We start from the raw sequence: 144179 nt of genomic DNA, 5'->3' as shown, positions 1-144179 counted from the left end.
AATGTAGATGTGGATGTGGATATATGTATGGATGTGAATATACGATATGTGATGTGAAGGAATCTGAAGTGATGAGATGGAAAATGATGTGATGGGATGAGTACACATATAACTGGAATGTGGAATAAGCAATGTGGATTGATGAGGGATAATGTGGAAAAATGAGAGTTAATATAGAAACTGTATTTTGTGACTGTTTGTAAATGCTGTTTGTAAATGACTGTTTTATGTCAAGATTGCTGGGAAAGCATTGTGACTATCTTGTGATTAAGGTCGTGGAGACCTAACTGAAAAAGTTGCAACTGCTGACGGAGAGTCAATGAAGGACGTCTGGCGTAGCAAGGTCGGCCGAGGTCTTGACCAGCCTCGGTGCGATTAAAATGGTGAGCTTCCGGTACGGTGGATGAGGGGCCAAGGAAGTGGCCTATGAGTGAAGCGCTAGGTCACCTGCGAAGGATCTTAGAGGGTGCTGACCATACGGTGCTCGGGCTCTGGGTCGCCTAGGATACCCACGCGTGCGTCGAGGAAGATATTGGAACAGAGTTAGAGTTGTTTTCTGAAATCGGGCATGGATCTGGTTGATTGACCTTGCTGGTCTTTAATGGATGAGTCCATGGCTCTTTATATGGATCTGTTGGTTGATCTTGCTGATCTTCAACGAGAGTCCATCTTGATAAGTGGCTAGGGATTAGGAAACGGCCCCTGAGTGGACAGGTGGTGAGCGTCCTAGTTGCCAATGATGCCATAGATACTCTAATGAAGGAATGATGGAAAAATTAAGAATCAACTGGATAAATTGGAAGATGGTGATCAGTGATACTATGGTTTTATTAAAGGATTGTTTTAAACTGGTTGAATCTGTGAAAAGGCAATTTCATATTGGGTGTGTGAGTGGTGCGACTAGTTTTATTTTGCATGAACATCCGGCTAGGGGGCCTTGGAACTCTTTTCCTTGGTACCCGGGACAAAACCTAACCAAATTATTAATTGGATCCCATCACTACAGTGGTTGGGCGGCTGGCTAACCCATGGGATGGGATGGGGTTAGGCTGGACTGATGGATCCGTAAATCGAGACTCAAACTTTTGTTTTTACGATAGATAAAATAAATCCCGAACAGTAACTGTTCTATGGATAGGAATCAACGGCTGTGCCTCTGAATGGGGAAAAAAGCATTGATCCCAATGATCCAAGTGCAAGTTTCTTCCTTGATCTGACCAAGTATCTTATAGATGCAATTGGATCAGCTCGATCAAAAATGATCTTGACTACGTTAGAGTAAAAAGTTATCCTGGTGGAATCGCCCGTGCTTTCCGGTAAAGGAAGTTTTTTCGGGTTCGGTTTTGGAACAACCGACGGATTAGTCTCTTATCCGGATATCTGTGGGTGAGGCCCGGAGTGTGGGACCCCTGTCCCGCGCGAGAAGTGCTACTTCCGCTGCTAGTACCCGGATCTTACATTTAGATTCTCTTGGCGGAGGTCTCTTGGCCATTACTTGGGTCTCATTAGGATGGAACATTAATCTTTATCATTCTCTACACACACATCAAAAAGTTAAAAAAAAAATAATTAAAAAAATAATAATAAAAACAAAAAGAGGTCCAATCACCATTGCTCATATTTAGGAGTAGGTTTGCCACTTAGGAATAACTTAAATACTTGTAGGACATTGAGACTGCGGTCATAACCTATGGTGTGCAAGCACACTTGCCTTTGCATAGCACTATCTATCACTTAGTCTCATTTTGACTAGTCTTTACTCACCTATTTTAGTACTCTTTAAAACTCTAATCAGCCTTTCACTTGTATACTCACGTGTGAAATTGTCATTGCTGGTTTTTTTTTCTTTCCTTTCCTTTTCTTTTTTTCAATAAAAGGCTTTACTTGTATCCATTGTTTTTTGCAGCTCTTGCTTCTACCGCGCGCTCGAGGACGTGCGCAAAATAGGAAGGGGGAGTGTTGCATGAGATCAATGCAAGGATGCAACAAAAAAGACACTTAGGGCTCTTGTAAAGAGTTCCAAGTTGTAGATGAATGTGGGAGTGGGCTTGACAATAATCCCACATGGGAACTTTTGGGAGTTTTAGAGTTTTTGTATAAAAAGTGACTCATTTGAGAGCTTAGACACATTGGGCAAACTCATGTTTGAGCTCTCTTGAGACTAGCTCTCCCTCTTTTCCCATAGAGGTGCAAGCTCTTCTCTCTCCCCATCTACATTGTTGTAAGTTCTATTCTTTTGTTAATTCAATGCAATGAGTTGATATTTGTCTCTCTTCTCATGTCAATTCTCTAGTGTGCATGTTTCTTATTGATAGCTTCAAGATTTGTGTGCATGCTAGGGAAATGAGTATTTGAGAATGAAGAATGCTTGGATCTTGTGTATGCAATAGCTAAGCTTTCTTCTTGTTTGGATGCATGGATGAGTGGAATGTGGAGTTGAGTGAGCAATAGCAAGATTGAGCTTGTGTGTATGTTAAGTCTATGTCAATAGTAGTAGTAGTAGTTCTTGTTTGGATGCATGGATGAGTGGAATGTAGAGTTGAGTGAGCAATAGCAAGATTGAGCTTGTGTGTATGTTAATTAAGTCTATGTCAATAGTAGTAGTATTCCTAGCATTCTCTCCATCAAATGGCTAAGCTTTTGTGCACCGGTACGGGTTGAATCCCTAGCTCCGAAAGGGATGCAAATCCCATTGGATTCAGCTACATGTGGATCATACTACTCTTGCTACAAGTGAGAGAGTTTTCCGTCTCTCCATGTGGCAGAAGGAATATCCTTGGATATTTTAATTGGTGAAATCACTAAATTGATATTTACCCAAAACTAGATGATTATCTGAAAGGAATCCTTGTAGAACTAAACTGAATGAATTTAGTTAGACTACGTGAGGTCGGACTGTAGACCTAATTGTCCTTCTCTCGAATCGAATCAGATAAAAACTTTGTGACCAATTCTAGTTACTAAATCCAAAGAATAGACTACCGGAACTAATCTAGTTTTTTCTTGACCAATCTCACCAAGAATCTTGTTGGATAAATGGATAAAATGACGGGTAGATTACCCTCATGAGAGATCAAGGATCCTCATTATGAAACTAGGAATTATTGGAAAAAGGGTCTTTGTTGGAACTGATCTCAAACTGGAATCTCACTTGCATTTGAAACTCTGTTTTTCATTCAAAGGACTGTTTTACGCTAGAATGCTAGATGAAGAATTTGGCTTATGTTTTTCTAAGAGGAGGTTTGTTGGAACAACTGACAGCGGGGAGTCGTCGAGGGATGTTGCCCGCCGCCGCAGCAAAGCCTGCCGAGGTCTTGACTAGCCTCGGTACGTTTAAAATGGTTCACTTCTGATACGATGGGCGAGGACCGACGAAGCGGTCCTTGAGTGAAGTGCTAGGACAACTAAGAAGGATCCTAGGGGGTTTTTGACCAGGCGATGCACGGGCTCGTGGTTGCTAGAACACCCAGGCATACATCCAGGAAGATATTTGATGGACAAAAAGGAAAGGTTTTTGGGAACAAAAATTTGATACTAGATCTCTTTTGGTTGGCCAGTTGGTCTTCAACGAAGAGTTCAGAGGATGCATTTTTGTAATACAATGGACTTGGAATTTTGGAAAATGATGATCGGAAATATTATGATTTTATTCAAGGATTTTCTTAAAGCCAGCCGAATTTGTTATACATGGCAATTTCATATTGGTGTGTACGTGGTATGCCTATTTGATTTTTGCATGAGTCGCCGGCTAGGGGGCCTCGAAACTCTTTTCCTCGATACTCGGGCAAAAACCCAATCAAATCTTTTTAAAGGAATCCCACCAATTCAGTGGTCGGGTGGTTGGCAAACCCATGGGCCAGATGGGGCTGGATCAGAGGATTCATGAGAAACAACTAGATACGATTAGTTACATTAATCACTTTAAATCCTGAGAAGACCTTGTTCTGTGGGAGGGGATCATCGGGTGTGTCGAAATGAGGAAAAAAGCGGTGATTCCATGGACCAAGTGCAAGTATCTTCTTGATCTGACCATGTGACTTCAGGTTCGGTCAGATCAGTTTAATTTAGTCAAGACTTGACTTGTTAGAGTAATCTCCTAGTTAAAAGATTTTTCCCCTTCCTGGCGGAATCGCCCGTGCCTCCAGGGCGAGGGGAGTCTTCCGGGCCCAGTCTCTGCCCCCCGAGCTAGCCTCTCATCCTGGACATCTATGGGTGAGTCCCCAAGTGTGCAAGACCCCCGCCCCGTGTCCGGGAGGCCAACGCTGCTTCCCCCACCAGTAGGAGCCTGGAGTGGGCGGGCGGGGACCTCACAATACCCAAAGAAAATAAATGGTGGTGGTAAGGATACCACTTGGTCATGCGCGATACTTAAAAATAAAGATAAAAACCTATACTCTTTAACTAGTTCTATTTGATTAGCACTGTTGGTCATTTGTTAATACCACCTTTGGAAACTTATTGAAACCTATTTGCAGTGCTTCCAAGCTATTACACAGCAGGTGTCAATCTAGTGATTGAAAACCATTTGTTATGCTCCAAACATATAAACTGATTGTCAACACTAAAACCAATAGTCCAAAACCGATTCAAGTTCCCCTTCTCTTATAAACTTGTTGTCAATCCATAAACCGGTTGTCAACAAGTTGGAAGCCATTGCCATTTGTCATGCTCTTAATTTATAAACTAGTTGTCAACTAGTGGTGGTTATAAACCCTTCCAACCCATAAACTAATTTCAAAGGGGTTGGAAAACAAGGGTTAAAAACCATTAAAGTGACCCAATTTATAAATTGGTTTAAACCAGTTAATAAGTTAACAAACCATGTTTATATATTAATTGGTTGTCAACTTATAAATTAATTTTAACCAATGGGTTGTAAACCCTTACAACCTATTATATGGTTTGGTTGGAAACCTATTGGTAAAAAACCCTTAGAGGTGCCCCAACTTATAAACTAGGGATCCAACCTCAAAATTGATAGATGAATTACCATGTGTTAAAGCTATTTGTGTATGTCTTCTTCTAATCATTTGAAAGATGTGCTGCTACCAATGAATTTCAAAATGTGCTAGCTACACTTCAGCACCGTCTTTTAGTAGGCAAGGAGGGGCATAAGTAAGACATCAACATGTTGATTGGAGTGAGGTTGTGGAGCATAGGCTTCATTTTCTGGATGCAAAGGAAACCTTAGAGAAAATGTCTTGTGTGGGGGAAAAACGCCTGGTGAGTGTTTTTTGATCTACATCATCATGCTTTCACATGATGAGACCACACTATTGATTCAAAAAATGTTATCATTGTTGGCTTGGAAGAAGGCCACTTATATTTTCTTGTTCTTTTAGTTGAAGAAATTTCACCGGATGTAACTTTACACCAACTAGCAAAGAGGAAGAAGAAGAAGATAAAGTCTAATGTTATGCTACCCTCAAGGGATGTGCACTCGAAAGAAGATGTTCTGATGCCCGAGAAATCAACAACTGTAGCTCGGTTTGTAGAGGGTGAAAACAAAGAATTTAGAGCTAGAGATGAGCAAACATCATGTGAGAATGAGAACAAAGTTACTACTTGGCTAAAAGAAGCCAACAATTTAGTTGGTCGAACCTCAAAACCTAAAGGGCACAAGCTATTCTTGTAGCCATTTGTAACAGAACACTTGTCTATTTTACTCCGATGCTCTCTCACAATTCATATATTTCAAGTTTCATTTTGCTAGTATCCTACAGTCCTCTTTTATTATCGTCTCTAGTCTTCTATGATTCTATCTGTGCATTGTTTCCTTCTATTATCTATGTCTATGTTTATTATGTTCCTCATGAAATTTAGTGCTCAGGAACTGTATTATGTAGCTTCAATGATTCGATTCTCTTGAATATTTTATTGGATGCACGTGAACCTTGTCATCACAATGAAGATTTTGATGATTTGAGGTAGTTATGTATGAAATCCTTAATGATTCATCGACCAAAAAAGAATTTATGCACCCGTGGCATTTGTTAAAAAAAGAAACGTCCTTTACTGATCAAGCTAATTCCCTTTTCAACTCACTATTCTTAAAAATGATGACAAAGAACACTTGCTTTGTAAATGAGAATATTAATCCTAAATTAGGAATTTCAATTAATACAACAACGACACATGGAGACACTCAAGTACAGTAATAATAGTAGTAGAAATGATGCACAAAGAAGAAGAAGAAGAAGACTTAAAAGAATCTCAACACTTCGAGTCTAATTTATACATACATCTGGTTTTGTTATGTCATTGATTGCAGCATATAATGTATAATCATACACCGTATTTTACAATTGAATAAGGTTGGGAGGAAGTGGGCTGGATGAGGATGTGGGTGTGATCTTCTTTAGTGGTCTTCCTTCTTATTCATCTTCTTCGACTTCAACTTTATCTACCAAGAGATCTATTCTTGACAGTTGTACCTCTAGAGGTAACAATTCTTGACAATTGTACCTCTAGAGGCAACAATTCTGAAGGAACACACTGGATCTTACTTGTCCTCATTAGATATATTTTCCCATAAGGAGGAAATGTTTATGGTTCATTAATTCCTACTACAAAATCTTGGGTTGTGTATGATGATAGGTAGTAGGGGCATATTAACACTTGACATCCATGCCCTTGACCAAACATTCACTGCAATGCAAATTGTTTCTCCACTAGTACCACTTTCTCAGCATTCAAAGGCACATCATATCCATCACAAAACCTAGAGAGTACTTTCAATGTGAATAAAGGAAGTTTTGCATCGTATTTTGAGAACTCTTTATGAAATATAACGATTTGCACATCAAATTGTAATCATCATGATTTAAGTCAACTTACTGTCAATTATTAGCAAGTGTTATAAAGTGTATGTACCTTTTGATGATTTAAATGTCTTATATATTCAGGGAGACCAACATCCTTGGGATGACCTCTTGAGTTTGAACTGCTAGCATCGAATGATCTTGAGCATCCTGCTCTCTTCACGAAATCATCATATACAAAAACGTGGAAGCAATGTAATACGTTTAATCGACAAAATACGCGTAAAATGAATACTAATAGCTTAAGAAATTTTGGTACTGTTACTTGTTGATTTTCATCACCCTCAAACATTTTTCTTGTCCACAAAGGGATCATAGACTTATTGTCTTCATTTACAGTAACTACTATATATTTGCCCATATCTGCCAAACCAAGATGGTCTGTAATTACTACAGCCTCCTCCTCAAAAGACAATTGGGTTTCATATGTCCTAGCTTCATTGAACATGTCCTTTAATATCTCCTTGCTAGGTAGATACTCAGACTGCAGAATCAACTAGGAGGTCTTTGTCAACTCCTTGCTCTACCCACCCCATGTTTGCTTCACTATAATTTGCTAAAGGAGCCAAGCAATAGTCTTTAGGAATATTAAAATGGTACATAATGTCTATTAATAATACATAATCAAATTGGTTTGCCATAGTAAAGGTAGGCAAAGAAGGAAGTGACAAGTCCCCCTGTTCATTCTCATTATGTGGACTGGCTTCCAACGGAATTATACTCATAGGTGTTGTTGCATCAACACCGACAAGGTATGTACTAGTGGTGGGAAACGAATTCCTTTTTTGCCTCTACCCTCTCCTCTGCTGGATTGATAGCCACCTTTTCCTCAACTCCATCATCCTCAATTATCACTTGACTACTTGGTAAATTTGTTGTCTGGGGCTCAAAGTCTTTAGTAAGGAGATGTAGAAAACAAAGAAATCCATAACTGTATTGGAGAAGGTGACACTTCCTTGAGTGTAATGGGCATTTCTTCCCTACTCTACTATGGTAGTTGGGGATCTTTTCAAGACAGCAATTGAGCCTTATTTTCATGACTTTGTCTGTTGTAAAATTACATGAATGAACATATCATTCACCATTGGATGTCATGATGTTGCCAGAAATAATCTATTCTTAATCCTACTCCCGGTGATCGAGAATAATCCTAGAAATCTTGATAGTTTGCTCAAAAGGAAATTCTACATTGAACATTAAAGACAATTCAGGAGCACAGTGGTGGAGCATATATAGCTTTTCTATGCAAGACTCTTTCGCCTCGTCATACAATTCCAAGAGAATGTCCAACTGTATATGAACATATATAGCTTTTCTACGCAAGACTCTTTCGCCTCGTCATACAATTCCAAGAGAATGTCCAACTCATTCGTCGACATACTTAAAGAAACATTTCAGTTGATTAGGACAGTCAGACTTTATATACAAGGGGTCTATACCAAGTGATAAGGGGCTTAGGTGATGCATACAAGAACCTTGTCATTTGGTACTGACCCCAAAACAAAAGAAAACAAAAGGGGTTCAATATCAAGCAATTAGGGGCTTACGCGATGCCTGCAAGTTCCTTACTACTTGGTACTAACCCCTTGTGTATAAAAGGAGAGACATGGGGGTTAAATACGAGGCCATATGGATCATGGGGTCAGTACCAAGTGATAGGGGGCTTGCATGATGTTCGTGATCCCCTTACCACTTTGTAGTGACCCATATAACAAAATGAAAGAAAAGGTTTTTAGTAAGAACAAGCTATAAGGTACTACAATGATACGTGCTTTTAGCAATGGCAATGATGATGGCGGTAGGGGAGCTCGACACCAAGGCAATGGAAAGGCAGAGGTTAGATGATGGTGATGGGGATGGCGATGGCGATGCAGAGGGTTGACACAAAGGGCGGAGAGCTCGATGCCAAGGGTTTAGGATGGGCAGAAAGCTTGATTTTCCCAAGGAGATTCGGCGGTGGGCTGCTTTAGACCGATGTGGTGGTCTTAGCACCACGGGTGTGGTGTGTCCTGATCATAAGTGACATTCGAAGGTCTTACGCATTTATAAGCCATTTTACGCTTTATATAAAGCCACCGAAAAATTGAAGGGTGACTTTTCCAAAATCCCCTTGTTACATATAGGGAAAAAAGGGCGTAATAGAATTAGCCCTTCAAATCAAAGTCTCATCCCATTCCTTCAAAAATGAGCATGCTTACAGTTTACAAGGCTATGGTTCATTAACACATCATATAATTGTTTTCCTTCTATAAGGTTGTTTGGAGATGGAGAAGAATTTTTTTTGTTCTATAAGGTTGTAAGGTGTGTGTGTGTGTGTGTGCATGTGTGAGTGTGTATGTGTTAAGAATGAATATTATGAGTGTTTAAGTGTGTGCACTAATTATAAAGAGCGTTAGAGAGAAACCATGCCTACAAATTTGATTAAAAGCTTCAGTTTTCTTATGGAGATAGAACAAGAAGAGGGGGTGATGGCAATGCAGAGGGACGACATTAAGGGCGATGGTAGGGACTCGACGTGAATGAATGAAGCTCCCGAGGGGGATAGGGGATGTTATAGACTCAGGGGGTGCACTTTGAAAAAATCATATAAATCACGTGCATTCAAGGGGCATTTAAAAAACCCCTTAACTAAAATTTTCCCCCCAATAAAACCACCCCTCTTTATTTATGAACTAACGGATTTTTTTTGAAGTTGAATTAAAATACCCCTCCTGTTATTGTAATCCTGTTAAAAATTTTCCAAAATTTGAATTAAAATACCCCTCCTTTTGATCGCACGTGGTACACTAAATTTTTTTGAGGTGAACCCCTCGAGGTTATAGACCAACGTGGTCCCGTACCACGTGGTCTTAGCACCACTCTCGTGGTGTGTACTGATCATAAGCGGAATTTATAAGGTCTGATACATGAATGACACTTCAATATGGTAGGTAATCTCACTCCTCTCCTCTCCTGCACGTGTTTCATTTATTTTAGGAAACGTTATCACGATGCCCTATTGCCTTTGCCTTTGTGATTGCATCTATCTCCTCATCGACCCCCCAAACTTAGACAATGCCATCACCTCTACATCCATCATGTCTACAGGTATTTCACTCCACAAGCTCTTTATAAATTGGTAATGACCTTTTCTTTTACCGTATTGCGGTCTATTACGGTAATGTTGCTAAACAGGGTCTACTACAAGAGATAAGGGGTTCATTGGCATCCTATTGGCCCCATATTGCTTGGTATCAAACCTTGTTAGGGTCTACTACAAGAGATAAGGGGTTCATTGGCATCCTATTGGCCCCATATTGATTGGTATCAAACCTTGTTAGGGTCATGTTTACTAAGCGACACGAGGCTCATTGGCATCCTTCTATCCTCGTGTCACTTAGTGCTGACCACCTTGTGGTCATTTTTCTCTCATGAGGTCAGTACAAAGTACAATAGGGGGCTCGTGAGCATCATGTTGGACCCATATCGCTTGGTACTAACTCCCCTTGGGAAATGTTGCTCATGGGGTCATTACAAGTGACACTAGTCTCGTTGCCATCTTGCAGGTCCCATATCACTAGGTACTAACCCCCTTTTATGGTCATTTTTCTCACGGGGTCAGTACCAACTGACACGAGTCTCATTGACAGACCCCATTTTGCTTGGTAGTGACCCCCTTATGGTCACTTTTATCACAAGGTCAGCACCAAGTGATAGGAGGCTCATGGGCATCATGTTGGCCCCATATCACTTGGTACTGACTTCCCTTGGGACACATTTCTCAGGAGGTCAGTACCAAGCAACACGAGTCTCATTGGCATCATGTAGACCCCATATCGCTTGGTACTGACCATACTTTGCAGTCATGTAGACCCCATATCGCTTTGTACTGACCATATTTTGCAGTTACGTTTCTCGTGGGGTAAGTGACGCAACTCTTTTTGGCATCCTATAGGCCCCATTTCACTTGGTACTAACCCCTTGCGGTCATTTTTCTGGTCATTTTGCTTAAAGGGTCATTACCAATCCATAGGAGGTTTGTTGGCATCGTGCTAGCCCCATATCACCTGGTACTGATGACCTTTTTCGGTCATTTTGCTCATGGGGTCAGTACCAAGCAATAGAAGACCTGTGGCTGTTGGATAGGTGTCATCTCCAGATGGTGTCACACTAGTGGCACACTCTTTAGCCTCTAGGCATTTTTGGGATTTATAGCATTCATTTCCATTTTTTCCTATTTACACATTTTTGGGTGGAGGAAAGGGTGGAGGAACTTTTCTAGAGATCCGTTCATCTTGTGCCTATATATATGAGGCATTGTAGTTCATTTCTAATCAAGTTGGCTAGTGGTTCATTGATGAGTTCTTGAGTACATTGTCTCTTCTCTCATCTCTTCTTTCTCACATGGTATCAGAGCAAGGTGGTGGTGCACATAGGGCCTCCTTATCCTTCTTCCTCTCTACCTCTAGTCCTCTTCAACAACCCTGCTTTCAATGGCATTTTTTCATTTTTTGATTTTCTGCTAAACGAATGCGTTTTTGAGGATTGTGCCCATGAGACCTGCTGGAATCTACGTGGTCTACAACTTTGCAGAAGAAATTTCTCGCAAATTCTTGTTTTTGAGTTATTCTTTGCAGACTGCCTGCATGCAGAATTTCTGCTTTGCATTTTTTGCAGAAACCCTTACTCATCATCCTTGCACTCATTTAATGATGCAAAAGGCTTCAAACTAGCCCCTTACCATCCTCTATAAGTGTGTTTTTAAAGCACTTTAATCCGAGTCCTACAACTCTACTTGCGGTGAAAACATTGCCAACCCTACATGTGGTGGTGTTTTTTGGAGGCTTCTTGTGGAGAGATTTGTAGCCATTTCTTGGCTGCGTTTTCATCATCAACTTTAGCCCTCTTCATGGTGTTTTGAGGTACGTATTCATCCTCTTTTCTACACGGCTGAAAATTCCACTTTGCTACACACTATGTTTGCATTTTTGTGGACAGTCAACTCCTTCATACTCCTTCTACCTAAGGCTACATTCTCAGCCCTCTTTTGGTGGTTTCTATATGGAGTCTATTGTTTCATATATCGGCTGCATTTTTGCACTATCTTTGTGCATATTTTGGAGATACTTCCTTGGTGGATAGCCCATCTATTGGCTGCGTTTTTGGAGGTACGACACTTCTTCCCTTGTGTTTTCCTACCCTCCTCTCCCTATGGGATCTTGAAAGTCCTCTACTCCAAAAGACAAAGGCAAACTTCAAGATACTATGGATCCTGCATCTCCTACGACGGTTGGACCGGCAACTACTACAGCGGAAGTTGGTTGAATTCCTTCTTCGGTAGGTGCTTCTACTTTCTCTTTTCCGTCATATCCATTACCTTCTATGGATCCTTTCTCTCTTTCTTCTTTGTCCTTTATGCCTTCCTATCCACATACTTCTATGCCCTCTATGGTGTATCCCCCTACATCATCTATGCCTTTTATGGCAACTTCATCTACTATGATTCCTCCTTCTACTACTTCCACTACTACTCAACTCCCCACTCAATCATATCAGCCCTTTAACCCATTCACTCAATCTTTGAGAATTCCAAGTCTTTCCGATTCACAAAAGCTTATCCCAAACAACTACCAAACTTGGTCCTTGTTTATGCAACTTCTTTTGGAAAGCGCCGAGGTGTGGTCTATAATCACTTCTCCTCATATGGTGCCTTCTCAGTATCAAACCTATATGGATGCATCGGCCAAAGCTTTACTTGTACATGTCTACATCAGTTGTGTCTCAATTTCTTTCTACAAGGAGTACGGCTCAATAATTATAGCATGCTATACAAATGCAATATGGAAGACTTTCAACGGTTAAGATGGCTAAGTTGGAAGAAGATTTGGATAAGCTTTCTATCTCCGAATCCAACAACATAGTGGAGAAGCTTGGAGAATTAAATCGAATCAAGCGGCAACTTGAAGAGTTTGGTACATTGGTAAAGAAATCCGGTCCACAAGCTACTTGGTAAATTGCCTTCTTCTTTTGAATCGTTCAAAGATAACATCTTTCTTCGAGTTCCTTTCCCTTCCTTTGAAGAGACTATGGGTCTTGTTCATGATAAGTGCCTTAGCAAAACAAAAAGGACTCGGCTTTTATAAGCCAATGCAAGGGGAAATGCAAAGGCTCTAATTCCAATGCTAAAGATTCTTCAACCAAAGGCGACAAGGACAAATCAAAGGATTCTTCCAAGGAGTGCACTTTCTGTGGTCGTAGTGGCCATATGGAGGATCATTGTTTTGCTACTAAGAAGGCGGCATCCAGGAAGGTAAAAGCTAAACTTGAATCCAAATCTAAGGGTTCTTCTACATCGACATCTTCTCATGACAAAGACAAAGACAAGAAGGAAGATGGTAACGCCAAGGTTGCATATGTTGCTATGTCTTCTACTTCTTCATGTGACACATCACTTGTGGTAATCAAAGATCTTGATACGCATACTGCGGATGAGTGGATTGCCGACAGTGGTGCTACCTCTCACATGACGAATAGTTCTTCCTTATTGGAAAACCATAAGTTTATCTCTTCATCAGTACACATTGGTGATGCTTTTTCTCTCCCTGTGATTGGTATTGGTGATGTTTCTTTTGGAGATGTTATCTTACATGATGTTTTGCATGTGCCTAAGATGTCTGCCAACTTATTTTCTATCTCTAAGGCTACTTCTAAAGGTCTTGGGGTTTACTTTGATGACGAAGTGATTGAAATCATTGATAGACAATCACTTTCTTGTGTGGCACATGGTTATCAAAATGCTGGGCTTTATCATATAAGCTCTTTTACAGCACAGTTGCCACCACATGAGTCTCATCTTCATCAATTATTTGCTTCTCCTAAAGCACTTGTTTCTCATGAAGATAGTGATCTATGGCATTTCTGCTTTGGCCATGTTCCTCTTGCTACTTTGCAACATCTTTTCTCACATGACATGGTTAGAGGTCTACCAAAGCTTCAGAAACCTTGCCATCACATTTGTTCTTCTTGTGCTCAAGGAAAGCAACATCAAGCTTCTTTTCCACAGGAGGCTACTCATAGGGCCACACGCATATTTGAGCTTATTCATGCTGATCTTGTAGGACCTATGGAAGTACAATTGCTTGGTGGATCCAAGTATTATATGCTTCATGTGGATGACTTCTCTCGCAAATCACGGGTTTATTTCTTACCTAAGAAGTCTGATGCTCTTTCTCATTTCAAGGTTTGGCTTGCCCAAATGGAGAATCAAGCAAGTCAAAAGGTATCTTTTCTCAGGAGGACTGACAATGGAGGTGAGTTTACAGCATTTGAGGATTTTGTAGCTTCAAAAGGCATACAACGACAAACCACCATACCCTACACTCCTCCGCAAAATGGTGTGGTTGAAAGAAAGAATAGAATGGTGAAGGAAATGGCCCGCTCCCTCTTCCATCATGCGAAGCTACCTTCCTCCTTTTGGGGTGTGGCTATATCTACTTAAGTTTATCTTCTCAATCGCTCTCTTACGAAAGTAGTGGACGTCATGACTCCAGAGGAGGCTTTCACAGGCCACAAGCCTATTGTTTCTCATTTTCATGTCTTTGGTTGTGTTGCTCGTGTGCATGTGCCTTCTTCTAAGAGGAGGACTCTTGATGCTAAGTCCAAACCTATTATATTCACACGATATGCTTCTCGCTCCAAAGGGTTCCGTTTTTGGGATCCTTCTCGTGGAGGATATCGTTCTTTCACGTGATGCCATCTTTGATGAGCATGTTTTTGGTCTTGATGAGTTACCACCTTATACATCTCTCTCAGATCCATTTCCATCTCTTGAGCTTGAGCCTCTCTCATTCCCTACAGTCTCATCCTCAGTATCATCCTCATCTACACCATCAGTTCCTACTTCATCCCCTCCATCCATTTCGATTGCGACACCTACTACTTCATTGGATTCTACACGGACTTCTGGTCCTCCAGAATGGGTTCGCTCTCTACTTCAGGATTCAAGTATATCACTTTCAGATTCTCAACAATCTACTACACGTGTCTTACGTACACGCCCTTCAGTAAATATTACCTTGATGTCTCATATTGGTGATGTGTTTGAGCCTGAAATTGTTAAGGAAGCTCTTTCCTTACCACATTGGTGTGAAGCAATGCAAGCAGAGATTTCTTCTATTGAATCTAATAACACATGGCAGTTAGTTCCACGATCTTCACATAAAAAGGTCATTGGTGTTAAGTGGATTTTCAAAGTCAAGTTTCATTCTGATGGTACCCTTGATAAGTACAAGGCACGACTTGTTGCTAAAGGTTATGCTCAAAAAGAAGGTGAAGACTTTGATGAAACTTTTGATCCTGCAGGACCCATTTCACTTGGTACTGACCCCTTGCATCATTTTTCTCATGGGGTCAGTACTAAGCGATAAGAGGCTCATTGTTGGCATCCTACTAGCCCCATATCGCTTGGTGCTCACTCCCCTTGGGGTCATGTTTCTCACGAACTATACAATAAGATCTTGTTAGCGAGGGTGACTACACCAAGAGATTAGTTGCTCGTAGGCATCCTTCTAGTCCATAGTATCGCTTGGTACTAACTTTGAATAATTATTCGATTGTCATCTTACTGAGTTTATTTATTAAATGGCATGTACCAAGCGAACTGCTCGAAGGCTAGAAACAAGTGAAAGGCCTATGGAGTCACTACACGTGCAAGGTAGGAGGAGAAGATATCAAGCCCACATGGCAACTCTACAAGAGCTTCGGTAGATTGAGTGGGTGACATACGCAACTTACAATAACCAGGCTACCAATTTAGAGGCTTGTGCATGATATTTGTGAACATTAGAGTATTGGCATGTGATGGCAAGCATTTGTAGCTTTGTGTCTCTCTAGGAAATTACTAATACTAAAGGCTGCTGCTGCCGCACAACCACAACCCTCTGGTTCTGCCCACTGATGGTGATAATTTTGTTGATGATCTAGCATATGCTAATGCAGGCCAAAAAGCCAACAGGATTTGTAGAGAAATTAACATCATTAAGAAGAAATTATCAGAGAATTAAGGGATTTTGGAGAGTATTGCGCTCGTTAATATGGCATTTACAATTGCATAGAATTTAAATCTAATGAAAATCACACTTTTATAATAAAAAAATATCCAATATGCATCTTTCTATGCATAGAATTTAGATCTAATGAAAATCACACTTTTATAATAAAAAAATATCCAATATGCATCTTTCTATGCAAAGGATTTAAATATAATGAAAATCACACTTTTATAAATAAAAAAATATCCAATATGCATCTTTCTATGCATAGAATTTAAATCTAATGTAAATCACACTTTTATAATAAAAAAATATCCAATATGCATCTTTCTATGCATAGGATCTAAATCTAATGAAAGTCACACTTTTAGACTACACAAATGGAGGGGATTACTCTTTTTGAATAACATAAAGATAAAACTTATTTCTGCAAAATTTACGAAAATTTTTCCATAACCTCCTTTGTATGGCTGACCATTTTTCAATTTTTGCATTCTAATTCTACTTAGAACTTAACCTAAGATGAATTTAGCACTCTAATCTAATCAATTCTCATTTTTTTAAGAGAACAATACAAAAAGTTTAACTCTATTTAATTGGTTACACATCTTGGTGGGTAAAGAAGGGCTGAATTCATTGAAGAGAAGGGGGAAGCCTTTCCATCAAGGCATAATATCCAATTTTAATTTAAAAGAAGCAAGAAATCATGAAACCATAGAATAGAATTAAAAAAAGTAGAAATTCTAACTTACATGGAGTTTTGTGAGCTTTCCTTTGGCTTGAGGGATTGAGGGTTCTACTCTTACTTGGATCAAGAGTGGCCACCAATTCTTTGTAGAGGAAATAGTAAAAAACAAGTAAATTATCAATGAATTTAATGTTTTTGGCTCTAAGGAGGAGTAGAGTAACAGTGCATAAAACGCTATTAAGCTTCTACAAAGGGAGAGGAACACCATATTGGGGAATATGGGAATTTCCCATAAGTTTGGGACACGTGGTCAAAAGTTTGGATTAACCATAACTTGAACACCACTAATCCAAAATGAGCGCTTTATAGCTCTTTAGATTCCATTTTTCAAGCGCTTTCTAACGATAGTTCATATGATAGGGTTTTGAGAAACTTACGAACATGTTATCCATGTCCCCTTTTTTAAGTATTCAAAAATGGGAATTGGAAAATTCCCAAATTCACTAATATGGTGTTGAGGCTTCTATTTATAGGAAAAAGGGAGCCTCTAGCCAAGCAAATTGATTCTATAATTTCCTAGATCAGTTTGGTCAGTTTTTGACTATTTTTGGGTTAGTTTAGCTTACTTTTTGGAACTAGACTTGAATTAGGAGAGAGGAGAGATGAAATATCTCATTATTTGAGAATTAAAAACTCCACCACACATGTGAAATAGGTGCCTCCTTCATGAGGGGTAATCCCCACTCTGAGGTGTTTTTTTAAGTATTTCCTTTGGTCCTTAGTCCACTCTTTATCTTATGTGAGTATTTACTCATTTTTGGGGAGATTTTCTTTAGTTCTTCAATTTATCTTCTCCCTACATTTGGATTAATCTGATTGGCCCCTCAGAACCTTAATCTAGAATTTTTAGAAAATCTGGACCCTTAGGATAAAGCCTTTTGAACGGATTATAATTTTTTTCTAATGCACCTTCTGGAATTCTTTTTGAACTTCTCTTTTGGGGGAATTTATTTTAATAAGAAGAGATATTTTTCCATCCAAAAATATCTGAAGATTGAATAACCTCTCTCTACAATATTTTTCTCTTTCTAAGCCAAAATAGGTGGAAACAAGATCTTTTATTATTCAGAAGTGGGGATTGATCTACAGGGGAAGATACTGGACATCCTGAGAGACTGGGGAGGAATCTTACATTCTCTCCCACTTGAAAAATGCGAGATGTCCTCATCTCACACTAGGCGTAATCCCACAACAGTTCAGCTTCTTTCTCCCAGGTGGCGTCTTCAAAAGGATAGAACTTCTATTTGACCAATAATTCTCTTAGAATTCTGTTTTTGAGAAGCTTCTCTGGAACATCAAGGATTTCTTCAGGTTGGAGTTCCATTTGCCCTTGGGTTGAAGAAGTTAAGATTTCATCAAGCACATGATTCGGCTTGGTACATACTTTTTAAGAAGGCTGGCATGAAATACATTACGTACTTTGAGATGAGGAGGTAGAAGAAGCTCGTAGGCTAAGTCACCTTCTTTCTTTGTAATCAGATATGGCCCACAATACCTAGGGGATAACTTCTTGTACTAAGAGATAGAGAACTCCTTTTGGGGCGTACTCGAATAAAGACCATATCTGCTTTTTTGAATTTTCTATCTGTCCTCTTCTTATCTACATACTGCTGATGTCTATCCTGCGAAGCTTTTTAATCTTTGCAAATTGACTGCATCTACTGCTCCATGTCGTCAAGCACTTGTCTCGAAATTTCGACCCTAATCAATGGGTCGCACCAAGTTAATGGAGTTAAGCAATCTTGTCCATACAGAGCTTTGAAAGGGCTCATCCCGATACTTCGGTGATAAGAAGCATTGTAGGGAAACTTGACTAGGTGCAGATAGCTTAGCCACTTCTTGGGTTCCCTACTACAGCATGAACAAAGTATATCTTTGATTACTTGGTTCACCCTTTCAGTTTGACTGTCGGTCTCGGGGTGGTAAGCTGTACTGAGATCTAAGAAAGTTCCAACTGCTTCAAAAAATGCAGTCCAAAATCTTGACGTGAATTTGGGATCTCGATCACTTACTATTCTTCTAGGTAGGCCATGCAATCTGAAGATTTCTTTGAGGAACACTTTGGCCACATCCACTACAGAGTAGGTTTCTTTTACTGGAATCAGATGGGAAACTTTGGTTAGTCTATCAACTACCACGAAGATGGAGTTGTAACCTAATTGCACTGAAGGCAATCCAGTAATAAAATCCATACGAATACACTCCCGCTTCATGAGGGGGATATCTAATGGATGTAACTTCCAAATCATTTTTACTCTCTTGGCTTTGACTTTCTGACATGTCAGACATTGACGTGCATGATTAAGTATATCCTTTTTTAGACCAGGACAAAAGAAGCTTTTCTTTATAGACATGTAGGTCTTGATGAAACCTAGATGTCCTGCGATATGGCTATCATGGGCTTAATACATAATTCCATCATCTAGGCTGTACCCTTGAGCTCGGCTCAACTCCTGTGGAGTTTTGCTTTCTTACATAAGTAGGGTAGCAATAGGGCCAAAGAATCTATCCTGCATGATCTTCTCTCTTGCTTCATTGATCAAAGGATTTGAAACTATAGTAATTTCAACAAGGAGGCTTTTGTGCTGAGGGCATCTGCTACAACATTTTCTTTACCTGGGTGGTACTTGATTTCAAAATCAAATTCTTGCAGGGTCTGCATCCACCTTCTTTGGCCAACTTGCATAGGTTTCCCTGATATCTGATCTAAGACTAGCTTACACATGCATCCAGGGAAAATAAATGAATGAGTACTGCCTGAATCAATCAAAAGCTTAAAAGGCTTACCCTGATACTAAGCTGGAGTATAGATGATGGAGAATTGAAGATTTGGCCCTTGTTTTTCAATTGCTGTATAAATCTGTCCTCTTTCCTCTTCCACTACTTCTGCTATTGTAACCACTCTGGCTACTGTAGACTGGGGCGAAACTCTTTCTCTCTAGTTACCCCAGTTCTGGGAGGGAGTTTTAACATAATTCTGAATAGAGGCAGATGACTGAACTGGAGTTCTCCTGGGATTGCCCTGATTTTGACGAGACAGACCTTGATTTGACTGATACGAAGGGGTTGGTCTCTGCACTCTCCGTCCTTGACTTCCCTATCCCCTTGACATGGTAGGAGTCGGACAGTCTTTGAGCTGGTGACCAAAACCTTGACATCCAAAACACCGGTTCTCACTTCTGAGCTCATCCCTCTGAATCCTTGAAAGAGGTGGGGCTCCTGAGAAAGTGTTCTATGAAAAGGGTCTCCCTTCCCTTCTGAATCTCCCACTATCCTGATTCTACCGAGATGGTTTGTCTCGCAATGGTTCCTCCATGCGACCCTGGCCATTTCCAAAATCTTTAATCTAGTGAGAGCCATCTTGCTTCTCTCGTTATAGCCAGTTACATTAAAGTATTCTTCCATTGCCTCAATCCACTTTTCCACTACTACACCTAACTTCTCCCCTTCACCCTTGAAGGGACCAGGTTGGGATCTGTGCAGGGCTTTATGAACATCCAGATCTAACTCTTCCTCATTGGTTAGAGGATCCGGTTGCCTTGCATGGGTCACGCGCCTCATAATTATTACAAAACAAGATTTTTGTCAACTTAACTTTGGTACCAGATTTATGATTATTTAATTTTTCTGATTTATTCTTTAAACAATTAATTATTTCATCATACTTTATGAAACAAGTTTTACTCTGATATTTTATTAACCATATTCACAATCATGAAAACAATTTGGAATTTTTTTGTAAAACATCGTTTATTATCAAAAGTTTGAGATATATACATAGAGAATCACGGCTCTAAAGTCACTGCCTCAATCGTGTAGGTATAAAGAAGAAAAACTGCAAAGGAGACATGAAATGATAAACACAATTCATCATTGAAAGAGGTGCTCTAATTCTACTTCTAGGGATAAAGCGGCTAAGAAGCCTAAAAGCTTGGCAAGAAATTCTAAAATTCCTGGGTGAATGATTAAAGAGTTGTACATGCTGAACAACCCCTAGCCTTATCAAGATCATGGCTAAGGAAATATTTTGCCTAAGTCTCTGACGCTGATTGGTATTGATATTAATACATCGTCATCTAGAGAACCACATAGGGTTGAAGAAGTTAAGATTTCATCATCAAGTACATGATTTGGGCTTGGTACATACTTTTTAAGAAGGTTGCCATGAAATACATTATGTACTTTGAGATGAGGAGGCAAAAGAAGCTCGTAGGCTAAGTCACCTACTGTCTTTGTAATCAGATATGGTCCACAATATTTGGGGGATTACTTCTTGTACTTCCCAAGAGATAGAGAAATTCTTTTGGGGCGTAATCGAATGAGGACCATATTTGCTTCTTCGAATTTTCTGTCTGTCCTCTTCTTATCTACATACTGCTTCTGTCTATCCTGGGTAGCTTTTATATCTTTGCCTGCATCTGCTACTCCATGTCATCAAGCATCTGTGTGGACATCTTGACCCTAATCAATGGGTCGGACCAAGTTAATGGAGTTAAGTAATCTTGTCCATATAGAGCTTTGAAAGGACTCATCCCAATACTTCTGTGATAATAAGCATTGTAGGCGAACTCGACTAGGTGCAGATAGCTTAGCCACTTCTTGGGTTCCCTCCCACAGCATGACCGAAGTATATCTTCGATTACTTGGTTTACCCTTTCTATTTGACCATCGGTCTCAGGGTGGTAAGCTGTGCTGAGATCCAAGAAAGTTCCTACTGCTTCAAAAAATGCAATCCAGAATCTTGACATGAATTTGGGATCTCGATCACTTACTATTCTTCTACTTGGTAGGCCATGCAACCTGAAGATTTCCTTGAGGAACACTCTGGTCACATCCGCTACAGTGTAGGTTTAATTTACTGGAATTAGATGGGCAACTTTGGTTAGTCTATCAACTACCACGAAGCTGGAGTTATAACCTGATTACACTGAAGGTAATCTAGTAATAAAATCAATAGTGATGCATTCCCACTTCATCTGGGGGATGTCTAATGGATGTAACTTCCCAGGCATTTTTACTCTCTCGGCTTTGACTTTCTGACAGGTTAGACATTGACATACATGATTAAGCACATCCTTTTTTAGACCAGGCCAAAAGAACCTTTTCTTCATAGACATGTAGGTTTTGATGAAACCTAGATGTTCTGCAATAAGGCTGTCATGGGCTTCATTCAAAATTTGACCCTTAGTTTCCTCATCATTGGGAATGCATAGCCTACGATTATAATACATAATTCCATCATCCAGGTTGTACCCTTGAACTCGGTTCAACTCCTGTGGAGTTTTGCTTTCCTTCATAAGTAGGGTAGCAATAGGGCCAAAGAATCTATCCTGCATGATCTTCTCTCTTGCTTCAATAATCAAAGGATTTGACAATATAGTAATTGCAAGCAAGGAGGCTTTTCTGCTGAGGGCATCTACCACCACATTTTCTTTGCCTGGACAATACTTGATTTCAAAATCAAATTCCTGCAGGGTCTTCATCCACCTTCTCTGGCGCATGTTAAGATCCTTCTGAGTGAAGATCCACTTTAAGCTCTGATGATCTATCATCAAAGTGAATCTTTGACCCAATAGGTAATGTCTCCACAACTTTAGGGCATATACTACTGATCATCAAAGTGAATCTTTGACCCAATAGGTAATGTCTCCACAACTTTAGGACATATACTACTGAAAGTAGTTCCAGGTCGTGAACAACATAATTCCTCTCATGCATTTTGAGTTTTCGGTATTCATAGGCCGCTGCATTACCTTCCTGCATGAGTGCACCTCCTAGGGCAAAACCACTGGCATCAGTTACTACCTCAAAGGGTAGAGAGAAATTTGGCACCTTCAAAACAGGACTGGTTACCAAGGCAGTCTTCAGCTTATCAAAGCACTCTGGCACCTGGCAGACCATTGAAATAGGATATTCTTCTTGAGAAGATTAGTCAGGGGGAAGCTATGGAGCATACTTTGGTATAAAAAATCTATACCAACCAGTCAATCCCAAGAATCCTCTGACATCTTTCACTGTCTTTGGTTCACGCCAATCTATGATTGCTTGGACTTTTATGGAGTCCGGAGAAATTCCATCTTTGGAAACCAGAAGGCCCAATATTCAACATGGTCGGCAGAGAATTTGCATTTGCTCTTTTTTGCAAAGAGTTGGTGCTTCCTTAGAATCTCAAGAACTTTTCTGACAGAGCTTCATGGTCAGCTGCATTCTTTGAGTAAATCAGAATATCATCAAAGAAAACAAGAACGAAATCATCCAAGTATTCTCTGAGAATGTGTTGCATTAAGCCAGTGAAATCATAATGCCCATACCGAGTATTGATGGCTAACTTCGGGATATCTTGCTCATTAATCCTGATCTGATAATACCCTGATTTGAGATCCATCTTTGTGAAGATGTGGGCTCCACTTAGCTTGTCGGAGCTCATCAATTCTAGAGATAGGATACTTATTCTTAACGCTCAGCTGATTGAGACCTCTGTAGTCCACACAGAGTCTTAGCGTTCCATCTGTTTATTTCTGAAAGAGAACTTGCGCACCCCAAGGTGAAACACTGGATCTTACAAACCCTTGTTCTAACAGCTGTCTAAGCTGTTCCGTGAGTTTGATGGCTTTAGGAACTGGCATTTTATATGTGCGCAAGGCTACTCGCTGAGCTCCAAGGGTCAGTTCTATCACATGATCTACTTCCCGATTTGGAGGCATCTCTGTTAGCTCTGCTGGGAATAAGTCATCATAATCCCTTAACCATTCAGGTCCTTTAACTTTTAACTTTGAGTCTACTAGATTCATTTTGACAAGATAAATGCATTGCTTCTTTCTAAGTCCTTTTAGTAACTTAGAAGCTTTTACTAATTGCAGACTAGGGGATCCTGAAATTCCGATTCCTTGAACTTTGTTTCCGTGAAGGTCACGAAAGGAGATGGTTCCATTATGATAGTGAATGTCAGCTTGATTTTTGTGGAGCCAATCCATTCCAAGGATCCCGTCGAAAACTCTCAAAGGTATAACTCTGAACTGACAGTCAGTTAAATTCCCATCTAGATTGAATTAAATACGATCTGTCTCAAGGCGAGTGAAAAGAATCTTCCCACTTGCCAATTCAACTTGCATAGGTTTCCCTGATTTCTGATCTAAGACTAGCTTACGTAAGCATCCAGGGGAAATGAAAGAATGAGTACTACTTGAATCAATCAAAAGCTTAAAAGGCTTACCCTGATACTCAGCTAGAGTATGAATGACGAAGAATTGGCGATTTGGCCCTTGGTTTTCAATTGCAACATAAATCTGTCTTGTTTCCTCTTCCACTACTTCTGCAATTATGACTTCTCTGGCTGCTACTACAGTCTCAGGCGGAACTCTTTCTCTTTGGTTGCCTCGATTCTGGGAAGGAGTTCTGAGGCTACTCTGGACAGAGGCAGACAGCTGAACTAGAGTTCTCCTGGGATCTCCCTGATTTGGGCGAGATGGTCCTTTGATTTGACACTGAAGTAGTGGAAAAGTGAATTTAAGATCGGTCCTATCACTGCTTCAATTCACTTTTCCACTACTTCACCTAACTGTTCCCCTTTACCCTTGAAGGGACCAGGTTGGAATTTGTGCAAGGCTTTTTGAACATCCAGATCTAACTTTTTGTCATCGACTAGAGGATCCGGTTGCCTTGCACGGGCCGCGCGCCTCATGATTGACAAAACGAGACTTTTGTTAACTTTGACAACATATTTATGGTTATTTAATTTTTGAAATTTATTCTTCAAACAGATAATTATTTCATCATACTTCATGAAACAAGATTAACCATATTCATAATCATGAAAACAATTTGGAATTTTTTTACAAAACATCATTTAGTATCAAAAGTTTTTGATATATACATAGAGCATCACGGCTCCCAAAATCAGTGCATCAATCGTATTTGCATAAAGAAGCAAATCTACGAGGGAGACATTCCATGGTGCACATGATTCATTACAGAAAGAGGTGTTGTATTTCTATCTCTAGGGATAAAGGAGCTAAGAAGTCTAAAAACTCGACATGAAGTTTTGAAGTTCCTCGGTGAATGATCAAAGAGTTGCACATGCTGAACAAGACCTAGCCTTATCAGAATCATGGCTAAGGAAATATTATGCCTGAACCTCTGACGCTGACTGGTACTGACATTAATACATTGTCCTCCACAGAACCACATATACCGACATCACTCAAGAATATCAGGAAAGTAAAGACTCTCAAAATGACGTGCGTCTCACTCTGCTTACTCGGGTCATAGTAGCAGAGTTGATGAGGTGCTCAAATGCAAAGGCTATCATATCCTAACTCTAGGAGAGTTCAAGAATGCGAGATAGGTTCGCGGTATCCATCTATAAATTTCCAATTCAATTTATGAGTTTTCAATTTTGAAAGTTCATTCAACATAATATAAACAAATGAAAACATTGTTTCCCAGATTTACTTTCAAAATTTAAATAATTTCAGTTGCTCTTACGTAAATTTACAACAGTGCTCTAATACCAATTGTGAGATCCCATTGCTCCCTCTGTGCACCGGATTCCCGGATGATGGTAGGAGCAGAAGTAGCTTCCTCTTGCACAGGGCAGGGTTTCTCACTTGGGGCCTCTCCCTCGAATGTCTCGGTAGGAGACTAAGCTGGTGGTCATTCCAAAAACCAAAATCGAGAAAATTTCCCATGCCCGAAAAGCGTGAACGATTCCATCATTTTGAATTTCTTTTGAATACAATGAGTATATCTTAATTCCGTATGCCAAGACTTCTAGATCACAGATCTGGATTCCCAAACGGAATTCCTTGAATTCAGTAATCTTGATCGTGAGATCAAAATCAAAGGTATCAACTTAGTTTCAAATTCAGTGGGGGTGATTTGAGTGTAGATTACTGAAGTGGTCACATCGTCATTTCTTGAAGCTGACGAAGGAGTTACGTCTTGGTCATAGTCTGATTCAGGGTTTGAGTCTGGAAAGGTTCTCCCTAAACTATCTTTCTCAAAGGTAATATTTCAATTACTACTTTACTAAATTCAAAACTAAACATGAATTCCTATGAGGAATAATTTAGTCATTTATCTAAAATTTCGACTTCGATAGTTTTTCTCAATTTTCTCATTACCATCTTAGAGAATATAAAACGGTATAATTTTCCGTCACTGAGTATTTACTTATTCATTTTTCCAATATTCATGGGATTTAAAAATAGGATTAAAGTAAACTCTTATTTTGATAAAAAAATCTTTTATGCATCATTTTATGCATAAAAATCAATATTCATGAAAGCAACACTTTTGTAATAAAAAAATCATTTTATGCATAAAAATCAATATTAGTGAAAGTAACACTTTTATAGTAAAAAATTCTTTTATGCATCTATCTATGCATAAAAATCTATTTTTGTAAGATCCCTGTTCCCACCGAGCAACGGATTCAGGGTACTGGCAGCGGAAGTAGCGCTTCTCGCGCGGGACAGGGGTCCCACACTCGGGGCCTCGCCCACGGATATCCGGATAAGAGACTAATCCGTCGGTTGTTCCAAAACCGAACCCGGAAAAACTTCCTCTACCGGAAAGCACGGGCGATTCCACCAGGATAACTTTTTACTCTAACGTACTCAAGATCGTTTCTGATCGAGATGATCCGATTACATCTATAAGATACTTAGTCAGTTCAAGGAAGAAACTTGCACTTGGATCATTGAGATCAACGCTTTTTTCCCCATTCAAGAGGCACAGCCGTTGATTCCTATCCATAGAACAGTTTCTGTCCGGGATTTATTTTTTTTTTCTATCGTAAAAACAAAAGTTTGAGTCTCGATTTACGGATCCATCAGTCCAGCCTAACCCCATCCAATCCCATGGGTTAGCCAACCGCCCAACCACTGTAGTGATGGGATCCAATTAAAAATTTGGTTAGGTTTTGTCCCGGGTACCAAGGAAAAGAGTTCCAAGGCCCCCTAGCCGGATGTTCATGCAAAATAAAACTAGTCACACCACTCACACACCCAATATGAAATTGCCCTTTTTCAATCAGATTCAACCAGTTTAAAACAATCCTTTAATAAAACCATAGTATCATTGATCACCATCTTCCAATTTATCCAATTGATTCTTAATTTCTCATCATTCCTTCATCAGAGTATCTATGGCATCATTGGCAACTAGAACGCTCAGGAGCCGTTTCGATAGTTCCTAGCCCATAATACTTGGCAATATAATCACTTAACAAGATGGACTCTCGTTGAAGATCAGCAAGATCAACCAACAGATCCATATAAGGAGCCATGGACTCATCCATTGAAGACCAGCAAGGTCAATCAACCAGATCCATGCTCGATTTCAGAAAACAACTCCAACTCTGTTCCAATATCTTCCTCGACGCACGCGTGGGTATCCTAGGCAACCCAGAGCCCGAGCACCGTATGGTCAGCACCCTCTAGGATCCTTCGCAGGTAACCTAGCGCTTCACGCATAGGCCGCTTCCTTGGCCCCTCATCCACCGTACCGGAAGCTCACCATTTTAATCGCACCGAGGCTGGTCAAGACCTCGGCCGACCTTGCTACGCGAGACGTCCTTCATTGACTCCCCGTCAGCAGTTGCAACTTTACCATCACGACTTTAATCACAAGACGGTCAAAATGCTCCCCCCAGCATTCTTGACATAAAACAATCATTTACAAACAGCATTTACAAACAGTATTTACAAACAGTTTACAACACAATTTCTATTTTAACTTTAATTTTTCCACATTATCCCTCATCAATCTACATTACTTATTCCATATTCCATTTATATGTATACTCATCCCATCACATCATTTCTATCTCATCACTTCAGATTCCCTCACATCGCATATCGTATATTCACATCCATACATCCACATCTATATGCGTACATTCACATCTACATGCATACATCTACATCTCTATGCATACATCCACATCCACATTCACATTCACCTCCATACATCTACATCTACATGCATACATCCACATCTCCATTCACATCTACATCTATACATCTACATCTACATGCATCCATCCACCTCCACATCCACATCTACATCTATACATCTACATCTACATGCATACATCCATATCTCCATTCCCATCTACATCTATACATCTACATCTACATGCATCCATCTACCTCCACATCCACATCTACATCTATACATCTACATCTACATGCATCCATCCACCTCCACATCCACATCTACATCTATACATCTACATCTACATGCATACATCCATATTTCCATTCCCATCTACATCTATACATCTACATCTACATGCATCCATCTACCTCCACATCCACATCTACATCTATACATCTACATCTACATGTATACATCCACCTCCACATCCACATCCGTATCTATACATCTACATCTACATGTATACATCCACATCCACATCTATACATCTACATCTACATGCATACATCCACATCTCTATTCACATCTACATCTATACATCTACATCTACATGCATCCATCCACCTCCACATCCACATCTACATCTACATGCATACATCCATATCTCCATTCCCATCTACATCTATACATCTACATCTACATGCATCCATCTACCTCCACATCCACATCTACATCTATACATCTACATCTACATGCATCCATCCACATCTCCATTCACATCTACATCTATACCTCTACATCTACATGCATCCATCCACATCTCCATTTACATCCTCATCTACACATCTATTTCTACATGCATACATCCACGTCCCATGCATACAACCACCTCTACATTCACACTCACATCCATACATCTACATCTACATGCAACATTCACATCTCCATGCATAATAAAATTCTTTTAATTAATCTAGGATGATAGTTCCTAGAATATGGTAGGAATTCCTCTTTTTATGCTTTGAATGAATTTATTTTATGCGTAATTTTTATAAAAATTTTGCCATAGCTCCGCTACTATGACTGATAAATCTCAATTTTTTTCTAAGGGATAAAGCTCATTATTAAAGAAATAATTAGAATGGTCTCTAATTGGATCATCAATCCATAATGGTCTCTAATTAGATCATTAAGAAAACAATTAGAATGGTCTCTAATTGGATCATCAATCCATAATGGTCTCTAATTGGATCATTAAGAAAACAATTAGAATGGTCTCTAATTGGATCATCAATCCATAATGGTCTCTAATTGGATCATTAAGAAAACAATTAGAATGGTCTCTAATTGGGTCATCAATCCATAATGGATTGAATCATCAATGTGCATAAACTAAAAGCATAGCAAAAAGCCATTAATTTGGCCTCAAGCATAGCTTAATCTTGGATTAAGGAAAAGCTTTATGAAAAGCTTCATTTGGATTGAGAATGGTTCATGAGTATGACCATTTCTTGAGTGAGAGAGAGAAATTACATAAAAACCATTAGAATTTTAAACATAAATGGAAATTAACTTCTATAGCATTTATTAAATTATGTAACTCTTCACTACTATTCACCAATTAACTTCAATAGCATTTAAAAAACCATACTAATTAAACTTCTCAAGCTTGAGAGGGGTTGAGAAGAGAGAATCATTGAGAAATTATAGAAAGATCAAAATTCAATATACTTACCTTATGATTTGCTTGATTCTTTATTCACGGTAGAGGCCCCCAACCAATCAATTGGTTTAGTATGTTGATGGAGCCACCAATGGGGATTGAAGAAAGAGAGAAGTATCAAAAACTAGTGAATTATTAAAGAATTCACAACTCTTGGCGTAGGTAGAGTAGAGTAACAATGCATAAGACACTCTATATTTTGGCTTAGGTGGAGTAGAGTAACAAGCATAAGACTCTATCTAATTTGGCTTAGGTGGAGTAGAGTAACAAGGCATAAGACAAAGCATAAGACACTATATATTTTGGCTTAGGTGGAGTAGAGTAACAAGGCATAAGACACTATGTTTTTTGGCTTAGGTGGAGTAGAGTAACAAGGCATAAGACTCTATCTAATTTGGCTTAGGTGGAGTAGAGTAACAAGGCATAAGACAAAGCATAAGACACTATATATTTTGGCTTAGGTGGAGTAGAGTAACAAGGCATAAGACACTATGTTTTTTGGCTTAGGTGGAGTAGAGTAACAAGGCATAAGACTCTATATTTTTTTCAACAAGGGGAGGCTTCTATTTATAGGAAAATTTGAGCTCTTAACCAAACAAACTGATTCTAGAATTTTCTAAGTCAGTTTGGTCACTTTTTGACCATTTTTAGGTCAGTTAAGCTAACTTTCTGGAACTAGACTTGAATGAGGAGAGAGGAGAGATGAAATATCTCAATTTTTATGAGTTTAAAACTCATTCAAGCATGTGAAATATGCACCTCCTTTAAAGAATTCCCCTTCCTTACATATGTGTCAAAATTGTATTGCTCATAGTTTTTTACTAATAAACCTTGTACATTTTCAACTCTTCATCTTATGTGAAATATGCACCTCCTTTAAAGAACTCCTCTTCCTTACATATGTGTCATAGTTTTTTTACTAATAAGCCTTGTACATTTTCAACTCTTGATCTTATGTGAAATATGCACCTCCTTTAAAGAACTCCCCTTCCTTACATATGTGTTTATTTACTAATAAACCTTGTACATTTTCAACTCTTCATCTTATGTGAAATATGCACATCCTTTAAAGAACTCCCCTTCCTTACATATGTGTTTATTTACTAATAAACCTTGTACATTTTCAACTCTTCATCTTATGTGAGCATTTACTCATTTTTGGATACCCAAAATATCTCATATTTTTAATATTGCTCATAGTTTGTTTACTAATAAATCTTGTACATTTTCAACTCTTCATCTTATGTGAGCATTTACTCATTTTTGGGTATCTTCTTTTACAAATTGGATTTATCTCCTCCCTACACATGGATTGATGCTATTGGCCCATAGAAACCTTAATTGGACCATAGTCTAAAGATTTCTGAAAATCTAGACCCTTAGGCTAAGTTCTTTATACCTATTTCCAATTAATTCCAATTGCACATTGGAAAATTCTTTTTAAATTTCTGTTTCAGGGAAACTCATCTGAATTATAAGAGATATTTTTCTATCCAAAAATATTCAAAATCTAAATATTCTCTCTCTAGAATATTTTCTCTCTCTAGGTTAAAACAGCCACAAACAAGATCTCTTATATTTCAGAAAAGGAATTGATTACAGGGGAATATACTAGACATCAAAAAGGGGTTGGGGGAGGAATCTTACATTCTACCCCACTTAAAAAATGCGAGATGTCCTCATCTCGCAAACTGGGATAATTTTACAAGCTGCACGAATATGAGATTTAGAGAAAAATTTTAATCAAGATTAACCACCAAGAAAAGTCTTAAAGAGAGCAAGATTCAAATAAGAACAAGATTTAAACTTTATTCATTCACGGAACTTATACAGTAAAGATAGAAGAACTCTTTACACTTCCATAAGCCCGTCCATCATATGGTCACAAAAGCAGTCCTCACAAGCTGCACAAGTATAGGGTAACTCATCTATGGGAATGATTCTGCTGGTTATTGCCGCACCTATCTCAGTGGTATGAGGTGATCTAACAAAAGGACCTCTGAGAGGCAAGCCAAAAACGGGATAAAGGCATATCTTCTCATGAGGAAGAAAACACGCCAGTAAGAAGACCCGCTCAGAAAACCCAAGATGCCTTGATCTCATGACGCAGTAGTATCGGGGACCCAAACCCAAAGCTTCAATAACCATGGCCAAGCGGACATTGTTACGAAAGTGTTGCTGACCCCAGGGTGTTACCCTAGTTATGTTTTGATAGGTCCGTCATTTGGTCTGCGCTACAGAAGTTCCTAGGTGAGGAAAAAGTGAGCGCTCATACTGTTCTATAAAGTCTTTCTTCACAGACTCTCTTGCGTCTTGAAGGTGAGAAATCATCAGGGATAAAACTAATTCCTGTTGCCAAGCCATGAAGGAGATTAAGAAATAAAGGAGATTGATGGGAGTAAGATTACTGTGAGCGACAAGTAAAAGTTACGACTTATATAAAGGAAGGAGCTAGCGTAACTTAGAAGCCAACGGTAACTTGCCACTGAAGTTTTACCGTCTTTCCATGATTTGGGGTTTGACACATTTTTCTATAGAAAGCATTAAGAATTTTGAGATGAGGAGATAAAAGAAGCTTGTAGGCTAAGTCACCTACTTTCATTGAATTCAGATATAAGGCTCACAATATCTGGGGGATAACTTCTTATACTTCCCAAGAGATAAAGAACTTCTTTTGGGCTGTACTCGAATGAAAACCAAAACCTTGGTATCCAAAACACCGATTCTCACTTCTAAACTCATTGTTCTAAATCCTTAAAACAGGCGTGACTCCTGAGAAGTATTCTAGGAAAAGGGTCTTCCTTTTTTAAACAGAAATTTTCTTTTATTTTAGAGAGGGAATAATTATAAGATCAGAAAGGAAGATTCTTACTCCAGTATACCTCGAAGGCTGGGGAGGAATCTTACATTCTACCCCACTTAAAAAAATGCGAGATGTCCTCATCTCGCCAAGTAGAGGACAACTCTTTTTCTTAAGATCCAATTTATTCTGGGGTTCCTTATATTCTGGTCAACCCAACAGAACACTGGGATAAATATCCCTTATATAGAACTCATTATTAAATAACAATTCATTCAGATCATATCATTCATATCTTTAACATGATAATGGTCCATTAGACCGAAAAGTTTCCTTCGAAACATTCCTCCACGGAAATTTCAGTCAAGCAAGTTCTCAATTTGACATCCCTTAACTTGATCTACCGGTCAAATATTAACAGTAGCAATCTAACAGCACACCCATTAACCTCATAGTGATTTGCTGAATTCATTATCATCATTCTAGTTATGAATATCATTACAGGGATTCGTCCCATTCCCCCTCATTGTGGTTTCATTATATTTCAACTAATTTTTTAAAAATCAATATTTTTCAATCAGCATTTTCAATCAGCATTTTCAATCAGAATCCAAATCAATTCATCCATTCTCAAACAGAATTAAAAATCATATCAATCACATGCAAAATCATCATCTGGATAGCATTAACGCTTATAATTTCAAGTCTTAGATTTACTCGTATATACTGTCAGTAAAGAGCTGCAGTATACTCTCGGTATATACGGGTAGTCACGGCCCTTGGAATTATAAGGTAAATACTATCATGTCTAGGCCTCAAGCAAGTCGGGGTTTCTATATAATTGCGGTACTTCCATCTGAAGAACCAATTACCAAATTATGAATTTCAGTTTGAATATCAAATTGTATGAGTTATATCACACAATTATAACCTTTTTGTGCTTCTTGATAAATTTTTGACATATTTGTCTTCTCAGTTGATCTTTATTAACCAAATGCTCTGATACCAACTGTAAGATCCCTGTTCCCACCGAGCAACGGATTCAGGGTACTGGCAGCGGAAGTAGCGCTTCTCGCGCGGGACAGGGGTCCCACACTCGGGGCCTCGCCCACGGATATCCGGATAAGAGACTAATCCGTCGGTTGTTCCAAAACCGAACCCGGAAAAACTTCCTCTACCGGAAAGCACGGGCGATTCCACCAGGATAACTTTTTACTCTAACGTACTCAAGATCGTTTCTGATCGAGATGATCCGATTACATCTATAAGATACTTAGTCAGTTCAAGGAAGAAACTTGCACTTGGATCATTGAGATCAACGCTTTTTTCCCCATTCAAGAGGCACAGCCGTTGATTCCTATCCATAGAACAGTTTCTGTCCGGGATTTATTTTTTTTTTCTATCGTAAAAACAAAAGTTTGAGTCTCGATTTACGGATCCATCAGTCCAGCCTAACCCCATCCAATCCCATGGGTTAGCCAACCGCCCAACCACTGTAGTGATGGGATCCAATTAAAAATTTGGTTAGGTTTTGTCCCGGGTACCAAGGAAAAGAGTTCCAAGGCCCCCTAGCCGGATGTTCATGCAAAATAAAACTAGTCACACCACTCACACACCCAATATGAAATTGCCCTTTTTCAATCAGATTCAACCAGTTTAAAACAATCCTTTAATAAAACCATAGTATCATTGATCACCATCTTCCAATTTATCCAATTGATTCTTAATTTCTCATCATTCCTTCATCAGAGTATCTATGGCATCATTGGCAACTAGAACGCTCAGGAGCCGTTTCGATAGTTCCTAGCCCATAATACTTGGCAATATAATCACTTAACAAGATGGACTCTCGTTGAAGATCAGCAAGATCAACCAACAGATCCATATAAGGAGCCATGGACTCATCCATTGAAGACCAGCAAGGTCAATCAACCAGATCCATGCTCGATTTCAGAAAACAACTCCAACTCTGTTCCAATATCTTCCTCGACGCACGCGTGGGTATCCTAGGCAACCCAGAGCCCGAGCACCGTATGGTCAGCACCCTCTAGGATCCTTCGCAGGTAACCTAGCGCTTCACGCATAGGCCGCTTCCTTGGCCCCTCATCCACCGTACCGGAAGCTCACCATTTTAATCGCACCGAGGCTGGTCAAGACCTCGGCCGACCTTGCTACGCGAGACGTCCTTCATTGACTCCCCGTCAGCAGTTGCAACTTTACCATCACGACTTTAATCACAAGACGGTCAAAATGCTCCCCCCAGCATTCTTGACATAAAACAATCATTTACAAACAGCATTTACAAACAGTATTTACAAACAGTTTACAACACAATTTCTATTTTAACTTTAATTTTTCCACATTATCCCTCATCAATCTACATTACTTATTCCATATTCCATTTATATGTATACTCATCCCATCACATCATTTCTATCTCATCACTTCAGATTCCCTCACATCGCATATCGTATATTCACATCCATACATCCACATCTATATGCGTACATTCACATCTACATGCATACATCTACATCTCTATGCATACATCCACATCCACATTCACATTCACCTCCATACATCTACATCTACATGCATACATCCACATCTCCATTCACATCTACATCTATACATCTACATCTACATGCATCCATCCACCTCCACATCCACATCTACATCTATACATCTACATCTACATGCATACATCCATATCTCCATTCCCATCTACATCTATACATCTACATCTACATGCATCCATCTACCTCCACATCCACATCTACATCTATACATCTACATCTACATGCATCCATCCACCTCCACATCCACATCTACATCTATACATCTACATCTACATGCATACATCCATATTTCCATTCCCATCTACATCTATACATCTACATCTACATGCATCCATCTACCTCCACATCCACATCTACATCTATACATCTACATCTACATGTATACATCCACCTCCACATCCACATCCGTATCTATACATCTACATCTACATGTATACATCCACATCCACATCTATACATCTACATCTACATGCATACATCCACATCTCTATTCACATCTACATCTATACATCTACATCTACATGCATCCATCCACCTCCACATCCACATCTACATCTACATGCATACATCCATATCTCCATTCCCATCTACATCTATACATCTACATCTACATGCATCCATCTACCTCCACATCCACATCTACATCTATACATCTACATCTACATGCATCCATCCACATCTCCATTCACATCTACATCTATACCTCTACATCTACATGCATCCATCCACATCTCCATTTACATCCTCATCTACACATCTATTTCTACATGCATACATCCACGTCCCATGCATACAACCACCTCTACATTCACACTCACATCCATACATCTACATCTACATGCAACATTCACATCTCCATGCATAATAAAATTCTTTTAATTAATCTAGGATGATAGTTCCTAGAATATGGTAGGAATTCCTCTTTTTATGCTTTGAATGAATTTATTTTATGCGTAATTTTTATAAAAATTTTGCCATAGCTCCGCTACTATGACTGATAAATCTCAATTTTTTTCTAAGGGATAAAGCTCATTATTAAAGAAATAATTAGAATGGTCTCTAATTGGATCATCAATCCATAATGGTCTCTAATTAGATCATTAAGAAAACAATTAGAATGGTCTCTAATTGGATCATCAATCCATAATGGTCTCTAATTGGATCATTAAGAAAACAATTAGAATGGTCTCTAATTGGATCATCAATCCATAATGGTCTCTAATTGGATCATTAAGAAAACAATTAGAATGGTCTCTAATTGGGTCATCAATCCATAATGGATTGAATCATCAATGTGCATAAACTAAAAGCATAGCAAAAAGCCATTAATTTGGCCTCAAGCATAGCTTAATCTTGGATTAAGGAAAAGCTTTATGAAAAGCTTCATTTGGATTGAGAATGGTTCATGAGTATGACCATTTCTTGAGTGAGAGAGAGAAATTACATAAAAACCATTAGAATTTTAAACATAAATGGAAATTAACTTCTATAGCATTTATTAAATTATGTAACTCTTCACTACTATTCACCAATTAACTTCAATAGCATTTAAAAAACCATACTAATTAAACTTCTCAAGCTTGAGAGGGGTTGAGAAGAGAGAATCATTGAGAAATTATAGAAAGATCAAAATTCAATATACTTACCTTATGATTTGCTTGATTCTTTATTCACGGTAGAGGCCCCCAACCAATCAATTGGTTTAGTATGTTGATGGAGCCACCAATGGGGATTGAAGAAAGAGAGAAGTATCAAAAACTAGTGAATTATTAAAGAATTCACAACTCTTGGCGTAGGTAGAGTAGAGTAACAATGCATAAGACACTCTATATTTTGGCTTAGGTGGAGTAGAGTAACAAGCATAAGACTCTATCTAATTTGGCTTAGGTGGAGTAGAGTAACAAGGCATAAGACAAAGCATAAGACACTATATATTTTGGCTTAGGTGGAGTAGAGTAACAAGGCATAAGACACTATGTTTTTTGGCTTAGGTGGAGTAGAGTAACAAGGCATAAGACTCTATCTAATTTGGCTTAGGTGGAGTAGAGTAACAAGGCATAAGACAAAGCATAAGACACTATATATTTTGGCTTAGGTGGAGTAGAGTAACAAGGCATAAGACACTATGTTTTTTGGCTTAGGTGGAGTAGAGTAACAAGGCATAAGACTCTATATTTTTTTCAACAAGGGGAGGCTTCTATTTATAGGAAAATTTGAGCTCTTAACCAAACAAACTGATTCTAGAATTTTCTAAGTCAGTTTGGTCACTTTTTGACCATTTTTAGGTCAGTTAAGCTAACTTTCTGGAACTAGACTTGAATGAGGAGAGAGGAGAGATGAAATATCTCAATTTTTATGAGTTTAAAACTCATTCAAGCATGTGAAATATGCACCTCCTTTAAAGAATTCCCCTTCCTTACATATGTGTCAAAATTGTATTGCTCATAGTTTTTTACTAATAAACCTTGTACATTTTCAACTCTTCATCTTATGTGAAATATGCACCTCCTTTAAAGAACTCCTCTTCCTTACATATGTGTCATAGTTTTTTTACTAATAAGCCTTGTACATTTTCAACTCTTGATCTTATGTGAAATATGCACCTCCTTTAAAGAACTCCCCTTCCTTACATATGTGTTTATTTACTAATAAACCTTGTACATTTTCAACTCTTCATCTTATGTGAAATATGCACATCCTTTAAAGAACTCCCCTTCCTTACATATGTGTTTATTTACTAATAAACCTTGTACATTTTCAACTCTTCATCTTATGTGAGCATTTACTCATTTTTGGATACCCAAAATATCTCATATTTTTAATATTGCTCATAGTTTGTTTACTAATAAATCTTGTACATTTTCAACTCTTCATCTTATGTGAGCATTTACTCATTTTTGGGTATCTTCTTTTACAAATTGGATTTATCTCCTCCCTACACATGGATTGATGCTATTGGCCCATAGAAACCTTAATTGGACCATAGTCTAAAGATTTCTGAAAATCTAGACCCTTAGGCTAAGTTCTTTATACCTATTTCCAATTAATTCCAATTGCACATTGGAAAATTCTTTTTAAATTTCTGTTTCAGGGAAACTCATCTGAATTATAAGAGATATTTTTCTATCCAAAAATATTCAAAATCTAAATATTCTCTCTCTAGAATATTTTCTCTCTCTAGGTTAAAACAGCCACAAACAAGATCTCTTATATTTCAGAAAAGGAATTGATTACAGGGGAATATACTAGACATCAAAAAGGGGTTGGGGGAGGAATCTTACAATTTTGATGAAAGTAACACTTTTATAATTAAAAAATAGTCTTTTATGCATCTATTTATGCATAAAATCCATTTTGATGAAAGTAACACTTTTATAATAAAAAAAATATTCTCTTATGCATCTATTTATGCATAAAATCCATTTTGATGAAAGTAACACTTTTATAATTAAAAAAATATTCTTTATGTATCTATTTATGCATAAAACCCATTTTGATGAAAGTAACACTTTTATAATAGTAAAAATATTCTTTTATGCATCTATTTATGCATAAAATCCATTTTGATGAAATTAGCACTTTTGTAATAGAAATAATAATCAATATACATCTTTCTATGCATAGAATTTAATTCTATTAAAAATCACTCTTTTAGAATAAAAAATAATCAATATGCATCTTTCTATGCATAGAATTTAATTCTAATAAAAATCACTCTTTTATAATAAAAAAAATAATCAATATGCATCTTTTTATGCATAGAGCTTAATTCTATTGAAAATCACTCTTTTATAATAAAAATAATAACCAATATGCATCTTTCTATGCATAGAACTTAATTCTATTGAAAATCACTCTTTTATAATTAAAAATAATAATCAATATGCATCTTTTTATGCATCGAACTTAATTCTATTAAAAATCACTCTTTTATAATATAAAAATAATCAATATGCATCTTTCTATGCATAGAACTTAATTGTATTGAAAATCACTCTTTTATAATAATAAAAATAATCAATATGCATCTTTCGATGCATATAGAACTTAATTCTATAAAAAATCACTCTTTTATAATTAAAAAGAAAATCAATATGCATCTTTCTATGCATAGAACTTAATTCTATTAAAAATCATTGTTTTATAATTAAAAACATAATCAATATGCATCTTTCTATGCAAAGAACTTAATTCTATTGAAAATCACTCTTTTATAATACAAATAATCAATATGCATCTTTCTATGCATAAATAAATATGACACTTTTAGAATACACAAATGATGGGGATTACTCTTTTTGAGTAATAAAAGATGAAATTTATTTCATAATTTTTTTTAAAAATTCGCCATAACCTCCTTTGTATGGCTGACCATTTTTCAATTTTTCTAACCTTAATCTACTTAGGAATTATCCCCAATTGGTTTAAAGCATTCTAAACTAATGAATTTTCACGTTTAAGAGGGAAACAATATGAAAAGTTTAATTTGAACAATTAGATCACTTAACTAGGATAAAGAAGGGCTGATTTTAAGAATGAGAGAGGGGGAAAGCCTTTCCAAGAAGGTATAGCATCTGTTTATCATTTTAAGATAACAAACAATTTAGAAAACCATTAAAAGAATATAAAAAAGTAAGATTTCTTACTTACATGAAATTTTGGGAGCTTTCATTTGGCTTGATGGTTTGAGGTATCTACTCTTGTTTGCAACAAGAGTGGTCACCAGTTCTTTAGAAGAAAGAATGGTCAAAAACTAGTGAATTATTAAGACATTCAGAGTTCTTGGCTCTTGGAAGGAGTAGAGTAACAGTGCATAAAACACTATCAAGCTTCAACAAAGGGGGAGGCTTCTATTTAAAGGAAAAAGTGAGCTTCTAACTAAGCAAACTGATTCTAGAATTTTTCAAATCAATTTGGTCAATTTTTGACCATTTTTAGTTCAGTTTAGCTTACTTTTTGGAACTAGACTTGAATTAGGAGAGAGAAGATATGAAATATCTCAATTTTGGATAATTTTAAGCTCTACCACACATGTGAAGTAGGCGCCTCCTTCATGAGGGGGGAATTCCCATTGTGAGGTGTCAAAAATCCATTTTTTTAGTAATTCCTTTGGTCCTTAGTCCACTCTTCATCTTATGTGAGTATTTACTCATTTTTGGGGGGATTTTCTTTATTTCTTCTATTTATCTTCTCCACACATTTGGATGAATCTGATTGGCCCCTCAAAACCTTAATTTAAATTTTTTTGAAAATCTGGACCCTTAGGATAAGGCCTCTTGAACAGATTATACTTGATTTCTAATGCACCTTTTGAAAATCTTTTTGAACTTCTGTCTCGGGGGAACTTATTTTAATAAGAAGAGATATTTTTCCATCCAAAAATATTCAAATTTTGAATAATATCTCTCTAGAATATTTTCTCTCTCTAGGACAAAACAGGTAAAAACAAGATCTTTTATATTTCTGAAGAGGGGATTGATTACAGGGGAAGATACTGGACATCTTGAGAGGCTCGGGAGGAATTTTACACTCCGCTTTGAACTTTTACTTATAAAACAATCTATTGACAAACAATTATTGGTTACAGATATCATAGCTCAAAATTTTCATCCAATCTTTGTTTCTCACAAAAAACAATATCACTCTGGACTCTCTGTTGAGACCAGCTCGTCATCAGCACAATGAGATCCTATAACACATTACAATAAACATTAGTCCATCATACAATATCTTCCACTACATATGCATGGGTGTCCTAAGCACCGTAAGCCTGTGCATCGCCTAGTCAGAACCCTACAAGATCCTCCTTAGGTGTTCTGGCACTTCCCTCAGGGACCACTTCGTTGGCCCTCACCCATCGTACCGGAAGCACACCATTTTTTACCATACCAAGGTTGGTCAAGACCTGGGTAGGTTTTTGCCACGCGTGAGCCATCCTTTGAACACCCCCCCGCCAGCTGTTGTGCAACCGAGCTTCCCCTAGAGAAACACATATACCAAATGCTCTCTCCAGCATTCTGGCGTAAGACAATCCTTTAAGAAAACAAGATTTCTATGCAAGTTTTCAGTTTTGATTTTCTTTTGAATACAATAAGTATATCTTAAATCCGTATCCCAAGACTTTCTGACCGCAGGTCTGAAATCCAAACAAAATTTCTCGAATTCTGTAACCTGGATCCTCAGATCAAAATCAAAGAGTCTCAACTTAGTTTCAGATTCGGTGGGTGATTTGAGTATATTTTCCTGAACTAGTCACATCGTCTTTCCTTGAAATTGACGAGGACTTTGGTCTTGGTCAAAGTCTGATTCTGGGTTCGAACCTGTAAGGTTCTTCCTGAACTACCTTTCTCAAAAGGGGGTGATATTTTAATTACTAATTTTTTTGAATTTCATTTATTGAATATTCACTTAACTAATTTCTAAACTAATCATGAATTTCTATGAGAAATAAATTAATCATTTATCTGAATTTTTAACTTCGATAGAGTTTTTAAATTTTCTCATTACCATCCGAGTGAATATGAAACAATAAAATTTTCTCTCACAGAGCATTTACTTATTCATTTATCAATTATTCATGGAAATTAAACATGGAATTAAAGAGAACTCTAACTTTGATATTAAAATCATTTATGCATCAACTTATGCATAAAATCAATTTTGATGAAAGTAACACTTTTATAATTAAAAAAAACTTTTATGCATAAAAAATAATTTTGATGAAAGTAAAAATTCTTTTATGCATCACTTTATGCATAAAAAATAAATTTGATGAAAATAACACTTTTATAATAAAAAAACTCTTTTATGCATCATTTTATGCATAAAAATCAATTTTGGTGAAAGTAACACTTTTATATAAAAAACTCTTTTATGCTTCACTTTATGCATAAAAATAAATATTGGTGAAAGTAACACTTTTATAAGAAAAAAATATTTCCAATATGTATCTTTCTATGCAACGAAATTAAGTCTAATGAAGATAATGCTTTTATAATAAAAATATCTCCAATATGCATCTTTTTATGCATAGAAATTAATTCTAATGAAAATAACACTTTTATAATAAAAATATTTCCAATATGCATCTTTCTATGCATAGAAACTAATTCTAATAAAAATCACATTTTTATAATAAAAAATTATCCAATCTGCATCTTTCTATGCATAGGATTTAAATCTAATGAAAATCACACTTTTATAATAAAAAAATATCCAATATGCATCTTTCTATGCATAGGATTTAAATCTAATGAAAATCACACTTTTATAATAAAAAAATATCCAATATGGATCTTTCTATGCATAGGATTTAAATCTAATGAAAACCACGCTTTTATAATTAAAAAATATCCAATATGCATCTTCGTATATGCATAGGATTTAAATCTAATGAAAATCACACTTTTATAATTAAAAAATATCCAATATGCATCTTCATATACATAGGATTAAAATCTAATGAAAATCACACTTTTATAATAAAAAAATATCCAATATGCATCTTTCTATGCATAGAATTTATATCTAATGAAAATCACACTTTTATAATAAAAAAATATCCAATATGCATCTTTCTATGCATAGGATCTAAATCTAATGAAAATCACACTTTTAGAATACACAAACATAGGGGATTACTCTTTTTGAATAACATAAAGATAAAACTTATTTCTATAAAATTTAAGAAAATTTTACCATAACCTCCTTTGTATGGCTGTCCATTTTGCAATTTTTGCATTCTAATTCTACTTAGAATTTAACCCAAGATGAATTTAGCACTCTAATCTAATCAGTTCTCATTTTTTAAGAGAGAACAATACGAAAAGTTTAACTCTATTTAATTGATTGCACATCTTGGATAAAGAAGGGCTGAATTCAATGAAGAGAAGGGGGAAGCCTTTTCATCAAGGCATAACATCTAGTTTTAATTTAAAAGAAGGAAGAAATCAAAAAACCATAGAATGGAATTTAAAAAAAAGTAGAAATTCTAACCTACATGGAGTTTTGTGAGCTTTCCTTTGGCTTGAGGGATTGAGGGTTCTACTCTTGCTTGGATCAAGAGTGGCCACCAATTCTTTGTGGAGGAAATAGTCAAAAACAAGTGAATTATCAATGAATTCAATGTTTTTGGCTCTAGGGAGGAGTAGAGTAATAGTGCATAAAACACTATTAAGCTTCTACAAAGGGGGAGGCTTCTATTTGTAGGAAAAAGTGAGCCTCTAGCCAAGCAAACTGATTCTAGAATTTTCCAGATCAGTGTGGTCAATTTTTGACCATTTTTGGGTCAGTTTAGCTTACTTTTGGAACTAGAGTTGAATTAGGAGAGAGGAGAGATGAAATATCTCATTATTTGAGAATTTAAAAATCCACCTTAAATGTGAAATAGGAACCTCCTCCATGAGGGGGAATCCCCACTCTGAGGTGTCAAAAATTCATTTTTTTAGTATTTCCTTTGGTCCTTAGTCCACTCTTCATCTTATGTGAGTATTTACTCATTTTTGGGGGGATTTTCTTTATTTCTTCAATTTGTCTTCTCCCTACATTTGGATTAATCTGATTGGCCCCTCAGAACCTTAATCTAAAATTTTGAGAAAATCTGGACCCTTAGGACAAGGCCTTTTGAACAAATTATAATTTATTCCTAATGCACCTTCTGGAATTCTTTTTGAACTTCTGTTTTGAGGGAATTTATTTTAATAAGAAGAGATATTTTTCCATCCAAAAATATCTGAAAATTGAATAATCTCTCTCTAGAACATTTTCTCTCTCTAAGCCAAGGTAGAAACAAGATCTTTTATTATTCTGAAGAGGGGATTGATTACAAGGGAAGATACTGGAGATCTTCAGGGGCTGGGGGGAGGAATCTTACACCCTTTCTTGGTGTGCTGACATCCTCATGGAGGATTGCATTATTTCTTATTGTATCTATATGCATCTGTCATGGCTATAAGGAACATGTGCTCTCTTACTATGTTTAATGAAGTTTTCAAACTAACATTCCACTGCCATATGAAGACTTACAGGCATCCAAATGACTGAAAAGAGCGTGTCTTACCCAGATGGCCATACATATCAAAGAATTTACTTAAAATCATATTAATAAACTTGCAAAGTAAACAATGTAAAGCATATATATCTAGACATTTACTTACAATTCTCATACAAACATTTTACTTCTACAATTCAGCATTCACTCAAAAGCCACTTCCACATGGCTTGAGCATGCACAAACCATACGAGTCTCATAATTAAACCAAAATATAGACCAAAACATCAATATAAAGCATATAAATCACTTGAAGAGTATCCAAAAAGCATAAATGTAGCATGTCCTATAAATGACGATGCACCTATACATATCTAGTTCTAAACCAGAACATAGGTCCCAAAATGTTGCATGTCTTGTAAATAATTATGCAACAATACATAGCTATGTCTAAACCAAAACATAGGCCAAAACATCAATATGAATCATATAAATCACGAGAAGAGTATCCCAAAAGCACAAAAGTACGTATCTATGTCTAAACTACATCATTGCAGGTAGGTGGGCCACATATCACCTTTGTGGGGCACTCACCTATAAGAATAAGAATCCCCCTCCAAACGTGAGCAATGACGCATCACCTCTGAACTACTAGCACCTAAATTGTCGCATCCACAGCAAATACGTCAATGACATAATTTGCCTCCTATGTTAATGTTTCCAACAACCATTTTCAAAATCTTAATAATGAAAGGCATATATATTTTTCACTTACATAGTTAGCATGAGCAAACAAAGCTTCTATTTTATATGAGTTAGATAGGCACACACCTAAAAGAAAGCATGAGAGCATTCACAACCCCCTCTAACTGGGACCCCATCCAAGGATGATGTGTGTGACTCTGTGATATAGCTACTTGTAGTTGGAAACATGTGACATGACACATTCCCACGTGTCTGTCTATCATAGTGAGACACATACATATCCACACAATAGAATAGACTAATGGTAAGATCAATGACCTATACATCATAAAGTTTCAATGTCACTACACCAAGAGCCCTTTGGATGAATCAAATTACTATATTGCAACATACACACGTACTCTAGAGTGTATCAATGCATGTAACCACCATCGCACATAAGAGTCCATGTATGATGGAGTCACACGCTTGATTAACTTGTGTACTTCAATACCTTACCAAAGTGCTCGTTGACAAGGGATAAAGTAACGAGCAATCCCTCATCTGGTGTAAGATATACATATGCAATGTCCATGGTGCCCTTGAATAATTGAGAGGAGAATACATTTTAATTTGGATCTCTTGTTTGAGACCCTCTATTCAAGAGGACCATGAAATCAGTTAATGAATCAAACTAATTACATTCATTATGAAGAGATCATTAGTTAAACAATGATGTAGATTTCTTAACATTTCAAACCAATAACCTAAAGATTACGTTGTGACACTACATGGAGTCCTTGGACCAACATAAAAGTGGGAAAATTGGCAAAAATGAGTCACGTTACGTCCTTGGAGGATGCAACGTGGTAGTGGAAAAAAGATGTAGAGTTTCTCAACAAAAACTCTTTAATATTTCAAATAGAGTGAAGACAAATTCTCATTTATCTTGTACAAACTCATCAATGGCTCTAATATCAACTAAAAGAGCATCCACAGTAGTCACATATTGAAAACCTTTATGAAAGTGAAGCGAACAATAAGAAAAGACAGTGAAAAATCTTGTTACATTGTCACTCATATTATATAACAATAAAATATAAGTATCCTTACTTTTTTGACAAATGATAGGGCATCTCTTTGAAGTTGGCCATTGATAAGACTCAGCCCATTGATAACAAGCTCTTGTTTGTTGTGGTCCCGAGAGATTTATTTCCCTCCTTATGTATAAGTTATCACTCCTGCTCTTGTCATGGATAATCCTCCTCTATTTTTTTTTCTCTTTCTCCTTTAAGGATTCTTTCTCTCCTTCATTTACTTTAGATACCTTCAAGGTCACATCACGTGATGGATCCCCCTTTCCCTTCTTGAAACTCTTTCTCTTTGTGATTTCTTTCTCCACCATGTCATTCATATCATTTTGTGTGGGTGGCAAAGTGATGCTCACATTCAAATTTACTTATGGATTTTCTTTGAAAAACCTTTACAAACAAACACACAAATCACATAAGCACCACATAAATCCCTTAAATGTCCTTCCTCCCTTTCTTTCCTTCTTGTCCTCTTTTACACACACCCACACACAGAATATCACTCCCCCCACACAAAATGGGAGCCTTTGTCACACTGGTGATTTCTAAGGGATATCCAAAGCAGATAAGGATGTTCTTGTAGAGGCCACCATGTTGGTTGTGCAGTCTTTGGTGGCTTGGGTTACTGCCCACTTGGTTGCATAGTCAGTTTGCAAGGCAACTAGAATGTATTTGCATCGACTCAGGTGTGCCACTGGGTCAATGAGCCCCATAAAATCAAGAACCCATCAATCAAATGGAAACCAAGAGAGGGAGATTTAGAGGGGCTCTGATTCTGATGGTTGGGTTGGGACCACACCATTGGTAAGTATCACAGGGTTTTGCAAATTGAATGGAATCTTTAAACATTATGGGCTAGAATAGACCATGCTCAAAGAGAAGAGCACCTGAGATGTGATTAGGATTGTGACCAACCACCAGGACATGAGTGAGAATATTTTGAAAAGATGAAGGGGAGAAGAGAGCTTGAGCTCTTGCAAACAACAAGCACACACACACACTCACAAAACCCTAAAAGAGAACACACAAGGTGAGAGGCTAAAAATCTTCTTCTTCACTCAACACTCAACACACCATATACAAAGATAAGAGTACTCACATATGAAAGATAACCAAATACATAATAGGGTTCTCTATAGTGTGAATCCAACTAAATGAGCGGGTGCTATAACTATGCCAATCTCTAGAATGGCTGTCACACAGCAGCCTGTCATCCCACTCGCTGCATATCGCCCATGATCTCACCAACCATGCCAGTGGTGTAAGTGTGGGGCCTATCCCCTAGGCGGGTCATCACTGTCCACCGCCTCACTAGATGAGATCGATATCGCAACACTCCCACTTGAGCTCATCTCCATCTCATGTACACCAAGCGAAGCCTTCAATCTGCGGAACTTCTCTGTACCCAACGCTTTGGTGAAGATGTCAGCTACCTAATCCTGTGTGGTGCTGATATAAACAAGGTCAATATCTCCTACCAAGACCTTCTCTCTGACAAAATGGTAGTGGACCTCTATATGGTTTGTACGAGCATGAAAAAATGGGTTCCTGGCCAACTCTATACTGCTAATGTAGTCACAAAAAATTACAACTTGTCTATCCATTGATAGACCCAAATCTGCAAGTAGTTTTCTCAACCAAGCTACCTCACATGCTGCCATAGCAGCTCCTCTGTACTCGGCCTCTGTACTGGATAGAGCAACCATAGGTTGCTTCTTGCTACTCCAAGTCAACTCCAAGTCATAGCAGCACTCCCCAAAGAAAACATGAAGCCACTAGATCTTCTATCTGCGATACTACCAGCCCAATCAGCATCTGTGTACCCATGTACACATATCTCTGTCCCAGTTTTATAAAATAGTCCACAATGCAAAGTAGACCTCACATATCTTAGTATGCGTCTCAATGCATCCGAATGCGGCTTCTGAAGGAACCTGCATAAACTGACTCACCAACCCAACAGCATAGCTCAAATCTGGCTTGGTGATCGTCATGTAGATCAAGCTTCCTACTATGTGCCTATACATAGTAGGATCCTCCAAAATCTCTCCTGAATCTGCACTCAACTTGCCAATCTAATCCAATGGCACTGAGATAGGCTTACAGCCTATCATACCATACTTGGATAACATGTCCAAGCCATACTGTCTCTGCAGTAATCCAATACCATGTGGTGACCTAATCACCTCAATGCCCAAGAAATATCTAAGCTCCCCCAAATTCTTCATCTCAAACTTCTGTCTGAGCAAGATCTTTACATCAAAGATCTCTGCATTATGGTACCTTGTAATGATCAAGTCATCTACATAGATGACAACAAGTACAACCCCTCTATCACCGTGTCTCACATACAGCGAGAAATCTGCATTGGCTACATGAAAGCCAATAGTGACAAGATATTCAAAAATCTTGTCAGACCATGCTCTTGGTACTTGTTTTAAGCCATACAAGGCTTTCTTCAACCTGCAAACATGCTCGGGGTAACTCACATCCTTATAACTAGGTGGCTGCAACATATACACCTCTTCTTGCAAATCCCCATGCAAGAATGCATTCTTTACATCCATCTGATGTAAAGACCATTTCTTTGACGTAGCCACCACTGCTATCACAACTCTCACTGTTGCCATCTTGGCAACTAGGCTAAAACTTTCCTCATAATCAATGCCATATGTCTGCGCATATCCTTTGTACCTGCTTATGCTTCCATCACTGTTATCTTTTACTTTGTACATCCACTTGCATCCAATGGCTTTCTTGCCTTTAGGCAATTGCACTAAATCCCAAGTCTCATTTCCATATAGTGCATCCATCTCCTCATCCATAGCTTTCTCCCAACACACATCTCCAATACCCTCATCAATGCATGTGGGCTCTACAACCTCCACAATCTTTGCCATGTATGCATAGTGATGTGCCACATAACCATCATAGGTAAACCTCTGCACAGGATTCTTCACTCTCCCAGATCTTCGCAGCTTTGCATTCATGGCTTCCATAGCCTTCTTTACACCAGGTGTTCTCATAGCTGGTATCCCAAGCTCCTCATCAAGGCTCATCTCTGAGCCACTACACTCTCCATCAACATGAGAGTGCCCTACAGAAATGTCAGGCATACTAAGGGGCTCAACCACTTTTTCTTTGCCTTTATGTGATGTACTAATCACATTTGCAGGATTGGTATTATGATGCAGCCTGCCACTCCATGGTCTATCAACTGAACCACTAGATGAGGACTCTCCTGGTCCACTCAAAGACTATGATTGGTGACTTACATTTTGTGCAACCACATTTCCACTCACATCAACCCCAACAGCTTCTTTTTCAACAGCATCATACAGTTGCTCATCTCATAAAAAACAACATCCCTGCTTACCCTCAACTCACATGTAGCAAGGTTATAACACCTGTATCACTTTTGCTCAAGGGAGTATCCAATAAACACACATTTTTTAGCTTTTCGATCCAACTTAGTTCTCAGCTCATCTGGCACATGCACATATGCAATGCATCCAAAGACTTTCAGATGAGACAAATCAGGTTTTCTGCCAATAAACCTCTCCTCTGGAGTTACATCACGTATGGCTGCAGTTGGAGTCCTGTTCATGCTGTAAACTGCTGTAGAAACAGCCTCAGCCCAATAGCTATGTGGCATATTCTTCTCTTCCATCAATGCTCGCGCAATCTTAGCAATGTGCTTATTTTTTCACTCAGCAACTTCATTTTGCTGCGGAGTGTATCTGCATGTAAACTGTCTCCAAATACCATTCTTCCTTAAAAATTCAAAGAACTTATTGGAGAAGTACTCTCCCCCTCCATCTGACCTTAGGCACCATTAGGGGAAGGTACTTTAAGCTGCCATATTATGATTTTAATGACTTTTTGTTAAAATGTTAAGTTTCTTTGACTTTAGATACCTTCTTATTCTTCAAATGGCTAGAAGTTTGAATTTCAAAGTTTCCCACCAAAATTGAATTTAAAAATTGAGTGGGCAAAACCATATCATGTGACATATCTATGGAAAGAGCTCAGCGAGTAGATTCTGGATCTCTAATCTCCGACAAATTTTGAGCTCATATGTAGAAGTTATGGATATTCAAAATTTCAAAAACTTTCCCTCCCACTTTTTGGGAATGAAAAGTACAAAAAGGCATCTTTTAGAGAATCTTTTGACCACCTTTAATCACCCAACATTTTTGTATACATGGCATCACATGATTGGCCCTTTTTCTTAATAACCTTTTAATCACATGGCCTCTTAAAGGGCCCCTATAGACCTCAACCTTCCCCTAATGTTTACATATTTCCCTGTTTGCTTTTCAACCATACTTCTGAAATTCTGAAAGTGAGTGAATAACTCACTCTTCTCCTTCATGAAGTATACCCACACTTTCCTTATGTGGTCATCAATAAATGTCACATAATACCTGTAGCCTCCCATAGACATGGTCTTCGTAGCACCCAATACATCTGAATGCACAACATCTAGTGCATTTCTTCTCACATATCTGTTACGTGAAAATACATGCTTTGTTTGCATTCCAAATTGGCATGCTTCACATATTATCTGTACACCTTCAACTTTAAACTTTGGCAGCTTTGTCACGGTTCCTTTAGTCTGCATAGACTTCATTCTCTGCACATTCACATGTCTGCAACAATTCCTGAACCATTTGCAAACATTGCAGCACTCACTTCAGGCATGTTTACATTCAACGTAAACATTTTGTCCACTCTGTTGCCTTTTGCAACCAACCTACACTTGTCTTTAAAGTCTTCAACGAGCTTGCACTTGTCTTTAAAGTCTTCAACATAACAACCATCAGGATTAAACCAAACCTGCAAACCCTGCTCAATCATTTGGCCAATTGGAACCAGATTCTTTGTTATGTTCGAAACATGAAGTACATCTGCAAGGTACTTTACTTTGCCATCCTGCATAGACAATGGCACATCTCCAACATGGGCAATTGGATGAGCAGTGTCATCCCCTGTCTCCACAAAACTTGGTCTTTCAAGGTTTTTCATCTCCTTGAACCACTCCCCATGATTGTCATGTGGTTTGAAGCACCTGAATCAACATATCATACATCATCTTTATGTGCTGCTTCAACATTTTCAGACATGGCATTAACGACATGCTGCATAACAAACAACCTTTCATTATCCTCATTGTTTCTGCTTGAGGATGCATAGTTGTTTTGCTGCAATTTTCCATTTTGCATGTCAGCCTGCTTCTTATAACAATCTGCCTGCACACATGTCCAGGCTTACCACAATAAAAGCATCCACGTGTATCATTATACTGCCTTTGCCAATTTCCACGACCTCTTTGACTCCCCCTGCCTCTGAATTGACCTCTTCCACCTGCGTATTGTTGTTATTGTGAATTCTAGGATTGTTGTTGCTGCTGCCATAATTCTGATTACCTGTTTGGCCACCTCCTTGGCCGCGTCCACAGCCTCCTCTACCTCGTCCTCTTCCTGAACTTGTGTAGAAGGCCTGTTGCTTTGAACTGTTTTTGTTTTATGAAGACTGTTGGTCTTCACCCAAGCTCTTCTCTTCTCTATAATCAACATAGACACCAAGTCTGTAAAATTGGGAATGTTTTCTCGAGTCTGAAGAGACATCTTGAACGCCTTATATTGTGGCCCGAGACTACGTAGACAGAACTCCACCTTATCATCACTCATCATCTACTGAAACACCAATAGATGCAAGGGATTCCACAATACCCTTTATCTTCAATGCAGTCATTCACAGACATACTTCAATGCAGTCATTCACAGACATACTCTTTTTCTCCACAATATGAAGTTCATTCTTCAACTGTATCTTTCGTGCCTTGGTATTCGTTTCATAGAGTTTTATCAAGGTGTCCCACTCCTCCTTGGGGGACTTGGCATCCTGTATGTGCCCAATCATGGTGTCTTGTATACTGATAGAGAGCCAATACATAACTTTTCTGGCTCCTTGGTTCCAATCCTTAAACTCTTTCACATCTGCTGCAGCAGTCGGATTGATCTCCGGTATCTCCGGTGCCTCTTTACGCTCACCTTCTATGTAGTCCCAATAACCCTTTCCCATAAGGAAATTCGTCAACCTGAACCTCCAAGCATGGAAGTTGTTCTTATCAAGCTTTGCAGCAACAATCTGGTTTATGCCATCATTTCACATCTTGCCAGACACACAAATTTACCAAAAACAGCACTCTGGTTTGTCCTGCACAAACTGCTGTATTTTCTGCAACGGTACTGTAATACACCCAATGGCAACCGTTGACCTCCTTGCAGCACACAGAGTGTCTGCACAGCCAATCTGCCTTCGTGCTATTCTTAAAACAGAGTTCTGCAGAGAATCGATGACTTACACGCAGTGCTCAAAATTGCTTGCTTTCTAAAAAACGGAGGTTCTGACGCGCCCGAAACAAGTTTTTTGACCCAAAATTTTTTGTCCGCCGATAGGAAAAAAAAGTTGCCGTATAGCTTTACTCCCGCGAAGAAAGTTCCTCAATCAGAGATCATTTGCCGGTGCCTCCTGTAGAGCTCCCAAGAAGGGTGTAGTCACCAACACAAATAGGGAGGGAAGAGTAGTTGAAGCTTTTATCCTCATACCGCTTCCTGTGCTTCTCTTCTTGCTTGCAGCTTAGCCCTAGCATGAACCAGGCTCTCATACCATGAAAAGATGCAGGGAGGGAAGAGTAGTTGAAGCTTTCATCCTCATACCGCTTCCTGTGCTTCTCTTCTTGCTTGCAGCTTAGCCCTAGCATGAACTAGGCTCTCTTCTTGCTTGCAGCTTAGCCCTAGCATGAACCAGGCTCTCATACGATGAAAAGATGCAGGGGAGAAGAGAGCTTGAGCTCTTGCAATCACACACACACTCACAAAACCCTAATATAGAGAACACACAAGGTGAAAGGATGAAAATCTTCTTCTTCACTCAACACTCAACACACCATATACAAAGATAAGAGTACTCACATATGAAAGGTACTCAACCAAATACATAATAGGGTTCTCTATAGTGTGAACCCAACTAAATGAGCTGGTGCTATAACTATGCCAGTCTCTAGAATGGCTGTCACACAGCCTGTCATCCCACTGGCCACATATCACCCATGATCTCACTAACCATGCCAATGGTGTAAATGTGGGGCCTATCCCCCAGGCGGGTCATCAGTGTCCACCGCCTCACTAGATGAGCTCGATATCTCAACATCTTTGATTAGGTGGGGCACTTCTTGTAGGCTAGCACACTGGCATAAGACAATGTTGTGACCAACCTTGTATAGTTGGCCATAGGAGTTGGAACAGTCAGCTCTCAATCAAAAGATAACGCTTGTCCTTAGATTGAATAGAAAAAGGGTGTGTTTTATTCATGAAAAAAATACAGATAAGGGGTTTTTAAATTAGGCCTTAAACACATGTGATATAGAGAGTTTACATATAGTGAACCCCCTGAGACTAGCTAAAAAGGACCGTGCAGTGTTATGGCCTTGAAGTCCATATGGTAAGGCCACAAAGTGTGAGGATGGTTTCCGGCCAATGATTGGGGGTGTTGACGACACATCTGGTGGAGTAAGCGGCATAGGATTTTGTTGGTGCTTTTCACTTGTCCATTGGCCCGAGGTAGTAAGCACATAATTTGTGGTGGAAGATTTTATAGTTGCTGAGAGTAAGGTGGTAATGACTTCATTCACAAAATGGGAGCCTCTGTCACACCGGTTATTTATAATGGATATACAGCGAATAAGGGTGTGCTCGTAGGAGGTCGCTATGTTGGCTGCGCAATGTTTGGTGGCTTGGGTTTTCACCCACTTGGTTGCATAATCAGTTTCTAAGGCGACTAGAATGTTTTTGCATCGTCTCAGGTGTGTCAGTGGGTCAATGAGCCCCACAAAATCAGGAACCCATCACTCAAATGGAAACCAAGAGAGGGATATTTGGAGGGGTCGGTGATTTTGATGGGTGGGTTTGGGACCGCACCATTGGTAAGTATCAAAGGACTTGGCAAATTGAATGGCATTGTTAAACATTATGGGCCAGCATAGACCATGCTCAAAGAGAAGAGCACCCGAGATATGATTAGGATAGTGGCCAACCACCAGGACATGAGTGAGCATCTTTGATGAGGTGGGGCACTTCATGCAGACTAGCACACTGGCATAAGACAATGGCATGACCAACCTTGTACAGTTGGCCACAGGAGCTAGAACGGTCAGCTCTAACACTTGTCCTTAGGGCTAGCACTGATTGGAAACTATCCTATATGGAAAGTAATTCAAGAATATCCCCATACGACTATGGGGTAGCATCAACTTTAAAAAGGACAATATCAAGAGATCATCATCAATACCTATGGGTAGGCTCCTCGATGTCGATTCGGGAGATGCGGTCAGCCATGGTGTGTTGTTTGCCAGGCTAGAGGAGGATATCAAAGTTGAAATCTTGGAAGAGTAGCACAACCACCACCAAACACTACTAGCCACCTATGGTCTACTGATAAGATACTTGAGAGTATGGTGGTCTGAGATGGCGATGAAGTGGGAGCCTAAGAGATAGTGTTAGACTTTTTGGTAGGCATAGATGATAGCCAAGCCTTCCCGCGTAGTTGTGGAGTATTTCCATTCAGTAAGTGTGTGAGGAGGCAACTGACATAATAGATGGGTCTATCCACCATACATTTCTCACTAGGCTGTCATAACTACACCCACTACATTGAGGCTGGCATCGGTATGGACATGGAAGATGATCGATGAGTCAGGGAGAATGAGAATGGGGACTAATTTAGTGAGGTATTTTTTGAGGTAGGAGAAGGCAGATGGGGGAAGGCTTAAATAAGCTAGTTAGTGGAAGGGGAACATCAACGTACATGTTGATAAAACAAAGATGATAGCCAGTGTGGCTAACAAAAAAATGGGTTTCCTTGGGGTTAATAGGAGGAGGAAGATAGATAATTGCGACGATCTTATCAGGGTCGGGAGCCAATCTGTCATCAAAAGTAATGATGTGACATAGGAGGGGGACCTAGACTACTAAACAATGACACTTGCAAAGATTTAGGCATATCTTAGAAGAGCGACCCTTGGCAAAAACCAGAGCTAACCGAGAGAGGTGTTTGGAAAAGGCATCTATCCTAGAGACAAGGTGGGTCCTTTTGTGAAAGCAAAAAAGTAATCAATGAAAGTGCGGAGGAAGCTAAGGAGGTACTCCCTAAAGATTTTGGTGACAAGCCGTTTGAAGGTGGCCGGGGTGTTATAGAGCCCAAAGGGCATTTGATTGTAGACATAGGCTCCCCATTGGGTGACAAATGCTATCTTGGTATGCTCAGTTGGATGGATGGCAACTTGATTGTATCCATTGAATCCATCCATGAAATTCTAGAGGACATGCTCCGCTACATCCTCTAAAACCTGATCCATGAAACCCGATCCATGAAGGGAAGGGGAAATCCATCTTTGATGGTTGCTTTGTTGAGAGACCTGAAGTCCATACGACATGGATCTTGCTAGTCTTCTTCTTGGGAAAGATGACCATGGGGGAAAGCTAGTTAGGGTATTCTACAGGAGAGATGATTGTTGATTCCTCCTTCTTTTATAGCTCTACCTTGACAGCTTTTCATCCTTGGGGCTGAGCTTGTAAGCCCATCCTCAGACAAGTTAGGTGCCCTCTTATTGGAGGGGTATGGTGTGGACACCAATGTCATCTACAACACCTTCTAAGTCTTTGTACATCATCCAAGCAAAGATTTCCTTATAATATTTTAAAAAAGAAGTATCTTAATCAAGAAGGATGGGGTAGAATATTGGACAAGGCTCGTCTCTAAAGTACTGAGATTGAATTATTGGACTGGATGATTGTGGCAAGACAGAAGGTATAGTGGGGCATCTGACTCAAGTGCTTTGGAGAAGAGGGTGGGGTCATGGGTTGGGAGTGGTAAACAGGGAAGTGGCTCTCCATCTATCCTTTCTGACTATAACAAGCCGGATCACCACAAAGTCTAGGAGGAACGACATCCCCTGGATAACGACAATAACCAAGCCGATGGGGGTCACCTCCCATTGGTATGCCATCCGAACACAGAAGTTGGCGGGTCGTGTTACATTGAGATCGACAACATGGTGTGATTTTTGGCATGAGGTTCACCCCGAAGCCACCATCGGACTATTGCCCCCTGAAAGTGGGGTACCCTGAATTTCCATGGAGTTTGGGGCTCTAATAGTCAATAAAAGTGATTGGCGGGTGTGGCTAATACCCATGCAGTGGGAACCCGCAAGATTGACCACCAGTATGATTTGTTGGCATATCATGGAGCTGCTCAAGAAATGTACTAAGACACTGTGGAATGCTAGGGCTAAGCCAAAGAAGATCAAGTAGGTTTACTGATAGTGTATTGTCTTTTAGGAGAGCCTCCATAGAGAAAGGTGGAAGTGGTGGTTTGGGATGCGAAATGGAAGGAGTAGGTGGTTGTTTCAACATAGAAGGTAGGTTATGGAGATCCTAGAGGTATAGCTTAGTCAAATACAAGTGACTAGATGTGGGAGAAGGGCTGTGCAGGAACAACATCTAAGTGATAAAAGCTAGAGACTAGTGCACATGAGAGGAGAAACGCACATAGGCTTGGAACTGTGCTCATATAGGCCTGCGACGACGGAGTAGGCGGCATATACTATCTTTGAAGATGTCCTTGGCACGAAATAGTTGGGTTGTCAGTGTGGCATCACATGACATCTACTATATCTAGAAGATGTCATTCGAGTGGTAGTGAGACGAGGTGGCTAGTGTTAGTGCACCGACGGTGTAACATCAATTGATTCTACTGTGTTGGACCACTATGGGCACCCTTGGTTACTACATAAGCATTCATAATAAATGTTAATATGTTATCGTAGTAAGTGTTGATAGTCATATAGTAAGTGTTGATAACCATTCATAAATAAATGGTAATAAGTTATCATAGTAATGTCAGTAACTTATCTAACTTCTATCTATAAATGATGACAAGTTATCATAGTAAGCGTCGATAACTTATCTAACTTCTATGTATAAATGTGAAAGTATTTCCTTCATTTCTCTCCACTCCTCCATTTCTTTTCTTAATTTATAGCTTGTGAGTATGGTACACAAAAAGCAATGTGCAAGGAAGAGACCTAAAAAGGTGCGGCCTCAAGCATTGGATAACCCTTCTAATGAGAGTAATGAGAGAGATAGTGAATGTACTATTTCTGATATTGGGGAAGCTGCTTTGGTTGCTAAAGCTCATCCAAAACCTCCTCCTAATAAGCATAGAAAGAGAAGATGGAGACCAAGAACTATCGCTCTTTGAGAAATTAAGAAGTAATATAAGAATCCCAACTTGATCATACCCAAGGTACCATTCTCAAGGCTGGTGAAAGAAGTGTTGCAAGATCTACAAATACCATTTTTTTACATGACATCAAGCCTACAATGTGGAGCAATGGCTATCCCAAGCGTAGCTACCAGTTTTTTGCTTGACTATACAATGTGGATCAATGGTCTGCCCCTTGCTGTGAAGAGGCAACTGAAGCCTACATGGTGCACTTAATGCATGATGGCCAGTCAGTTTTGGTAGCCATCCATGCCAAACGTACCACTCTTAAGGATAAGGATTTCACATTTGTTCGAAGGATCTGCAACAATAGTTATGCCTTCAAACTTAACCCTAACATGGTTTGAAGAGAGATGTTCGTGTCTGTACATTATTTACTGTGTCCTAGATTTTTAGGAACTTTATGTTCTGGATTAGTTGTGTACTTTTGGGACTTGTTGGTGTGTTGTATTTGATGTGATGTACTAGATTTGAATGTATCAATTGTGAGAAAAAAACTTGACAAAAAGGTAATGTTTCAAAACTGATTTTAAGAGAGAAGAGAGGGGGAAAGCCTTTCCAACAAGGCATAGCATCATTTTATCATTTTAAGATAACAAAAATTAGAAAACCATTAAAAGAATAAAGAAAAAGTATGAATTCTAACTTACATGAATTTTTGGGAGCTTTCCTTTGGCTTGATGGTTTGAGGGATCTACTCTTGTTTGCAACAAGAGTGGCCACCAATTCTTTAGAAGAGGGAATGGTCAAAAACTAATAAATTATTAATAAATTCACAGTTTCTGGCTCTGGGGAGGAGTAGAGTAATAGTGCATAAAACACTATTAATCTTGAACAAAGGGGTAGGCTTCTATTTATAGCAAAAAGTGAGATTTTAACCAAGCAAACTGATTCTAGAATTTTCCAGATCAGTCTGGTCAATTTTTGACCATTTTTGGGTCAGTTTAGCTTACTTTTTGGAACTAGACTTGAATTAGGAGAGAGGAGAGATGAAATATCTCAATATTTGAGAATTTAAAACTCCACCACACATGTGAAATAGGTGCCTCCTTCATGAGGGGGAATCCCCACTCTGAGGTGTCAAAAAGTCATTTTTTTAGTATTTCCTTTGGTCCTTAGTCCACTCTTCATATTATGTGAGTAATTACTCATTTTTGGGGGGATTTTCTTTATTTCTTCTATTTATCTCCTCCCTACATTTGGATGAATCTGATTGGCCCCTCAGAACATTAATTTAAAAATTTTCAAAAATCTGGACCCTCTCAGGATAAGGCCTTTTGAATAGATTATAATTTATTTCTAATGCACCTTATGAAAATCTTTTTGAACTTCTATTTCGGGGGAATCAGGGATTTTACTGACGTAAACGAGAACATGTGAACATGTTAATAACATATGTTAATAACACAAAAAATCTTGTGATCACATGTTATATTCACAAAGCTTTCACAAGGGCCTTAAAAATTTATCTTTGTCGGGCATAAAAAATCTTCTTAGGTGGCCACTGACCTGCTATTATGTGAAGCTGGTAACATGAGAACATGTGAATAGCTTGTTCCCATGTGTAGCCAAGCTTTTAATAGGTTCCCAAATGGCAAGTGACCTGTTATTTTGTGAACGGTAACATGAGAACATGTGAATAACTTGTTCACATGTGTTATTATCACAAAAAATCTTGTGATCACGTGAATATTAAATCCCTGGGGGGAATTTATTTTAATAAGAAGAGATATTTTTCCATCCAAAAATATCTAAAATCTGAATAATCTCTCTCTAGAATATCTTCTCTCTCAAGGCCAAAACAGGTAGAAACAAGATCTTTTATATTCTAAAGAGGGGATTGATTACAGGGGAAGATACTGGACATCTTGAGGGGCTGGGGAGGAATCTTACAAGTACAATCTCTAAAGCCAAGAACTCTAAGGAGGTTAAAGATTCCAAGAAGATGAATTTTTTTTTGAAGATTATATGAATCTTCTAAGTGGCATTAGTAAAATTTTATAGTAAACATCAATAAGCAAAAATGAACCCATCATAAACCACTAAAACATGTAAGATAGAATGGAGCCAAAAATAGAGGGAGTATAAGTACAATTGAGAAATGAAGACAAATAAAGAGGATTCTTGACAACCTAACAAGGAGATATATCTCAAGTAGAAGGACTAGAAAACAAAACAAAATGACTAAGCATGGGAAACACCTAATGCCATCCTAGGAGAAGCAAAACTACCATAGAAGGAGGACTAATAGGATAAATGTAATGCTAGATATGATGCACTCTATATATAAGAAAGGAAGGTGGATCCAGGAATACACATTCATGTATTTGAGAAGTGGGCTAGTAGCATGTATGTGTCTTGGGGGATTCCCTATAAGTAGAACCTATGCATTACGTGTGTTTAAGGCCTATTTTAAAAATCCCTTATCTATGAATTTTTCATGAGTAAAACATACCCTTTTTCTATTCAACCTATGAATACCCCCTTTAAATAGTACCCTTATGTATTTAAAAAATGTGTTAAAAAGAGATTTTAAAAATCGCATCCGTTGAACTCAGGTGCTATGCTTATATATTTATTATAGACTCCCCCGAGATGTGGTATGTGTGTTCATAAACCAAAGGGGATTTATTTTATTATGAAGTTATAAAAAATATACATATGTAGAAATATATATAATTTATGTGCTTTCAACAAAGAGGTTTCATTTTATTATGGAGTTACAAAAAAACAATACATTCCTAAGGGGGCTTCAATCCAAACATTGATAAATTCTATAGAAAAAGGGTACCTAAAATTTATAAAGGGAGTGCATATAAATCATAAAAAGTTGTAAAATAGGTGGGTTTTCCATTTACCTCTTGAATGCATGTTCTATATAGGGTTTTTACGTAGTGATCACTTCGGAAGATGGACAAGGTACATGCCCATGGACTACGGCATGTTATCATTTACAAATAAAACTTGCATGAAATAGGGAATGGGAATGGATTTGTTTTGCATGTACATGGCCATTCACAATTCTTAAACATGGTAATATGCATGGGTACATAGAAACACATGGATGCAAAATCAAGGGACAAAGAGCTAGTGTAGGCATGGTTTCAGTTTGCATTAAAACAGAATAAAACTAGGAATATACTAGTCCCTTTGTTTTCTTTTCATGTGTTGGCATCACCAACTACAAGTAAAGTTTACATATAGGGCCCCAATTAATCAACATGGTTTCATCAAAATGGTTTCATCAACATGGGGTTTATTCTCTTTACTTGAGTACATGATTTAATGGGTATGTGTACTTGAGCATGATCATAGTCTTGGTCTTGGCATGGATATAAGCTTAGGCATGTGCATGGGAAAGTGTGTCATAAAACATGGCATGGTGTGTTGATATGGGCTATGTTGATTAGTATTTTACAAAAATTGGCATGAATTCATGCCTAAAAATTAAGTCAAGAGTACACTAGTAGTGGATTAAGATAATCATACTTGCATAATGAAAGTAGAGAAAACATCAATAAGGTAATGAAAAGATAATGGTAAAAAAAAGGTTAGATCCACCACAAACGTATTTTCATTAGATCGGGTTCCATTGTAGTACATCATCATTAGCATCTTGGTTTACTTAATCCATTGCCTAATATATAATACACCTCAACTTTACTGATTGAGGGGTGCACTACTAAGTGCATTCAAGGGGTATTTAAAAACCCCTTTACTTGTGAATTTTTCATGAATAAAATGACCCCCTTCTTCTTTATAGACTTATGGGTTTTTTTCAAAAACGATTAAAAAAAACCCCTTCTGTAAATTTACCTTAACATTTTGAATTTTCAAACCCCTTAATTTGAACTCACATGCTATACTTACATATTTTTAGGTGAACCCCCTAAGCTTTATTCTTGGAGGGTTCATTATATGTGAAATCTCTATCACATGCATTCAAGGTCTAATTAAAAAAGCCCTTAACTATAAATTATGAGGGTTCATTATATGTGAAATCTCTATCACATGCATTCAAGGTCTAATTAAAAAAGCCCTTAACTATAAATTATGCATGAATAAAACACACCCTTTTTCTATTCAATCTGTAAATATCTCCTTTAAATGGTACCCTTATGTATGTAAAAAATGTGTGAAAAGAGGATTTTTAAAACCCCCACGTGCCACGCTTACATATTTATGATTGAACCCCCCCCCCCCCCCCCCCCCGAGGCTTCTTTGTGGCTTCCACCTCCCTTAGGAATGCAAGGCTCCTTTATGCTCATAGTTGCCTATTATGCACCTACTAGCCTACTTGTTCTAGGTGCCTCTTTTTGATGTATTATGCACCTACTAGCCCACTTGTTCTAACACCTCCTCTTGATCTATCTTTAGCTTATTCTTACCCACATTCATAATGACTTATAAGTTGATTGTTATGCACCTACTAGCCCACTTTTTTTAGGTGTCTCCTTTTGATCTAACTTGTGTTGTTTTTTACCCACATACATCATGGCTTAAGACTCATTTAGCCCATCTACTCATGTAATACACCCTTCATATATTTTCCTAAGGTTACATTATCCCCAGTACTTCCCAAATGGATTCACCTTTCATCACTTATTTTTCAAGACTCCCTCTCAAGAGTAGTACTATACCCATCACATCTAACATGTGCTAGAGTTTACTCTCAGGGGGTGCACTATGAAGAAATCATATTTATAACATGCATTCAAGGAGTATTTAAGAAAAAACTTACACTTACATACTTTTGTAAATAAAATGACCCATTTTCTTCATAAACTTACAGTTTTTTTCAAAATTGGTTTAGAAACCCCCTCTTGTAAATATAATTTTGTAGCCTTTTGGAACTAATATACCCCTCGTGTGATAAACTCACCTGCTACATTTAAATATTTCTAGGTGAGCCCCCCCAGGAGTCTACTACAAATAAGGTCCACTCTAGTCACCTTTATACATTACGCCACCATGTTGCCTTGACTTGAAACTTTACACTAAGGAAGCATAGGGGTTACAATAGGGTTGCAACACAAGGTGCGAGCCATGCCCTTTTTACAATACTCTAGAAGAGGTTCTTGAAGCTTCCATCATGGAAAGTATTAGGAAAAATATGGACTCAAAAGAGTGACCTCTAAGGAGTGAATGAAAAAAGAATGGGCCAACCAATGAGAGAACTAGGATTGTAGATCCATGTAACATGGAACTTTTTGAATCATATTCCACTAAATCTCTCAAGATAGTGTTTCTTGAATATAATATTGAGGGGTCCATATTAAAAAAATAGAGAAATTCTAGTTATACCTTGTAGTCCTAACAATAAAATATTCACATGAGAAGAAAGGTGAGGGGACCTCTTTGAAACTCGGATGTCTTTCCCTCCTTAATTTTTCATGCTACAATTTTCCTCCCTTTTCCATTTTTCTCACCTGTGGGATTCAATCTTGCCATATCTCTTATTGTGATTCATATATTTTGATCAAAATTTATAGTTAGGCTCCTCTATACCATATCTCCATTCTCGTGAAGTTTTGTTTGGTTTGGACAAATACACAATGAGATATAATTGGTTTCTCATGCCACCTCTATAGCTCCATTTTTCCTCTTGTTCTTTTCTACATTAACATCCCATATTAATGCTCTACCTCATTGAAATACTCTCCTAACGACTTGACAAGTTTGACGACACTATTTGTAAAAGGTAAGAAGATTTAAATATAGCTCCCTTTTTCCTCTTGTTCTTTTCTACATTAACATCCCATATTAATGCTCTACCTCATTGAAATACTCTCCTAAAGACTTGACAAGTTTGACGACACTATTTGTAAAAGGTAAGAAGATTTAAATCATTCAAGTTACCGTCATTTGATATTGTCTAATTTTCCATAGTTCCAATGTGCTTGGCTTTCCGCCTACACTTGTGGTGTACTAGTTGTGCTCGTAGGGAGTTTGGGCTTGCTTGGGCGATATTCTCCTAGCATATTTGCTAGAATTTTCCTCCCTTTTCCACTTTCCCCACTTTTCTCACCTGTGGGATTCATTTTTGCCATATATTTTATTGTGATTAATATATTTTGATCAAAAATTATAGCTAGGTTCCTCTATACCATATATACATTCTAGTGAAGTTTTGTTTGGTTTGGATGAATACTCAATGAGATATAATTGATTTCTCATGCCCTCGATGGTTCCCTTTGTCCTCTTCTTCTTTTCTATAGTAACATCCTATTTTACTGCTCTACCTCACTCAAATACTCTCCTATAGATTTGACTAGTTTGACAACACTATTTGTAAAAGGTAATAAGATTTAACTCATTCAAGTTACCATCTTTTAAGATTTTTTAACTTTCCATAGTGCCATAGTGCTTGGCTTTCCACCTATACTTGTGATATACCAGTTGTGCTCCTAGGCAATTTGGGCTCTCTTGGGCCACACTCTCCTAGCAATTTGCTTGGTGCGAGCTATGCTCTTAAAGATTAGAAATAAGAAGATTTATAGCCAATTAATTATCCCTAATTTATTATAAATTATTAAAATTTTTACCAAAAAATTGAGAACTTATTTCGAATGAGCTAAAAATTAAAAGTTATATAGATATGGGTAGCACCACCTCATTAGAAATATTTGGGCTTCATCTAAGTAGTGTAAAGGACCCCAATGAAGGGTTGCGTGAAAAGGATATTTTTAAAAAAAATCAAGCTCCCCATGGTGGCAGTCTTAGACTTGGGACCTTACATTGTTTAGATAAAGCCCATTTTTTAAAAAAAATTCTTATTCAATCTAGATATGCTCTATGCTCAAATTCAATTGATTCTGAAAGCATTTGAAATATCATTTTGTTTTAAATTTTTGCTTAGAAAAAAAGTGAAAACATTGAAAAGTATTGCTAGTGCCCCCTACACTGTCTAAACAAAGGTTCCTACACGAAGGCCATATTTCATAATGGGCTCATCCTCTGTAGATCTTCACTATGTTCAAAATCTTGCTTGATTCTGACATCATTTCATTTAAATATTTTTTCTCTTTTAAAAGTGAAATTTGATTAGTTTAGAATGCTTTAAACCAATTGGGGGTAATTTTTAAGTAACTTAAGGATAGGAAAATTTGAAAAATGGTCAGCCATACAAAGGAGGTTATGGCAAAAAAAAATTAAATTTTGTGAAATACATTTAATCTTTTATCAGTAATCCCCACCATTTGTGTGTTCTAAAGGTGTTATTTTCATTCTAGGCAGAGAAAAATGCATAGTAGAAATATATTTATTATAAAAGTGTTATTTCTATTAAAATCAAATTCTATGCATAGGAAGATGCATATTGGTTATTTTTTATTATTATAAAAGAGTCATATTTATTAGATTGAATTCTATGCATAGAAAGATGCATATTGGTTATTTTTTAATTATAAAAGAGTGATTTTCATTAGATTTAAATTCTATGCATAGAAAGATGCATATTGGCTATTTTTTTATTATAAAAGAGTGATTTTCATTAGATCTAAATTCTATGCATAGAAAGATGCATATTGGTTATTTTTTTTATTATAAAAGTGTGATTTTCATTAGATTTAAATTCTATGCATAGAAAGATGCATAATGGTTTTTTTTATTATAAAAGAGTGATTTTCATTATATTTAAATTCTATGCATAGAAAGATGCATATTGGTTATTTTTTTACAAAAGAATGATTTTCATTAGAATTAAATTCTATAAATAGAAAGATGCATATTGGAATTGATTTTTTTATTATAAAAGTGTTACTTTCATCAATATTGATTTTTATGCATAAAATGATGCATAAAAGAATTTTTTTATTATAAAAGTGTTACTTTCACCAATATTGATTTTTATGCATAAAATGATGTATAAAAGAATTTTTTGTAACCCAAAAGTGTTACTTTCATCAATATTGATTTTTATGCATAAAAGAATTTTTTTAATTATAAAAGTGTTACTTTCACCAATCTTGTTTTTTATGCATAAAATGATGCATAAAAGATTTTTTTAATTAAAAAAAGTGTTACTTTCTTCAATATTGATTTTTATGCATAAAATGATGCATAAAAGAATTTTTTTATTATAAAAGTATTACTTTCATCAATATTGATTTTTATGCATAAAATGATGCATAAAAGAATTTTTTTAATTATAAAAGTGTTACTTTCATCAAAATTGATTTTTATGTATAAAAGGGTTTTCTTTTATATAAAAGTGTTATTTCCATAGAAGTTGGATTTTATGCATAAATAGATGCATACAGAATTTTTATATCAAATTAAGAGTTCTCCTTAATCCTATGTTTAAATCCCATGAATATTGATAAATGAATAAGTAAATACACTATGAAAGAATGTTCTACCGTTTCATATTCTCTAGGATGGTAATGAGAAAATTCAGAAAAACTATCGAAGTAAAAATTTTAGATAAATGATTAATTTATTCCTCATAGGAATGCGTGATTAGTTTTGAATTCAATTTAGCAAAATACTCAATGAATGAAATTCAGTAAAGTAGTAATTGAAATATTACCCTTCAATAAAGATAGTTAAGGGAGAACCTTTCCAGACTCAAACCCTGAGTCAGACTATAACCAAGACATAACTCCTTCGTCAGTTTCAAGAAAAGATGATGTGACCAGTTCAGTAATCTTCAATTAAATCACCCACCGAATGACCTTTGATTTTTATATGAGGATCAAGATTACAGAATTCGAGGAATTCTGCTTGGGAATCTAGACCTGTGATCCAGAAGTCTTGGGATACGGAATTAGGATATACTCATTGTATTCAAAAGAAAATCAAAACTGAAAACTTGCATAAAAACCCTGTTTTCTTAAAGGACTGTCTTACGCCAGAATGCTAGAGGAAGCATTTGGTATATGTGTTTTTCTAAGGGAAGTTTGGTTGCAACAGCTGGGTATGGTAATGAATAGATCAACGGACGGCTCATGCGGCAAAAACTGTCAATGGGTAGGTTTTTGCCGCGTGAGCCGTCTTGACCAGCCTGGGTATGGTAATGAATAGATCAACGGTTGTGCCTGATTCAATTAGGAAAAAAGCATTGATTCCTTCAAGTTAAGTTTGTAATAGTTTCCCTTCTATCTGGTTTAATCAGATAAAGGTTAGTTCAGTATCTTGACTTCGTTAGAAAAATTTGTTAAGAAAATAAAAATGGAGGAATCGTCCCCGTTTTTCGGGCATGGGAAATGTTCCCGGCTTCGGTCTTTGGAATGACCACCTGCTTAATCTCGTGCCCGGACAATCGAGGGCGAGGCCCCGAGTGAGAAACCCTGCCCGCGCAAGAGGAAGCTACTTTTGCTGCTACCATCTGGGGGCTGGTGCACATAGGTGGCTGTGGGATCTCACAGTACTCTCTAGCAAGATTGCCAAATGTGAGCGGTCATCATTTGGTAAAGGGCTTGGTATTGCTCTTCCTAGAAAAAGCAGTGGTTGTAAATTTCTTACTAGAAACTCCTAGCTATAGTATTGAAGATGCTAATAAATCTTATCTTTGAAATTTTTTATCTTTAAGCAATCGCTTCTATGTGGAAGGGTCATCTTTCTATCAATTCATCCTAATGACTAAGTGGAAAGGATAGCGTGTCATGTTTGGATCTCCAAATAGCAATGATATCCTATCAAAGATTCTATTTCCTAAAACCAACCTTAGATATATCATGAAAGTACAAGGGATAGTCAAAAAAAGTGGTATTAATAATTATTTTACACAAGCACACTCTATGAAAAGATATAACCATGACTATACTATGCATGGTGATGAAAATGTAATGGGTAGAATATAGTATTAGTATTTCAATTCAATACAAAACGTGGTTACAATTTGACAATCATATTTAGGCACTTGGATAAAAATTTTGCAAGCTTCTCATTTATAATGTTTTGATATGTTTTCGCGCTTTTCAACTTAAGGGTGGCAATTTTTTATTGAGCACTATCAAAGGTGAGTATAGATGTATAAATAACCCTTTCTTGGTGCTGACATCCTCATGGAGGATTGCATTATTATTTCGAATATGTATTGTATCAATACGCATCTCTCATGACTATGGGCAACATGTGTTCTCTTACTACGTTGAATGAAGTTTTCAAACTAACATTGAACTGCCATGTGAAGACTTACAGGCATCCAAATGACTGAAAAGTTTGTGTCGTACTGAGATTGTCGTACCTAGATTGCCATACATATCTAAGAATTTACTTACAATTATAATAAACTTGCAAACTAAACAATGTAAAGCATATATATCTAGACATTTACTTACAATTATAATACAAACATTTTACTTCTACAATTGAGTATTCACTTAAAAGCCACCTCCACATGGCCATAGATATTTGAGCATGCAATAACCATACGAGTCTCATAATTAAACCAAAATATAGACCAGAACATCAATGTAAAGCATACAAATCACTAGAAGAGTATCCCAAAAGCATAAATGTAGCGTGTCTTGTAAATGAAGATGCACCTATACATATCTGGGTCTAAACCAGAGCATAGGTCCCAAAATGTTGCATGTTACGTAAATAATGCTACAATAATACATAGCTATGTCTAAACAAAAATATCAATATAGATCATATAAATCACGAGAAGAGTATCCCAAAAGCAAAAAAGTACATATCTATGTCTAAACTACATCATTGCAGGTAGGTGGGCCACATATCACCTTTGTGGGGCACTCACTATAAGAATAAAAATCCCCCTCCAAGCGTAAGCAATGATGCATCACGTCTGAACTACTAGCACCTAAACTGTCGCATCCAGCAAATACGTCAATGACATAATCTGCCTCCTAGGTGAATAATGAAAGGCATATAGTTTTCACTTGCATAGTTAGCATGAGCAAACAAAGATTCTATTTTATATGAGTTAGATAGGCACACACCTAAAAAAACACACGAGAGCATTTGCAACCCCCTCTAACCGGGATCCCATCCAACGACGGGACCTCATCATTGGATGATGTGTTTGACTTTGTCATACAGCACTAGCAGTTGGAAACATGAGGAATGACACATTCCCACTTGTCTGTCTATCATAATGAGGCACATGCATATCCACAAGATAGAACAGGCTAATGGTAAGATTAATGACCTACACATAAGAAAGTTTCAATGACATTGCACCAAGAGCCCTTTGGATGAATCAAATTTCTATATTGTACCATACACACCTACCCTAGAGTGTCTCAATGCATGTAACCACCATCGCACATAAGAGTCCATGTATGGCCGAGTCACAAGCTTGATTTACTTGTGTACTTTAATACCTTCCAAAGTGCTCGACAAGGGATAAAGTAACGAGCAATCCCTCATCTGCTACAAGATATACATATGCAATGTCCATGGTGCCCTTGACTAATTGAGAGGAGAATACATTTTAATTCGGGATCTCTTGTTTGAGACCCTCAATTCAAGAGGACCATGAAATCAATTAATGAATCAAACCAATTGCATTCATTTTATGAAGAGATCATTAATTAAACAATGATGTAGATTTAATAATATTTCAAACCAATAACCTAAAGATCACCTCATGAAACTACATGGAATGCTTGGACCAACATAGAAGTGGGAAAATTGGCAAAATTGAGTCGCGCTACCTCCTTGGAGAATGCAATGTGGTAGTGGCAAAAAGATTTAAAGTTTCTCTGCAAAAACTCTTTAATATTTCAAATACAGTGATGAAGACAAATTCTCGTTTTTCTTGTACAAACTCATCAATGGCTCTAATATCAACCTAAAGAGCGTCCACAATAGTCACATATTGAAAACCTTTCTGAAAGTGAAGCCAACAATAAGAAAAGACAATGAAAACTCTTGTTACATTGTCACTGATATTATATAACAATAAAATATAAGTATCCCTACTTTTCTGACAAAAGATAGGGCATCTCTATGAAATTGTCCATTGAGAGGACTCAGCCCATTGATTACAAGCTCTTGTTTGTTGTGGTCCCAAGAGATTTATTTCCCTCCTTATGTATAAGTTGTCACTCACTCTTGTGTCATGGATCATCCTCCTCTATTTTGTTTTTCTCTTTCTCCCTTAAGGTTTCTTTCTCTCCTTCATTTCCTTTATATGCCTTCAAGGTCACATCACGTGAGGGCTCCCCCTTTCCCTTCTTGACACTCTTTCTCTTGATGATTTCTCAACCAGCATGGGTATGGTAATGAATAGATCAACGGCTGTGCCTGATTCAATTAGGAAAAAAGCATTGATTCCTTCAAGTTAAGTTTGTAATAGTTTCCCTTCTATCTGGTTTAATCAGATAAAGGTTAGTTCAGTATCTTGACTTCGTTATAAAAATATGTTAAGAAAATAAAAATGGAGGAATCGTCCCCGTTTTTTGAGCATGGGAAATTTTCCCGGCTTCGGTCTTTGGAATGACCACCTGCTTAGTCTTGTGCCCGGACAATCGAGGGCGAGGCCCCGAGTGAGAAACCCTGCCCGCGCAAGAGGAAGCTACTTCTGCTGCTACCATCTGGCAGTCCGGTGCACAGAGGTGGCTGTGGGATCTCACAGTACTCTCTAGCAAGATTGCCAAATGTGAGCGGTCATCGTTTGGTAAAGGGCTTGGTATTGCTCTTCCTAGAAAAAGCAGTGGTTGTAAATTTCTTACTAGAAACTCCTAGCTATAGTATTGAAGATGCTAATAAATCTTATCTTTGAAATTTTTTATCTTTAAGCAATCGCTTCTATGTGGAAGGGTCATCTTTCTATCAATTCATCCTAATGACTAAGTGGAAAGGATAGCGTGTCATGTTTGGATCTCCAAATAGCAATGATATCCTATCAAAGATTCTATTTCCTAAAACCAACCTTAGATATATCATGAAAATACAAGGGATAGTCAAAAAAAGTGGTATTAATAATTATTATACACAAGCACACTCTATGAAAAGATATAACCATGACTATAATATGCATGGTGATGAAAATGTAATGGGTAGAATATAGTATTAGTATTTCAATTCAATGCAAAACGTGGTTACAATTCGACAATCATATTTAGGCACTTGGATAGAAAATTTGCAAGCTTCTCATTTATAATGTTTTGATATGTTTTCGCGCTTTTCAACTTAAGGGTGGCAATTTTTTATTGAGCAATATCAAAGGTGAGTATAGATGTATAAATAACCCTTTCTTGGTGCTGACATCCTCATGGAGGATTGCATTATTATTTCGAATACGTATTGTATCAATACGCATCTATCATGACTATGGGCAACATGTGTTCTCTTACTACGTTGAATGAAGTTTTCAAACTAACATTGAACTGCCATGTGAAGACTTACAGGCATCCAAATGACTGAAAAGTTTGTGTCGTACCGAGATTGTCGTACCTAGATTGCCATACATATCTAAGAATTTACTTACAATTATAATAAACTTGCAAACTAAACAATGTAAAGCATACATATCTAGACATTTACTTACAATTATAATACAAACATTTTACTTCTACAATTGAGTATTCACTTAAAAGCCACCTCCACATGGCCATAGATATTTGAGCATGCAATAACCATACGAGTCTCATAATTAAACCAAAATATAGACCAGAACATCAATGTAAAGCATACAAATCACTAGAAGAGTATCCCAAAAGCATAAATGTAGCGTGTCTTGTAAATGAAGATGCACCTATACATATCTAGGTCTAAACCAGAGCATAGGTCCCAAAATGTTGCATGTTATGTAAATAATGCTACAATAATACATAGCTATGTCTAAACCAAAATATCAATATAGATCATATAAATCACGAGAAGAGTATCTCAAAAGCAAAAAAGTACATATCTATGTCTAAACTACATCATTGCAGGTAGGTGGGCCACATATCACCTTTGTGGGGCACTCACTATAAGAATAAAAATCCCCCTCCAAGCGTAAGCAATGATGCATCACGTCTGAACTACTAGCACCTAAACTGTCGCATCCAGCAAATACGTCAATGACATAATCTGCCTCCTAGGTGAATAATGAAAGGCATATAGTTTTCACTTGCATAGTTAGCATGAGCAAACAAAGATTCTATTTTATATGAGTTAGATAGGCACACACCTAAAAAAACACACGAGAGCATTTGCAACCCCCTCTAACCGGGATCCCATTCAACTCAGTGTGGTCATCATTGGATGATGTGTGTGACTTTGTCATACAGGACTAGCAGTTGGAAACATGAGGAATGACACATTCCCACTTGTCTGTCTATCATAATGAGGCACATGCATATCCACAAGATAGAACAGGCTAATGGTAAGATTAATGACCTACACATAAGAAAGTTTCAATGACATTGCACCAAGAGCCCTTTGGATGAATCAAATTACTATATTGTACCATACACACCTACCCTAGAGTGTCTCAATGCATGTAACCACCATCGCACATAAGAGTCCATGTATGGCCGAGTCACAAGCTTGATTTACTTGTGTACTTTAATACCTTCCAAAGTGCTCGACAAGGGATAAAGTAACGAGCAATCCCTCATCTGCTACAAGATATACATATGCAATGTCCATGGTGCCCTTGACTAATTGAGAGGAGAATACATTTTAATTCGGGATCTCTTGTTTGAGACCCTCAATTCAAGAGGACCATGAAATCAATTAATGAATCAAACCAATTGCATTCATTTTATGAAGAGATCATTAATTAAACAATGATGTAGATTTATTAATATTTCAAACCAATAACCTAAAGATCACCTCATGAAACTACATGGAATGCTTGGACCAACATAGAAGTGGGAAAATTGGCAAAATTGAGTCGCGCTACCTCCTTGGAGAATGCAATGTGGTAGTGGCAAAAAGATTTAAAGTTTCTCTGCAAAAACTCTTTAATATTTCAAATACAGTGATGAAGACAAATTCTCGTTTTTCTTGTACAAACTCATCAATGGCTCTAATATCAACCTAAAGAGCGTCCACAATAGTCACATATTGAAAACCTTTCTGAAAGTGAAGCCAACAATAAGAAAAGACAATGAAAAATCTTGTTACATTGTCACTCATATTATATAACAATAAAATATAAGTATCCCTACTTTTCTGACAAAAGATAGGGCATCTCTATGAAATTGTCCATTGAGAGGACTCAGCCCATTGATTACAAGCTCTTGTTTGTTGTGGTCCCAAGAGATTTATTTCCCTCCTTATGTATAAGTTGTCACTCACTCTTGTGTCATGGATCATCCTCCTCTATTTTGTTTTTCTCTTTCTCCCTTAAGGTTTCTTTCTCTCCTTCATTTCCTTTATATGCCTTCAAGGTCACATCACGTGAGGGCTCCCCCTTTCCCTTCTTGACACTCTTTCTCTTTATGATTTCTCAACCAGCCTGGGTATGGTAATGAATAGATCAACGGCTGTGCCTGATTCAATTAGGAAAAAAGCATTGATTCCTTCAAGTTAAGTTTGTAATAGTTTCCCTTCTATCTGGTTTAATCAGATAAAGGTTAGTTCAGTATCTTGACTTCGTTAGAAAAATTTGTTAAGAAAATAAAAATGGAGGAATCGTCCCCGTTTTTCGGGCATGGGAAATGTTCCCGGCTTCGGTCTTTGGAATGACCACCTGCTTAGTCTCGTGCGCGGACAATCGAGGGCGAGGCCCCGAGTGAGAAACCGTGCCCGCGCAAGAGGAAGCTACTTCTGCTGCTACCATCTGGGAGTCCGGTGCGCAGAGGTGGCTGTGGGATCTCACAGTACTCTCTAGCAAGATTGCCAAATGTGAGCGGTCATCGTTTGGTAAAGGGCTTGGTATTGCTCTTCCTAGAAAAAGCAGTGGTTGTAAATTTCTTACTAGAAACTCCTAGCTATAGTATTGAAGATGCTAATAAATCTTATCTTTGAAATTTTTTATCTTTAAGCAATCGCTTCTATGTGGAAGGGTCATCTTTCTATCAATTCATCCTAATGACTAAGTGGAAAGGATAGCGTGTCATGTTTGGATCTCCAAATAGCAATGATATCCTATCAAAGATTCTATTTCCTAAAACCAACCTTAGATATATCATGAAAGTACAAGGGATAGTCAAAAAAAGTGGTATTAATAATTATTATACACAAGCACACTCTATGAAAAGATATAACCATGACTATAGTATGCATGGTGATGAAAATGTAATGGGTAGAATATAGTATTAGTATTTCAATTCAATGCAAAACGTGGTTACAGTTCGACAATCATATTTAGGCACTTGGATAAAAAATTTGCAAGCTTCTCATTTATAATGTTTTGATATGTTTTCGCGCTTTTCAACTTAAGGGTGGCAATTTCTTATTGAGCAATATCAAAGGTGAGTATAGATGTATAAATAACCCTTTCTTGGTGCTGACATCCTCATGGAGGATTGCATTATTATTTCGAATACGTATTGTATCAATACGCATCTCTCATGACTATGGGCAACACGTGTTCTCTTCCTACGTTGAATGAAGTTTTCAAACTAGCATTGAACTGCCATGTGAAGACTTACAGGCATCCAAATGACTGAAAAGTTTGTGTCGTACCGAGATTGTTGTACCTAGATTGCCATACATATCTAAGAATTTACTTACAATTATAATAAACTTGCAAACTAAACAATGTAAAGCATATATATCTAGACATTTACTTACAATTATAATACAAACATTTTACTTCTACAATTGAGTATTCACTTAAAAGCCACCTCCACATGGCCATAGATATTTGAGCATGCAATAACCATACGAGTCTCATAATTAAACCAAAATATAGACCAGAACATCAATGTAAAGCATACAAATCACTAGAAGAGTATCCCAAAAGCATAAATGTAGCGTGTCTTGTAAATGAAGATGCACCTATACATATCTAGGCTAAACCAGAGCATAGGTCCCAAAATGTTGCATGTTACGTAAATAATGCTACAATAATACATAGCTATGTCTAAACCAAAATATCAATATAGATCATATAAATCACGAGAAGAGTATCCCAAAAGCAAAAAAGTACATATCTATGTCTAAACTACATCATTGCAGGTAGGTGGGCCACATATCACCTTTGTGGGGCACTCACTATAAGAATAAAAATCCCCCTCCAAGCGTAAGCAATGATGCATCACGTCTGAACTACTAGCACCTAAACTGTCGCATCCAGCAAATACGTCAATGACATAATCTGCCTCCTAGGTGAATAATGAAAGGCATATAGTTTTCACTTGCATAGTTAGCATGAGCAAACAAAGATTCTATTTTATATGAGTTAGATAGGCACACACCTAAAAAAACACACGAGAGCATTTGCAACCCCCTCTAACCGGGATCCCATTCAACTCAGTGTGGTCATCATTGGATGATGTGTGTGACTTTGTCATACAGGACTAGCAGTTGGAAACATGAGGAATGACACATTCCCACTTGTCTGTCTATCATAATGAGGCACATGCATATCCACAAGATAGAACAGGCTAATGGTAAGATTAATGACCTACACATAAGAAAGTTTCAATGACATTGCACCAAGAGCCCTTTGGATGAATCAAATTACTATATTGTACCATACACACCTACCCTAGAGTGTCTCAATGCATGTAACCACCATCGCACATAAGAGTCCATGTATGGCCGAGTCACAAGCTTGATTTACTTGTGTACTTTAATACCTTCCAAAGTGCTCGACAAGGGATAAAGTAACGAGCAATCCCTCATCTGCTACAAGATATACATATGCAATGTCCATGGTGCCCTTGACTAATTGAGAGGAGAATACATTTTAATTCGGGATCTCTTGTTTGAGACCCTCAATTCAAGAGGACCATGAAATCAATTAATGAATCAAACCAATTGCATTCATTTTATGAAGAGATCATTAATTAAACAATGATGTAGATTTATTAATATTTCAAACCAATAACCTAAAGATCACCTCATGAAACTACATGGAATGCTTGGACCAACATAGAAGTGGGAAAATTGGCAAAATTGAGTCGCGCTACCTCCTTGGAGAATGCAATGTGGTAGTGGCAAAAAGATTTAAAGTTTCTCTCCAAAAACTCTTTAATATTTCAAATACAGTGATGAAGACAAATTCTCGTTTTTCTTGTACAAACTCATCAATGGCTCTAATATCAACCTAAAGAGCGTCCACAATAGTCACATATTGAAAACCTTTCTGAAAGTGAAGCCAACAATAAGAAAAGACAATGAAAAATCTTGTTACATTGTCACTCATATTATATAACAATAAAATATAAGTATCCCTACTTTTCTGACAAAAGATAGGGCATCTCTATGAAATTGTCCATTGAGAGGACTCAGCCCATTGATTACAAGCTCTTGTTTGTTGTGGTCCCAAGAGATTTATTTCCCTCCTTATGTATAAGTTGTCACTCACTCTTGTGTCATGGATCATCCTCCTCTATTTTGTTTTTCTCTTTCTCCCTTAAGGTTTCTTTCTCTCCTTCATTTCCTTTATATGCTTTCAAGGTCGCATCACGTGAGGGCTCCCCCTTTCCCTTCTTGACACTCTTTCTCTTTATGATTTCTCAACCAGCCTGGGTATGGTAATGAATAGATCAACGGCTGTGCCTGATTCAATTAGGAAAAAAGCATTGATTCCTTCAAGTTAAGTTTGTAATAGTTTCCCTTCTATCTAGTTTAATTAGATAAAGGTTAGTTCAGTATCTTGACTTCGTTAGAAAAATTTGTTAAGAAAATAAAAATGGAGGAATCGTCCCCGTTTTTCGGGCATGGGAAATGTTCCCGGCTTCGGTCTTTGGAATGACCACCTGCTTAGTCTCGTGCCCGGACAATCGAGGGCGAGGCCCCGAGTGAGAAACCCTGCCCGCGCAAGAGGAAGCTACTTCTGCTGCTACCATCTGGGAGTCGGGTGTGCAGAGGTGGCTGTGGGATCTCACAGTACTCTCTAGCAAGATTGCCAAATGTGAGCGGTTATCGTTTGGTAAAGGGCTTGGTATTGCTCTTCCTAGAAAAAGCAGTGGTTGTAAATTTCTTACTAGAAACTCCTAGCTATAGTATTGAAGATGCTAATAAATCTTATCTTTGAAATTTTTTATCTTTAAGCAATCGCTTCTATGTGGAAGGGTCATCTTTCTATCAATTCATCCTAATGACTAAGTGGAAAGGATAGCGTGTCATGTTTGGATCTCCAAATAGCAATGATATCCTATCAAAGATTCTATTTCCTAAAACCAACCTTAGATATATCATGAAAGTACAAGGGATAGTCAAAAAAAGTGGTATTAATAATTATTATACACAAGCACACTCTATGAAAAGATATAACCATGACTATAGTATGCATGGTGATGAAAATGTAATGGGTAGAATATAGTATTAGTATTTCAATTCAATGCAAAACGTGGTTACAATTCGACAATCATATTTAGGCACTTGGATAAAAAATTTGCAAGCTTCTCATTTATAATGTTTTGATATGTTTTCGCGCTTTTCAACTTAAGGGTGGCAATTTTTTATTGAGCAATATCAAAGGTGAGTATAGATGTATAAATAACCCTTTCTTGGTGCTGACATCCTCATGGAGGATTGCATTATTATTTCGAATACGTATTGTATCAATACGCATCTATCATGACTATGGGCAACATGTGTTCTCTTACTACGTTGAATGAAGTTTTCAAACTAACATTGAACTGCCATGTGAAGACTTACAGGCATCCAAATGACTGAAAAGTTTGTGTCGTACCGAGATTGTCGTACCTAGATTGCCATACATATCTAAGAATTTACTTACAATTATAATAAACTTGCAAACTAAACAATGTAAAGCATACATAGCTAGACATTTACTTACAATTATAATACAAACATTTTACTTCTACAATTGAGTATTCACTTAAAAGCCACCTCCACATGGCCATAGATATTTGAGCATGCAATAACCATACGAGTCTCATAATTAAACCAAAATATAGACCAGAACATCAATGTAAAGCATACAAATCACTAGAAGAGTATCCCAAAAGCATAAATGTAGCGTGTCTTGTAAATGAAGATGCACCTATACATATCTAGGTCTAAACCAGAGCATAGGTCCCAAAATGTTGCATGTTATGTAAATAATGCGACAATAATACATAGCTATGTCTAAACCAAAATATCAATATAGATCATATAAATCACGAGAAGAGTATCCCAAAAGCAAAAAAGTACATATCTATGTCTAAACTACATCATTGCAGGTAGGTGGGCCACATATCACCTTTGTGGGGCACTCACTATAAGAATAAAAATCCCCCTCCAAGCGTAAGCAATGATGCATCACGTCTGAACTACTAGCACCTAAACTGTCGCATCCAGCAAATACGTCAATGACATAATCCGCCTCCTAGGTGAATAATGAAAGGCATATAGTTTTCACTTGCATAGTTAGCATGAGCAAACAAAGATTCTATTTTATATGAGTTAGATAGGCACACACCTAAAAAAACACACGAGAGCATTTGCAACCCCCTCTAACCGGGATCCCATCCAACTCAGTGTGGTCATCATTGGATGATGTGTGTGACTTTGTCATACAGCACTAGCAGTTGGAAACATGAGGAATGACACATTCCCACTTGTCTGTCTATCATAATGAGGCACATGCATATCCACAAGATAGAACAGGCTAATGGTAAGATTAATGACCTACACATAAGAAAGTTTCAATGACATTGCACCAAGAGCCCTTTGGATGAATCAAATTACTATATTGTACCATACACACCTACCCTAGAGTGTCTCAATGCATGTAACCACCATCGCACATAAGAGTCCATGTATGGCCGAGTCACAAGCTTGATTTACTTGTGTACTTTAATACCTTCCAAAGTGCTCGACAAGGGATAAAGTAACGAGCAATCCCTCATCTGCTACAAGATATACATATGCAATGTCCATGGTGCCCTTGACTAATTGAGAGGAGAATACATTTTAATTCGGGATCTCTTGTTTGAGACCCTCAATTCAAGAGGACCATGAAATCAATTAATGAATCAAACCAATTGCATTCATTTTATGAAGAGATCATTAATTAAACAATGATGTAGATTTATTAATATTTCAAACCAATAACCTAAAGATCACCTCATGAAACTACATGGAATGCTTGGACCAACATAGAAGTGGGAAAATTGGCAAAATTGAGTCGCGCTACCTCCTTGGAGAATGCAATGTGGTAGTGGCAAAAAGATTTAAAGTTTCTCTGCAAAAACTCTTTAATATTTCAAATACAGTGATGAAGACAAATTCTCGTTTTTCTTGTACAAACTCATCAATGGCTCTAATATCAACCTAAAGAGCGTCCACAATAGTCACATATTGAAAACCTTTCTGAAAGTGAAGCCAACAATAAGAAAAGACAATGAAAAATCTTGTTACATTGTCACTCATAATACATAACAATAAAATATAAGTATCCCTACTTTTCTGACAAAAGATAGGGCATCTCTATGAAATTGTCCATTGAGAGGACTCAGCCCATTGATTACAAGCTCTTGTTTGTTGTGGTCCCAAGAGATTTATTTCCCTCCTTATGTATAAGTTGTCACTCACTCTTGTGTCATGGATCATCCTCCTCTATTTTGTTTTTCTCTTTCTCCCTTAAGGTTTCTTTCTCTCCTTCATTTCCTTTATATGCCTTCAAGGTCACATCACGTGAGGGCTCCCCCTTTCCCTTCTTGACACTCTTTCTCTTTATGATTTCTCAACCAGCCTGGGTATGGTAATGAATAGATCAACGGCTGTGCCTGATTCAATTAGGAAAAAAGCATTGATTCCTTCAAGTTAAGTTTGTAATAGTTTCCCTTCTATCTGGTTTAATCAGATAAAGGTTAGTTCAGTATCTTGACTTCGTTAGAAAAATTTGTTAAGAAAATAAAAATGGAGGAATCGTCCCCGTTTTTCGGGCATGGGAAATGTTCCCGGCTTCGGTCTTTGGAATGACCACCTGCTTAGTCTCGTGCCCGGACAATCGAGGGCGAGGCCCCGAGTGAGAAACCCTGCCCGCGCAAGAGGAAGCTACTTCTGCTGCTACCATCTGGGAGTCCGGTGCGCAGAGGTGGCTGTGGGATCTCACAGTACTCTCTAGCAAGGTTGCCAAATGTGAGCGGTCATCGTTTGGTAAAGGGCTTGGTATTTCTCTTCCTAGAAAAAGCAGTGGTTGTAAATTTCTTACTAGAAACTCCTAGCTATAGTATTGAAGATGCTAATAAATCTTATCTTTGAAATTTTTTATCTTTAAGCAATCGCTTCTATGTGGAAGGGTCATCTTTCTATCAATTCATCCTAATGACTAAGTGGAAAGGATAGCGTGTCATGTTTGGATCTCCAAATAGCAATGATATCCTATCAAAGATTCTATTTCCTAAAACCAACCTTAGATATATCATGAAAGTACAAGGGATAGTCAAAAAAAGTGGTATTAATAATTATTATACACAAGCACACTCTATGAAAAGATATAACCATGACTATAGTATGCATGGTGATGAAAATGTAATGGGTAGAATATAGTATTAGTATTTCAATTCAATGCAAAACGTGGTTACAATTCGACAATCATATTTAGGCACTTGGATAAAAAATTTGCAAGCTTCTCATTTATAATGTTTTGATATGTTTTCGCGCTTTTCAACTTAAGGGTGGCAATTTTTTATTGAGCAATATCAAAGGTGAGTATAGATGTATAAATAACCCTTTCTTGGTGCTGACATCCTCATGGAGGATTGCATTATTATTTCGAATACGTATTGTATCAATACGCATCTATCATGACTATGGGCAACATGTGTTCTCTTACTACGTTGAATGAAGTTTTCAAACTAACATTGAACTGCCATGTGAAGACTTACAGGCATCCAAATGACTGAAAAGTTTGTGTCATACCGAGATTGTCGTACCTAGATTGCCATACATATCTAAGAATTTACTTACAATTATAATAAACTTGCAAACTAAACAATGTAAAGCATACATATCTAGACATTTACTTACAATTATAATACAAACATTTTACTTCTACAATTGAGTATTCACTTAAAAGCCACCTCCACATGGCCATAGATATTTGAGCATGCAATAACCATACGAGTCTCATAATTAAACCAAAATATAGACCAGAACATCAATGTAAAGCATACAAATCACTAGAAGAGTATCCCAAAAGCATAAATGTAGCGTGTCTTGTAAATGAAGATGCACCTATACATATCTAGGTCTAAACCAGAGCATAGGTCCCAAAATGTTGCATGTTATGTAAATAATGCTACAATAATACATAGCTATGTCTAAACCAAAATATCAATATAGATCATATAAATCACGAGAAGAGTATCCCAAAAGCAAAAAAGTACATATCTATGTCTAAACTACATCATTGCAGGTAGGTGGGCCACATATCACCTTTGTGGGGCACTCACTATAAGAATAAAAATCCCCCTCCAAGCGTAAGCAATGATGCATCACGTCTGAACTACTAGCACCTAAACTGTCGCATCCAGCAAATACGTCAATGACATAATCTGCCTCCTAGGTGAATAATGAAAGGCATATAGTTTTCACTTGCATAGTTAGCATGAGCAAACAAAGATTCTATTTTATATGAGTTAGATAGGCACACACCTAAAAAAACACACGAGAGCATTTGCAACCCCCTCTAACCGGGATCCCATCCAACTCAGTGTGGTCATCATTGGATGATGTGTGTGACTTTGTCATACAGCACTAGCAGTTGGAAACATGAGGAATGACACATTCCCACTTGTCTGTCTATCATAATGAGGCACATGCATATCCACAAGATAGAACAGGCTAATGGTAAGATTAATGACCTACACATAAGAAAGTTTCAATGACATTGCACCAAGAGCCCTTTGGATGAATCAAATTACTATATTGTACCATACACACCTACCCTAGAGTGTCTCAATGCATGTAACCACCATCGCACATAAGAGTCCATGTATGGCCGAGTCACAATCTTGATTTACTTGTGTACTTTAATACCTTCCAAAGTGCTCGACAAGGGATAAAGTAACGAGCAATCCCTCATCTGCTACAAGATATACATATGCAATGTCCATGGTGCCCTTGACTAATTGAGAGGAGAATACATTTTAATTCGGGATCTCTTGTTTGAGACCCTCAATTCAAGAGGACCATGAAATCAATTAATGAATCAAACCAATTACATTCATTTTATGAAGAGATCATTAATTAAACAATGATGTAGATTTATTAATATTTCAAACCAATAACCTAAAGATCACCTCATGAAACTACATGGAATGCTTGGACCAACATAGAAGTGGGAAAATTGGCAAAATTGAGTCGCGCTACCTCCTTGGAGAATGCAATGTGGTAGTGGCAAAAAGATTTAAAGTTTCTCTGCAAAAACTCTTTAATATTTCAAATACAGTGATGAAGACAAATTCTCGTTTTTCTTGTACAAACTCATCAATGGCTCTAATATCAACCTAAAGAGCGTCCACAATAGTCACATATTGAAAACCTTTCTGAAAGTGAAGCCAACAATAAGAAAAGACAATGAAAAATCTTGTTACATTGTCACTCATATTATATAACAATAAAATATAAGTATCCCTACTTTTCTGACAAAAGATAGGGCATCTCTATGAAATTGTCCATTGAGAGGACTCAGCCCATTGATTACAAGCTCTTGTTTGTTGTGGTCCCAAGAGATTTATTTCCCTCCTTATGTATAAGTTGTCACTCACTCTTGTGTCATGGATCATCCTCCTCTATTTTGTTTTTCTCTTTCTCCCTTAAGGTTTCTTTCTCTCCTTCATTTCCTTTATATGCCTTCAAGGTCACATCACGTGAGGGCTCCCCCTTTCCCTTCTTGACACTCTTTCTCTTGATGATTTCTCAACCAGCCTGGGTATGGTAATGAATAGATCAACGGCTGTGCCTGATTCAATTAGGAAAAAAGCATTGATTCCTTCAAGTTAAGTTTGTAATAGTTTCCCTTCTATCTGGTTTAATCAGATAAAGGTTAGTTCAGTATCTTGACTTCGTTATAAAAATATGTTAAGAAAATAAAAATGGAGGAATCGTCCCCGTTTTTCGAGCATGGGAAATTTTCCCGGCTTCGGTCTTTGGAATGACCACCTGCTTAGTCTTGTGCCCGGACAATCGAGGGCGAGGCCCCGAGTGAGAAACCCTGCCCGCGCAAGAGGAAGCTACTTCTGCTGCTACCATCTGGCAGTCCGGTGCACAGAGGTGGCTGTGGGATCTCACAGTACTCTCTAGCAAGATTGCCAAATGTGAGCGGTCATCGTTTGATAAAGGGCTTGGTATTGCTCTTCCTAGAAAAAGCAGTGGTTGTAAATTTCTTACTAGAAACTCCTAGCTATAGTATTGAAGATGCTAATAAATCTTATCTTTGAAATTTTTTATCTTTAAGCAATCGCTTCTATGTGGAAGGGTCATCTTTCTATCAATTCATCCTAATGACTAAGTGGAAAGGATAGCGTGTCATGTTTGGATCTCCAAATAGCAATGATATCCTATCAAAGATTCTATTTCCTAAAACCAACCTTAGATATATCATGAAAGTACAAGGGATAGTCAAAAAAAGTGGTATTAATAATTATTATACACAAGCACACTCTATGAAAAGATATAACCATGACTATAGTATGCATGGTGATGAAAATGTAATGGGTAGAATATAGTATCAGTATTTCAATTCAATGCAAAACGTGGTTACAATTCGACAATCATATTTAGGCACTTGGATAAAAAATTTGCAAGCTTCTCATTTATAATGTTTTGATATGTTTTCGCGCTTTTCAACTTAAGGGTGGCAATTTTTTATTGAGCAATATCAAAGGTGAGTATGGGTGGTTGCAAGATGAGGGTACTCACTTTCGTTCACTCTCTCTAAAATTGGGACATCCATGCATCTCGGGCGGAGTACCTCGATCGTGATAGTGCCGCGAATCAAAAGACGACACGTGCCTCCCGAGCCTAAACCGTCATATCTCGATCGAGATGCCAACTAATGCCACGCTAGCAGCTCCGGGTTTCCAGGCGTCATCCATGTCACCAATACATGTCACCGCCACCACAATATCTCGATCGAGATACCTATGCCACTCGGATCCACATCAGGGCCACGTTGTATCCCCGTAGGCATATTTGACTAGCACATCTCCATCGTCCACGTATCTCGAACGAGAAATTTACATCCAATCGCGACCATTCATTGTTCGAGGTAATCGGATACAATCTCCACCGTCCCCATATCTCGATCGAGATACTGAGTTCAAATCTCAGCCGTCCAAATATCTCGATCGAGATACAGAGATTCAATCTGCACCGTCCGAATATCTCGATCGAGATACGTAGATGCAATCTCCACCGTCCAATTATCTCGATCGAGATACGAAAAAGCAATCTAAACCGTCCATTCACGTACGCTGGAAGATGCGATCTCGGCCGTTTAAATATCTCGATCGAGGTATATAATGAATCTTGACCATCGAGATACCTTGTCGTGGTAATGCCTTTAAATCGTGGCCGTCCATTTACCTCGAACGAGATAGTAATATCAAATCGCAGCCGTCGATCCTTCCCCAACCCTAGAATTAGGTGTGTATCTTGGCCGTATGTTGCACTAACCCTAATATCCAGAGCGTTAATCTCCAAACCCTAAATTGCATGATGTTTCCGAACCTCGATCGAGGTTATAAAACCGGAAAACTTTTTTTTTTGCCTCATTTTCACAAGTCGTTTTCACTCTCTTGCGCTCTTGATTTGGATTAGTATTAGTGAGCCCATTAGCTTTGTTTTTAGCTTAATTAGTGCTACTTAGCACTAAGCATTAGACCTTTCACATTAGACCATTCACATTGGACCCTTCACATTTGGCCTAGGTTTTAGCATTGAGGGCCACGAGGAGGGCCACGAGGAGGGCCGCTCATCTATTGCGGACCTCATCGCGGAGATAGACCGTGAGTTAGCGGCTATCCGTAGGAGTGCTGGAGACACTCCGTCTACATTACATATCGTGGCAGACTTGGAGGCGATGCTTGCGTCCCTTCGTAGCCTTCACGATATTGTTTATGTAGATGAGTGGATAGCCCACCATCGCGCTGCTCCTGTGTCACATGGCCTGACATATCGTCAGGTCTGTGATCTTGCTCCTATTAGGGATGGGGCTTTCCTAGATCTTTTCCTAGATAGTCGTGGGATGAGGCCCGGGGCGGGCAAGCCCCTCACTATTTCGCGGTGTTCGCATCCTCGTATGGCGGCACATATCTATAGTCGATATGTTGCCGCATATGGGAGGATGCCGAACAACCGCCAGATTCCCATATACTTCGCAAAGCAGTTATATGCGGAGTTTGTCTTAGGGGAGGAGGTCGATTACACCAGCCATCGTCCGGGTGGTGGTGCTGGCCGAGGCCGTCTCCAGGACCAGGGTAGGCGGCCTCCACCGGCCCTTCGTGCGGCACCAGCTCACGATCCTTCCTTTGTGCCATTGTCGACAGTAGAGGCTCTTGGCACGCAGGTCGGCATTGACGTACGGAGCACCACGGAGAGCATCCAGCACGTGGTGCGCCTATTCTCACGATCTATACCGACGACAGATGTGGAGGTATTTACATATATATTACGTCTTAAGTTTTTTTGGTCATTTATCTTCATGTTTATATGTACTTTTCTATATTTTTACATGAGCAGCATGGTTGATTGTGTCACGCAGGTTCCCACACCTGCCACTCAGAGGCTCACTCAGGAGTTGGTAGAGGCGAGAGCGGAGATAGACCGCCTCCGAGCTGCATTACAGATGGCAGAGGCAGCTACTGCAGAGGCACAGCATCTGAGAGAGTCCGACATCCAGCAGGTAGGTTTCTCTTGCACGTTTAAGTTACAAATTTCTTTAAGTAATACCTAATGAGAGACTAATCAAATATTTTAATGCTTTACTTTTTTGCGTAGGCTCGGACCGAGGTAGAGAGCTCCAGAGCTGAGGCACAGCATCATCAGATTATGGAGCAGATTGCCCAGCACAGGGCAGAGCAGCTGATGCTGCATGTTCGAGAGTATCGTAGATCATCGGACGTGACAGTGCCTTATCTACCGTTATATCCACGGCCTGTCACAGAGGTTTTTCGACGACCTCTCCCGCAGGATGCACCACCCTTCCTGCGTGATGCGTGCTGCTATTTATGTATCGAGGACATTGATAGTACAGGAGGATATGCCCTAGGATGTGGACATATTTTCCACTTGTCTTGCATCACCCAGGAGCTCGTCCGGTTCTCAGCATGCCCATCCTGCCGTGCACGCGTCGACTTAGCGACGTACAGGGTATTGGGCATCGATGATCTTCACCCAGGCCTTGTACGAGTAGATGCCAGGACTGGCAGGCCAGTCGACTTTACATCAGCTATGGACTTGGGACTCGACGCCTTCGACGATAGAGCCCAGGAGCCTGAGGTGCCTCCTGAGATAGAGTGGAGCTCACATGAGTTCGACGCTTACCAGAGAGTCCTGCATGAGAGCCAGGTGACAGCATTTGAGCGCGTGGGTGGTGCTGGCCCTAGTGGCACAGCGGGTGATGGTGCTAGCAGCAGTGCTGCTTCTCATGAGCAGCGTGTCCTTACAGCAGAGGAGCTTACACGAGCAGAGTGGCAGACACGCACCATTGCAGATTATCGATTTTGGGTTTATAGACAGAGGCGTCTTGCATTAGCACGACGTATAGAGAGAGAGAGGGCCATAGCAGCTTTTGGGACTCGTGAGCTCCCGAGTACACCGGCATCAGCTCACGATCCTTCCTTTGAGGCAGACCTCCCCGCAGACATTCGACGACCCCCGCAGCCGGCACAGCCTCCTCGACGTGCACAGCAGCCTCGACGCGCACGTCGACCGGCAGTTAGAGATGACGATTTTGATTGGGTTGCTGTTGATAGTGACTAAACTCAGACTAGCTGGGTTAGCTCACTTACATTGTACTTAGATTTTTGGGCAGTGACTAACCTCAGACTAGCTGGGGTAGCTCATTTTCATTCTGATGTACCTATTTGATGTTTATATCATTATGAGTTTTCTCATTATTGAGTATCATTACATTTTAGTTGATGTTCTTGATTTTATTATATTTCTTAACACTTTGGCTATCATATTGTTTGTTGAAAATCTCCATTATTGAGTATCATTACATTTTAGTTGATGTTCTTGATTTCATTATAATTCTTAACATTTTGGCTATCATGTTTGTTGAAAATCTCCATGCCATCGTACCCAAACATGCTCTGATGGGGACCAAACTTTGCAAGCATGGGGAGGGGACCCACCCCCACATGCTTGCAAAGTTTGGTCACAATCAGAACATGTTTGGATTGGCAATTGGCGCCCAGTGCGGGTTTTTGAAGTCTCTTGGTGCTTAAGAGGCCATGGAAAATCCGGGCCTTCCCCATACCATCGTACCCAAACATGCTCCGATGGGGACCAAACTTTGCAAGCATGTGGGGGTGGGTCCCCCCCACACGCTTGCAAAGTTTGGTCACAATCAGAGCATGTTTGGATTGGCAATCGGCGCCTAGTGCGGGTTTTTCAAGTCTCTTGGTGCTTAAGAGGCCATGGAAAATCCGGGCCTTCCCCATACCATCGTACCCAAACATGCTCCGATGGGGACCAAACTTTGCAAGCATGTGGGGGTGGGTCCCCCCACACGCTTGCAAAGTTTGGTCCCCATCGGAGCATGTTTGGATTGGCAATTGGCGCCCAGTGCGGGTTTTTCAAGTCTCTTGGTGCTTAAGAGGCCATGGAAAATCCGGGCCTTCCCCATGCCATCGTACCCAAACATGCTCCGATGGGGACCAAACTTTGCAAGCATGTGGGCGTGGGTCCCCCCCACACGCTTGCAAAGTTTGGTCCCCATCAGAGCATGTTTGGATTGGCAATCGGCGCCCAGTGCGGGTTTTTCAAGTCTCTTGGTGCTTAAGAGGCCATGGAAAATCCGGGCCTTCCCCATGCCATCGTACCCAAACATGCTCCGATGGGGACCAAACTTTGCAAGCATGTGGGGGTGGGTCCCCCCCACACGCTTGCAAAGTTTTGTCCCCATCGGAGCATGTTTGGATTGGCAATTGACGCCCAGTGCGGGTTTTTCAAGTCTCTTGGTGCTTAAGAGGCCATGGAAAATCCATGCCTTCCCCATGCCATCGTACCCAAACATGCTCCGATGGGGACCAAACTTTGCAAGCATGTGGGGGTGGGTCCCCCCCACACGCTTGCAAAGTTTGGTCACAATCAGAGCATGTTTGGATTGGCAATCCGCGCCTAGTGCGGGTTTTTCAAGTCTCTTGGTGCTTAAGAGGCCATGGAAAATCCGGGCCTTCTCCATACCATCGTACCCAAACATGCTCCGATGGGGACCAAACTTTGCAAGCATGTGGGGGTGGGTCCCCCCCACATGCTTGCAAAGTTTGGTCCCCATCGGAGCATGTTTGGATTGGCAATTGGCGTGCCATCGTACCCAAACATGCTCCGATGGGGACCAAACTTTGCAAGAATGTGGGCGTGGGTCCCCCCCACACGCTTGCAAAGTTTGGTCCCCATCAGAGCATGTTTGGATTGGCAATCGGCGCCCAGTGCGGGTTTTTCAAGTCTCTTGGTGCTTAAGAGGCCATGGAAAATCCGGGCCTTCCCCATGCCATCGTACCCAAACATGCTCCGATGGGGACCAAACTTTGCAAGCATGTGGGGGTGGGTCCCCCCCACACGCTTGCAAAGTTTGGTCCCCATCGGAGCATGTTTGGATTGGCAATTGGCGCCCAGTGCGGGTTTTTCAAGTCTCTTGGTGCTTAAGAGGCCATGGAAAATCCGGGCCTTCCCCATGCCATCGTACCCAAACATGCTCCGATGGGGACCAAACTTTGCAAGCATGTGGGCGTGGGTCCCCCCCACATGCTTGCAAAGTTTGGTCACAATCGGAGCATGTTTGGATTGGCAATCCGCGCCTAGTGCGGGTTTTTCAAGTCTCTTGGTGCTTAAGAGGCCATGGAAAATCCGGGCCTTCCCCATGCCATCGTACCTAAACATGCTCCGATGGGGACCAAACTTTGCAAGCATGTGGGGGTGGGTCCCCCCCACACGCTTGCAGAGTTTGGTCCCCATCGGAGCATGTTTGGATTGGCAATTGGCGCCCAGTGCGGGTTTTTCAAGTCTCTTGGTGCTTAAGAGGCCATGGAAAATCCGGGCCTTCCCCATGCCATCGTACCCAAACATGCTCCGATGGGGACCAAACTTTGCAAGCATGTGGGGGTGGGTCCCCCCCACACGCTTGCAAAGTTTGGTCCCCATCAGAGCATGTTTGGATTGGCAATCGGCGCCCAGTGCGGGTTTTTCAAGTCTCTTGGTGCTTAAGAGGCCATGGAAAATCCGGGCCTTCCCCATGCCATCGTACCCAAACATGCTCCGATGGGGACCAAACTTTGCAAGCATGTGGGGGTGGGTCCCCCCCACATGCTTGCAAAGTTTGGTCACAATCGGAGCATGTTTGGATTGGCAATCGGCGCCCAGTGTGGGTTTTTCAAGTCTCTTGGTGCTTAAGAGGCCTTGGAAAATCCGGGCCTTCCCCATACCATCGTACCCGAACATGCTCCGATGGGGACCAAACTTGGCAAGCATGTGGGGGAGACCCTCCCCCACATGCTTGCCAAGTTTGGTCCCCATCGGAGCATGTTCGGGTACGATGGTATGGGGAAGGCCCGGATTTTCCAAGGCCTCTTAAGCACCAAGAGACTTGAAAAACCCACACTGGGCGCCGATTGCCAATCCAAACATGCTCTGATGGGGACCAAACTTTGCAAGCGTGTGGGGGGGACCCACCCCCACATGCTTGCAAAGTTTGGTCCCCATCGGAGCATGTTTGGGTACGATGGCATGGGGAAGGCCCGGATTTTCCATGGCCTCTTAAGCACCAAGAGACTTGAAAAACCCGCACTGGGCGCCGATTGCCAATCCAAACATGCTCTGATGGGGACCAAACTTTGCAAGCGTGTGGGGGGGACCCACCCCCACATGCTTGCAAAGTTTGGTCCCCATCGGAGCATGTTTGGGTACGATGGCATGGAGATTTTCAACAAACAATATGATAGCCAAAGTGTTAAAAAATATAATAAAATCAAGAACATCAACTAAAATGTAATGATACTCAATAATGAGAAAACTCATAATGATATAAACATCAAATAAGTACATCAGAATGAAAATGAGCTACCCCAGCTAGTCTGAGGTTAGTCACTGCCCAAAAATCTAAGTACAATGTAAGTGAGCTAACCCAGCTAGTCTGAGTTTAGTCACTATCAAGATAGAGATCTAGTCAGCAGCACCCTCTCTAGCTCTCAACTGCTCTAGAATGCTCTCATGGTCATCCACTCGAGGAAGCCGAAAACGAGGGTGAGAACTGTGTTTTCGGCTCTGTACTCGAACAAGAGTGAGTCTGGTAGCAACCACTAGATGAGAGAACTGAAATGCCTCTAACTCCCACTTCCACTGCTGGAACTCAAGACTCCCCCGATGAAGTCGAATCTGCTGGTAGAACCGGCCTGCCACAATCATGCTATGGGCGTCATAAGAAAACCCATGATCATCCACTGTATCCTGGTCAAGCATGCACTTTGGCCTAGTGCAACTCATCAGATAGTAGTCTACTCCCTCGCTATTTCCCTCACTGGCAATAACAGCAAATACATCACCCTCCTGTAGCAAATCTGTCAGGTCGTCATAACTGACCATGAACGCAGGACCTGTGTGCTCATCAGACACCACTGGATGTGAAGGATGCTCGGGGGAGAGGAATGTCTGTATCCATGCATCTGCCCATCCTCTCGAGGCACAATGTGACCAATCGCCATCCATACATGCTCCACAGAAGCATGCAAACCGTCGTGTGTAAATCGTGGGGGCCGCCATGCACGTGCTCCTGATGGAATGTAAGCCCAAGGTGCCAGGTACTGTGTCACAATCATGGGAGGCTCTGCGGTCAATCGTGCCACCATCCACATGCCAAAAAAATCTCCTGACAATCCGAGCATCACGTCTGGGGTACGATGATGCTGCACTCCCACACAAATGTTGGGAGCACCACTCGACTACGTGGCCCGCATCTCTGAACCGCTGAGCATCCTGTCGCAGCTGATGACGCCTCAAGGCACGTTTCACACACGCGCCTGCACCATCATGCTCACCCTTCCCGTGACCAGTCTCAAAGAATGACCAAATCACTGGGATACTAGACTGCACATGCCACCTATAAATCCATAAAAGATAGTCTTAGTTATTGTTTTCTTTAAGATGTTCTAGTGAATTTAGTTTAATTTGTAAATGTAAGAAAGCCATAAGTACAACCTGTAGAGCCAATAGAATTGACGTGATGACTTGAACTGTGCGCCACAACCATCCGACCAAACCCATCGCTGGACATGTCTGATCCCACAATCTCCTAAAAAATCGTCATGGAGACGAAAACAGTGTTGCACAAAATGTGCATCATGTGAACGATCATCACTGATATAGAAATGATACTCTCGAATAATGACACGGGTCTCGGGGGTACTCGCTATCCCATCTACATGAGCCTCTGCATGTCGATAGCTAATGTGGACCAAAATAGCAACCTGGTGAGGGAAGCAATACATACGTTTAGGACACAAAAAATCAATTAAGTAATGAAGCTCAAACATAAAACAAATATTACAAAATATAACCATTACCTGCTCTGAGAAGTAATACTCAGATTGTATCTCCTGAAAAGGTGTGAAAGTGTAGTTCTCTGCAAAATCAATCACAGAGACGACCACACCAATAGGAAACTCTGCTAGGCATGCTCGGAACTGACGATCCTGCCACTTGGCACAATGACTGTGCCGTATGTAGGGGTAGATCTGCTCCCTAAATGTGGCTGTGAAGTGACAACGTGGTGTATGTTTGTCCACGAGCTGCAACTTCCTGGACTGTCCACCACTCTGGAGCTGGTGTGTCACATACTCATAACGTTGCCATGCCACTATCTCTTGGTCACTTGCATCAAGATCTACCATCTGTAGATGTGCAAGTGAACCACATGATGTGCAATTGCTCTCCACACAAGGCATCCTATGGAACTGGGCATCCTCCGTGCGTGCACACAAAAGAGAGTGGATGAAATCACGTGGACTACGAGGCAACTCTCTATGCCCACTAAGAGAACGGAACACATCATAAAAAAGATTGAACTCAACATGGTAGCGACAACAACATGTGTCACGCTGACGTGAGTACCTCACAAACCAAGGCTTACACCCCTCAAATGACCTTTGCCCAATTTTAAGCTCTGGATACGAAGCCACAAACTGAGAATACAACTCTCTATGCCCACTAAGAGAACGGAACACATCATAAAAAAGATTGAACTCAACATGGTAGCGACAACAACATGTGTCACGCTGACGTGAGTACCTCACAAACCAAGGCTTACACCCCTCAAATGACCTTTGCCCAATTTTAAGCTCTGGATACGAAGCCACAAACTGAGAATACAACTCAGTTTGGGACATTTCAAGAAAGCAAGCACCGTGCTCAATGAACACTCCTCTTGTCACTCTCTTACGCAAAGCTTTCTTGAAAACTGGCGATGCACGACAATTCTCCTCCCAAAAACTTTCTATCAAGGTTCTAGTGGTTTCATCTAGTAGGCGATCATGCCTAGCTACACGACCACTACTCGCCCACATAGCACCAACCTCATTGGCATCTAAACTTTGTCGCCTAATAGACCCAACTCTAAGTGCGTGTGGTGCTATGGAAAGGATGCGAGATGTGGCACTAACCTTACCCTTCATTTGGGAGCTACTTATGGCTGCCACAATAGCCCGTCGAGCAGCCAAAGCGTCCGCAGAGTTCCTCTTCTTGTTAACTATATAGGAATGACGAACACTTTGTAGCACCGCCATGCCAGCTCTCCTCTCTCTTCGACCTCCAATGTCGGAAAGCGCCCTGCAGTTGGCCATGTTGGGCAGATCAATCAAAGCATCAAGCACACATGCCTGTGATGAAGACGTGAGGTCTTTGAAATAGGATTGGAAGATTGCATGGGCACGACGATGTGCCCCTGACTTTGATAGTTCTTTCCTATCCACACGAAGGGCGCCCAAAGGAGGGGGGGTGGGTTCTTGTAGAAGAGAGGACTCAAGAAGGGCGGGTTCATGTGGATTATCTAAACTAAGGGGTAGTGGGGGGAAGAGGGCGAAGGGAGAGGAAGTGGAAGAGGAGGAGCAAGGCTTGGATCATCGCCAACGGAAGGTGTTGCTCGTTGACGTGCTCTCCACTCTCTCTTTCTCTCACGAGCTACCCTTCTCCTCTCCTCCTCTTGAACTTGGTGGATGGGGGGGAGTCTAGTCCTATCACGTTTCCGACTCCTACGACTTTGAGAACCCATTCTCAAGGAAGCTAAGAGAGAAAATATTATAAGGGCTCAATGATGGGATAGTACTACAGATAAGTGTGGGATAGTACTAGAGATGTGTGATTATATAGGAAAAATAGGTTATCCACTTCAAATCTCACTGGATTTCCTATCTAAGATTGATTGGATAACTAAGATAAACATAAAGATATTTAAAGATAAACTATTATCCACTTAAAAATTAATATTATTTATAATATTTATTAACAAGTCTAAATATTTATCATTACCAGATATATAAATATATCTTTAAAGAAATCTTTTATTTTATAATTATATAACTGCTTTTTTTAAATAATGTATTTTTTTCATATTTTATTCAAAGGTTTATTCTACATAAAAAAAATTTCAAGAAATATAAAAATAAAAAATTTATTTTTTTTAAAATTAATAATATGATCTTTAATAATATTTTTATTGATCTAATCCCAAAATATAATCCTTTTAAATTAGTGATTTTAAATTCTTTTATTTAATAAGTTACATATATTTTATTATATAAATTTCTATATTCTATTTTTCTAAATTACTAAATTAACTTTTCCAAAAATATGTTTTTGAAAAAAGAGGGGAGGTGGGAAGGAGATGCCACGTGTCACAAGCGTGCATGACACGTGGCATTCTCTTGACATGTGGCACTATTATGGTTGATGTGGCAATTCCTGATGTGGCATGCCATGTCACCATGTGCGAGGTGGCATGCAAAGGTGGCAAGATGATGTGGCATTAATGATGACTAGGATGATGAGGTGGGGAGTCAACTAGGTTGACCATGTTGACATGGAGGGTGGAGGTGGCAAGCTGAGGTGGCAAGCTGCTTATGTGGATCCTCTCGATGCTCACGTGGACATAAAGTGGCATGCATATATAAGGTTTGGGCCTACCCAAGCCTCACACATGGAATGAAACCTAAGCTGTGAAGTTTACCAAGCCTAGATTTCCAAACCTAACTAGGATTGGTTTTAGACTTGAAAAGGGGAGAGTGGACACAATATGGGAATTTTCACTTGGGAGGATAGAAAATGGACCTTCCCATACTCAAATCAAGCCAAATTTTTTTTGATAAATTCATGGCAACAAGAGTATTGATCCCTTGAGTTTTTAGATTGAAAGATTCAATATTTTATTTTCTAGAATTAAATTACTCTTGATTTAATGGGCCTCTGACAGTCATAATAAATTTTCCAAAGTAAATCTACAAAAATCAAACCGTTAGATTTGTAATTTTATCTTATACCCACATTATACTAATCTTTCCCAATCTAATCATCACTAGATCCATACAATTTGAGCATTTTAAATGGTAGATGTGGTGGGAGGATAAAATAGTATGTTTTTTAACAATTCTAATATCTTTTAAATAATATAGAAAATAGTAGAACACATCAAAAATTACTCGATAAATCAAGTTAAGCTCTATGTTATTTGTATTTGTGATATGCAAAGTGGGAACATCGTATGAGTAATAATGTAAAAGTTATAGGCAATTTACTCACATTCACTATACCTATCTAAACCTAGGACAGGGCCTGTATACAAACTTGGTTCCCAAAGAAAAGGGGATTTGCAATTATTGGATATTCGATCAGATTATAGTTTTAGGTGCCCAACTTTGCATATGATGTTTCATTAGAAGACCTTGAAGTGAAACTCCTTGGCTAACTATGAGAGATTGGCTATTCTTCTTGAAAAAATGCCTGTTTTTCAGCTAAAGCCAAGGGCGCCCACGACATGAAACTAGATAACCTCATCTTGCAACCACCCGTATAGATGTATAAATAACCCTTTCTTGGTACTGACATCCTCATGGAGGATTGCATTATTATTTCGAATACGTATTGTATCAATACGCATCTCTCATGACTATGGGCAACATGTGTTCTCTTACTACGTTGAATGAAGTTTTCAAACTAACATTGAACTACCATGTGAAGACTTACAGGCATCCAAATGACTGAAAAGTTTGTGTCGTACCGAGATTGTCGTACCTAGATTGCCAGACATATCTAAGAATTTACTTACAATTATAATAAACTTGCAAACTAAACAATGTAAAGCATACATATCTAGACATTTACTTACAATTATAATACAAACATTTTACTTCTACAATTGAGTATTCACTTAAAAGCCACCTCCACATGGCCATAGATATTTGAGCATGCAATAACCATACGAGTCTCATAATTAAACCAAAATATAGACCAGAACATCAATGTAAAGCATACAAATCACTAGAAGAGTATCCCAAAAGCATAAATGTAGCGTGTCTTGTAAATGAAGATGCACCTATACATATCTAGGTCTAAACCAGAGCATAGGTCCCAAAATGTTGCATGTTATGTAAATAATGCTACAATAATACATAGCTATGTCTAAACCAAAATATCAATATAGATCATATAAATCACGAGAAGAGTATCCCAAAAGCAAAAAAGTACATATCTATGTCTAAACTACATCATTGCAGGTAGGTGGGCCACATATCACCTTTGTGGGGCACTCACTATAAGAATAAAAATCCCCCTCCAAGCGTAAGCAATGATGCATCACGTCTGAACTACTAGCACCTAAACTATCGCATCCAGCAAATACGTCAATGACATAATCTGCCTCCTAGGTGACTAATGAAAGGCATATAGTTTTCACTTGCATAGTTAGCATGAGCAAACAAAGATTCTATTTTATATGAGTTAGATAGGCACACACCTAAAAAAACACACGAGAGCATTTGCAACCCCCTCTAACCGGGATCCCATCCAACGACGGGACCTCATCATTGGATGATGTGTTTGACTTTGTCATACAGCACTAGCAGTTGGAAACATGAGGAATGACACATTCCCACTTGTCTGTCTATCATAATGAGGCACATGCATATCCACAAGATAGAACAGGCTAATGGTAAGATTAATGACCTACACATAAGAAAGTTTCAATGACATTGCACCAAGAGCCCTTTGGATGAATCAAATTACTATATTGTACCATACCCACCTACCCTAGAGTGTCTCAATGCATGTAACCACCATCGCACATAAGAGTCCATGTATGGCCGAGTCACAAGCTTGATTTACTTGTGTACTTTAATACCTTCCAAAGTGCTCGACAAGGGATAAAGTAACGAGCAATCCCTCATCTGCTACAAGATATACATATGCAATGTCCATGGTGCCCTTGACTAATTGAGAGGAGAATACATTTTAATTCGGGATCTCTTGTTTGAGACCCTCAATTCAAGAGGACCATGAAATCAATTAATGAATCAAACCAATTGCATTCATTTTATGAAGAGATCATTAATTAAACAATGATGTAGATTTATTAATATTTCAAACCAATAACCTAAAGATCACCTCATGAAACTACATGGAATGCTTGGACCAACATAGAAGTGGGAAAATCGGCAAAATTGAGTCGCGCTACCTCCTTGGAGAATGCAATGTGGTAGTGGCAAAAAGATTTAAAGTTTCTCTCCAAAAACTCTTTAATATTTCAAATACAGTGATGAAGACAAATTCTCGTTTTTCTTGTACAAACTCATCAATGGCTCTAATATCAACCTAAAGAGCGTCCACAATAGTCACATATTGAAAACCTTTCTGAAAGTGAAGCCAACAATAAGAAAAGACAATGAAAAATCTTGTTACATTGTCACTCATATTATATAACAATAAAATATAAGTATCCCTACTTTTCTGACAAAAGATAGGGCATCTCTATGAAATTGTCCATTGAGAGGACTCAGCCCATTGATTACAAGCTCTTGTTTGTTGTGGTCCCAAGAGATTTATTTCCCTCCTTATGTATAAGTTGTCACTCACTCTTGTGTCATGGATCATCCTCCTCTATTTTGTTTTTCTCTTTCTCCCTTAAGGTTTCTTTCTCTCCTTCATTTTCTTTATATGCCTTCAAGGTCACATCACGTGAGGGCTCCCCCTTTCCCTTCTTGACACTCTTTCTCTTGATGATTTCTCAACCAGCCTGGGTATGGTAATGAATAGATCAACGGCTGTGCCTGATTCAATTAGGAAAAAAGCATTGATTTCTTCAAGTTAAGTTTGTAATAGTTTCCCTTCTATCTGGTTTAATCAGATAAAGGTTAGTTCAGTATCTTGACTTCGTTATAAAAATATGTTAAGAAAATAAAAATGGAGGAATCGTCCCCGTTTTTCGAGCATGGGAAATTTTCCCGGCTTCGGTCTTTGGAATGACCACCTGCTTAGTCTTGTGCCCGGACAATCGAGGGCGAGGCCCCGAGTGAGAAACCCTGCCCGCGCAAGAGGAAGCTACTTCTGCTGCTACCATCTGGCAGTCCGGTGCACAGAGGTGGCTGTGGGATCTCACAGTACTCTCTAGCAAGATTGCCAACTGTGAGCGGTCATCGTTTGGTAAAGGGCTTGGTATTGCTCTTCCTAGAAAAAGCAGTGGTTGTAAATTTCTTACTAGAAACTCCTAGCTATAGTATTGAAGATGCTAATAAATCTTATCTTTGAAATTTTTTATCTTTAAGCAATCGCTTCTATGTGGAAGGGTCATCTTTCTATCAATTCATCCTAATGACTAAGTGGAAAGGATAGTGTGTCATGTTTGGATCTCCAAATAGCAATGATATCCTATCAAAGATTCTATTTCCTAAAACCAACCTTAGATATATCATGAAAGTACAAGGGATAGTCAAAAAAAGTGGTATTAATAATTATTATACACAAGCAGACTCTATGAAAAGATATAACCATGACTATAGTATGCATGGTGATGAAAATGTAATGGGTAGAATATAGTATTAGTATTTCAATTCAATGCAAAACGTGGTTACAATTCGACAATCATATTTAGGCACTTGGATAAAAAATTTACAAGCTTCTCATTTATAATGTTTTGATATGTTTTCGCGCTTTTCAACTTAAGGGTGGCAATTTTTTATTGAGCAATATCAAAGGTGAGTATAGATGTATAAATAACCCTTTCTTGGTACTGACATCCTCATGGAGGATTGCATTATTATTTCGAATACGTATTGTATCAATACGCATCTCCCATGACTATGGGCAACATGTGTTCTCTTACTACGTTGAATGAAGTTTTCAAACTAACATTGAACTACCATGTGAAGACTTACAGGCATCCAAATGACTGAAAAGTTTGTGTCGTACCGAGATTGTCGTACCTAGATTGCCATACATATCTAAGAGTTTACTTACAATTATAATAAACTTACAAACTAAACAATGTAAAGCATACATATCTAGACATTTACTTACAATTATAATACAAACATTTTACTTCTACAATTGAGTATTCACTTAAAAGCCACCTCCACATGGCCATAGATATTTGAGCATGCAATAACCATACGAGTCTCATAATTAAACCAAAATATAGACCAGAACATCAATGTAAAGCATACAAATCACTAGAAGAGTATCCCAAAAGCATAAATGTAGCGTGTCTTGTAAATGAAGATGCACCTATACATATCTAGGTCTAAACCAGAGCATAGGTCCCAAAATGTTGCATGTTATGTAAATAATGCTACAATAATACATAGCTATGTCTAAACCAAAATATCAATATAGATCATATAAATCACGAGAAGAGTATCCCAAAAGCAAAAAAGTACATATCTATGTCTAAACTACATCATTGCAGGTAGGTGGGCCACATATCACCTTTGTGGGGCACTCACTATAAGAATAAAAATCCCCCTCCAAGCGTAAGCAATGATGCATCACGTCTGAACTACTAGCACCTAAACTGTCGCATCCAGCAAATACGTCAATGACATAATCTGCCTCCTAGGTGAATAATGAAAGGCATATAGTTTTCACTTGCATAGTTAGCATGAGCAAACAAAGATTCTATTTTATATGAGTTAGATAGGCACACACCTAAAAAAACACACGAGAGCATTTGCAACCCCCTCTAACCAGGATCCCATCCAACGATGGGACCTCATCATTGGATGATGTGTTTGACTTTGTCATACAGCACTAGCAGTTGGAAACATGAGGAATGACACATTCCCACTTGTCTGTCTATCATAATGAGGCACATGCATATCCACAAGATAGAACAGGCTAATGGTAAGATTAATGACCTACACATAAGAAAGTTTCAATGACATTGCACCAAGAGCCCTTTGGATGAATCAAATTACTATATTGTACCATACCCACCTACCCTAGAGTGTCTCAATGCATGTAACCACCATCGCACATAAGAGTCCATGTATGGCCGAGTCACAAGCTTGATTTACTTGTGTACTTTAATACCTTCCAAAGTGCTCGACAAGGGATAAAGTAACGAGCAATCCCTCATCTGCTACAAGATATACATATGCAATGTCCATGGTGCCCTTGACTAATTGAGAGGAGAATACATTTTAATTCGGGATCTCTTGTTTGAGACCCTCAATTCAAGAGGACCATGAAATCAATTAATGAATCAAACCAATTGCATTCATTTTATGAAGAGATCATTAATTAAACAATGATGTAGATTTATTAATATTTCAAACCAATAACCTAAAGATCACCTCATGAAACTACATGGAATGCTTGGACCAACATAGAAGTGGGAAAATTGGCAAAATTGAGTCGCGCTACCTCCTTGGAGAATGCAATGTGGTAGTGGCAAATTGAGTCCAAGCATTCCATGAAACTACATGGAATGCTTGGACCAACATAGAAGTGGGAAAATTGGCAAAATTGAGTCGCGCTACCTCCTTGGAGAATGCAATGTGGTAGTGGCAAAAAGATTTAAAGTTTCTCTCCAAAAACTCTTTAATATTTCAAATACAGTGATGAAGACAAATTCTCGTTTTTCTTGTACAAACTCATCAATGGCTCTAATATCAACCTAAAGAGCGTCCACAATAGTCACATATTGAAAACCTTTCTGAAAGTGAAGCCAACAATAAGAAAAGACAATGAAAAATCTTGTTACATTGTCACTCATATTATATAACAATAAAATATAAGTATCCCTACTTTTCTGACAAAAGATAGGGCATCTCTATGAAATTGTCCATTGAGAGGACTCAGCCCATTGATTACAAGCTCTTGTTTGTTGTGGTCCCAAGAGATTTATTTCCCTCCTTATGTATAAGTTGTCACTCACTCTTGTGTCATGGATCATCCTCCTCTATTTTGTTTTTCTCTTTCTCCCTTAAGGTTTCTTTCTCTCCTTCATTTCCTTTATATGCCTTCAAGGTCACATCACGTGAGGGCTCCCCCTTTCCCTTCTTGACACTCTTTCTCTTGATGATTTCTCAACCAGCCTGGGTATGGTAATGAATAGATCAACGGCTGTGCCTGATTCAATTAGGAAAAAAGCATTGATTTCTTCAAGTTAAGTTTGTAATAGTTTCCCTTCTATCTGGTTTAATCAGATAAAGGTTAGTTCAGTATCTTGACTTCGTTATAAAAATATGTTAAGAAAATAAAAATGGAGGAATCGTCCCCGTTTTTCGAGCATGGGAAATGTTCCCGGCTTCGGTCTTTGGAATGACCACCTGCTTAGTCTTGTGCCCGGACAATCGAGGGCGAGGCCCCGAGTGAGAAACCCTGCCCGCGCAAGAGGAAGCTACTTCTGCTGCTACCATCTGGCAGTCCGGTGCGCAGAGGTGGCTGTGGGATCTCACAGTACTCTCTAGCAAGATTGCCAAATGTGAGCGGTCATCGTTTGGTAAAGGGCTTGGTATTCCTCTTCCTAGAAAAAGCAGTGGTTGTAAATTTCTTACTAGAAACTCCTAGCTATAGTATTGAAGATGCTAATAAATCTTATCTTTGAAATTTTTTATCTTTAAGCAATCGCTTCTATGTGGAAGGGTCATCTTTCTATCAATTCATCCTAATGACTAAGTGGAAAGGATAGCGTGTCATGTTTGGATCTCCAAATAGCAATGATATCCTATCAAAGATTCTATTTCCTAAAACCAACCTTAGATATATCATGAAAGTACAAGGGATAGTCAAAAAAAGTGGTATTAATAATTATTATACACAAGCAGACTCTATGAAAAGATATAACCATGACTATAGTATGCATGGTGATGAAAATGTAATGGGTAGAATATAGTATTAGTATTTCAATTCAATGCAAAACGTGGTTACAATTCGACAATCATATTTAGGCACTTGGATAAAAAATTTACAAGCTTCTCATTTATAATGTTTTGATATGTTTTCGCGCTTTTCAACTTAAGGGTGGCAATTTTTTATTGAGCAATATCAAAGGTGAGTATAGATGTATAAATAACCCTTTCTTGGTACTGACATCCTCATGGAGGATTGCATTATTATTTCGAATACGTATTGTATCAATACGCATCTCCCATGACTATGGGCAACATGTGTTCTCTTACTACGTTGAATGAAGTTTTCAAACTAACATTGAACTACCATGTGAAGACTTACAGGCATCCAAATGACTGAAAAGTTTGTGTCGTACCGAGATTGTCGTACCTAGATTGCCATACATATCTAAGAATTTACTTACAATTATAATAAACTTGCAAACTAAACAATGTAAAGCATACATATCTAGACATTTACTTACAATTATAATACAAACATTTTACTTCTACAATTGAGTATTCACTTAATGTTAGAACATGAAGTCAAAGTGAGTGTTCTAGTGTGTTTAGAGTGAGTTTTATGTCTAGTCTTTGTGTGAGTGCCATGTGGCATATTGGGATTTATCCCATATACATGTGACACTTAGAGTGTGTGTGCCTATCCTATAAAGGCATTGTACTTTCTAGTCTTACACATCAATCAACAATCAAGCTCTCTTGGCCTACATGTGAGTACTCTTGGTTATCATTGCTTTGCACTTGTATTGTCATTTCATTTCCATTTCATTCCGTTCCTGTGCCTTCATGTGGTATCAGAGCCACTGCTTCTTTGCTCCTAGAGATTGAGGAGAGGGAGGCCAAAAAGAGAAGCCATGCCCTCTCTCTCTTTCTCTAAGTGCAACAGAGTATGCTCTCCTCCATCTTGAAGACAAGGCCATCTTCAGCTGCTGCCCGTCAATCTGCTCGTGCTGAAGCCCACGATTCTGCTCCAGCTGCTGCCTGCTCAGATTCTGCATGACCTGCTCCTACTGCCCGTGCTGAAGCTCTTTTCCTGTGCATACATGCTGCCCCGCATATCTCTGTTCAGCATCCTTCAACAGGCTGCCATTCTGCCCCTTCTTCAGGCTGCCCTATTGCTGCCTATCGATATGCAGCTGGTCGCCTCAATGATTCAGAAACTGCCGCTGCCCTGCTGCATCTGCATCACGATCTACTGAAAGAAGAGAAATTGCTGCCCACAATCTACCAATGCTCGTCATTTTCCTGCGCAACTCTGCATCTTGCTGATGGCCCCATCTCCTGCTGCTCCTATTCCTTTCAGTTCTGCGCACACCAGTTTCCATTCTGCTGCTCCAGCATCAGCTCCTCCTCACCATATCAATTTTCCTTGCTCCTGATATACCTACGTGCACCCTGCAGCGTGGAGAAGCTCTTCAGCGCATACAACTGCTGCACATTATTCTACTTCAGATCTGTCTGCCATGGAGTCTTTGAGATCGAGTACCTTTATTGAGAAGTTCACTGGTAAGAACTTTCCGACATGGCAAACAAAGTTGCGTCTTATCCTTATGAAAGACGGGGTGTGGAATGTTGTTTGTGGCAAGGATAAAAAGCCACAATCGGATGAGAAGAAAATTCTACACTGGGAGAATTTAAACGACAAAGCCCTTTCTCTCATTGGTTTGGGTTTGGGTGATGAAGTTATTCATCATCTTGACTTTGATTCCACTGCTCAAGAATTATGGGAGAAGTTTGAAGGTCTCTTTGGCAATAAGGTAATCAATTCTAAGGTCTTCCTCCGTCAAGAATTCTTCAAACTCCAGATGAAGCATGAGGACTCTCTTCTCGCTCATCTGAATCATATGGAGTCTCTCATCACTCAACTTGCTACGTTGAAGGCCCCAGTTGGGGATGAAGACCAAGTCGCGGTGCTCCTCACGAGCATTGAAGAAATTCCTAAGTATCGGGAGATTATACCAGCATTAAGAGTGGCAAGCATGAGCTACCATGACATGGTTGCTATGCTTCTTGATCATGAAAGAAGGCATATTGATACTCCTGACGCCAATGCACTATTTTCTAAAGGGAGGTTTCCTAAAGGGAAAGGTAACTTCAAACCTTTCAAGTGCACTTACTGTGGAAAGCTTGGTCACACCGAAGATCGTTGCTTCCAGAAGCTGGCCAAACAACAATCTAAAGACCATGCCAACTTGGTTGGGACTATATCCAACGAAGACGAAGACGATGCAGACACCTCTACTCCAAATCATGCTCTCACTGCTCACATCCAAGATCTCTCTCTTGATGAAGAGGTCTATGCACCGGATGATCTTGACTTTGTTTTTTGAGTGTGTTGAAGGTACTCTGCCTTGGGAGTCCCCCTAAAATGAATGCAAATAAATCATGTGTGTTGAGTCAATAAAGGTTCACAGCCTTGGATTGTCCTCCTAAAATGTTGTAATCTTTCCTGTTTTTTCGTGTCTGACTCCCCACCATTCTGTTATGGAGTCAGGAGGGGGATGTATTGTGGAGTCATGTATTGGCTTTGATAGGATCTCAGGTTGCTCCAGTTGTCTAGACCTCTGAGTTGTTCATGCATCCATGCATGATGAGCCTCTGAGCCATGCTTGATGAGCCTCTGAGTCATTTGTACCATGCTCACTAGCCTCTGAGCCATGCTCACTTGCCTCTGAGATTGTGTGGGAACTATGTCTAGTTCTAACTTGGAGGTTGGTAGTCCGTCATTGCCATGTTCTGTTCTTGGCTCATTCCAGTAGTCTCTCACCTTGCCTTCATCGGGGGGTGTTAGAACATGAAGTCAAAGTGAGTGTTCTAGTGTGTCTAGAGTGAGTTTTATGTCTAGTCTTTGTGTGAGTGCCATGTGGCATATTGGGATTTATCCCATATACATGTGACACTTAGAGTGTGTGTGCCTATCCTATAAAGGCATTGTACTTTCTAGTCTTACACATCAATCAACAATCAAGCTCTCTTGGCCTACATGTGAGTACTCTTGGTTATCATTGCTTTGCACTTGTATTGTCATTTCATTTCCATTTCATTCCGTTCCTGTGCCTTCACTTAAAAGCCACCTCCACATGGCCATAGATATTTGAGCATGCAATAACCATACGAGTCTCATAATTAAACCAAAATATAGACCAGAACATCAATGTAAAGCATACAAATCACTAGAAGAGTATCCCAAAAGCATAAATGTAGCGTGTCTTGTAAATGAAGATGCACCTATACATATCTAGGTCTAAACCAGAGCATAGGTCCCAAAATGTTGCATGTTATGTAAATAATGCTACAATAATACATAGCTATGTCTAAACCAAAATATCAATATAGATCATATAAATCACGAGAAGAGTATCCCAAAAGCAAAAAAGTACATATCTATGTCTAAACTACATCATTGCAGGTAGGTGGGCCACATATCACCTTTGTGGGGCACTCACTATAAGAATAAAAATCCCCCTCCAAGCGTAAGCAATGATGCATCACGTCTGAACTACTAGCACCTAAACTGTCGCATCCAGCAAATACGTCAATGACATAATCTGCCTCCTAGGTGAATAATGAAAGGCATATAGTTTTCACTTGCATAGTTAGCATGAGCAAACAAAGATTCTATTTTATATGAGTTAGATAGGCACACACCTAAAAAAACACACGAGAGCATTTGCAACCCCCTCTAACCGGGATCCCATCCAACTCAGTGTGGTCATCATTGGATGATGTGTGTGACTTTGTCATACAGCACTAGCAGTTGGAAACATGAGGAATGACACATTCCCACTTGTCTGTCTATCATAATGAGGCACATGCATATCCACAAGATAGAACAGGCTAATGGTAAGATTAATGACCTACACATAAGAAAGTTTCAATGACATTGCACCAAGAGCCCTTTGGATGAATCAAATTACTATATTGTACCATACACACCTACCCTAGAGTGTCTCAATGCATGTAACCACCATCGCACATAAGAGTCCATGTATGGCCGAGTCACAAGCTTGATTTACTTGTGTACTTTAATACCTTTCAAAGTGCTCGACAAGGGATAAAGTAACGAGCAATCCCTCATCTGCTACAAGATATACATATGCAATGTCCATGGTGCCCTTGACTAATTGAGAGGAGAATACATTTTAATTCGGGATCTCTTGTTTGAGACCCTCAATTCAAGAGGACCATGAAATCAATTAATGAATCAAACCAATTGCATTCATTTTATGAAGAGATCATTAATTAAACAATGATGTAGATTTATTAATATTTCAAACCAATAACCTAAAGATCACCTCATGAAACTACATGGAATGCTTGGACCAACATAGAAGTGGGAAAATTGGCAAAATTGAGTCGCGCTACCTCCTTGGAGAATGCAATGTGGTAGTGGCAAAAGATTTAAAGTTTCTCTGCAAAAACTCTTTAATATTTCAAATACAGTGATGAAGACAAATTCTCGTTTTTCTTGTACAAACTCATCAATGGCTCTAATATCAACCTAAAGAGCGTCCACAATAGTCACATATTGAAAACCTTTCTGAAAGTGAAGCCAACAATAAGAAAAGACAATGAAAAATCTTGTTACATTGTCACTCATATTATATAACAATAAAATATAAGTATCCCTACTTTTCTGACAAAAGATAGGGCATCTCTATGAAATTGTCCATTGAGAGGACTCAGCCCATTGATTACAAGATCTTGTTTGTTGTGGTCCCAAGAGATTTATTTCCCTCCTTATGTATAAGTTGTCACTCACTCTTGTGTCATGGATCATCCTCCTCTATTTTGTTTTTCTCTTTCTCCCTTAAGGTTTCTTTCTCTCCTTCATTTCCTTTATATGCCTTCAAGGTCACATCACGTGAGGGCTCCCCCTTTCCCTTCTTGACACTCTTTCTCTTCATGATTTCTCAACCAGCCTGGGTATGGTAATGAATAGATCAACGGCTGTGCCTGATTCAATTAGGAAAAAAGCATTGATTCCTTCAAGTTAAGTTTGTAATAGTTTCCCTTCTATCTGGTTTAATCAGATAAAGGTTAGTTCAGTATCTTGACTTCGTTAGAAAAATTTGTTAAGAAAATAAAAATGGAGGAATCGTCCCCGTTTTTCGGGCATGGGAAATGTTCCCGGCTTCGGTCTTTGGAATGACCACCTGCTTAGTCTCGTGCCCGGACAATCGAGGGCGAGGCCCCGAGTGAGAAACCCTGCCCGCTGTCGTGCCATGGCACGTCTATGATGTGAAACCGTGCATGTGAGTTCATCAAATACACATTCAGATGCATGGGGTTAAGTGCCATGACGAGTCATTATATGATGCCTGATGAGTATATATGTTCATATTGTAGATAAGGTTCAATAAGATGAGCTGAGGCTGAGCCAGGTTTTGAAGCCTTTGACAGTGTGGTGTGAATTGTGGAGGATTTTTTTAATGCTTATGGAGAATTTTGGAGCTAGCAGATATCTTGTGCCTTGATAGGATTGGATTTTGCTTGTGATATTAGCACTGAGACAGAGAACTTAATGGTACATAATGGTCGGGTTCTTGATCGTATGCTTTAGATGGCAAAGATCTTATGTGCAATAAGGATGCCAAATGGAGCTTCATTTGATGAGGCGTGAGAAAAACCCTTAGCAAGGTTATGGTAAAAAGGAGTTTGATTTTATATATAAATATATATGGTCAACACTCCAAAATAGAGGACAAAGGTCACGCTCCAAAACAATGAAAAAAGAAATAGTAGGCGCACTGAGGAAATTTAAAAGAGGTGATGCGCGATTTCAGCTGCAAAAGGGCGTGGGCGCCGACTTCCTCGCGGGAGAACCAGAAAAAACCAGAGAATCGCGTGGGTGCTTATCAGAAAAAGTCTGCAACAAAAAAAACCCAGGTGACAGAGGCGACACGACCAGAATGGTTCATTTCATGCATTTATCGACTGTATATGGCGTGTTGGTGCTTGAATTAGAGAGCTGAGCAGCTTCTATCTTATGATACGCTTATTACAAATTCACAAACAAAGCTGTGCGCCGGCTGTACGTTGCCTGCAGTGAAGCGTGGGAAGGTTTTTTTTTTTAAAGAAATTCAAGAGAATCGCTTTTCCCCGCCATCAGATAAGTGAAGCTAAATAAAATCTCTTTATTTTTCCTACCTACCACTTGTAAATTCAGGATGCCAACAAACCTTCAAAGGTTTTGTTAAAAAAAAAATAAAGGGTGGATTTTGATATGATGATATGTGAGGATATTCCATGAAGGGACATGGAATCAAAGAGTCAGAAATACAGCAACGACTCTAGTGAAAATTGATTTTGAATCTATCTTAGTGGAACTAAATGCAGGCCATGGATTTCATTTAAAATCATATGAATATGTTAATGTTATGCCATCTTTTGCTTGTGAGATGTTAGAATATTAAGGCAGGTTTTCAGGTGAAAAAGAGCATCATGATATAATGGTTTTGATGACACTGGATGAAATGAATGTAACTGGCCACATGTATATTGGAAAAATTGGAAGGCTTTGTTATGCACACATGTGAATGGTTCAAGGGATTTCATGCAATTCTGTGCAATCATCTGGATGAATTCAAGGATGTATTGAGGCAAGTTGACACATGTATTTGTCATTGGAAATAGTGATGTTCAATACTCCTTGGGAAATTTTGTGCGTGAGATTCCTTGTTGGATTGGACATTCACTCTCACAGCTAGAAGTCTCGTACTTTCCTGGCTGTACCGCACACTTCACGACATCTTTTGGTGAACCCGACGTGAAACTGCTGGGGTGAGAGTGTGGTGAAATATACAGGGAAGCTATGGCTGAGAATTCTGAGGGTCAGGGGGTTCATTTTGACCCCGGAGTTATGCAGATGTTTCAAATGTTTACCATGTACATGCAACAGCAACAAGCTGCTGAGAGGGGACAGATTTCCACGACCAAGGCATTACAATCAATTGTGAAAAAGGTGGATCAATTTGATGGGAAGGACATTACAAAGTACCTGCGCAATTATATAAAGGAGATGGAGCTAAACAGGGTGACTGAGGAGGATATGGTTCGAAGTTTCGAGCTGGTATGCGTTCCTGAAATAAGAGAGCGCATAAAAGGATTGCAGACAACACAGGGTGGCAGAAATTGGGAAGAGTTCAAGCTTGCTGTAAAGGATGAATACTTCATGGAGGATTCTGAGCGAGTGACCAAACGAACTTTCTTGGAATGGGTCACAAAACCTAAAATGGGAATTTCTGCCACAGAATTGCTAAGGGAGTTTGAGAAGCGTTATGCCCAGCTGTCAAGGATAGAGCGTGCGACTTTGGATAGAGAAAAAACAGATCTTTTCTTGCAAGCAGCTGGGAAAGATCTCCAGGAGAAATTGGAAATCCTCCTTGAGGATAAGAATACAGAGCAGGGATTAAAGAGTGATTGGAATGATGTTGAGGATGCAGTCACTATGTTAGCAAAGCGGCAGCGGAGGAGGGATAAAATGGTGATGGGCTCTGCAACCCCAATAACTGCTGTTACCCCTGAGAATCTATCCAAACCAGCTGCTACAATTCCTAAGATAGATGGGCCGATGGATGAGCTTATCAAGGGTATGCGTGACTTAAAATTGAAGATGTCCAGGATTGAAGAAAAGGGTCTACCATTGGGGCAGGCTTCTATGCAAAGGCCTCAAAGCAAAGAAGGGTTTACATATAGATGCATATGGTGTGATGATCCAGAGCATGCAAAGAAGGATTGTACTAGCTATAAAGAAGCTCTTAAAAATCAACTTGTGTTTTTCAAAGATGGGAAAATCCATCTTAGAGAGACTGGTCTTCCATTGAGTACAAACTTTGGGAAAGGAGGGATGAAAAAGCTGGTAGAGGATATGGCTGCTAGTCATGCCATTTCTATGGTTGAGGCAGCAACCTATGGATTAAAGGTTGGTCAATTAAAGCAGGGATTTGAGAATGATGAGGATTATGAGAATGAGAATTTTTGGCCATCAACAATGGAATTAATTGCGTCAAAGAAAGTGTCAAAGCAAGCTTTGCATGAGGCAGGTGATTGTATACGTCTTGAGACTGGCTGGGAGGAGCCTGTGGATTCTTTATCCATTCATGCCTATATTGCCAAATGCCAAAATAATGAGGCACAGGTAGAGGAGAAGCGAAAAAGGGAAAATGAGGAAGGAGGGCCATCAAAAAGAGTTACACGTGGAAGTGAAAAGAAAGATCCTGGGCCATCACATATGCCTCCACAGCATAGCAGACCTCCACATGATGTTTCAATGGAAGAAGTGCCAGCAAAAATGAAGGAGAAGGGTAAAGGGAAAAGTCCACTCTACAAGCTTCAATCTGATATTGAAGTTGCAACAGATAAAGGATGGGTATCTCTGGAAGCATCCTAAACAGAGGAATGCTATGCCACAGAGAGTCATATGTGATAAAGAGACTCAAGGAAAGCTTGTGAAAGAATTCCATGAGAGTCTCTGGGCTGGGCATAGAAGTGTGTGGGCCACTTTTACCAAAATAAAGGAAAAATATTGGTGGAGAGGAATGTACAAGGATATTTCCCAATATGTGGAAACATGCATAGTATGCCAAATGTACTCGAATGTGCGGCATCGTGATGGCTTGCAACCAACCTACCCACCTGCCATGCACTACAAATGGGTAGTGGATCTAGTTACAATGCCTTTGGGAATTTGGCAGATGCGGTATATAGCACTTGCAAGAGAAGATTTGACAAATCAGGTAGAAGGGCGTGCTCTTAGAACAAAGAGTACAGAAACAGTATGCAAATTTCTCTTGGAAGATGTGATCTGTCGATATGGTTGTGTTGGGAAAATAACAGCTGATAGAGGTGAGTTAGATGTTGAAGAAGCAAGAGAATTCTTCTCTAGAATTGGTATCAAACTGTCTCTAACATGTGCTTACAATCCTGAGGGCAATGGGAAAAGTGAGCGAGGACATCCTCCAATCATTAAAGCTTTGGCTAAGGCATGCAGAGAAAGGATGAGAGAGTGGCCAAAGCTGCTACCATATGCCTTGTGGGCTGACCGTACAACTCATAGCTCAGTGACAGGATACATGCCTGCAGAATTAATGTATGGTCAGAAGCCAGTGATGCCAGTTGAAGAAGTAATTCTAACTTGGAATGTATTGCCCTGGGTGGAAGGATTGAGCAGAGATGACCTCCTTGCATTGCGAATAAGACAGTTGGAGAGGAGGCCTGAAGATGTAGAGCTTGCTAAAGCTCGCTTGAAAGATGCAAGGCTGAAAAATAAAGAAAGATTTGATAGTAGACACAGACTCCGGCCAAAACCTATTGAAGAAGGTGATTGGGTTCTAATGTATGATAGTAGCCTTGACAACCAATTCACTGTTCAAAGAAAATTTGCAAAAAGATGGTTTGGCCCTTACATTGTCAAGCATGTGCATGGAAATGCCACGTATACTCTGTGTGAGCTTGATGGAACAGAAGTAAAGAATCTTGTGACTGGCAAAAGAATCAAGATATTTAAAAGAAGGCATGATGGTGATCCTTTTGATTCACAAGAGATTCAGGATGAGAAGCTTGACAGTGGTAGTATGGATATGATTGAAGAGGAAGAGGATAATCTTCCTGGAACTGCAGAAGATGAAGACGACATCCAGTTATATGTGGACCTCGATGATGATTTGGCACATACCAGAGGATGTGCAGGTTTAGAGGGGGTGGATGTCGTGCCATGGCACGTCTATGATGTGAAACCATGCATGTGAGTTCATCAAATACACATTCAGATGCATGGGGTTAAGTGACATGACGAGTCATTATATGATGCCTGAGTATATATGTTCATATTGTAGATAAGGTTCAATAAGATGAGCTGAGGCTGAGCCAGGTTTTGAAGCCTTTGACAGTGTGGTGTGAATTGTGGAGGATTTTTTTAATGCTTATGGAGAATTTTGGAGCTAGCAGATATCTTGTGCCTTGATAGGATTGGATTTTGCTTGTGATATTAGCACTGAGACAGAGAACTTAATGGTACATAATGGTCGGGTTCTTGATCGTATGCTTTAGATGGCAAAGATCTTATGTGCAATAAGGATGCCAAATGGAGCTTCATTTGATGAGGCGTGAGAAAAACCCTTAGCAAGGTTATGGTAAAAAGGAGTTTGATTTTATATATAAATATATATGGTCAACACTCCAAAATAGAGGACAAAGGTCACGCTCCAAAACAATGAAAAAAGAAATAGTAGGCGCACTGAGGAAATTTAAAAGAGGTGATGCGCGATTTCAGCTGCAAAAGGGTGTGGGCGCCGACTTCCTCGCGGGAGAACCAGAAAAAACCAGAGAATCGCGTGGGTGCTTATCAGAAAAAGTCTGCAACAAAAAAAAACCAGGTGACAGAGGCGACACGACCAGAATGGTTCATTTCATGCATTTATCGACTGTATATGGCGTGTTGGTGCTTGAATTAGAGAGCTGAGCAGCTTCTATCTTATGATACGCTTATTACAAATTCACAAACAAAGCTGTGCGCCGGCTGTACGTTGCCTGCAGACAGTGAAGCGTGGGAAGGTTTTTTTTTTTTAAGAAATTCAAGAGAATCGCTTTTCCCCGCCATCAGATAAGTGAAGCTAAATAGAATCTCTTTATTTTTCCTACCTACCACTTGTAAATTCAGGATGCCAACAAACCTTCAAAAGTTTTGTAAAAAAAAAAGTAAAGGGTGGATTTTGATATGATGATATGTGAGGATATTCCATGAAGGGACATGGAATCAAAGAGTCAGAAATACAGCAACGACTCTAGTGAAAATTGATTTTGAATCTATCTTAGTGGAACTAAATGCAGGCCATGGATTTCATTTAAAATCATATGAATATGTTAATGTTATGCCATCTTTTGCTTGTGAGATGTTAGAATATTAAGGCAGGTTTTCAGGTGAAAAAGAGCATCATGATATAATGGTTTTGATGACACTGGATGAAATGAATGTAACTGGCCACATGTATATTGGAAAAATTGGAAGGCTTTGTTATGCACACATGTGAATGGTTCAAGGGATTTCATGCAATTCTGTGCAATCATCTGGATGAATTCAAGGATGTATTGAGGCAAGTTGACACATGTATTTGTCATTGGAAATAGTGATGTTCAATACTCCTTGGGAAATTTTGTGCGTGAGATTCCTTGTTGGATTGGACATTCACTCTCACAGCTAGAAGTCTCGTACTTTCCTGGCTGTACCGCACACTTCACGACACCGCGCAAGAGGAAGCTACTTCTGCTGCTACCATCTGGGAGTCCGGTGCGCAGAGGTGGCTGTGGGATCTCACAGTACTCTCTAGCAAGATTGCCAAATGTGAGCGGTCATCGTTTGGTAAAGGGCTTGGTATTTCTCTTCCTAGAAAAAGCAGTGGTTGTAAATTTCTTACTAGAAACTCCTAGCTATAGTATTGAAGATGCTAATAAATCTTATCTTTGAAATTTTTTATCTTTAAGCAATCGCTTCTATGTGGAAGGGTCATCTTTCTATCAATTCATCCTAATGACTAAGTGGAAAGGATAGCGTGTCATGTTTGGATCTCCAAATAGCAATGATATCCTATCAAAGATTCTATTTCCTAAAACCAACCTTAGATATATCATGAAAGTACAAGGGATAGTCAAAAAAAGTGGTATTAATAATTATTATACACAAGCACACTCTATGAAAAGATATAACCATGACTATAGTATGCATGGTGATGAAAATGTAATGGGTAGAATATAGTATTAGTATTTCAATTCAATGCAAAACGTGGTTACAATTCGACAATCATATTTAGGCACTTGGATAAAAAATTTGCAAGCTTCTCATTTATAATGTTTTGATATGTTTTCGCGCTTTTCAACTTAAGGGTGGCAATTTTTTATTGAGCAATATCAAAGGTGAGTATAGATGTATAAATAACCCTTTCTTGGTGCTGACATCCTCATGGAGGATTGCATTATTATTTCGAATACGTATTGTATCAATACGCATCTATCATGACTATGGGCAACATGTGTTCTCTTACTACGTTGAATGAAGTTTTCAAACTAACATTGAACTGCCATGTGAAGACTTACAGGCATCCAAATGACTGAAAAGTTTGTGTCGTACCGAGATTGTCGTACCTAGATTGCCATACATATCTAAGAATTTACTTACAATTATAATAAACTTGCAAACTAAACAATGTAAAGCATACATATCTAGACATTTACTTACAATTATAATACAAACATTTTACTTCTACAATTGAGTATTCACTTAAAAGCCACCTCCACATGGCCGTAGATATTTGAGCATGCAATAACCATACGAGTCTCATAATTAAACCAAAATATAGACCAGAACATCAATGTAAAGCATACAAATCACTAGAAGAGTATCCCAAAAGCATAAATGTAGCGTGTCTTGTAAATGAAGATGCACCTATACATATCTAGGTCTAAACCAGAGCATAGGTCCCAAAATGTTGCATGTTATGTAAATAATGCTACAATAATTGTAAGATTCCTCCCCCAACCCCTTTTTGATGTCTAGTATCTTCCCCTGTAATCAATCCCTCTTCAGAAATATAAAGGCCTTGTTCTAACTGTTTTAGCCTAGAGAGAGAAAAATATGCTAGAGAGAGAATATTCAGATTATGAATATTTTTGGATAGAAAATTAACTCATCTTATTAAAATAAGTTCCCCTGAAATAGAAATTCAAAAAGAATTTTCCAATGTGCAATTGGAATTAATTGGAAATAAGTATAAAGAACCTTAGTCTAAGGGTCTAGATTTTCAGAAATTTTTAGATTATGGTCCAATTAAGGTTCCTATGGGCCAATAGCATCAATCCATGTGTAGGGAGGAGATAAATCCAATTTGTAAAAGAAGATACCCAAAAATGAGTAAATGCTCACATAAGATGAAGAGTTGAAAATGTACAAGGTTTATTAGTAAATAAACACATATGTAAGGAAGGGGAGTTCTTTAAAGGAGGTGCATATTTCACATAAGATGAAGAGTTGAAAATGTACAAGGTTTATTAGTAAATAAACACATATGTAAGGAAGGGGAGTTCTTTAAAGGAGGTGCATATTTCACATAAGATGAAGAGTTGAAAATGTACAAGGTTTATTAGTAAAAAAACTATGACACATATGTAAGGAAGAGGAGTTCTTTAAAGGAGGTGCATAATTCACATAAGATGAAGAGTTGAAAATGTACAAGGTTTATTAGTAAAAAACTATGAGCAATAAAATTTTGACACATATGTAAGGAAGGGGAATTCTTTAAAGGAGGTGCATATTTCACATGCTTGAATGAGTTTTAAACTCATAAAAATTAAGATATTTCATCTCTCCTCTCTCCTCATTCAAGTCTAGTTCCAAAAAGTTAGCTTAATTGACCTAAAAATGGTCAAAAAGTGACCAAACTGACTTGGAAAATTCTAGAATCAGTTTGTTTGGTTAGGAGCTCAAATTTTCCTATAAATAGAAGCCTCCCCTTGTTAAAAGAAAAAAAACATAGTCTCTTATGCTTTGTTACTCTACTCCACCTAAGCCAAAATATATAGTCTCTTATGCTTTGTTACTCTACTCCACCTAAGCCAAAATATATAGTCTCTTATGCTTTGTTACTCTACTCCACCTAAACCAAAATATAGTCTCTTATGCTTTGTTACTCTACTCCACCTAAGCCAAAATATATAGTGTCTTATGCTTGTTACTCTACTCCACCTAAGCCAAAAACTGTGAATTCTTTAATAATTCACTAGTTTTTGATACTTCTCTCCTTCTTCAATCCCCATTGGTGGCTCCATCAACATACTAAACCAATTGATTGGTTGGGGGCCTCTACCGTGAATAAAGAATCAAGCAAATCATAAGGTAAGTATATTGAATTTTGATCTTTTCTATAATTTCTCAATGATTCTCTCTTCTCAACCCCTCTCAAGCTTGAGAAGTTTAATTGGTATGGTTTTTTAAATGCTATTGAAGTTAATTGGTGAATAGTAGTGAAGAGTTACATAATTTAATAAATGCTATAGAAGTTAATTTCCATTTATATTTAAATTCTAATGGTTTTTATAATTTCTCTCTCTCACTCAAGAAATGGTCATACTCATGACCCATTCTCAATCCAAATGAAGCTTTTCATAAAGCCTTTCCTTAATCCAAGATTAAGCTATGCTTGAGGCCAAATTAATGGCTTTTTGCTATGCTTTTAGTTTATGCACATTGATGATTCAATCCATTATGGATTGATGACCCAATTAGAGACCATTCTAATTGTTTTCTTAAAGATCCAATTAGAGACCATTATGGATTGATGATCCAATTAGAGACCATTCTAATTATTTCTTTAATAATGAGCTTTATCCCTTAGAAAAAATTTGAGATTTATCAGTCATAATAGCGGAACTATGGCAAATTTTTTATAGAAATTACGCATAAAATAAATTCATTCAAAGCATAAAAAGAGGACTTCCTACCATATCCTAGGAACTATCATCCTAGATTAATTAAAAGAATATTATTATGCATGGAGATATGGATGTTTGCATGTAGATGTAGAGGTATGGATGTGAGTGTGAAAGTGGAGGTGGATGTATGCATGTAGATGTAGATGTGGATGTGGAGGTGGGTGGATGCATGTAGATGTAGATGTATAGGTGTAGGTGAGAATGGAGATGTGGATGTATACATGTAGATGTAGATGTATAGATGTAGATGTGAATAGAGATGTGGATGTATACATGTAGATGTAGATGTATAGATGTAGATGTGGATGTGGAGGTGGGTGGATGCATGAAGATGTAGATGTATAGATGTAGATGAGAATGGAGATGTGGATGTATATATGTAGATGTAGATGTATAGATGTAGATGGGAATGGAGATGTGGATGTATACATGTAGATGTAGATGTATAGATGTAGATGGGAATGGAGATGTGGATGTATACATGTAGATGTAGATGTATAGTTGTAGATATGAATGGAGATGTAGATGTATGCATGTAGATGTAGGTGTATAGACGTAGATGTGGATGTAGAGGTGGATGTATGCATGTAGATGTAGATGTATAGATGTGGATGTGAATGTGGAGTGGATGTATGCATGTAGATGTAGATGTATGGAGGTGAATGTGAATATGGATGTGGATGTATGCATAGGGATGTAGATGTATGCATGTAGATGTGAATGTACGCATATAGTTGTGGATGTATGGATGTGAATATACGATTGTGATGTGAGGGAATCTGAAGTGATGAGATGGAAATGATGTGATGGGATGAGTATACATATAAATGGAATATGGAATAAGTAATGTAGATTGAGGAGGGATAATGTGGAAAAATGAAAGTTAAAATAGAAATTGTATTGTAAACTGTTTGTAAATGCTGTTTGTAAATGCTGTCTGTAAATGATTGTTTTATGTCAAGAATGCTGGGGGGAGCATTTTGACCGTCTTGTGATTAAGGTCGTGACGAGAAAGTTGCAACTGCTGACGGGGAGTCAATGAAGGACGTCTCGCGTAGCAAGGTCGGCCGAGGTCTTGACCAGCCTCGGTGCGATTAAAATGGTGAGCTTCCGGTACGGTGGATGAGGGGCCAAGGAAGCGGCCTATGCGTGAAGCGCTAGGTTACCTGCGAAGGATCCTAGAGGGTGCTGACCATACGGTGCTCGGGCTCTGGGTTGCCTAGGATACCCACGCGTGCGTCGAGGAAGATATTGGAACAGAGTTGGAGTTGTTTTCTGAAATCGAGCATGGATCTGGTTGATTGACCTTGCTGGTCTTCAATGGATGAGTCCATGGCTCCTTATATGGATCTGTTGGTTGATCTTGCTGATCTTCAACGAGAGTCCATCATGTTAAGTGATTATATTGCCAAGTATTATGGGCTAGGAACTATCGAAACGGCTCCTGAGCGTTCTAGTTGCCAATGATGCCATAGATACTCTGATGAAGGAATGATGGGAAATTAAGAATCAATTGGATAAATTGGAAGATGGTGATCAATGATACTATGGTTTTATTAAAGGATTGTTTTAAACTGGTTGAATCTGGTTGAAAAAGGCAATTTCATATTGGGTGTGTGAGTGGTGTGACTAGTTTTATTTTGCATGAACATCCGGCTAGGGGGCCTTGGAACTCTTTTCCTTGGTACCCGGGACAAAACCTAACCAAATTTTTAATTGGATCCCATCACTACAGTGGTTGGGCGGTTGGCTAATCCATGGGATTGGATGGGGTTAGGCTGGACTGATGGATCCGTAAATCGAGACTCAAACTTTTGTTTTTACGATAGAAAAAAAAAAATCCCGGACAGTAACTGTTCTATGGATAGGAATCAACGGCTGTGCCTCTTGAATGGGGAAAAAAGCGTTGATCCCAATGATCCAAGTGCAAGTTTCTTCCTTGAACTGACTAAGTATCTTATAGATGTAATTGGATCATCTCGATCAGAAATGATCTTGACTACGTTAGAGTAAAAAGTTATCCTGGTGGAATCGCCCGTGCTTCCGGTTAAGAAAGTTTTTCCGGGTTCGGTTTTGGAACAACCGACGGATTAGTCTCTTATCCGGATATCCGTGGGCGAGGCCCCGAGTGTGGGACCCCTGTCCCGCGCGAGAAGCGCTACTTCCGCTGCCAGTACCCGAATCCGTTGCTCGGTGGGAACAGGGATCTTACAGTTGGTATCAGAGCATTTGGTTAATAAAGATCAACTGAGAAGACAAATATGTCAAAAAATTATCAAGAAACACCAAAAGGTTATAATTGTGTGATATAATTCATACAAATTGATATTCAAACCGAAATTCATAATTTGGTAATCGGTTCTTCAGATGGAAGTACCACAATTATATAGAATCCCTGACTTGCTTGAGGCCTAGACATGATAGTATTTACCTTATAATTCCAAGGGCCGTGACTACGCGTATATACCGAGAGTATACTGCAGCTCTTTACTGACAGTATATACGAGTAAATCTAAGACTTGAAATTATAAGTATTAATGCTATCCAGATGATGATTTTGAATGTGATTGATATGAATTTTAATTCTGTTTGAGAATTGATGAATTGATTTGGATTCTGATTGAAAATGCTGATTGAAAAAAAAATGTTGATTTTTAAAAATTAGTTGAAATATAATGAAACCACAATGAGGGGGAATGGGACGAGTCCCTGTGATGATATTCATAACTAGAATGATGATAACGAATTCAGCAAATCACTATGAGATTAGTGGATTGTGCTGTCAGATTGCTACTGTTAATACTTGACCGGTAGATCAAGTTAAGGGATGTCAAATTGAGAACTTGCTTGACTGAAATTTTCGTGGGGAGGAATGTTCCGAAGGAAACTTTTCGGTCTAATGGACCTTTATCATGTTAAAGATATGAATGATATGATCTGAATGAATTGTTATTTAATGATGAGTTCTATATAAGGGATATTTATCCCAGTGTTCTGTTGGGTTGACCAGAATATAAGGAACCCAGAATAAAATTGGATCTTAAGAAAAAGAGCTGTCCTCTACCTTGCGAGATGAGGACATCTCGCACTTTTTAAGTGGGGTAGAATGTAAGATTCCTCCCCAACCTTCGAGGTATACTGGAGTAAGAATCTTCCTTTCTGATCTTATAATTATTCCCTCTCTAAAATAAAAGAAAATTTCTGTTTAAAAAAGGAAGACCCTTTTCCTAGAATACTTCTCAGGAGTCACGCCTGTTTTAAGGATTTAGAACAATGAGTTTAGAAGTGAGAATCGGTGTTTTGGATACCAAGGTTTGGTTTTCATTCGAGTACGGCCCAAAAGAAGTTCTTTATCTCTTGGGGAGTATAAGAAGTTATCCCCCAGATATTGTGATCCTTATATCTGAATTCAATGAAAGTAGGTGACTTAGCCTACAAGTTTCTTTTATCTCCTCATCTCAAAATTCTTAATGCCTTCTATAGAAAAATGTGTCAAACTCAAATTATGGAAAGACGGTAAAACTTCAGTGGCAAGTTACCGTTGGCCTCTAGGTTACGCTAGCTCCTTCCTTTATATAAGTCGTAATTTTTACTTGCCGCTCACAGTAATCTTACTCCCATCAATCTCCTTTCTTTCTTAATCTCCTTCATGGCTTGGCAACAGGAATTAGTTTTATCCCTGATGATTTCTCACCTTCAAGACGCAAGAGAGTCTGTGAAGAAAGAATTTATAGAACAGTATGAGCGCTCACTTTTTCCTCACCTAGGAACTTCTGTAGCGCAGACCAAATGGCGGACCTATCAAAATATAACTAGGGTAACACCCTGGGGTCAGCAGCACTTTCGTAACAATGTCCGCTTGGCCATGGTTATTGAAGCCTTGGGTTTGGGTCCCCGATACTACTGCGTCATGAGATCAAGGCATCTTGGGTTTTCTGAGCGGGTCTTGTTACTGGCGTGTTTTCTTCCTCATGAGAAGATATGCCTTTATCCCGTTTTTGGCTTGCCTCTCAGAGGTCCTTTTGTTAGATCACCTCATACCACTGAGATAGGTGCGGCAATAACCAGCAGAATCATTCCCATAGATGAGTTACCCTATACTTGTGCAGCTTGTGAGGACTGCTTTTGTGACCATATGATGGACGGGCTTATGGAAGTGTAAAGAGTTCTTCTATCTTTACTGTATAAGTTCCGTGAATGAATAAAGTTTAAATCTTGTTCTTATTTTGAATCTTGCTCTCTATAAGACTTTTCTTGGTGGTTAATCTTGATTAAAATTTTTCTCTAAATCTCATATTCGTGCATCTTGTAAAATTATCCCAGTTGCGAGATGAGGACATCTCGCATTTTTTAAGTGGGGTAGAATGTAAGATTCCTCCCCCAACCCCTTTTTGATGTCTAGTATCTTCCCCTGTAATCAATCCCTCTTCAGAAATATAAAGGCCTTGTTCTAACTGTTTTAGCCTAGAGAGAGAAAAATATGCTAGAGAGAGAATATTCAGATTATGAATATTTTTGGATAGAAAATTAACTCATCTTATTAAAATAAGTTCCCCTGAAATAGAAATTCAAAAAGAATTTTCCAATGTGCAATTGGAATTAATTGGAAATAAGTATAAAGAACCTTAGTCTAAGGGTCTAGATTTTCAGAAATTTTTAGATTATGGTCCAATTAAGGTTCCTATGGGCCAATAGCATCAATCCATGTGTAGGGAGGAGATAAATCCAATTTGTAAAAGAAGATACCCAAAAATGAGTAAATGCTCACATAAGATGAAGAGTTGAAAATGTACAAGGTTTATTAGTAAATAAACACATATGTAAGGAAGGGGAGTTCTTTAAAGGAGGTGCATATTTCACATAAGATGAAGAGTTGAAAATGTACAAGGTTTATTAGTAAATAAACACATATGTAAGGAAGGGGAGTTCTTTAAAGGAGGTGCATATTTCACATAAGATGAAGAGTTGAAAATGTACAAGGTTTATTAGTAAAAAAACTATGACACATATGTAAGGAAGAGGAGTTCTTTAAAGGAGGTGCATAATTCACATAAGATGAAGAGTTGAAAATGTACAAGGTTTATTAGTAAAAAACTATGAGCAATAAAATTTTGACACATATGTAAGGAAGGGGAATTCTTTAAAGGAGGTGCATATTTCACATGCTTGAATGAGTTTTAAACTCATAAAAATTAAGATATTTCATCTCTCCTCTCTCCTCATTCAAGTCTAGTTCCAAAAAGTTAGCTTAATTGACCTAAAAATGGTCAAAAAGTGACCAAACTGACTTGGAAAATTCTAGAATCAGTTTGTTTGGTTAGGAGCTCAAATTTTCCTATAAATAGAAGCCTCCCCTTGTTAAAAGAAAAAAAACATAGTCTCTTATGCTTTGTTACTCTACTCCACCTAAGCCAAAATATATAGTCTCTTATGCTTTGTTACTCTACTCCACCTAAGCCAAAATATATAGTCTCTTATGCTTTGTTACTCTACTCCACCTAAACCAAAATATAGTCTCTTATGCTTTGTTACTCTACTCCACCTAAGCCAAAATATATAGTGTCTTATGCTTGTTACTCTACTCCACCTAAGCCAAAAACTGTGAATTCTTTAATAATTCACTAGTTTTTGATACTTCTCTCCTTCTTCAATCCCCATTGGTGGCTCCATCAACATACTAAACCAATTGATTGGTTGGGGGCCTCTACCGTGAATAAAGAATCAAGCAAATCATAAGGTAAGTATATTGAATTTTGATCTTTTCTATAATTTCTCAATGATTCTCTCTTCTCAACCCCTCTCAAGCTTGAGAAGTTTAATTGGTATGCTTTTTTAAATGCTATTGAAGTTAATTGGTGAATAGTAGTGAAGAGTTACATAATTTAATAAATGCTATAGAAGTTAATTTCCATTTATATTTAAATTCTAATGGTTTTTATAATTTCTCTCTCTCACTCAAGAAATGGTCATACTCATGACCCATTCTCAATCCAAATGAAGCTTTTCATAAAGCCTTTCCTTAATCCAAGATTAAGCTATGCTTGAGGCCAAATTAATGGCTTTTTGCTATGCTTTTAGTTTATGCACATTGATGATTCAATCCATTATGGATTGATGACCCAATTAGAGACCATTCTAATTGTTTTCTTAAAGATCCAATTAGAGACCATTATGGATTGATGATCCAATTAGAGACCATTCTAATTATTTCTTTAATAATGAGCTTTATCCCTTAGAAAAAATTTGAGATTTATCAGTCATAATAGCGGAACTATGGCAAATTTTTTATAGAAATTACGCATAAAATAAATTCATTCAAAGCATAAAAAGAGGACTTCCTACCATATCCTAGGAACTATCATCCTAGATTAATTAAAAGAATATTATTATGCATGGAGATATGGATGTTTGCATGTAGATGTAGAGGTATGGATGTGAGTGTGAAAGTGGAGGTGGATGTATGCATGTAGATGTAGATGTGGATGTGGAGGTGGGTGGATGCATGTAGATGTAGATGTATAGGTGTAGGTGAGAATGGAGATGTGGATGTATACATGTAGATGTAGATGTATAGATGTAGATGTGAATAGAGATGTGGATGTATACATGTAGATGTAGATGTATAGATGTAGATGTGGATGTGGAGGTGGGTGGATGCATGAAGATGTAGATGTATAGATGTAGATGAGAATGGAGATGTGGATGTATATATGTAGATGTAGATGTATAGATGTAGATGGGAATGGAGATGTGGATGTATACATGTAGATGTAGATGTATAGATGTAGATGGGAATGGAGATGTGGATGTATACATGTAGATGTAGATGTATAGTTGTAGATATGAATGGAGATGTAGATGTATGCATGTAGATGTAGGTGTATAGACGTAGATGTGGATGTAGAGGTGGATGTATGCATGTAGATGTAGATGTATAGATGTGGATGTGAATGTGGAGTGGATGTATGCATGTAGATGTAGATGTATGGAGGTGAATGTGAATATGGATGTGGATGTATGCATAGGGATGTAGATGTATGCATGTAGATGTGAATGTACGCATATAGTTGTGGATGTATGGATGTGAATATACGATTGTGATGTGAGGGAATCTGAAGTGATGAGATGGAAATGATGTGATGGGATGAGTATACATATAAATGGAATATGGAATAAGTAATGTAGATTGAGGAGGGATAATGTGGAAAAATGAAAGTTAAAATAGAAATTGTATTGTAAACTGTTTGTAAATGCTGTTTGTAAATGCTGTCTGTAAATGATTGTTTTATGTCAAGAATGCTGGGGGGAGCATTTTGACCGTCTTGTGATTAAGGTCGTGACGAGAAAGTTGCAACTGCTGACGGGGAGTCAATGAAGGACGTCTCGCGTAGCAAGGTCGGCCGAGGTCTTGACCAGCCTCGGTGCGATTAAAATGGTGAGCTTCCGGTACGGTGGATGAGGGGCCAAGGAAGCGGCCTATGCGTGAAGCGCTAGGTTACCTGCGAAGGATCCTAGAGGGTGCTGACCATACGGTGCTCGGGCTCTGGGTTGCCTAGGATACCCACGCGTGCGTCGAGGAAGATATTGGAACAGAGTTGGAGTTGTTTTCTGAAATCGAGCATGGATCTGGTTGATTGACCTTGCTGGTCTTCAATGGATGAGTCCATGGCTCCTTATATGGATCTGTTGGTTGATCTTGCTGATCTTCAACGAGAGTCCATCATGTTAAGTGATTATATTGCCAAGTATTATGGGCTAGGAACTATCGAAACGGCTCCTGAGCGTTCTAGTTGCCAATGATGCCATAGATACTCTGATGAAGGAATGATGGGAAATTAAGAATCAATTGGATAAATTGGAAGATGGTGATCAATGATACTATGGTTTTATTAAAGGATTGTTTTAAACTGGTTGAATCTGGTTGAAAAAGGCAATTTCATATTGGGTGTGTGAGTGGTGTGACTAGTTTTATTTTGCATGAACATCCGGCTAGGGGGCCTTGGAACTCTTTTCCTTGGTACCCGGGACAAAACCTAACCAAATTTTTAATTGGATCCCATCACTACAGTGGTTGGGCGGTTGGCTAATCCATGGGATTGGATGGGGTTAGGCTGGACTGATGGATCCGTAAATCGAGACTCAAACTTTTGTTTTTACGATAGAAAAAAAAAATCCCGGACAGTAACTGTTCTATGGATAGGAATCAACGGCTGTGCCTCTTGAATGGGGAAAAAAGCGTTGATCCCAATGATCCAAGTGCAAGTTTCTTCCTTGAACTGACTAAGTATCTTATAGATGTAATTGGATCATCTCGATCAGAAATGATCTTGACTACGTTAGAGTAAAAAGTTATCCTGGTGGAATCGCCCGTGCTTCCGGTTAAGAAAGTTTTTCCGGGTTCGGTTTTGGAACAACCGACGGATTAGTCTCTTATCCGGATATCCGTGGGCGAGGCCCCGAGTGTGGGACCCCTGTCCCGCGCGAGAAGCGCTACTTCCGCTGCCAGTACCCGAATCCGTTGCTCGGTGGGAACAGGGATCTTACAATAATACATAGCTATGTCTAAACCAAAATATCAATATAGATCATATAAATCACGAGAAGAGTATCCCAAAAGCAAAAAAGTACATATCTATGTCTAAACTACATCATTGCAGGTAGGTGGGCCACATATCACCTTTGTGGGGCACTCACTATAAGAATAAAAATCCCCCTCCAAGCGTAAGCAATGATGCATCACGTCTGAACTACTAGCACCTAAACTGTCGCATCCAGCAAATACGTCAATGACATAATCTGCCTCCTAGGTGAATAATGAAAGGCATATAGTTTTCACTTGCATAGTTAGCATGAGCAAACAAAGATTCTATTTTATATGAGTTAGATAGGCACACACCTAAAAAAACACACGAGAGCATTTGCAACCCCCTCTAACCGGGATCCCATCCAACGACGGGACCTCATCATTGGATGATGTGTTTGACTTTGTCATACAGCACTAGCAGTTGGAAACATGAGGAATGACACATTCCCACTTGTCTGTCTATCATAATGAGGCACATGCATATCCACAAGATAGAACAGGCTAATGGTAAGATTAATGACCTACACATAAGAAAGTTTCAATGACATTGCACCAAGAGCCCTTTGGATGAATCAAATTACTATATTGTACCATACACACCTACCCTAGAGTGTCTCAATGCATGTAACCACCATCGCACATAAGAGTCCATGTATGGCCGAGTCACAAGCTTGATTTACTTGTGTACTTTAATACCTTCCAAAGTGCTCGACAAGGGATAAAGTAACGAGCAATCCCTCATCTGCTACAAGATATACATATGCAATGTCCATGGTGCCCTTGACTAATTGAGAGGAGAATACTTTTTAATTCGGGATCTCTTGTTTGAGACCCTCAATTCAAGAGGACCATGAAATCAATTAATGAATCAAACCAATTGCATTCATTTTATGAAGAGATCATTAATTAAACAATGATGTAGATTTATTAATATTTCAAACCAATAACCTAAAGATCACCTCATGAAACTACATGGAATGCTTGGACCAACATAGAAGTGGGAAAATTGGCAAAATTGAGTCGCGCTACCTCCTTGGAGAATGCAATGTGGTAGTGGCAAAAAGATTTAAAGTTTCTCTGCAAAAACTCTTTAATATTTCAAATACAGTGATGAAGACAAATTCTCGTTTTTCTTGTACAAACTCATCAATGGCTCTAATATCAACCTAAAGAGCGTCCACAATAGTCACATATTGAAAACCTTTCTGAAAGTGAAGCCAACAATAAGAAAAGACAATGAAAAATCTTGTTACATTGTCACTCATATTATATAACAATAAAATATAAGTATCCCTACTTTTCTGACAAAAGATAGGGCATCTCTATGAAATTGTCCATTGAGAGGACTCAGCCCATTGATTACAAGCTCTTGTTTGTTGTGGTCCCAAGAGATTTATTTCCCTCCTTATGTATAAGTTGTCACTCACTCTTGTGTCATGGATCATCCTCCTCTATTTTGTTTTTCTCTTTCTCCCTCAAGGTTTCTTTCTCTCCTTCATTTCCTTTATATGCCTTCAAGGTCACATCACGTGAGGGCTCCCCCTTTCCCTTCTTGACAATCTTTCTCTTTATGATTTCTCAACCAGCCTGGGTATGGTAATGAATAGATCAACGGCTGTGCCTGATTCAATTAGGAAAAAAGCATTGATTCCTTCAAGTTAAGTTTGTAATAGTTTCCCTTCTATCTGGTTTAATCATATAAAGGTTAGTTCAGTATCTTGACTTCGTTAGAAAAATTTGTTAAGAAAATAAAAATGGAGGAATCGTCCCCGTTTTTCGGGCATGGAAAATGTTCCCGGCTTTGGTCTTTGGAATGACCACCTGCTTAGTCTCGTGCTCGGACAATCGAGGGCAAGGCCCTGAGTGAGAAACCCTACCCGCGCAAGAGGAAGCTACTTCTGCTGCTACCATCTGGGAGTCCGGTGCGCAGAGGTGGCTGTGGGATCTCACAGTACTCTCTAGCAAGATTGCCAAATGTGAGCGGTTATCGTTTGGTAAAGGGCTTGGTATTGCTCTTCCTAGAAAAAGCAGTGGTTGTAAATTTCTTACTAGAAACTCCTAGCTATAGTATTGAAGATGCTAATAAATCTTATCTTTGAAATTTTTTATCTTTAAGCAATCGCTTCTATGTGGAAGGGTCATCTTTCTATCAATTCATCCTAATGACTAAGTGGAAAGGATAGCGTGTCATGTTTGGATCTCCAAATAGCAATGATATCCTATCAAAGATTCTATTTCCAAAAACCAACCTTAGATATATCATGAAAGTACAAGGGATAGTCAAAAAAAGTGGTATTAATAATTATTATACACAAGCACACTCTATGAAAAGATATAACCATGACTATAGTATGCATGGTGATGAAAATGTAATGGGTAGAATATAGTATTAGTATTTCAATTCAATGCAAAACGTGGTTACAATTCGACAATCATATTTAGGCACTTGGATAAAAAATTTGCAAGGTTCTGATTTATAATGTTTTGATATGTTTTCGCGCTTTTCAACTTAAGGGTGGCAATTTCTTATTGAGCAATATCAAAGGTGAGTATAGATGTATAAATAACCCTTTCTTGGTGCTGACATCCTCATGGAGGATTGCATTATTATTTCGAATACGTATTGTATCAATACGCATCTCTCATGACTATGGGCAACACGTGTTCTCTTCCTACGTTGAATGAAGTTTTCAAACTAGCATTGAACTGCCATGTGAAGACTTACAGGCATCCCAATGACTGAAAAGTTTGTGTCGTACCGAGATTGTTGTACCTAGATTGCCATACATATCTAAGAATTTACTTACAATTATAATAAACTTGCAAACTAAATAATGTAAAGCATATATATCTAGACATTTACTTACAATTATAATACAAACATTTTACTTCTACAATTGAGTATTCACTTAAAAGCCACCTCCACATGGCCATAGATATTTGCGCATGCAATAACCATACGAGTCTCATAATTAAACCAAAATATAGACCAGAACATCAATGTAAAGCATACAAATCACTAGAAGAGTATCCCAAAAGCATAAATGTAGCGTGTCTTGTAAATGAAGATGCACCTATACATATCTAGGTCTAAACCAGAGCATAGGTCCCAAAATGTTGCATGTTACGTAAATAATGCTACAATAATACATAGCTATGTCTAAACCAAAATATCAATATAGATCATATAAATCACGAGAAGAGTATCCCAAAAGCAAAAAAGTACATATCTATGTCTAAACTACATCATTGCAGGTAGGTGGGCCACATATCACCTTTGTGGGGCACTCACTATAAGAATAAAAATCCCCCTCCAAGCGTAAGCAATGATGCATCACGTCTGAACTACTAGCACCTAAACTGTCGCATCCAGCAAATACGTCAATGACATAATCTGCCTCCTAGGTGAATAATGAAAGGCATATAGTTTTCACTTGCATAGTTAGCATGAGCAAACAAAGATTCTATTTTATATGAGTTAGATAGGCACACACCTAAAAAAATACACGAGAGCATTTGCAACCCCCTCTAACCGGGATCCCATCCAACGACGGGACCTCATCATTGGATGATGTGTGTGACTTTGTCATACAGCACTAGCAGTTGGAAACATGAGGAATGACACATTCCCACTTGTCTGTCTATCATAATGAGGCACATGCATATCCACAAGATAGAACAGGCTAATGGTAAGATTAATGACCTACACATAAGAAAGTTTCAATGACATTGCACCAAGAGCCCTTTGGATGAATCAAATTACTATATTGTACCATACACACCTACCCTAGAGTGTCTCAATGCATGTAACCACCATCGCACATAAGAGTCCATGTATGGCCGAGTCACAAGCTTGATTTACTTGTGTACTTTAATACCTTCCAAAGTGCTCGACAAGGGATAAAGTAACGAGCAATCCCTCATCTGCTACAAGATATACATATGCAATGTCCATGGTGCCCTTGACTAATTGAGAGGAGAATACATTTTAATTCGGGATCTCTTGTTTGAGACCCTCAATTCAAGAGGACCATGAAATCAATTAATGAATCAAACCAATTGCATTCATTTTATGAAGAGATCATTAATTAAACAATGATGTAGATTTATTAATATTTCAAACCAATAACCTAAAGATCACCTCATGAAACTACATGGAATGCTTGGACCAACATAGAAGTGGGAAAATTGGCAAAATTGAGTCACGCTACCTCCTTGGAGAATGCAATGTGGTAGTCGCAAAAAGATTTAAAGTTTCTCTGCAAAAACTCTTTAATATTTCAAATACAGTGATGAAGACAAATTCTCGTTTTTCTTGTACAAACTCATCAATGGCTCTAATATCAACCTAAAGAGCGTCCACAATAGTCACATATTGAAAACCTTTCTGAAAGTGAAGCCAACAATAAGAAAAGACAATGAAAAATCTTGTTACATTGTCACTCATATTATATAACAATAAAATATAAGTATCCCTACTTTTCTGACAAAAGATAGGGCATCTCTATGAAATTGTCCATTGAGAGGACTCAGCCCATTGATTACAAGCTCTTGTTTGTTGTGGTCCCAAGAGATTTATTTCCCTCCTTATGTATAAGTTGTCACTCACTCTTGTGTCATGGATCATCCTCCTCTATTTTGTTTTTCTCTTTCTCCCTTAAGGTTTCTTTCTCTCCTTCATTTCCTTTATATGCCTTCAAGGTCGCATCACGTGAGGGCTCCCCCTTTCCCTTCTTGACACTCTTTCTCTTTATGATTTCTCAACCAGCCTGGGTATGGTAATGAATAGATCAACGGCTGTGCCTGATTCAATTAGGAAAAAAGCATTGATTCCTTCAAGTTAAGTTTGTAATAGTTTCCCTTCTATCTGGTTTAATCAGATAAAGGTTAGTTCAGTATCTTGACTTCGTTAGAAAAATTTGTTAAGAAAATAAAAATGGAGGAATCGTCCCCGTTTTTCGGGCATGGGAAATGTTCCCGGCTTCGGTCTTTGGAATGACCACCTGCTTAGTCTCGTGCCCGGACAATCGAGGGCGAGGCCCCGAGTGAGAAACCCTGCCCGCGCAAGAGGAAGCTACTTCTGCTGCTACCATCTGGGAGTCCGGTGCGCAGAGGTGGCTGTGGGATCTCACAGTACTCTCTAGCAAGATTGCCAAATGTGAGCGGTTATCGTTTGGTAAAGGGCTTGGTATTGCTCTTCCTAGAAAAAGCAGTGGTTGTAAATTTCTTACTAGAAACTCCTAGCTATAGTATTGAAGATGCTAATAAATCTTATCTTTGAAATTTTTTATCTTTAAGCAATCGCTTCTATGTGGAAGGGTCATCTTTCTATCAATTCATCCTAATGACTAAGTGGAAAGGATAGCGTGTCATGTTTGGATCTCCAAATAGCAATGATACCCTATCAAAGATTCTATTTCCTAAAACCAACCTTAGATATATCATGAAAGTACAAGGGATAGTCAAAAAAAGTGGTATTAATAATTATTATACACAAGCACACTCTATGAAAAGATATAACCATGACTATAGTATGCATGGTGATGAAAATGTAATGGGTAGAATATAGTATTAGTATTTCAATTCAATGCAAAACGTGGTTACAATTCGACAATCATATTTAGGCACTTGGATAAAAAATTTGCAAGCTTCTCATTTATAATGTTTTGATATGTTTTCGCGCTTTTCAACTTAAGGGTGGCAATTTTTTATTGAGCAATATCAAAGGTGAGTATAGATGTATAAATAACCCTTTCTTGGTGCTGACATCCTCATGGAGGATTGCATTATTATTTCGAATACGTATTGTATCAATACGCATCTATCATGACTATGGGCAACATGTGTTCTCTTACTACGTTGAATGAAGTTTTCAAACTAACATTGAACTGCCATGTGAAGACTTACAGGCATCCAAATGACTGAAAAGTTTGTGTCGTACCGAGATTGTCGTACCTAGATTGCCATACATATCTAAGAATTTACTTACAATTATAATAAACTTGCAAACTAAACAATGTGAAGCATACATATCTAGACATTTACTTACAATTATAATACAAACATTTTACTTCTACAATTGAGTATTCACTTAAAAGCCACCTCCACATGGCCATAGATATTTGAGCATGCAATAACCATACGAGTCTCATAATTAAACCAAAATATAGACCAGAACATCAATGTAAAGCATACAAATCACTAGAAGAGTATCCCAAAAGCATAAATGTAGCGTGTCTTGTAAATGAAGATGCACCTATACATATCTAGGTCTAAACCAGAGCATAGGTCCCAAAATGTTGCATGTTATGTAAATAATGCTACAATAATACATAGCTATGTCTAAACCAAAATATCAATATAGATCATATAAATCACGAGAAGAGTATCCCAAAAGCAAAAAAGTACATATCTATGTCTAAACTACATCATTGCAGGTAGGTGGGCCACATATCACCTTTGTGGGGCACTCACTATAAGAATAAAAATCCCCCTCCAAGCGTAAGCAATGATGCATCACGTCTGAACTACTAGCACCTAAACTGTCGCATCCAGCAAATACGTCAATGACATAATCTGCCTCCTAGGTGAATAATGAAAGGCATATAGTTTTCACTTGCATAGTTAGCATGAGCAAACAAAGATTCTATTTTATATGAGTTAGATAGGCACACACCTAAAAAAACACACGAGAGCATTTGCAACCCCCTCTAACCGGGATCCCATCCAACGATGGGACCTCATCATTGGATGATGTGTGTGACTTTGTCATACAGCACTAGCAGTTGGAAACATGAGGAATGACACATTCCCACTTGTCTGTCTATCATAATGAGGCACATGCATATCCACAAGATAGAACAGGCTAATGGTAAGATTAATGACCTACACATAAGAAAGTTTCAATGACATTGCACCAAGAGCCCTTTGGATGAATCAAATTACTATATTGTACCATACACACCTACCCTAGAGTGTCTCAATGCATGTAACCACCATCGCACATAAGAGTCCATGTATGGCCGAGTCACAAGCTTGATTTACTTGTGTACTTTAATACCTTCCAAAGTGCTCGACAAGGGATAAAGTAACAAGCAATCCCTCATCTGCTACAAGATATACATATGCAATGTCCATGGTGCCCTTGACTAATTGAGAGGAGAATACATTTTAATTCGGGATCTCTTGTTTGAGACCCTCAATTCAAGAGGACCATGAAATCAATTAATGAATCAAACCAATTGCATTCATTTTATGAAGAGATCATTAATTAAACAATGATGTAGATTTATTAATATTTCAAACCAATAACCTAAAGATCACCTCATGAAACTACATGGAATGCTTGGACCAACATAGAAGTGGGAAAATTGGCAAAATTGAGTCGCGCTACCTCCTTGGAGAATGCAATGTGGTAGTGGCAAAAAGATTTAAAGTTTCTCTGCAAAAACTCTTTAATATTTCAAATACAGTGATGAAGACAAATTCTCGTTTTTCTTGTACAAACTCATCAATGGCTCTAATATCAACCTAAAGAGCGTCCACAATAGTCACATATTGAAAACCTTTCTGAAAGTGAAGCCAACAATAAGAAAAGACAATGAAAAATCTTGTTACATTGTCACTCATATTATATAACAATAAAATATAAGTATCCCTACTTTTCTGACAAAAGATAGGGCATCTCTATGAAATTGTCCATTGAGAGGACTCAGCCCATTGATTACAAGCTCTTGTTTGTTGTGGTCCCAAGAGATTTATTTCCCTCCTTATGTATAAGTTGTCACTCACTCTTGTGTCATGGATCATCCTCCTCTATTTTGTTTTTCTCTTTCTCCCTTAAGGTTTCTTTCTCTCCTTCATTTCCTTTATATGCCTTCAAGGTCACATCACGTGAGGGCTCCCCCTTTCCCTTCTTGACACTCTTTCTCTTTATGATTTCTCAACCAGCCTGGGTATGGTAATGAATAGATCAACGGCTGTGCCTGATTCAATTAGGAAAAAAGCATTGATTCCTTCAAGTTAAGTTTGTAATAGTTTCCCTTCTATCTGGTTTAATCAGATAAAGGTTAGTTCAGTATCTTGACTTCGTTAGAAAAATTTGTTAAGAAAATAAAAATGGAGGAATCGTCCCCGTTTTTCGGGCATGGGAAATGTTCTCGGCTTCGGTCTTTGGAATGACCACCTGCTTAGTCTCGTGCCCGGACAATCGAGGGCAAGGCCCCGAGTGAGAAACCCTACCCGCGCAAGAGGAAGCTACTTCTGCTGCTACCATCTAGGAGTCCGGTGCGCAGAGGTGGCTGTGGGATCTCACAGTACTCTCTAGCAAGATTGCCAAATGTGAGCGGTTATCGTTTGGTAAAGGGCTTGGTATTGCTCTTCCTAGAAAAAGCAGTGGTTGTAAATTTCTTACTAGAAACTCCTAGCTATAGTATTGAAGATGCCAATAAATCTTATCTTTGAAATTTTTTATCTTTAAGCAATCGCTTCTATGTGGAAGGGTCATCTTTCTATCAATTCATCCTAATGACTAAGTGGAAAGGATAGCGTGTCATGTTTGGATCTCCAAATAGCAATGATACCCTATCAAAGATTCTATTTCCTAAAACCAACCTTAGATATATCATGAAAGTACAAGGGATAGTCAAAAAAAGTGGTATTAATAATTATTATACACAAGCACACTCTATGAAAAGATATAACCATGACTATAGTATGCATGGTGATGAAAATGTAATGGGTAGAATATAGTATTAGTATTTCAATTCAATGCAAAACGTGGTTACAATTCGACAATCATATTTAGGCACTTGGATAAAAAATTTGCAAGCTTCTCATTTATAATGTTTTGATATGTTTTCGCGCTTTTCAACTTAAGGGTGGCAATTTTTTATTGAGCAATATCAAAGGTGAGTATAGATGTATAAATAACCCTTTCTTGGTGCTGACATCCTCATGGAGGATTGCATTATTATTTCGAATACGTATTGTATCAATACGCATCTATCATGACTATGGGCAACATGTGTTCTCTTACTACGTTGAATGAAGTTTTCAAACTAACATTGAACTGCCATGTGAAGACTTACAGGCATCCAAATGACTGAAAAGTTTGTGTCGTACCGAGATTGTCGTACCTAGATTGCCATACATATCTAAGAATTTACTTACAATTATAATAAACTTGCAAACTTAACAATGTAAAGCATACATATCTAGACATTTACTTACAATTATAATACAAACATTTTACTTCTACAATTGAGTATTCACTTAAAAGCCACCTCCACATGACCATAGATATTTGAGCATGCAATAACCATACGAGTCTCATAATTAAACCAAAATATAGACCAGAACATCAATGTAAAGCATACAAATCACTAGAAGAGTATCCCAAAAGCATAAATGTAGCGTGTCTTGTAAATGAAGATGCACCTATACATATCTAGGTCTAAACCAAAGCATAGGTCCCAAAATGTTGCATGTTATGTAAATAATGCTACAATAATACATAGCTATGTCTAAACCAAAATGTCAATATAGATCATATAAATCACGAGAAGAGTATCCCAAAAGCAAAAAAGTACATATCTATGTCTAAACTACATCATTGCAGGTAGGTGGGCCACATATCACCTTTGTGGGGCACTCACTATAAGAATAAAAATCCCCCTCCAAGAGAAAGCAATGATGCATCACGTCTGAACTACTAGCACCTAAACTATCGCATCCAGCAAATACGTCAATGACATAATCTGCCTCCTAGGTGAATAATGAAAGGCATATAGTTTTCACTTGCATAGTTAGCATGAGCAAACAAAGATTCTATTTTATATGAGTTAGATATGCACACACCTAAAAAAACACACGAGAGCATTTGCAACCCCCTCTAACCGGGATCCCATCCAACTCAGTGTGGTCATCATTGGATGATGTGTGTGACTTTGTCATACAGCACTAGCAGTTGGAAACATGAGGAATGACACATTCCCACTTGTCTGTCTATCATAATGAGGCACATGCATATCCACAAGATAGAACAGGCTAATGGTAAGATTAATGACCTACACATAAGAAAGTTTCAATGACATTGCACCAAGAGCCCTTTGGATGAATCAAATTACTATATTGTACCATACACACAGGGATTTTATATTCACGTGATCACAAATTTTTTTTTGTTAATAACATGTGTGAACATGTTATTAACATGTTCACATGTTAACATGTTCACAAAAAAGCCGGTGGCAAGCGACCTGGTAACCGGGAAAAATCCCGCCGGGCTTTTGATATACCCCGGCGGGCCCACCGGGCTTTTGCTTTGCCCGGCGGGTACCGGCGGGGTCGTCACATATCCCGGCGGGGTACATTTTTCTATATATATGGGCCCGGGGGGCCCTTTGGGATTTCATTGCTGACAGCATACACAGGTAATAAAAACTTGTGTGTGTGTGTGTGTTTGTGTATGTGGGTGTGTTCGTGCGGGTAGCCGCCCACTGTCGCAATGCGCGGCAAGATGTGGGTGGTCCGCCACACGAGGGATGTGTGTGTGGGTGAGTTCGTGCGGGCAGCCGCCCATTGTCGCAATGCGCGGCAGGATTTGGGTGGCCCGCCACATGACTGGTGTGTGTGTGTAAGGCCATTCTTCGGAATGGTGCTTACCCTGGGGCACTTAGTCGGTAACGCGGCTAGTCTGTGTCCTATGGTAAGTATGGCACGCCGTAGCGATACTAGTCGGTAACGCGGCAAGCATAGTATCGTTATGGCGATGTCACCTCCCTTCCCTTCCCTTTGTCAAATGTGGACATATGGTCGGTAACGCGGCCAGTGTATGTTCGTATCCTATTGGTATTCCCATAGAATCGGGCGGCATTTTGTCGTTAACACGGCAAGTTGGTGTCGTCCGCTAGTGCATAAAATGTTTTTTGCATATTGCGGCATTTGATCGTTAACGCGGTCGAAAAAGTGTCGTAAATTTGCTTGCGTATTTCGGCATATGATCGTTAACGCGGTCGAATAAATGTCGTAAATTTGTTTGATTTGACTTGTATTGTTTTTATTGTGTTTGATCCATGCGATACTTGGTTGCTAACGCGGCATTAGTATTTCATGGATCAAAGTTTACATCATATTGTCTAACCGTTTTATTTTATAATATCGTGATTCGTAACTTGAAAAATATGAATCTCTCTCTTCTTACCCCCCTCTCTCTCATGATACACTTCACAACTCTTTCTCTATCTCTCTCATGATTCACTTCACAACACGATAGATGTGTAGATAATGATTTTTTTTATTTCTCTTAAAATATACATAATTCTTAATAATTTCTTTTTTCTCCCTCTATTTACTTAAAAATTAAAACAATACATTATTTTTCTCTTTAGGAACTCCCAAAAACATTAAAAATGTGATTTAATGTTTCTTCTCTCTATCTGTCACAACTCTCTCTTCCTCTCCTCTCTCTCTCTCTCTCATGATACACTTCACAATTCTCTCTCTCTCTCTCGCAATGATACACTTCACAACTCTTTCTCTCTCTCTCTCTCATGATACACTTCACATCTCTCTCTCTATCACGATAGGTATGTAGATGAGGAGTGCTTTAGGATTACAAAACATTATTTTTCTCTCTTTAGGAACTCACAAAACTATAAAAAATATCATTTAATGTTTCCTCTCTCTATCTGTCACACCTCTCTCTCTTCCTCCCCCTCTCTCTCTCTCTCTCATTCGATAATGTATACACTTCGTAAGTAATAATGCGCTTGTTGCGGTTGTCTCACGTTCGATAATGTATTGCATGATGTTGAGTTCAGTAATGTTTGATATATTCTGTTTTTGTTTGATCATTGATAAGTAATGATACACTTATTGCTGTTTTCTCACGTTTGATGATGTATTGGATGATATTGAGTTCATTAAAATTATTTGATATTCCGTTTTTGTATGAACATTGACGATATTGATATACTTGTTGCTGTTCTCTCACGTCTGCTTGATGTTTATTTCAGTAATGTTTGATATTTTGTTTTTTTATGTTTAGTGTTATTTGCTAGATTTACGAAGACGATCAACATGCTTTCTCCCGAAGAGCACAAAATTGTTCTGCGAGCAATTCGCGTTGAAGCGGTCATCACAGTATCACAATGTACTGATGATGTCGTCAAGAAGATCAATGAGTCTGAGATACTCATGCGAGATCTCATAGACCAAATATGGGAAAATGCACAGCGTCGGCTTCGAAGCGGAGGCAACGCTGAGCTGCTAGATAGACAGAAGATAGCAGATTTCAACCATCAGCACATAACACGAACCATTTTGGGGAGCATGCGAGTAGCGTGCAGTGATCTTAGAGATGCTGCCCCGCCTGAAGCCAACATGCAACGTCTACAGTTATGGGACGTTGTATGGAGCGAGCAAAGGGCCAAGAGCAAGCGCATGAAGGCGTTGGATGCAGAGTCCCTCCCCAAAAGAGTGCGAATTGCCCAGGACGTCGCTGCAACGTCCAGTCAGGCAGATGCAAGTGGTACAGGTGTCATTAATCGTACCATCTACAATTCTATGTGCACACATCTTATTGGCATCCCGCACGAAGCTCTTCACGAAGGACGAACAATTGGCTCCGGTGTGTTTGGAACAGTAAAAGAGTATGCAATTAAAGGTATATCATTTTTACCGGAGCACATCACTTTTTGCGGAAAGCACTACAAAGGAGAAGGCAGCGCGAAGTTCGAGAGCTTCCAGGCAGAGCAGGGTATGCAAGTGCTACATCCATCGATTGTCCGATGAATTGCCTTTACAAAAGAGGCTCCTTGGATCACAATTTTCCCGTACTATAATGGCGGCGCTCTTGGTGATACTCTTCTGAAGGTTCCCTTTAGATTCAGTGAGTTCACCAGAGCCATTTTTCGTTTGGATCGAGGATGGAGACAACCCCCGCCTGATAATATCCCTTTAGGTCATCTAGAACTTTCAAAAATAAAAGAGGTAGTAATAAATATGCCACATATTATGCATGCCCTGGTGGAAGGTGTAGCGGCAGCACATATGGCAGGTATTGTACATACTGACCTACATCCTTTTAATGTAGTGTTGGATTATACAAAAGAGCTAAAGCCACGCATAGGTCTTATCGATTGGGGGTTGCTGCTGAGAGCACCCAAAAAACGGGTGTCTCTCAATTTTGTTTTTGAAGCAGACAAGAACCCGGAGAAGGTGGCACAGGCAGTCTCCTACGCAGACAGAGAGCGAAATAAACGGCCGTGGATAGCCCCAGAGCTTTATGATCCATTTTTGGCAGATGCATACACTCCTGCATCTGATGTTTTTGCCTTGGGATATTTATTACAAACTTTATATGACTTTTGGAAGAAAGTGCAAGAGTTGTGGATGGATAATAGTTCCCATGACAAAGTTACCATGGATACTATTATTCATAGAGTCAAAAATTGGATGTTTCTGCCTAATCGCGATGAGCGAAAATCAATTTTGCAAGTAGTTGAATTTTTTAGGTCACTAAATACTGACCCTACGAGGGCACAACGTCCTCTTGTAGAGCTATCGGTGGCATTCACCCCGACTTTGTAATGATACAGTATCAAGAGATGAAGTTTCAGGAATTTGAGATATTTGATGTGTCCAATGTTTCAAAATTTTGTTTCTCTCTTCATTGAGTCTTTGCAATATCTCTCTCCTCTTCTGGTGTTTAAGTTTATGTTTTCTCTTCAAAATTTGATGTGCGAGCATTGTTTGAAGTGTTTTTGGAGTCAAGTGGATATTTCTCATCGAGTCTTTGCAATACATATCTCCTCTCATTGTGTTTGACTTCAAGATTTTGAGAGCAATGGTCAATTTATCTTACGTTGATCTTTACAGTTCATTAAAATCCTAAAGTCGTTTACGTTCATGCAGATATGGAGCAGGCGCAAGCGAACGAGCATCAGGAGTTAGCCAAGAAGGCATACGAGAGAATGAAGGCCCTTGCACATGGCCTGACAGCCCGCGAAGCTACACGAACAGCGTGCAGATTATCGAAATGGACAAATCCAACTTATGCCCAATGGAAAGACATAAACAAATAGGTAACCACAGAGATGATAAAGGCAATATGGCCATGTCCAGATGGCGAGATAAAGAAGGGAAGATGGAAGATTTCTCGTTGCACTCACAATGATATCAAAACTAATACCGAGCGCATTTTCTTGGAGGTGTACGACCGTCCTCTCCATAACGCCGACGCTCCACTGTATTTTGCTAAAATGCTATATGCTCACTTTATACTGGAAACTCCAGTGGACTTCGCCTCCAGAGAGGCCACTGTCAACACCCACGACATACGTGAAGAGACAGTTACATTCACAAGAGAAGAACTTGCTCTCATGGTGGAGGGCGCCGGACTGGAGTTAAACCAGGTCAAAGAAAGCTTAGGGACACAGCTAGCAGAGAAGGAGAAAGAAGCTGACCGATTAACTCAAGCGTCAACTCCTCCCCCGGCCAATAGAGGAATTCAAGAGCAGCTAACAAAGATCAGCCAAGACGTGCAGAGCATCTCTTCACGTATTGCTCCTGTGCGCCAAGGAAACCACATCTCTCATTTTTTGATACATCCTGATCTTGTGGGAGTTTCTGCTGAGGCTACAAGTTCCTCCACCCCCCAATGTCCTGTATGTTACAAAGTATTCGATGGGTGGAGCGGCCAGTATATACTACCATGTGGACACTACTACCACTTAATATATTTAGTGAGACAAATGCAAAATACTTCCACATGTGCATTGTGCAATGTCCCAATAAATCAAGGTATTTATACAGTGTTCGGTATGGCTAGCGAATATAAACCACCAGGACCTTTAGATGCAACTCCTAGTGCAATTCGCAATTTATTTCAAGATGAGAGCTAAGAAAAACAAATTCTACTTTTGTATTGATAATTTCTCCAAATATGATCATTTGTACAAGTACTTTTTATTAAATTAATGAAGTGACTTCTTCCTCTATGTCAGTATCTTGCTCCAAAATTCTTTCACCGTTTACTCTCTCATCTGCTAAATTAAGCTCATCTAAGTCAATGTCTAAATTGTCTTCTATCTCAAGGGTGGTGCACAACGTACGTCCAACATCAAAGTTCTCGTCTACTACATCTTCACAATTGTACATCCATCTGGGCATATCTTCTTCATACTCTTCGCTTTCGATGTCTCGCAAGATCTTTTCATTGCAGTACATGTAAACAAGTTTATCTGCTCGATCTGCAAGAAGTCGATTGCGAATAGTACTATGAATATATTTATACATGCTCCAGTTTCTTTCTGAGCCTGAGTTTGAAGAGCACTGACTTAGAACCTTCATCGCAAGGTTGCGCAATAAAGCATAATGCTCACCACCATTCATCATCCACCACTTCCATGCAGGTTGCTCTTTAGCCATTTGTTGAACAAGGGAGTTGGAAAATAAACCCTCTTTCAACCGAAATGAGGTCATCTCCTTTATGCACTGTACACGATCATCATCATTATTATAGAAAGTGTTTACCACTTTATAAAAATCTTGCACCACCTCAACGTTGGACATCAAATCCATATTCCAATATTCAAGATCTAACATGTAAGCAGCACTGTGCAGTGGTGAATGCGCTCCAATCCATCTAGCATGAAAGTACTTCAACAGAACTTTTCTTTGTCTACTAGAGAATGGTACACGCCATTGCTTTTCCACCACTGAATGCTCTAATTTCTCAGGACACTCCAAACTCCGCTGGACAGTCCACCATTGCATCCATGCTTTTCCGAGATTAGGCGCTCTTTGATCAAGGCTTCGTACAGCATACATAACAGGCATCATTACATGGTATGCATCCATCACACTGTTCCACCAACTTCTTCTCGTAAGCGCTGCCTTCAAGACTTTGATTTTCTCTTTCACTTTTTCAAGTTGAGTGTTCTCCCAGTCATGAAATGCCATGCATGTAAATGTTTCACAAACTGCATCTTTATTTCTAAGAAGAGACTCAAAAGTGTAAAAGTGAGTGCAAAACCTAGTCTCCGCTGGAAGCTTTAACATAACTGACATGCGAGGTCGAAACATATCCAAAACTCTCTGTCTCTTGAGCATGAATTTCACAAGCTGGCGAGCAGTGTCGACGATTGAGGCAAACCATTTGGTATCATCAGATTTATACCAATCTTTTAATACAAGATTCAAACTATGAGTATTGCAGCCTACCGGAAAAATATGTGGATATTGTCGCTGTAGGATTCTGGATGCATTTTTACAATTTTTTGCATTGTCCATGACGACTTGGACTACATTTTTGGCACCCACTTCCTCTATCACAGAGCTAATGACTTGAGCAATGTAAGCCCCAGTTTTGATTGAACCAGCTGAATCCACGGCACGGATGAAAGTCTCACCTCTAGGTGAAATAACCATTACATTAATTAATGGTTTTCTTTGCACATTAGACCATCCATCACTTACTATACTACATCCAGAAAGCTCTATATTGCTAAGAATTATTCTTTGTACACGTTCTTTTACCTGCGCATAACATTTCTCTAATAGATCATTTCGCATAGCATGGTACGTAGGCAGTGAAAACCCTGGTCCAAACTCACCAATTTTCTTCCATGCTCTCTTCCAATGCTCACTGTCCACCATCATCATAGCACTCCCAGAAAAGTAAATCGCTTCAGCAAGGACGAGTTGTGCATCATCGAGTCGACCTTGACGTAGGCTTTCTTGCAATGAAGTTTGACGCATGGGTATATTTTCTACGTCAAAGTTTTGCTTGCAAGAAGATGCACTGGGTAGATTACTTTCTGGCTGCATATTGCCGTTCGGGGTACAAGTAGGCGATGTAGCGGGAGTTTGATGATTAGAACAACAATGTTCTTGCTGCCTTGATACATTAACGGTAGGAGTGTCATGTTTTCTTGAATCTTTCTTTTGAATTTCTTCTCTTATGCGTTTGGCCACTATAGGTGCAGAGGGGTGGGTACATGACTTTTTCTTCGGTCCGCCTAAAAAGTGTTCTCTTAGTCGAGGCGCCCCACCTGATTTTACTGCATGGCATAGCTTACACTCCCAATCTATGAATCGATCACCAACGTTAATTGCATATTGCCACTCTATCCCAGGTGCCTTTTTTTTCCTGCTATTTGAAATTTGGACTCTATTGGAGGTATCACTGGATCCAACATTGTCCTCCATCTCAACAAATAACCTATTCAACCAAGCATATAACAATGAATACACAAATGAAAAAACAACAAATCACTCACGTATAACAAAACATACATCTGCAGACAAAGTACTTCGAAACTATCTTGACAAATACAAAAGATCATCACATAACACAAAACTATTTCAAACTATCTTGCAAGGTCTTACTACAAAACTACTTCGAAACTATCATGCACATTGCACCCCCAATGAAGGATGCCTTTTGTACCCAATTAAGGATACTTTACACAATCAAAGATCTATGCTTGCCCAATACTCTAGTATAGGACAATAGACCTTCTCTAACATTCACAAAAAAAATCAAAGATCTATGCTTGCCCAATACTCTAGTATAGGACAATAGACCCTTGTCTACTCTAAACTATATCAAGTATCAAGAACCAATACAAGCCCCTAAGCAGGACTCTTGGCTCCATCAAACCATTCATAAAGCAGAATGAGGTAGATTACGTACGTGGCTCAAATGCAAAGCTGAATGACTCCAAATTTGTCCCTAAATCTCCGCAAGTATTAGCTACGAACCACACCCTACCCCCAGTTCAAAGAACTAAGGACGAGTGGCCCAATAGCCTTAGGAGTGCCTACAAGGAAAGACGACAGCCCCTAAAATAAGGACGTTCTTCCCAAGAGGACACTTCTAGCAACTCGAGAGCTCTACAAGTACTTTGAGGAGAGATATCACGCCCCCAAAACAAGGACTATCTTCCCAAAAGTTGTACGATGGGTGTCGGGCAGTGTTTATATACAGAATAATACCCCGCCGGTGTTTTTTGTTTTTCCCGGCGGGCCCGCCGGGCTTTTACCTTTCCCGGCGGGCCCGCCGGGAAAACCTCATACCCCGGCGGGCCTGCCGAGAATGGTAGAAGCCCGGAGGTGTTACTGGAATAGTGGGTTCCGGCAGGTCATTTCTCAGGTCATGTGAATATACAATGTGATCACAAGTTTTAATATGTTAACAATAGGTTTTGTTAACGTGATCACGAAATTGTGAAGACGTTAATGAAATCCCTGCATACACACCTACCCTAGAGTGTCTAAATGCATGTACCCACCATCGCACATAAGAGTCCATGTATGGCCGAGTCACAAGCTTGATTTACTTGTGTACTTTAATACCTTCCAAAGTGCTCGACAAGGGATAAAGTAACGAGCAATCCCTCATCTGCTACAAGATATACATATGCAATGTCCATGGTGCCCTTGACTAATTGAGAGGAGAATACATTTTAATTCGGGATCTCTTGTTTGAGACCCTCAATTCAAGAGGACCATGAAATCAATTAATGAATCAAACCAATTGCATTCATTTTATGAAGAGATCATTAATTAAACAATGATGTAGATTTATTAATATTTCAAACCAATAACCTAAAGATCACCTCATGAAACTACATGGAATGCTTGGACCAACATAGAAGTGGGAAAATTGGCAAAATTAAGTCGCGCTACCTCCTTGGAGAATGCAATGTGGTAGTGGCAAAAAGATTTAAAGTTTCTCTGCAAAAACTCTTTAATATTTCAAATACAGTGATGAAGACAAATTCCCGTTTTTCTTTTACAAACTCATCAATGGCTCTAATATCAACCTAAAGAGCGTCCACAATAGTCACATATTGAAAACCTTTCTGAAAGTGAAGCCAACAATAAGAAAAGACAATGAAAAATCTTGTTACATTGTCACTCATATTATATAACAATAAAATATAAGTATCCCTACTTTTCTGACAAAAGATAGGGCATCTCTATGAAATTGTCCATTGAGAGGACTCAGCCCATTGATTACAAGCTCTTGTTTGTTGTGGTCCCAAGAGATTTATTTCCCTCCTTATGTATAAGTTGTCACTCACTCTTGTGTCATGGATCATCCTCCTCTATTTTGTTTTTCTCTTTCTCCCTTAAGGTTTCTTTCTCTCCTTCATTTCCTTTATATGCCTTCAAGGTCACATCACGTGAGGGCTCCCCCTTTCCCTTCTTGACACTCTTTCTCTTGATGATTTCTCAACCAGCCTGGGTATGGTAATGAATAGATCAACCGCTGTGCCTGATTCAATTAGGAAAAAAGCATTGATTCCTTCAAGTTAAGTTTGTAATAGTTTCCCTTCTATCTGGTTTAATCAGATAAAGGTTAGTTCAGTATCTTGACTTCGTTAGAAAAATTTGTTAAGAAAATAAAAATGGAGGAATCGTCCCCGTTTTTCGGGCATGGGAAATGTTCCCGGCTTCGGTCTTTGGAATGACCACCTGCTTAGTCTCGTGCCCGGACAATGGAGGGCGAGGCCCCGAGTGAGAAACCCTGCCCGCGCAAGAGGAAGCTACTTCTGCTGCTACCATCTGGGAGTCCGGTGCGCAGAGGTGGCTGTGGGATCTCACAGTACTCTCTAGCAAGATTGCCAAATGTGAGCGGTCATCGTTTGGTAAAGGGCTTGGTATTGCTCTTCCTAGAAAAAGCAGTGGTTGTAAATTTCTTACTAGAAACTCCTAGCTATAGTATTGAAGATGCTAATAAATCTTATCTTTGAAATTTTTTATCTTTAAGCAATCGCTTCTATGTGGAAGGGTCATCTTTCTATCAATTCATCCTAATGACTAAGTGGAAAGGATAGCGTGTCATGTTTGGATCTCCAAATAGCAATGATATCCTATCAAGGATTCTATTTCCTAAAACCAACCTTAGATATATCATGAAAGTACAAGGGATAGTCAAAAAAAGTGGTATTAATAATTATTATACACAAGCACACTCTATGAAAAGATATAACCATGACTATAGTATGCATGGTGATGAAAATGTAATGGGTAGAATATAGTATTAGTATTTCAATTCAATGCAAAACGTGGTTACAATTCGACAATCATATTTAGGCACTTGGATAAAAAATTTGCAAGCTTCTCATTTATAATGTTTTGATATGTTTTCGCGCTTTTCAACTTAAGGGTGGCAATTTTTTATTGAGCAATATCAAAGGTGAGTATAGATGTATAAATAACCCTTTCTTGGTGCTGACATCCTCATGGAGGATTGCATTATTATTTCGAATACGTATTGTATCAATACGCATCTATCATGACTATGGGCAACATGTGTTCTCTTACTACGTTGAATGAAGTTTTCAAACTAACATTGAACTGCCATGTGAAGACTTACAGGCATCCAAATGACTGAAAAGTTTGTGTCGTACCGAGATTGTCGTACCTAGATTGCCATACATATCTAAGAATTTACTTACAATTATAATAAACTTGCAAACTAAACAATGTAAAGCATACATATCTAGACATTTACTTACAATTATAATACAAACATTTTACTTCTACAATTGAGTATTCACTTAAAAGCCACCTCCACATGGCCATAGATATTTGAGCATGCAATAACCATACGAGTCTCATAATTAAACCAAAATATAGACCAGAACATCAATGTAAAGCATACAAATCACTAGAAGAGTATCCCAAAAGCATAAATGTAGCGTGTCTTGTAAATGAAGATGCACCTATACATATCTAGGTCTAAACCAGAGCATAGGTCCCAAAATGTTGCATGTTATGTAAATAATGCTACAATAATACATAGC

This window comes from Cibotium barometz, chromosome 21, assembly GCF_041138505.1.
Source record: "Cibotium barometz isolate CiBa-2024 chromosome 21, ASM4113850v1, whole genome shotgun sequence".
Classification (NCBI taxonomy): domain Eukaryota; kingdom Viridiplantae; phylum Streptophyta; class Polypodiopsida; order Cyatheales; family Cibotiaceae; genus Cibotium; species Cibotium barometz.
Note: the sequence above shows the minus strand (reverse complement) of the source record.